The sequence below is a fragment of the Dermacentor variabilis genome, chromosome 7, assembly GCF_050947875.1.
Source record: "Dermacentor variabilis isolate Ectoservices chromosome 7, ASM5094787v1, whole genome shotgun sequence".
Taxonomy (NCBI): Eukaryota; Metazoa; Arthropoda; class Arachnida; order Ixodida; family Ixodidae; genus Dermacentor; species Dermacentor variabilis.
Window position 1 is genome coordinate 97,273,961 of NC_134574.1, and position 144,179 is coordinate 97,418,139.

At 45.0% G+C, this 144,179-nt stretch overlaps 1 protein-coding gene and 1 pseudogene across 1 annotated transcript; one reads left to right on the forward strand and one right to left on the reverse strand.

Moving 5' to 3' along the window:
* Positions 1-18,290: 18,290 nt before the first annotated feature.
* LOC142588742 (uncharacterized) lies at positions 18,291-64,463 on the reverse strand. Its single transcript, XM_075700560.1, has 5 exons — positions 64,304-64,463; positions 57,286-57,422; positions 57,127-57,209; positions 33,638-33,724; positions 18,291-18,475 (listed from the first exon to the last, which is right to left on the reverse strand). Exons 1-5 carry the CDS (start codon positions 64,397-64,399, stop codon positions 18,291-18,293), a joined length of 588 nt encoding a protein of 195 aa, XP_075556675.1. The 5' UTR covers positions 64,400-64,463.
* Positions 38,753-39,516, forward strand: LOC142588255 (uncharacterized; annotated as a pseudogene).
* Positions 64,464-144,179: the final 79,716 nt, after the last annotated feature.

The following is a 144,179-nucleotide window of genomic DNA, read 5'->3' on the forward strand; positions in this document are numbered from 1 at the left end:
TATATATATATTCTAAATGTACTTTTTATATACTCGAAACATCCCCGTAACATATCGGCAGAGGTGCTGGGTATGTAGAAATCCGTCTGCACCAACCGAAGTCCACACTGACGCAAGGAGCTATGGCATCGGCGCGGTCCTCGCCTACACCAGAATGGTACCGAGTGCGTGATAACTTACGCCAGCCGTCTGCTGTCGCCTGCCGAGAAAGATTACTCCATCACCAAGCGGGAGTGCTTGGCTTTAGTTTGGGCTGTCGCAATGTTCCGGCCATATTTGTACGGCCGCACGTTTTCGGTCGTCACAGACCACCACGCACTCTGCTGGCTGTCTTCCCTCCGGGACCCGCCTGGACGGCTTGGTCGCTGGGCTTTGCGACTCCAGGAATTTTTATTTAGTGTCCATTACAGGAATGGACGCCTCCACAAGGACGCTGACTGCCTCTCGCGTCACCCCGTGGATCATCCCGATCCTGTTGTGCATGATCCGGTGACCTGCGTGATTGCTTTGATTGACATCAACGAAGTGCGCGCTGAACAACAACATGACCCGTCCTTACAGTCCATCATCGCTGGAGCGCAATCTGGCAGCACCGACGGCACGTGCCGCATGTTCGTACTGCACGATCGCATCCTCGACCGTTGAAATATCAACCCTGACGGCCCTGAGTTGCTCCTTGTCCTTCCTCGTCATCTGCGACCCGTCGTTCTCGAATAGCTTCACGATGCACCGACGGCGGGACACCTTGGATTCATGCGTACATACGACCGCGTACCACGCTGGTTCTTCTGACCGGGTCTCTACCACTCTGTACGTCGTTATGTCGCAACTTGCGAATTGTGTCGGAGACGGAAGAAACCTACCCTGACACCTGTCGGACGACTTTATCCCATTGAAGTTCCCTCTGAACCATTCTTTCGCGTAGGCCTTGACCTGCTTGGTCCTTTTCCGACAACGACTAGAGGGAACAAGTGGATCGCCGTCGCTACTGATTACGCGGCACGATACGCGATAATCAAAGCATTGCCGACTAGTTGCGCAACGGACGTCACCGATTTTCTTCTTCACGACGTCATTCTCCAGCACGGTGCACCACCTGGACAGTTACTTACAGACCGGGGCCGCTCAATCTTGTCTCGAGTTGTCGACGACCTCATTCGCTCTTGTGCCACTGGGCACAAGCTGTCCACCGCCTACCACTCACAAACGAACGGTCTTACGGAACGTTTCAATCGAACAATCACAGAGATGCTGTCGATGTACGTCTTCAACGATCGCCGCGACTGGGACGTCACGCTGGCTTACGTGACGTTCGCGTATAGCTCGTCCCGACATGACACCGCAGGATATTCACCCATTTATCTCTTGTATGGTCGCGACCCCACGTTGCCGTTTGACACCATCCTACCTCCTGGGCCACGTGTTGCAACTGAGTGCGCTCGTGAAGTTACCGATCGCTCTCACGTGGCACGTTAAGTGGCCCGATCTCGTTTACTAGCTTCGCAGCATATACAAAAAGAGTGTGATGACCGGCGCCATCCCGATGTTATGTTCGCGCCAGGTGCTTGGGTGCTCCTTTGGTCACCATGTCGTTGGGTTGGCCTCTCCCACAAGCTTCTCTCTCGCTACAAGGGCCTTATGAAGTCCTACACCAAATTAACGACGTCAATTACGAGATTTCGCCGCTACACTTTGATGCATCCTCAAGCCAGACGCCTGTCGACGCCGTGCATGTTTCCCGGCTGAAGGCATATTTCGCTCGCAATTCTTCGCCTGCCGTGTGCCGAGACGGTGCTTCGCCAACCGGGGGACCTGTTACGGAAGGATGAGGGAAGAGCGAGGAAGAAGATCGCAGATCCTGGATGCTGCGTGTTGTTGGCGGTCAGCCATCTTAGCTATTCTGAGTCATCCTATATATGTATATATATATATATATATATATATATATATATATATATATATGTTGTTAATATATTTTTATAAATATACTCGCAACATCCCCGTAACAGTATTAATTCAAGAAGCGAATGCTTTGTATTTACTAGAAGTACAGACAAAAAATGAGATATATATGCTAGTTGTGCATAACTGTGGAACAAGAATAAAGAAATAAGAAGTCCTGAAGAGGCGCGGAATAGAGATTTTAGCGTTATACATCGACAGTGTACTAGAATTGGTAACAAAAAAAAAAGATACGCATAGTGCATGAATGATAATGTCGTGTATAGTTCGGTAACGTACTACAAACTTTGATGGGCGTCGGTAAATGCGTGATAAGTAGTGATTGCATACATAATAATCTAAAATTTCCTATCGTCTTCAATGTGTGTTTTTAGACATCCTTGTGTTTTAGACATCCTTTCGCTATCGCACCTATCTGGCCGTGATGCACCCCCAGTGTCGGCTTGGTTTCAGGGAACGAGCATAACAGGGAATGAACATGGAAATTTATTTTTGATTATGATTGGTATACAAATAACATAGTCAATGCAATATGCACATTTCAGTGTTCTGCAGCTGTTAGTAAACATCTTCATCATCATCATCAGCCTGACTATAACATCCGTTCAACACCCGAATCTGACGATGCGGAACTCATCACTTCCTCGCATGAGACTGTCCGAGTCCGAACCCGAGCTCAGCTCGTATTCCGAATCGGAATTGAGCCACCGTTCCAATGTGCAGACGAAGGTCCCGCGCGCTCAGCTATCCGAAAGTAACCGCTCGCAGGGGGAATGATCTTTCAGTCGCCCGCACAATGGAGAGAAATGGGACGTTGCTTGAACAAGCAAACAGAGGCAGATGGAAAAAGGCTAAAACAAGTTCGAAGGGCTTTACGTTATCTGTTGCAAGTCGGAAGCGAGGTGTGCGGCGAGAGAGCGAAGGCAGCAATCGAATCACTCTTTTCCGAGAGGCAACGGCGCGTGCCCCGGAACTTGACACGCCGTAGCAGACCATCCAACAGAAGAAAAATAAAAACCTTCAAACCAGCGGAGATGGCAGAACAACCTTTGAACCGATAACCGCACGAGCGCGACGCATGATCCAGCGAACGCGGAGCCACCGCGCCACTCAGCAAAGAGAGAGGGGTGAGTGGCAGTCGCACTGTGCTCTTCAATACATGTATTTACACAGGTCGGGGCGAAATTACGAACTTGTAGAAAGAGTCAACAGAAGGCGCGGCCAGTCCACGAGCGTCAGCTTTGCGCTCAAGCGCGAAATTTTGAACGCACGATAGAGAACGTACCCGCACGTCGGTGACACTGGGGGGCAAAGCGCGAAGACGTACCGGTACGTCCGTGACAACGAAAGTGTTAAAAGTGAGGAATGGATGCTTGGCAAGGCTCGAGGAATGTATATTGAGTAGTGGATCTTCATACTAGCTCTTCTTTCGAAATATTGTTCGCTAAATTAGGTTAAAGAACCCTTAGGCGTTCCAACTGAAGTTCTCCTGAACTGCCAAACGCCCGTTTCATAGATATATACGCTGAAAGTTTCAAACAAATTTCAGGCGCTATATCCTATAGCTTCTTCTTTTCTCGAAATATTTACTAAGTTTATTTGCCTGTAGATCAGACCAGCTTCATTTCCGCTTTGAGAACATGCAGATAACTTGCATATATTATTATTAAGTGGGTTATAAGTCACTATCGCACATTCCCCTACATTCACAGCAACTGGTAGCTCATAGCGGAGAAGACTTCCTCATATCAACTGCACAGCCTAAATATTCTGCGCTTCCGATCTCAAGACAGCACGTGAAGCAGAGAGAACATCGACAAAAAAACATAAAAAACCCACCGTAATGGGCTTTGTGCTAAAATAAGCAGAATATAGCTTTATAGAAACATCTACAGCCAAAGCAAAGAAGCGAGCTCCGAAGCCAATTTCTGTTCCTGAACACAGCTAGTTTCACAATAGAAGAAAAAGAAGAGCCACGCAAAGATGTACGAGGTCGAAGATGCCCAAATCAGCCAAGAAGGCGCCCTTGATGCGCCCTGGTCTGAAGGAAGTCTGGGGCTCGAGCAGCGTTACCCGGCGTCGGATCATGAATTACAGATGGCTACGAACCCGTGGTCCGAAACTGCCGATTTCAGGTGAATACTCATTAGTGCAGAGTTGGTGTTGCAACCGCTGTCCGTCTTTAAAAAAGAAAGAGCGGTATGTGGTTAACTGCCCTCAAACTGTTCGTCTGCCTCCACACGAGCAATTATGTTTTTGATCATGTATTAATCAATGCTACACTTCATCGCATTGCGCTCTATATCCCAGCTGAGTGCTGCACATTTGTTGCTGTTGCACGTGATTATACATTATTGTTCTTAAAGACACCGAATCATATGTGGAGACATTTTCTAGATGTATTCTATTGTCATTGGCGCATTCTTTATAATGCATGAAGGCAGCAGTCGCCAAGCGTCGATAAAGGCCGACGGCCCGCAGTTCTAACTATCACTCTGCGTCACAGGACCTTCTCATGCTTAGCCAAACCCCCTTACTAGAGTATATTATTTGTACTGTATACATACCAGCCTACATTAAGTAAGTTCAGTGACCTTGCGCTGTTTTTAACGATCTCGTATGAACACCAGAGGCACATGTCAAGGATATATTCACAATTAATTTAATCAATTTCTCCCGACCACGTCAAGCACACTTTCGGCAATTCTGGTGCTGGTTTGAGTGACTATATGCGGCTCATGTATCTCTAACAGAGAAGGTTCATCTCCCTAAAGGCCGCTTGGTGTTTTTTTGTTTTTTTGCGCATTGGGAGCCGATGTGCTTCGTGACTCCAATGACTGCACTCTAGTGAGCGAAATGTTTTGGCTAGTGGCATTGTCGGTGATTTTTGTATTAGATGTACGTTAGGCTGTGCATGACGACGTTGCATTCTCACGTGTATGCGTGGCAGGTAGCCTGTAGTTTCAGTGCCATTACATTGGTGATATCTGGCATATACTTATCAGAAGTTGAGCCGAGGAGATATTTCTTGTTGTATTCGTTGTCTTATTTCTTGTGTGTAGAGACTGGCTCCAGTGAAACTAGCGTGCTTTTATTCTCTCGGAGCTAATGATTAGTACAGCGGGAAACACCGTGGATCTTCATCGGATGTATACGTTCGATCGGTGCAGCTTTGCATCATCTGAAGCTGCCAGGGACGACAGTGAGCTCAAGGATAAACGCTCGACCCTCTTGTGGTTGACGATTCTCGCCGTGATGGCCATCGCTCTGGTGTCGGCCGTCGGCTCGCTCCTGGTCAGTGTTAGCTGGCCGTTGCACGGCGATGCCTTCTGGGCGACCGAGCCCTTGCTGGCCGATGAGCGGGAAGAAGAGAACAGCGAAGCCATGGTGGCCGCCCCCGAAGTGCTGCGAGGTACAGCAAGGCCGATGATGGTCAATGTGCCTTTAAACAGGACATCGCGGGGGCATCGGACGTCCTTAAAGACCATCCGGGCGACTAAAGAAGAGAGTGGAGCCACCATGCAAGCGGTGCATCGCGAGCCTCTCAGCACCATAGGTGTAAGTTTTGCTCGCAGTGTTACTCTAATATGAAGATAGTGTAGGAAAGTTTCGTTTGGAACATGCACACGCACTCCAAACTGCGCGACCAGTGCTAGTAGGTACAGGTGCGCAGCACTTATATAATCAATAAGGAAATGGCATGCTCGCATTGATCAATAATTTGGCACGAGCCACGATAAGAAGCCGCCGCAGTAGCACAACGCATCGAAGTAGTGACCGCTGCTAATATATCGCGATGAGCTCATTTCCTTTCCGTAGTGCTGTTACTCTCAGGACGGTGAGATTAAAGCGGTGCAATGCACCGTGTTGTCTGCATCGTGTTGTCTAGATGTTGTCTTGTGTCCCAGACTCTTATCACTGCTGCCATTTCAGCTATTTTCAAACCTATTTATTGACTTCAATGTCCCAATGCACCACACAAGTTAACCATGAAAGCTATTGCGTTTTCGTCAACGCTTTTAGGGATAGCATTAAAATCCATGTTAGTATAACATGCTCAATAAAAAAAGAGTACTACGAGTTGCTCAAGGCGACAGTGCACTATAGCTATACATAAGCCTCGCCACTATTATAGCGGAAACAGACTGTGCGTGAACTCGGCAGGCTCATACGACTTTGTAAAATTGCTACACTTTTTCCAGCAATAAAATTCAGAGCAATAAAGTTACGGTGCCGAACATCCTTTTCGCTACGGTACCATAGCAATTTCCAGTCAAAGACACGTTCGCAGAAACCAAAAAAAACTTTTTCGCAGCACTCTTGCACTCCTTACGAGACCCTCGCTCCGTTCTGCTGTTGCAGCACGGGCGCTGAACACACGGATGTTTACATTTATACGTCTCTAATTTTATATAACCATGATCGCAGATGATTTCCTTGGTAGATTAAAAACTCAGACTATCTTCCAATTGCAACTGGTCGCTATCATGTAGAAAGTTTACCTGGAGGAACAAGTCCTCAATTTGTTTCTGCGCAGGAAGGGGGAACAGTCTTCGACTTAAGAATTTTTGCGAAATAACCCTAGCAGTTAACCAAGGTCGAACATTTTATCTCCCTTAGAAGATATTGAGATTGTCAATTGCAGCAAAAATCGGCGAAACGGCAGTAATCAGCGATGAAGTAAACTAATGATATCTGTCCATAACAACTCGGCTTCGAAAACAGTGTCGCAGCAGTGATGCACAATGAATTTCACAAGCAAGTGCTCCTCTCGAGGGCAAAAATTAAGAGCCCAGCGATGATGGACGACACTGTAAAAAAAAATGTTGTGGTGACTTATGCACGAAAACTACCATCTGACTATGAGACACGCTACATTGGATGACTCCGGGATTATGTTGAGTGAATAGGGTAACTTACCATGCCTGAAATACAAGGTAAACGAGCGTTTTTGCATTCCGTCAACATCTTAATACGGTCGCCGTGGCCATTATAGAACCCGTGACCTCGTGCCCGGCAGCACAACGTCATAGCCACTTGATACGCCGGTGGGTCACAAATACTTTTGGGCCAGGAGATTCGTCTTTAGAATACGTACACTTCGCCTGATTACTTTTTCTCATAAAAGTACAGCGCTGAACAGTTAATGCATATCTTCCACAGCTCGAATGCGCTAAACTATCAAGCGAGAGATTAAAGTAACAAAAAATCTTGTACATCCTGCAGTTACCGTCGGAAGACATTGAATTACCACTCGATGCAGTTATATTTTGTTGTTCGTAAGCGTGCATACCAAATACGCTCTTGACATAATCAAGACCAGCTTGTCAGAATTATGCAAATAATAGACGGTATGCCACAGATACGTTGACAAAATACCACCGCATTGAACGAAACGCCTTCTATCGCGACGGTTTCTTTAGTTGTCGGTGCACATTTCAAATTGCAGAAACAGCTTCCCGCAGTTAAGCTATTTCTATAACTCATCTTCACCGGCTCTCACCCCTGAAACGTTAGAAATTTGTGCTCCGTAGTTGCCGTTTCAAGGAGTATTTGATGAACTGAACATTTGCTGGTTAGAGCACGCTGTCTCGTTTCGAGATGCAACATAAATATGAATCATATTTGTTTGTTGACGGTGCGCCACCCTGTAGCAAATTAGAATAGTTTTGCGTTTCTATTTCTTTCTTACCTATCCGCGCCAATTCAATGGTCTCTACTAATACAATCCTTTAACATTTTACTGGAGAATTTGCTCAGCTTTCTTCAAATGTACATTAGGACACTCCTATTCGGCTTCCCTACACACTTCTCCTGGAGGAAAATGAGACTGTCGTCGCCGTCCAGTATAGACGAAAACAGAACACATCACTAGAAAAAAAGACGCATAATAATAGAAACGAAGTAAAGGCACTCCATCATTTTCACTATATCTAGAAGAAAGGCCAGCTCTGGGACCAGTTTCGCAACTACAAAGGTAACGGGCTAAAACAGAAAGAAGTTGCGGATGCCAGCGCTGTGCAGTGCACATATGCTCAGCTGACGTTAGCTAATAAGGACACTCACCCACCGCGGTTTACCGGTGGCTATGACGTGGCACAGCGGAGGTGGAGTTTGCGGCTTGGAGTTCAACCAGGGCAGCCGCATTTCACTAAAGGCCAAATGCAAAAAAACGGTAGTGTAATAAAAAATTAGATGCAAGTCAAGGAACCCACTGTTCTCACGGTTATTCCGAATCCTCACACTGCGTCAAGGTTCATAATACGATATTGGGTTTGGCACGCAAAATAGCTGTCCTTTTTTTTAAATCATGGCGGATGGTGAGACACGATTGCACTCTCCAGGATTAGTATTCACCACTGCTGCAGAATCGGTAGGATGGATGAGAAGTAGAATCAAGAATGGCCACTCTATTGGTTGGAAGTTAGAATCCTCGTGGCCCAATAAATGTTTCTTTGATTTTGTAATTTGTTCGCCACACATTGTGCGACTCCTGCGATGAGCCAGTGCACAATAAAACGACCAATCGCTGTAACAAAAAAAAACACGTAAAGACGACGCAGTAACAAAAAATTTCTGAAAATATCCGCTTTGTCAGCGTACACATACTTGGTTCGTGTTCAACGAAGTACTTTTCCGCAATATAGAACATCGCGAAGATTTCTCCGGTCATTACAGTGTTACTGTACGTGTAACAGTGTAAAGAACAAGCAATAACATGAAGCGCACGGCAGCGATGACGCTATTTACTGCCCCGCTTTTACTGAACTGTATTCCGTCCTTTGACAACATGAGCAGCATAAAACAACAAGAAACAAGTTCTGATACGGGACATTAATTGCCACTGTATTCTTATGCATCCAGCCCAATCACGTGTGCGGTCGCTCCTTCTACACGTACTGCCCCGTGGTGCACCAGGAGGCGTACTACAGCGCCCGCGAGCGCCGTTGCTTGCTCACCACGGCAGACACTGTGCGCGTCTGCAACCGGTCGCCTAATCGGTTTGCCAGCTTCGACGCGTGCTACAACGCGTGCGGTCGCCTGCACGGATCCATGGCTGACCGGTGCTTTGAAAAGACATTGTTCACGGACTGCGACAGGTTGGTGGATGTAGGCAGCCAGATTACGCCATTGAAACGTGCAGCTGTTATTCATTCGTTCGGTTTTCGTTCTATCGATGTATACGAGGTGTGCAAGATGGAAAATATTGTGATATTATTTTTATTTCAAGAATAAGAAAACATTAGTTCCGAGTACCGAAATAGTCAGCAGCCAGTTCTAGATTTCTCTTTTCTATGGTGAACCTTGTTTTTCTTTGGGAAGCTAGCATAGCTTTTATTGGTGTCTACAAACTAGCTTAAATTGCCTACGCCCTTCGAAAAGAGCCCAACCGCTGCATGATAATATCTTGTACAAAATGATAGTTTGTAAGCGTAAAAGCAAAAGTACGCTATCCGGAAGCTTTGTTTTCTGTAATGGTTCAAACAGAGCAATAGGCGGAAAAAAAATTTAAGCTCACGGCCTTCGGTATTGAAGGCGCATGAAAAATGCTCCATGATAAAGCCGGCTCTTTTGATCTAAAAGAAATACCGTACCATTTGATCCTTTACAGATTCTTCAGACCTTCTGAAAATTGTTCTATGATGCATAACTACAGTGCTATAATATATCAGGCCACCATGATTTTAATTGGAATACCATTCTTGGCATTGTCTATCCCGTTTTCCTTCCATCTATCTAGCTATCCAACCATAAAGGTGGACTCATCCCGTAGATAGTGTGCTCTGAATATATTGGCCAACCCTAAATGTTGTGCAGCTTAAAGTGTGGGCCGTTCCCGTGGGAATGTGCCAATGGGTAGTGACTACTGGGTGCGTGCTACTCTTCAATGATGTCAACTATTTGCCACGCTTTGGCGTCAACCTGTGTGTGTGCATTGGGTGTGAGCCTCTGGCGCCACTTGGTATAAACCATTGTGTATGTGGCTTATACCGAGCTGTATCTTCAATGATCCCATTGAATACCAAACTTGGGCACTGTCTATGTGCCACTAGGTGTGCACGAACGTCACAGTGGCACCGCCAGAAGAAGTAGCGTACCTAAGGGGAAGCGCGAAAGGGGCGCGCCTGCCAAGAGTACACGCCTGATACATGACACGTTCCGGCTGTTCAAATACTTTGATGATCCCCGTAGATAAGTTCTGCGCATTTTTTTCTTCCTGTCAATAAGGTATGCACATAGAGATGCAGGCTGTTTGTTTAGTATTTGAAACAGCGACTTGCAAGTTATATTTTGGCTCAAGAGTTTATTTTGATACGTCAGCAAATATGCGGATACCGTTAACATGAGAAATTGAGCCTCGAAGTTCGACACCGATCTTGTCTAAGCTTTGGAACCAGCCTATCAAGACAGGCTGAAAATTGACCTGTTTTTGCAGTGCCGTCAAGCTTCTTGAGAACAATTTACTAGTAAAAAGGCAGGGCTTGGCATCACTTTAACCAGGTACCGTATGTTTTGCAATTTCCCTTACCTGTTCCTACGTGCGTCCGCAGGCAGGACGTGTTGTACTCATGGTGGGTGTTCTCGGGCAAGAACTGCGTCCGGTGGAATTTTCCACGTGGTCTTTGCCCGGATGACAAGGAGTCCGGCACGGCTGTGTTCGCTAGCCAGTCTGCATGCGTTGTTCGCTGCCTGTCATCTCCGAAAGTTGACAAAATTAGGGCATTCAACGACAGCGAGAGGAGCGGAAGGTGTCGGCAACCTAAGGCGAAGATTTGCACGTCTGAACAGCTGCGCTTTCCATACTTCGCCGATATTTTGGGAAGCGGCCGTGGACACTGTATCAGAGCGACCTCAGAAACCCTGCTCATGCACCGATGCCTGGTAGGGGCCAACCGCTTCGGCACAGTTGCGGCTTGTCGAGAGGCTTGCGAGCGCCGGAAGACCTAACTGTGTTGCGACCCAAGTGCTCCATTAGTTTGTTGGCACCACAGTGAGCCATAAGTGTGGAAATAAATCGTAGTATTCATATGGAAGGGCAGTCCGGGCAAATTACTGCCTCATTAGCAAACCCTCACCTCATATTGCATGTGTACCAGAAGTCACCCAATCTAAAAGGAATTCAAGTACCTATTTGTTATATGAGTGCGATGTGAGAAATTGTGCGCGCAATTTATTGTTTTTGCATACGCTGAAAATAATCAAGTGGCAACGAATTTTCAATGTATTGGAGAAATTATGTCGCATACCACATGGAGAATTGTATCGTGACTTCAGTAGTTCTGCAACGCAAACCCAATGACGCCTCGCAGAAAAAGAAGAAAAAAGTTAAATAACAAGTGAAGGCCGGAGTACTCGAAGGCAAAACATGTAGCAGGAGCCTCGAGAGTGTGGGATTCATCTACTGGAGTAGCAGTTTGTGAGTAAAATCCCGCACACTGTGTAACGGTGATCACTTGCAATTTTCGAATCAGCATACAATGTGGTTCAAGCCAAATTCTGAACATGGTTCTCTCTAATGTTGAAGCAGGCTCAGCCATGATCACAGAAAAAATCTAGAGTCAGTACGAAGATAAGGTCAGGAGTTGAACAGATAAAAGCAGAAGATAAGCCGCAAGAATGGAAGCTGCTGTGAATGACAGAAGTAATGATGGATCTATAGTGCTTTGCACCTAATGACAGGAGCGCGCAAATGATGAAAATGGCGACTGAATTAACTGCAGCGAGGTAGGGACAAACTATATGCCAGTATTTTGTTTGCGGTTTCATAGTTGCCATGTTACCTATTCTTGCCGCGAAACAGGAGCTTAAACACGCGACGTCCATTGAAAGTGGCGAATTTTTGATCTCTGAAACCGCTGTGGATCCCTTGGAAATGTCTCTGGTCAATTTGACTTATTCGTCGCGCTTAGTCTAACTGACATGCATATATATCTTTAGTTATTCAGCCAGTTCTCACTATACGTAATTTCTAAGGCTCATGGCTAATTCATTCACGATATCCTTTGCAATCTAGCGACAGCTTTCTTTTTTCTTGTTCTGATACAAAATATGACTAACTTAAGCCGATTACGCAAGTAGAAGTACCACATCAAAAGGCGCAGCGCAGCCACCCTCCCTGCACTGGTGTTAGCACAATGTGAATACAACTCGCAGTGCCGCATTAGTGATACATGACTACCACTCATCGTGGGATGTACATCCACAGCTGTACATCCCACGCGTGGGATCTACAGCTGTGCGCTGGCTCGCCGGCAAAAGCGTGGAAGTTGCATTCATCACAGTCGCTTCGATTCTTTACCTGTGTTTCCACCGCTGTGATTCCTGTTGCGCAGTCGACTCATTTCTACGAATAAAATTTATTCCTCCTCCATTGGTGGGAGTTAGAAGATCTGTGAACTCTGTGCGATGACTCCACTTAACTGTTGTTATCAAACGCGCAGGCCATGTCATTCCTATGGCATGAGAATGCTATAAGCATCTACGTAGTAATAGCTAAATGATACAATATCGTGGGAACTACATGACAAACGACTCACACGAAATCATACAAAAAGTAACTTTTTTTAGTGAGCATTATTAAAGGAGCACGCAAGAAATTTACCCGCCCTTCTTGACTACCTCAAAAATAGTTTAATCCGATGGACCAGCACTTAAGTTTCCATTGAGTGCAATGGATAGACATAAAATTGATCTTGTTATCTTATTAGCTATTCTGCAGATAATGTAGCAGAGTTTTCATGCTGCGAATACATAGGCTTTTTTCTATTACTCGTCAAAGTAAAACAAATACTAAAATGAAACTTGTCAGGTACTCATAAAAACAATAGGTGTATAATGCTGACAACAAGCTTTCAGTGTTCCGTGTCTGAAGCAAAAAATACAGAAGATAATTTTGTCACTAACCCCAGGTAACATTTCAGCATTCGCTAAATTTCGTTTTTTTTAATGATACGTTTCAGCAATGAAGTGACGGATGGCTCTGGCTTGACGGGCACCGTAAAAAGGAAAGTTGTCCTTGTTTTACCCAAGATTTGAAGTATTTATAGCGATAGCACAGCCTTAGACAATTGCCCAAAGAAAGGTTTGTAGTTGTATGAGCTCCATAAATTAAACATTCACTTGTGACTCAACAGTTGACAGTCACTTTATCATATACTAAAAAGAGGCTGTAAGCAAGAGCAGGCGCGCTCACTTGACATTCATTACATTCCTTGAAATTCACATTCGAATGCGTCGATAAATCCTATTTCTATTACGAATCATTCTTTCATTACTTAATTTCGTGTTAACTAACGCCAATGGTCGTGGGTTCGACTCCCACCAATGGTCATCGGTTTGACCATGCATAGTGACACCATCAGTTTTGGAGCCATTGCATTTTAGTCCCGCCGAAGGTCGAGGGTTCGGCTCCCACCAATGTGGTGGGTTCGAGTCCCACCAATAGTCGCGGGTGGCACCATCGATTTCGCTGCCATAACTCTGGACAGCGAATTTTTCGATGACGTCGGGCAACGCATTTTTCGACCTATGAACCACTTAAGGCTTTCCCCTAAATAAGGAAGCATGCTGCAACCATGGCACAGACGAACATCAGCAAATTTCGCTTGATCACCGCGAGCATTCTTGGTCACAACGTCGGCTTGATGCAGAGTGCGGGCCGTTGCGAGTGAACGGCACTTGCTGCAGCTCACTTAACGTGGCGCAGGCCACGTAAGTACTGTTGCTCGCTGAGACTCATCCGCAGCGTAGCCGCAACGAGGAGAGGCGGCTCTATACGCTCCTCCTGCGCTCAACCAGTTTAACTTAAATTAGGCGTGTTGGACGAAGGCACACATAAGTCACAAGCCTTTTTGGCTCACCTCGCGCGCTTGCACTTGCATCCACACCATGGGGTGAGCAGGCCACTTATTCTTAGCACGCTCGCACTTTATGTGGACCACTCTGGTCATTATGATCGCGAAGCTTTGCTTCTGCAGTACGTATTGATCTCGCAATAACACAGCTTTGTATTGAAATTCGTACACCATGCCTTGTGGTATGCCATTTAGTCTTTATTGGTGGTGTCAGAGGCCCTACAATACAAGGTGATATTGCGATGTAGAAGTGTTCAATTGAATATGCTATCATCTTTTTTAAATATCTTGCGCTGACATTTTTTTCCCAATAATTTTAATAAACTCGTTTATTTTTGCCTCTCGCACATTCTGCAAACCTCTTTCGGCAGTCGGACAGTGGCCTTCTGTCAACGATATAATTCTTTACAAACAGTTCATATGTCACATAATCCTATGTGTAAATTATGGAATCGTCGTTAGGAGCGCCAATGCACATATATAATTCAGCCCTTCGTAAGGCGGAAGCTAGAAAATAAACGTATAAACCTATTCAAATCTACTGAAGTCAGAGTAGCAACACATTGTGTTCGTGTTGCTACTGCTGGCTTAACGTGTTCAGAGTTGCAAGCTAACAGATACGTGAAATGCATAGTGATAAATTTAGGACTAACACATGTTCTACAAACATCACTGTTTGGTTGAAGGCAATGGTTAATATTCTGCGATATTATTGTTACGTTATTATAACACGACGATGAAATAGGTTCAGCTTCATAATACGTGTGACAGAATAGTGAGATTTTCAAAGAGATTGTGTTGAAAACAATATCTAAGCAAACTGGCGTTTTCCTAAGCGGATAATATAAGGCTTTTGTGACTTGAGTACTTCACCGCGGGACACCGAACACTGACCTGCAAAGCATCAGCCAGACTTGCACAACAAACGACCCGACGGAAGTCTGAATACCGTCCCCAGGTAGCCAAACTTCAAGAATCGGACAAAAAAAGTGCTGCGCCAAAGGGCATTTCTTGGACAAATAGGCAAAGGAAGGAAACACCGCACTCAGATGGGTGTCGGATGGCTGGGGGTACGAGGATGATACCTTGAGAAACGTCCAACTTCCGATCGGGTGGGCGCTAAGAGGCTCCGCGCAGGAACTAAGAATCAGCCTAACCTGGGTCTGAGCATATATCAATTTCAGTTAAAGAAATATCAAATTCTTGGACTGGCAGTGCGAAAAGTATGAACTGATTATGAGGTACGTGAGAGTGGGGGTTTCCGTATAATTGGTACCACCTGGTGATTTTTAACGCGCATTTGTATATAAGTACACGGGCGCTTTTGTACTTTGTACCTTTATAAATGCGGGTGCAGCAAACGGGAAGTTAACCCTGGTCTTTAGCAGCGCAACGGGAAAACAACTAAGCCTGAGCGGCAGGTTGTTAGTTTTCTTTATGTAATATTTTGAGTATTCTAGAACGCGAATCAAAGTATCTACAAGCGTATAGAAGGAGATTAAGGAGGATAACAGCTAGAAGCGGTGAGCAGTAAAGTTAGAGCGAGTGAGATATTTAAGTACGCACGGCACAACACATAATTTCAAGCGATAAGCAAAAAAACTATCGAAGCAGTGTGAAAAGCCTGGATACAATAATCAATCAAATCATCAAAGGACAAGAAATGGGAAATAGCGCGATTTAAACGAGGAAACTATTCCATTATTCGCTATTAGTATTAAGATCCCATCAATTGTCACTTCTCAGGCAGCACATTCATAAAAAGATCCGAAGAGCAAGTCACGCGCTGGAGCAACGACGTGACGTATGCAATAACGTACGCACTAGGCACACTTCCTTTCATACACTCATGATTTGGCGTCGAGAGTGCACCACAGTAGACACAGCACGAACGAAATCCGAATGCAAGTGACACGAGGAAGGCAGTGAGGGGAAGTGTGCAATGACGGATGGACTAAGCATAATTTTAGCCAGACGTAACAGTGTAGCCACCGTGGCGCCAGGCAAGGGTGCTCGTCACGCACCACGGTAGCGTGGGTTCGATTCCCACCCAGAACCAAATGTAAGAAATGGCTTTTGAATTCCATTAATTGACTTTGCTTCCAAATATGACGTCAATCCGAGCATTCTTGACGTGTTTTTGCTCGTCGCGTCGTCGGCCGTTTTTCGTACCATCTTTCGCTCACGCTGCCGACGAGAACGCCGGATTTTCTCGTGATGGAGCATATAATGCAGTCGCATTAAAGTAACATTTTAGGTGTTAAGTACAAGTTACTGTGCTGGTCAAGAGAGACGCGTTTTGAGAACAAAAGGACAGATGCCGTTTATTTTATTTGTCAAGCAAACCCTTCGAAAATAGCCGCAGAGGTTAGTTAGTATACTGCGAGAAAGAAATGAGAATGTTTTGTGCAAATATTCTTTCAGTGGAGTAGGCTATCCTTTGCCTTGTCTGGTTAGGCAACATTGGCTGCGCTGTTGTATAATGACGGACATTTTTTTCTGATACACATTTCTGCTTTTTCGGCTGTTGCTGTATTGAGGAGGAGTTTGTTTTATTTTATGGAACTTGTTTTGACACTCCTTGCTGGGCCCTTCATATATCTTGGAGTTTTTTGGAAGAAGGTCGAAGGTGGGAAATGCTGTAATTAAATAAATAATTGTTTCAATAAATATTAATCGAGACTGCGAAAAAAATGTGCATGAGAGTGGGAACAATACCAGGTCATAAGGAATATAAAAATCACTACGAAAAGTGAATGCAACAAAAGTTATGCCATGCGTTACTGAGAATATTGCCGTGTATTTTCGCTCTTTTTTCTTATTTTTTTTACGAATACGCCTGTACTAGTTGTATTGTTCACGGGTACAACAAGTGCAACAAACGAGTGCAACAATGCTAGCAGGGTGCAAGCAAAGAATTTGGTAATGCTCTGCTAAGCACGTCCCTTCAGAAATTGCGCAACGAAAACAGTTATATGCGCACTATCTCTTCGGATCGCAAAGCGCTCGCGTGCCACGCTATGAGCGAATGTTAATTTATTGATCCAACTTAATGTGGAATTCATGGTAATAAGCAGCATTTTGTAGCTTGCTGCTTATCAGAAACATCCGCTGTTCTGAGGAGCACGATGATTGCCGATGATAAGGCAAATGTTTCTAGGAGTAATCAAAATGCATATTTAATAATTAACACAATTACGGCGAATGATTTTCGATATCTCACTGTACGGCACATATTTCTATCTACGAATTGTACCTAGTGAGTATACAAGGAGTATGTTTGTCTAGGTCAATTACGTATAGAGGACCCTGATCAGGAGAAGGAAACTTACAGAAGAATCAAAAATGGGTTGGCTAGCATGGGACAGTAACTACAATATTCTGACTGGGGGCATAGCCGTGTCCTTGAAAAAACAGTGCACAATCATTGCATTTTACCGGTGCTTATACGTAGAGCAGAAACTTGGAGGTTTACGAGGAAACTGAAAAGAAGTTGAGAACTGCGCAAAGAGCAATGGAACCAAAAATGTTAGGTGTAACGTTCAGATACATAGAGAAAGCGGTTTGCATCAAAAAGCAAACTCGGATATGGGACATTCTAGTGCACTACAGGAGAACAATATGAACTTGGGCGGGCAATTTAATGCGTAGGGAGGCTAATCGCTGGACACTTATAGTCAGAGAATTGGTTCCACTAGAAGGTAACTGCGATGGAGACGGCGAAAATTTGGGTGTTGTGATGAAATTAGCGGATTTCCAGGCGCATGGTCGAATCAGCTAGCGCAACACAGGTACAACACCAGCCTGCTGGCTTGGAAGAAGAAGACAAGAACAGACTGCCCAGGTTGTAGCGCCCTGTATTATGAACCAGCGGGAGCATGACATTCCCGATGCGATGTCGTGCCCAACGTGTGCTGTCGATGGCTGTCTTTTATGGCTTTCACACGCCGTGTTAAGTGTAGTTGCCGCACGACCGGATTGCTAGCTGCTGAAGCAAGCTTCGTCGAGAACCGCCTTCCAGCGCTGTGGTGCAGACAGTGGTAGCGATAACTTGACATCAGAGTGCTGGCTTGGAAGAACCAGACAAGAACAGACCGCCCAGGTTGTAGCACACTGTAACATGAACCAGCGTGAGCATGACATTACCGATGCGATGTCATGCCCAAGATGCGCTGTCGATGGCTGGCTTTCACGGCTTTCGCACGCCGCATTAAGGGTAGTTGTCGCACGACCGGGTTGCCAGCTGCTGAAGCAAGCTTCGTCCAGTACTGGCTTCCAGCGCTGTGATGCAGACAGTGGTAGCGAGACCTTGACATCAGAGTGCTGGCTTGGATTAACAAGCCAGAACCGACCGCCCAGGAGGTAGCGCCCAGTAACATAAACCAGCTGGGCGTGCCATTCCCAATGCGATTTCCCAAAATAGACAATGGACAAAAAGAAAACCGACCCATTTTTCCAATGAACAATAATATTTTATTTCTTCCTGCGGTAGTACTTCTCGCAGTCTCTTGTGTAGACAGCCACGCCATATATTTCGATATCATTGTTGAAGTATCTCTCTCTTCCTTTTCTTGCAATAGCTCGATAGTTCGTTAGGCATTCTTCTGGAGGATCGCGAAGGTATTTTCCTTTCAGAAGAAGTTCGTAGTTCGGTGGAACTAAGGAAAAAAATATTTTTATTCTTTGAAAAGATGATTGCGTGATTGTTTTATATATTTTTAACCATAATTTTCATTATCAGCTTAACGATATTTTATTGCAGGTAAAGGTATCAAACTTTATTTCATGCAGCAACTCAATAGCGTAGTTTCGGCATGCATAATAGTGAAGATACAGGAGGTCAATGTGAAGGATGTAAACAGTGATAAAGCATTCCTACCTGTGCCACGTAACTCATGTGCCTACTGCATCTTGTAAACCAAGAGATAAATGTCAAAGTGCATGGATGACAAGTACAGCACAATTTTATTACGCCAGTGACATCTAGAGCCTGGGAGTCTTTCGGTGGTAAACTGAAAAAAGGCTATTGAAGGTTCAGAGGTCGCTGGCAACCCACTAAAGAAGTCCAAATTAACGTAACAGAAAGCGACAGCAGTAGAAATTATGGAATGGGGCTAAAATTTATTGTAAAAGTAACGTAAAAATAGGGAACCGAAGGCGTTCATATTAAGCGCTACCTCTTTACGCAATGCATCAGCTTCGCGTAATCAGTTCAACGAAGTCATTTTGATATGTAAGTAGTCAGGTTTGGCGCTAGTTTATGTTTAGCACCGCCTGTGTGCGTATGCGCGTATTTCGTACTCTCTTTTCACCAAATACCCATGATTCTGAAATCGCATACACGCTGCACAAACTGCAGACAAAAATGCGCTCCAAAGAAAATGATGGATGGGAAAGTTGGTGTGTGGTCTATTGGGAATACTGGCACATTGAAATGAACTCAACTATTTCCTCTTGCATGGCAAGTCTTCTAGCATTTTCCTCCTTGATATAATCCCAATAAACATGTACCCGCAAAAGAAAATCACCAGAAAACACAACAAAGCTGTAAAAATGCCTAAATATTTAGCCAGCAAGCAACAGAATGTTGTTTATATGTTAGCTATCACCACAGCGGGTAATGAACTGGATAACGTAGCAAACGCCTAGCAGTTATTCTAATACCACTAAACTTTCCGTTATTTTCTTTGTAAATATCCTAACTACACAACACATTTTCGTGGCCCCCTTATGCTTGAAACGCGTGAACATTGGGGTACCAAGAATTTTTCCTGAATGGCGGTGCGAAGCTTCAAACGACGTTCCCGGAAGAAATATTCCCTATTTCTAAATATTTATAGGCTTCTCAGGAGGACAGTAAGTGAATTTCATTTCACTAATATTGAGCTGGGCATAAATAGACTAATATCAGGCTCCTGATTTATAATGTGTATTTTTGGAACGACGCGGGGCCTATGCCCGCAAATACGTTTGGAACGACTAGTGCTCTTCACATGTTTATACGGCAAAATGTGAACATCTTAGTATTGCAGCAAGGTTTAAAGATGGATCCTAATTTGCAAAGGACGTACTATTTTCTAACAATTTTTATGTCTCGCCCAATCTTTCGAAAGATATGCTAATATATCACTTTACGCTATACACATAAGTGTAAACATCGCTGTGCCCTATGATTTATGACACAACGATAAGAACACAATACACGAAAAGTAGAGGAAAAGAATAAAATAAGCCAATGTAGTGCCAATCTCCGCAAACAAACCCAAGAAGAAAAATCACCTATCGCGTCTCGACACTGCCGCTTATTGCCCGTTCTTTGTCTTGTTCGGCCAGGAACTCAGATTGCCACTGGACGCATCCCGTCCATCCACCGCTGCAGAGACCAGCGAGTATGCACTTGACGCCATCACCAGGGAAGCCCAAGTACGCGAAATCGCCCGCGATCTCCTCCTGACCTCGCCACACAAGCAACACCGTTTGTACGATCGCCAACACAGAGACGTCCACTTTTCGCCTGGATCTCTGGCACTCCTGTGGTCCCCTTCTCGTCACGCTGGCCTCTCAGAAGAACTCCTTTCTCGGTACACAGGTCCATATAAAGCGCTGCGTCCGTGACTCTAGTTACCTACGAAATCGCCCCAGTCAGCACCAGTGCCTAATCTGCCCCGAACTTCACTGATGTTGCGTATGTCCCACACCACAAACCATTTCATTATCCTGTTATCACCGATATTTATGCGCACGTTCATGATGCTCGCGCTGGCGAACATAATGAGAGACGTACGTTGCTTGTTTCTTTTGGCCAATGCAGGCGAGCGCCCCGACGAAGACGTCGAACGCTCCCGGGCTCTATAGTGGTTGTCTCAACTGGCCAGTGCTGCAATATCCTTTTTAGTATACTTTATAAATAGTCTCCAGTTGTTAATCCTTCCTTCTCGTAACAATATTTTAGTATATGTCGGCCTTCGCCGCGTGACTGTTGGAGGTAAATGTGAACAAGATTGGCACAAATGGAACTCAAAGGAAGGAATTGAACTTGTGACGCCGAAATATTTGGTAAAAACGCTTATGAAGCAGCAGAATACTGATGTTTCCCTTACCGTTTCCTTTCCCAGCAAAATCTTGGATTGGAGCGTGTTGAAGAAAGGGCGCACAAGATCACTTAAAATTGAAGACATTATATAGGTAAGTGTTTCTTAGGGGGATATTTTAATCATAGAGGCATAAATTTTTACATCGCTAGTGCTGTAGTTAGACAAGTAAATATCCAAATTATAATAAACAACACTTTCAATCGAAAAACGGATTGCTGATCCAAACGCTACAGCGTGACGCTATTCATCCGAGGTATTGAAAGCTGGTTGCAGGCACGCAAGAAGGTGAAGTTGCAAATTTCTGAAACCTAATGAGTTCTGGTCAATTTAACACAGAAAACTAATACCGCATCACCGAACAGCACAATTGGGCCGTCTCGAGGAAATACTCTTCTTCGGACGGATTGTTCACGCTCGCCCTCGGGTGCGCATAAACAAGAAAGTGTGCATTCACGGGCACGTTCGCTTCAAGTGCACCCTATATCGAGGAAATCACTGACGTGAGGCATTTTCTCCATTTTTGATGATTTTAACAAGTACACGTTGCACACGTGTACATGTTGATCTTTATCGGGCGACCACGTTTCACCGCCTAACAAATGTTATCGCACAGCACAGGACGCACCTGCATGCATCGGAAGTTTCTGGAATCTTATCGATGGTTCCATCGACTGTCTGTCACCGAAACTGTATAGTCTGATTGCATGTATGCACAACGCGAATAGTGTCGAACTTTGTGGAAGACACGCCGGCTCCAGCGATTACTCTCGCGAGAATTGATGTATAAAAGCCGACGCGCTTGACCCGCTGATCAGATTTCGACAACCGCCGATCGTCTTTGCCGCTGTTGATTGTCCTTTTAGTGTAACTTGCTCTTGTGCGCACAAGTTCGCCCAATGAAATGCTAGTTTCTCCATTCGCCGTATCGCTTTCTTCACTGTCACTACCACCCGACATCTGGCGGAGGTGCTCGTTCGTTCATGTGTCGGACGCCCTCGACAAGCCTTTGCCTAGCCCGGACCGCAAAGACAAAACCAACGTCCTCTCGGATCATTGAGCAAGCCGCTGACTGCAACAGCTGCCCCGGATCATGGACTTCAACCTGAAACGACCAAGAAGATCGTGGCCAACACGACCGCAATGGCTGCCCAAGCGTCCTCCATTCTCCTGCAACAACCTCGGGACCCGCCAACCTTCCATGGATCAGTGACTGAAGGCCCGGAATCCTGGCTGGACACCTACGAACGAATCGGGGCTTTCAAAAAATGGGACTCCAGCGACAAGCTGCGGGCTGTATACTTTGCTTTAGAAGACACCGCCAGAACGTGGTTTGAGAACCGGGAGCCGGCCTTAAAAACATGGGAGCTATTCAGTAGAGGCTTCCTGCGGGCCTTTACAAGCGTCATGCGGAAGCAAAGGGCCGAAGCCATGCTACAAGCCTGAGTGTAGATACCAAACGAGAATGTTGCAAACATTACAGAAGAATTCAGCCGCCTGTTACGCCATGCCGAACCAGAAATGTCCCAGAACAAAGTCCGCCTAATCATGCGTGGTGTGAAGGAATTTTTCCACTGAACGATACGAAGCCCACCGAAGTCCGTCCACGAGTTCCTTCGCGAGGCCACCAGCATCGATAACATACTGTAAATGCAAAACCTACAATTTAACCGCCGCATGAACTCAACAAACTGCGCCGGAGTTCAGTCACTGGCCACCAGCGATCTGTGCGAGCATATCCAAGCGGTCGTGCGGGAGGAGCTACAGAAGCCGCTCCCTTCATCACAGCCTGAAGTGGCTTCGACTGCCGAAGTCGTAGGTGAGCAGCTCCAAAAACAACTCCGAGTAGCCCCTGAATCGCCACAGCCTCAGCCGCAAGCGATGACGTACGGCGCTGTAGCTCCCGTCACGTTCCCCCTCCGCGTCCACGGCAGGGCCCAGTGACGACACAGTTCCGTCGTCCACCACCACCCCTGCCGCCAGCACGCCAACCCATCGCCCCACGCAGCATTCCAAGGAATACTGACGTTTGGCGCGCTCACGACCACCGTCTGCTTTGCCATGACTGAGGAGAAGCTGGGCACATCTACTGCGGATGCCCTTACCGCTAGATAGGACTGCAAGGGTTTGCCATCAACGCACCGCGCCCACAGCAAGGTGAACGCCCTCGTGACATCGCCAACTATCGTACTGCCACACAGCGCAGCCCTCGAGTTCGCCGTCACTAGGCCGCGACATGCCGCCGCAGCGCCCTCCATACACTGGCCCAGCCCGGGGCCGGTCCGTCAGCCCATATCCGGATAACTAAAGGCAGCCACCGATCCAGGTCGGTTGCTGTTCGTCGAATTGACGAAGATCCTCCGCTGCTGACAAAGATGCGGAAAAGACTATGTCGACGATACATCAACGAGGCACCTCCACCTCGACGAAGCCATAAAATCAGGAATACACCGACGAAAGACAACTTGATGACGCGACTTTCCAGATTCAGTTCAACACGGCGCAGCCATGACCAGACGCCAAGACCTAACTGCAACGCAAGACAAAGAATCAGCGATCTCGACGTGCTTCTCGACGGCCACGTAGCCACCGCCTTAGTGGACACAGGAGCCGACTACTCCGTTATAAGTGGACCCATCGCTGCCCAGTTGAAGAAGTTTAAGACAGCATGGGAAAGACCTCAAATTCTGACCGCTGGAGGACACCTAATAATAGTGACGACTGGAATCAGCATCGCAACATTCTAGTCGGGAGTCTTGCGGAATCTTGAGCTAGTTCAAGATCGGACCTACCCTTCAACCTTCTTTATCCTGCAACAGTGTTCACGAGAAGTCACGCTCGGCATGGACTTCCTCAACCAACATGGTGCAATGATCGACCTGAAGTCGAAGTCGATAACGATGTTCGAAGATCAAGCGATACTGCTGGTAAGCTGTCGTAGTCAGCATGCCTTGAGTGTGCTCGAAGATGAAGTCTGCATCCCGCCCCGCTCCAGCATTGCCAGTGCAGTCGGCACGAAAACCATGAGCAACGTCTAATACTCGACTATGAAATTTGTGTCGCAAGAGGGATAGCTCGACTGCACGGAGGAGAAACGAAAGTCTGGGTGACAAACTTCAGCCAGAAGTTCAAGCACATCCACAAGGACACGATGATCGCACTCATCGAGGAAATTCTGGAAACCAGCAATGCATTTGTCCTTTCGGATTCCGCCGCATCTACCCCGATGACCATAGATCCCGAACCAGACTTCGACATAAATCTGTCTCCCCGTGATTAAGCAGCAACAGCTCAGACGTCTGCTACGATGATACAAAGGCTGCTTTTCGACGTCAGGGAGGATTCTACAAATACCAATCGCAAAACATCGCATATTCACCGATGTGCTTGACAACTCCGCTTGAGCCCTTACCGATTTTCGACGCGATAACATAAGGCCACAAGTCAAGGAAATGCTGCGCGATGACATCACCCAGCCGTCTAAAAGCCCGTGGGCATCTCCTGTTGTCTTATGAAGAAAAAGGACGGAAGCCTACGTTTTTGCGTTGATTATCATTGACTCAACACGATTACTAAGAAAGACGTATGCACCCTCCCAAGGATAGACGACGGATTGCATTGGCTCCGCAACGCTAAATATTTCTCGTCGATGGATCACAGTCTGGCTACTGGAAATTAGAAGTCGACGAGAGAGATCGCGAAAGGGGCGGCTTCATCACGCCAGACAGCCTCTACGAGTTCAAGGTAATGCCATTCGGACGGTTCTCGGCGCCTGCAACGTATCAGCGCGTCATCGACACGGTGTTTGCAGAATTGAAGTGGCACACGAGTCTTGTTTACTTGGATGGCGTTGTTGTCTTCTCCGGAAATTTTGACGATCACCTTAGGCCGCTTGCGACAGTATTAGAGGCCATCAAGTGATCAGGGCTCATTCTGAAACCGGAAAAGTGCCGCTTCGCTTACGATGAGCTTCTGTTCCTAGGCCATGTCATCAGCAAATCTGGGGTCCGCTACAACTTACAGAAGACAGCCGCCATCGCAAAGTTCTAGCAGCCCATCGACAAGAAGGCAGTGCGCAGATTCCTTGGCATGTGTGCCTACCCCAGACACTTTGTCAAGAACTTTTCACACATCACTGAGTCATTGACACATATAACCAAATGTGATGTCGAGTTCAAGTGGCGAAACGCCGCAGACCGACGCATTTGAATAAATCAAACGACGCATGCAGTCACCATAGGTACTTGCGCCCTTCGGAGAGCACGCAGATACAGAAATCCATACTGACGCTAGTAGCCTTGGCCTCGGTGTAGTTCCAGTCCAGACGAAAAACCGGCTTGAACGGGTAATAGCTTACGCTAGCCGGCCACTGTCACATGCAGAAGGCAATATTTCTACGACAGTGAAGGAATTCCTCGCCATCCTTTGGGCTCCAGCAAAATTTCGCCCTTACCTAGAGGGCTGTAGTCAGCGACCTTCACGCGTTGTGTTCGTAAGCAAATTTAAAAGATCCTTGAGGACGGCTGGCGCTGTGGAGCCTCAGACTGCAAGAATATGACATCGCTCTAACCTACAAGTTCGAACGAAAATACTGTAATGCCGATTGCCTATTACGGCACCCATTGACCCACCACCGCTAGTGACAAGGATCATGACGCCTTCCTCGGAATAATAAGTGTGGAAGACTTTGCTGAGAAGCAACGAGCCGAACCGGAGCTGAGAAGCCTCGTCGAGTATTTGTAAGGGCACGCCGATGTTGTGCCCCGTACATTTAAGACAGGATTGCCTTCGTTCTTGCTTCAAAATAACCTACTGGTAAACAAGAACTTCTCACCAGTCTGCGCCAACTACCTTCTTGTTTTTCAATCAGCGCTGCCTCCAGTGGTACCGCACGCCCTGCATGACGAGCCGACCAGTGGGCATCTCTGATTCTCCTGGACGCTATTGAGGATACAGGAAAGTTTATACTGGCCGCGGTTGATCGCCGATGTTGCCCGGTACATCAATACAAGCGGAGACTGTCAGCGACGCAAGACACCACCGACAAGGCATGCGAGATTACTACAGCCGGTCAAGCCTCCTTGCCACCATTTCAGCAGATCAGTATGGACTTGTTGGTTCGCTTTCCGACGTCCACAACCGGAAATAAGTGGATCGTCATGGCGACGGACTACCTCACCCGCTTGACTTAGACAAAAGCTCTGCCGAAGAGTAGTGCAGCCGAAATGCAAGATTCTTCGTCGATAACATCCAGCTGCGACATGGCGCCCGTGAACTCCTTCTCATCGACAGAGGAACGGCCTTTACAGCGGAGCTCACCCATGCTACTCTACAGTACAGTCACACAAGGCGCAGGATGACAACTACCTACCACCTATAGATGAATCGTTTTACTGAGCGCCTCAATAAGACCCTCATCGACTTGCCTGCAATGTACGTACGTCGATGTCGAAGACAATATCTGCGATGCCGTCCTGCCGTACGTAACGTTCGCTTACAACGCGGCGGTGCAAGAAACAACACAGATCATGCCGTTCAAGCTGGCTTACGACAGGAACCCGACGACGACTATCGACGCCATGCTGCCGCACGTCCCCGACGAAGAGAACCTTGACGTCACCACCTATTTCCAGCGCGCCGAAGAAGCCGGACAGCTCACCCACCTACAGATCGAGAACTAGCACTGTCCCGAACGCCGACACTACATCCCCCGATGACGCTACGTCGAGTACCAACCCGGCTACCGTGTTTGGGTTTGGACCCCGACACGCCAACGAGGACTCAGTGAGAAACTATTGAGACGCTATTTCGGAACCTACAAGATCATCCGACGTATTGGTGAACTGGACTATGAGGACATGCCAGACGGCATTTCACATTCACAGCGGCGCAGCGCATGACCTGAAGTGGCCCACGTGGTGCGTCTTACGCCCTTTTACGCACGCTGACGAAATTCCTTATTTTCTTGTTTATTTGCTACGGGTGTTTCTGTTTATTACTTTCGTTTGCTTTGCAGCATCGGCTCGATGCTTTTTTAAGAAGTAAGTATCGACACGTATACTTGTTTATCTATATCGGGCGACTGCGCTTCACCGCCTAATAAATGTTATCGGAAAGCGCAGGACGCGCTTGCAGCATCGCAAGCGTGTGGAATGTTATCGATCGTTCCATCCGCAGTCTCTCACCCAACCTTGCGTAATCTGATTGCATGTATGCGCGACTCAAGTAGTGTAGAGCTTTGTGGAAACCAAGCGGGTCCCAGCAATTACTCTGGAACATTCAACGACGGATGTAGAAAAGCATACGCGCTTGACCCACTCATCAGATTTCGACGACTGCCGATCGTGTTCGCCGCTATTGATGTTCTTTAAGTATAACATGCTTTCGTGGGCACAAGTTTACCCACTAAAACGCTGGTTTCGTCATTTACCATTTTGCTTTCTTTTCCGTGACTACCACATTACAATATTTTCTAAAACACGCGTGTGAAAAAAATAATTTAGCTTGAATTAGGACCAGTAAATTAGCTCCTTACGATGAGCTGCTGAAATGCATTTTCTGGCCATTAACATGGACACAGCAACAAGATCCTTCATTTGAGTACCATGTGCGTGAGTAAGGTTTGCATTTCTAGGCGCAGAGTTGTGGAGGTATACAGCACTTAGGATCAGAATTTGCCATGTGGCGTGTAAAAGTTAATATTTACCTCTACCTGAAGAATGTATAATAAAGCTTGCTAAAGGAATATTTCTTTTTTTTTCTTTTTGTTGCCGACAGCTATGTACTAAATTTTTCCCAATGGGGCTTCATTTATTTATTATAGCGTAAGCTGGGGGGGGGGGGATGTCTAAATACAATTTTCCAAGGTCAGCGTGATTTTCACGGGTTCTTTCCGTAACCATGGCGCACAAAGGAACATTTTGCAAATAATGCGTTTTTGGGCATTTATAATGTATTTGCAGGTTTTTGTTTCGGTCAACTTTTGATTAACAGCTACAAGAAAGGCCTACACTTTTGTCACATTTAAGGGCAAATTACACGAATCAGAATCAAACAGTAGCACCTAAACTGTTGTTTCTATTAGGTAGCCATGTATTAAGTCTCTGTGACAATAAAAAAAAACTCAACTTTTAGAAGTTTACTCGCTTGCATGTGGTGTGGTGCAGTTGAAAAAAATAAAACGGCTATCAAATCTTCAATCCATATATTGTCAAGATATATTGGGGACAAGTTTTCCTGTGATAACAATTTTTTTTCATATATTTCAAAATAGAATTCAGAATGGGGGAGCGCATCATTTACGGTAGTAAGTGATGTGTGGGACGCAGTAGCCCAAACTGAGAATGAGAAAACTAACTTTACACGCCGTTGTTGCTTAGTCGCAATGGAGTTCGGCTGCTGAGCACGAGGTCGCATTTCGAAGGGCGCGAAAACACCCATGCACTTAGGTTTAGGTGCATGTTAAAGACCCCCAGGGAGTCCAAATTTCCGGAGCCCCCCAGCACAGCGTGCCTCAAAGTCTGATCGTGGTTTTGGCACGGGAAACCCCGCAATTTAATTTTGTTGATATAAGTTATTATTGGGCGAACATGTGCCCACAAACGAAAGTAACACTTGAAACGCAACGAGAGCGGCGAACACAGTCGGCGAGCGCCCCGGCTTTTATGCATCACTCTTCGAAGATCCTAGACCTTTCGCTGGGCGCCTCGTGGTTTCCAGAAAGTACTGCACAATTCGTGTCGCGTGTTCAATCTCACAAGACAAGGTTCGACGAGGACGCACACAACATTTAGAATGATCGATAACATTCGCGTAAGTTCTAAATAATACAGGCACGCCTTCCGCTCAGCAATAACTTGTAACATGTGTTAGCCGGTGAACAGTGGTCACCGGGCAAACAAAAACAAGCATACGTGCCATTACCCCGCTTTTAAAAAGCATCGGCCCGTTGCTGCAAACATACACGACAACAAAACCATGCATATTAACGAAAGAACAACTAAGAAACAAAATCCTCAAGGTGATCAGCGGGCGTAGAAATTCTTAAGACGCACTACGTGGACAACTTCACGTCGTGCTCGGAACCGCTGTGGTGGTGAAATGCCATCTCGCACAACCTCATAGTCCAGTAAGTCTGTGCGTCGGATTATCTTGTAAGGGGCGAAATAGCGTTGTATTAGTTTCTCGCTAAGTCCTCGTCGGCGTATCAGAGTCCGGAGTACTTGAGCACGGTCGCTGGGCTGACATTCTACGACGCTTCGGCGAAGATATTAGTGCCCTCTGTCGGTCTCCTGCTGGTTCTTGAAGTGCACGCGGCCAATCTGTCGCACTTTTTCAGCGTGCTGGACATAAAAGGCGACGTCTACATTGTCTTCGCCGGTGACACGTGACAGCACGGAGTCGATAGTGGTAGTTGGGTTTTTTCTGTAAACCAGCTTGAAAAGCGTCCTTTAAGCCGTTTCTTGCATTGCCGTGTTTTAAGCAAAGGTTACGTTCGGCAGGATGGCATCCCATGTCTTGTGCTCGATATCGACGCACATTGCAAGCATGTTTGCGGAAGTCTTGTTCAGCCGCTCCGTAAGAACATTCGCCTGCGCGTGATAAGCCCTTGTACTCCAGTGGCTTTCCTGGCTAAACAGCAAAATTGTTTGGTTGAGTTCGCCACTAAAGGCCGTTCCTCTGCAGGTGATGAGTATTTCTGGGGTATTTCTCGCAGCAGGATGTTCTCGACGACGAATTTTGCCACTTCGGTAGCCCAGCCTTTCGGCAGAGCTTTCCTTTCAGCGAAGTAAGTAAGGTAGTCCGTCGCAAGGACAATCAACTTATTTCCATATGTTAACGTCAGAAAAGGTCCCAACGAGTTCATCCTGATCTGCTAAAACGGTCGACAAGGAGGCGCAATCGGCTGTAGTAGTCTCGCTGTGCTCAGCGGTGCTGTCTTGTGTCACTGGCAGTCACAGCATGTCATCACTTATCAGGCGTCAATGGCGGTCACGCTCGGTCAATAATAGTTGTATCTTTTCTAGCCTACGGGAAAGTCCGAGGCGCCCGGTTTTCTGATCGTAGGGCAGGGCGCGTAGGAATTAGGGGTGGAGTGCTCTGGGCATAACGGGGAGGTAGTTTGCGTGGCCTGGAGAAAAGCGCTTCTTCACAAGGCTGTAATTTCGCAAGAAGCAACGGCATTTCGTGCCTAAACACCCTCTGGACAAAGTCTTGCCTTCCATGTACTCAAGAAGGCTTCTTAGCTCTGGGTCCGCTCGGTGCTGGTAGGCAAAGTCGTCTGCGCCTATTGTTCCTTGTAAGGCGTCGTCATCCAGTTTGCCTTGTGATGGCGCGTCAGTAGGAGAGTGTGACAGGCAGTTGGCATCAGAATGCGTCCATCCGGACTTATTTACTACGGTGATGTAGAATTCCTTGAGTCTGAGAGGTCATCGCCCAAAGCGACTGGCAGGATCCGTTAAGTTCGTCAGTGAACGACAGGCCTGGTTGTCGTTTGCCGCCTTGTAGAGCCTGCCGTAAATTTCAGGCCGAAATTTAGCGTAGCCCTGATTGTCACAACCCACACTTTCTCCGTCATAGAGTAATTCGCTTTCGTTTTGGATGCTGACCGCCTAGCGTAACACTATTACGCATTTAAGTCTATCCTTCCTTTGAACTAGCACTGCACCGAGCCCTACGCTACTTGCGTCGGTGTGAATTTCCCTTTCAGCGTCTTCGTCAAGTTTAAAACACGGGTGGTCACTACAGCCGTAGTTTCAACTCCTCAAATGCGTTTTCCTAGCATGTTTCCCATTTAAAGTCGACAGCTGATTTCGTGAGATGATTTAATGACATCGCAATAATTGAAAAGTCCCTTTCTTACACAGCGCTTGTAAAAACACATAGACAAACGAATTCGTGCACTCCCTTCTTATCAACGGGTCGGGGAAATTTAACGATGAAGGCTCTCTTATATGGATCGGGAAGGAGTCGCTGATGACGTGGCCTAGGAACAGAAGTTCTTCGTAAGCTAAACGGCTTCAGGATCATTCCAGATGACTTGATCACCTTAAGAACGTCTGAAACCACATTAGTTGATTGCTGGCATTCGTGGCAAAGATAATGTCATCCAAGTAGACAACACAAGTCTGCCACTTCACTCCTGACAAGACTGGGTCCATCACGCGTTAGAGCTTTGGAGGGGCAGAGCAAAGTCGAGTTGGCATGACCTTGGCATGACCTTTAACTCAAAGATGCGTTCTAGCGTGATAAACGCGGTCTTCTCTCGATCCCCTTCGTCGACTTCAATTTGCCAGCAACCTGTCTTGAGATCTCGCTACGAAAAGTACTTAGCGCTGCAGAATCTGTCTAACGCGCCATCTACCCGAGAGAGGGGCATATGTCCTACTTCGTTCGTTTGTTCAGGTGGCGATAATCGACGCAGAAGCGCAGGGTTCCACTCTTTTTCTTCACTAAGACGACAGGAGGCGCCCGCGGGCTTTTTGAGAGCTTGATGAACTTCCGTAGCATTTCTTTGAATTGTTGCCCTATAGTTTCTTGTTCTCACATGAAAACTTGGTAACGGCTCGGACAGAGTGGTCGAGCGTATTCTTCCGTTATTAGGTCATGCTTGCAAGTGGTGTCTGTCGAAATCTTCTAAACATGCAGTGAATAGCATTGGATAGATTGTGTGTTTTTGCCTTACCTTTCATACGATACCTCGAATTACGTTGTTTTTTTATTACGCGCCATCCCCAAAATACAGAACCTCTTAAAACATCTTAGAACGGCTACAAACGGCTATAGCCGTCTCGGTCTAAGATAAAAATTGAAAACAAATTTTCTTCTAAGCATAACTTAAGCGACTGAATTCTACTAGTACATATTGTACCTGAGGTAACAACCCAATACTGATGCCACCAGAGTTTATTTTAGTAAACGCATTCAGTGCATCTGACTAAGGCACTTTTTTAAAAGCCTTTTTTACAAATGGTCTTCACATTCCGAGTGGCATATAAAAAGTAATATGACCCTCGGCGTTCACGAACACATCAGAAGCAATAAAATAAGCTGGCTTCAATGCTCAATAATTTTACACCGGAACCTACACAATCAAGCCTGTGGTATTGTTTTCAACACCCGAGCGCAGAGACGACGCCTGGAACCATTAATCCATGGTAACGCAGTGGGGGCTAACAGCAGGAGCGATAAGCTGGTGCCACAATTATAGCAGTGTGGTGTATAGCACTGTGATTGCAGCAGTGTCACAGTGCTAGCCACCGCGCTGCGATCTCTTCGGCAGTAGTCATGTAGGGAGGCTCTAAATTTGCCAGGCATCCCATTCTGAGCTGGATTCACTTGGAGGCCGGAAGTTTGAGACAAAAAATTGAGGTTCTTTATTCTATGAAAACGAGCACTGGTGCATGCAATTTCTCAGTCATCGGTTTGTACGTAATGTTAGTTGTGTGCCGTTCTAAGCCCTTCTGTATTTGATATAAGTTGGTGTCACTTAGGTGGGCTGTCGCTGTTTGCCATGTGTTTTGCATCAGTGCTTCGTGACATTGTTGTGTGTGTGTTGTTGACGACAATTTACTACCACAATGACTGGATCTGCATTCGTTACCTTCGGTGTGTCCGATGCGTTTCTTTACGTCGCACGTTTGGAGAGAGCATATTCCGGTGAGTAAAATACTTTGCACTCAGTATTTACTCAGCAATGTCTGAGGTTTGTTGCTTGCGTATTTGACAGTGGCAATGTATGTTGAGTGAAAGCACATAACAGCCTTCCAATTTTCATTGCGGGGCTACCAATTTCGATATATGCCGTTTGGTATTAAGAAAGCGCGAGCTCTTTTTACAAGGCATATAACAATATAGTGGACGGCATTCTCAACATGTACCATAACTTCGACGGCTACTGAATTGCCGACCACGAAACATGGGAACAACAACTTCACACCCATCGGCATTTCTTTCCGTAATTAAAGAACGCCTAATTAACCAACAATCCCTCCAAAAGTGAAGTTGGCTTTACCTCCGTGATATTTTAAACGAATATTGTAGGCAACGGCACCCTACGACCACAGACTGAGATATTCGAGAAAATTGAAGAGGCTAAGAATCCAACTGCTTAAAAGAAAGCCAGTTCATTTTTAGGCCTTACCGGATACTACCGAGACTTCCTGCCAAATTGTTAAAAGTATGAGCGCCCCTCGCAGAACAGGCACACAAGCAAGCGTCCAATCAACTGATCTGGGAACCACGTCTCCAAGAAGCCTTCATCGAACTACAGCGCTTACTTTCTGAGAAGCCCCTTCTACGGTCTCCTGATTTAGGACAACCGACTTTTGTACGTACAGATGCGTCAATGAGAAGCATCAGAGCTCTGTTTCTGTAACGCTGCAGACACAAAAGCCAAAGAAGAAATCTCACACCTAATAAAGCAGACATAGTTGGTTAAAAAATAATAGCAATATTGTGAACACTCGCGCATTCAAATTAGAGCACACATTTTACAAAATTAAGGAAGTGAAATTCTTATCCTCCCGTAAATTTTTCGTCGCAGGAAATAGAAAGGAAAAAGTCAGGCAGACTCAATTTGTTCTAAGCTAGAATATACCTATAGGAAAATAGGTGGGCAACTTCACGTTGGAGATTCAAGTTCTTTCATGTTATAGCTGCTTAAAAGTATTAGTTACCATTTGACATTAAATTTGTGAAAACTCGGAGACGAGTACGAGAACTACTTACATGTGTCCACATATCTTTCAACCATATTTACAGCACACACACCTTTTTTTACATACATCATCTGCTTCCGAGTGTAGCCAGTTCTGTCTGTGGAAACAATGAAACGGAGATGATTTGTATTCCTGATGAAAAGCACACTGTGACTCATGGAGTAAAACGTAAAATACTTATGGAATGAAGGAGAAATGCTTTCTTAGTCAGACAGAATGTCAATGAAAGCAAATATTTAAAATAAGCATTCCTCTGCAAAGCAACTAAGTGTTTCACACGCACTTACATAATGGAGATATATTTACACTTCTTGAAGCCGAAAATTGAAACCGGTAGACCCAGCAAATCTTCGCCAAATTTAATTCATGAAAGCGGTTGTAAGGCAATTGAACCAACGTCTAACGTTGATCAAAGGCAATGTCTTAATCAAAAAGTAATATTTAGGTACGGGGCAGAGTCACTCCGCATGACACCCTGTCGCACTTCCGCCCACACAATGAGGCGGCACCATTTCCGGGATCTGCAATCGGATACCCCCACCCATTATGGAGAAGTGGGGGTAACTCGCAAAGAAAAACATTGTGTTTAAACATAACAACCTACACGTCACACTGTACAAGAGGATAAAAATTCTAATACGTCATATTTTATACTGCTAAAGAATGATGCATAACAGATTTTGCTAACGTAGGGGCACCTGCGGGTACTCTCTTTTGAGATGAAATACTTCTCTAGGGCTGGATGATCTTGAATCGTTGGTGCTTCACCCAATGGCATGGTACTCAAATTGTTTATTCGCTTTGTTGTACTCTACAATTGTAATAGTCCCACAATAATACTTTGGGCCTAAATATATTCTCATGAAGCGACCATTCAAATATGTGTGAAGTTACACAATTAGAGGAATAAAATTTCTTCCTCCAGGTGCTTGCAGAGTATTCTACAATGGATAGATTGACCATGCTGTGTGTCTGACGTAAGGATGTGTGTAGCGGCACCAACAAGAAGACGGTAACAACGACCATGTGAGGCCAATGACTTAATATGTACTCCTCGCGTTCGACTAGAACACGAGAGTCACCCTGGAGTTCGTGCAATGTAACGCAGCGTCTCAAAGCGCGAGCTGTCACGAGGAAAGAACACGGGAAAATGGCTGGATACGCGTGCGCGAACCCCCTCATAGAGGTAGTCAGCTGAAGCATGACATGTGTATGCGTAATGTCATTGACTACTGGTTAGAGCAATAGCAAATAACTAAGTATTTTATTTGCAGTAAGCAATATACAAGGCTGACTGCAAAGGCAGGGGCTAAAGGCAATCAAGCCTGACAAATGTCAGTGTCCCTCCGCAGTTCTTGGCAGCTCACACGCTTCGAGTTCAACAGAGTCAAAAAAGGATTGCAGTACAGTTTCAGGAAAATGGACAACTAGCAACTTGGAAAAGTACACATAACAAACCACATAAACAAGAGAAAAAAATTACATAACATCTTTAATATCGTACAGAAGAGGTGATGAACGCCAAAATATACAGCTACACAAAATAAATTCCAAAAAACTGCAAACGCAGAATGCATGAGGATGCAATAAAATTACATTATACATGGAAACGCTCAGAATACTAATTCGTAAAGGATTTAAACATTGGTCGAGGCATGAAAATCCACAAGTGAATGTTGATACTGTATACATGTGGTAATTAATAAGATCATTGATTGTTTTTTTTTAAATGCAGCTCTACTAGCTTTAATGTTCAATCTATCTGCATGGATATTCAAAACATGATGTATCTGGTACGGAGCACTTTGTTTTCCATAATTAATTCTTACTTTAGCTGCTCGTATCCTTTGTTATCGTAAACAGTAAATTGGTTTTTCGATGCGGCTTTGCTCATATAATTTATTTTGTTGTAATACTTGGAGCAATTTCAAATAGTAGAAGTGATCAAACCTGAGCATGGAATGCTTATGAACAGTGGAGCAGTTGGCAGGTGTTGTAATTTTCCCCTGTACTTTTCTAAACAGCCCAATATATTTTTCTGCATAGTAATAAGTTTACGATAATTTCATTACGATGCTGTTACCCAAACTAATATCCGATAAGTTACCCTACAATGAAACAGTGCATAGTACCATATTTAGTTTTAACCTTAATCGGATTAAGTGTACTCTTCTGTGAAAACAAACAACTATTCGGGCTAACGCGGTAATTGGGTGATTTACATGTGAGTTCCAGTTTAATTCTTCGTGAAACCACATACCAAAATATTTTTGTTCCCTAACTTGTGTAATACAATTTCCTTCAAATGTGACACCTATTTTACTTATAGGCTTATTTATTGAACAAAACTCATATAGGTTCTTCTGATGGCATTTACCCGTAACTTGTTTTGCCTTAACCACTCTGAATTTGCCTTAAATAGTTATTTACACTGCCTTCAAGTGATATTAAGTTGTCTGATGGAAAGAAAACGTTTGTATCATCAGCGTACATAATAGGTTCAGGGCAATCAGGAACTTATACAATATCATTTATATAAGCAATGAACAATGATGGCCCCAATATGGACCCTTGGGGGACTCCTTGGTTTAACATTATCTTTGTAGACATTGTGCTATTAATTTACTCAAATTGATAGCGATCTTCGAAGTAACTTTTCAAGAGTTGAAGTGCGACTCCATGCACTTCATACCTGGACAATTTATGAATCAATAGTTGAAATTGTATGGAGTCAAAGGCTTGCTTTATCGAATACAGAAGCTCGTTTCGTTGTAGGTCGCGCATTTTTTTACTTGAGAGGTCCAAAGTCCGGCAAGGCAAGTAATACATACCTAAGTACCGGCCTATCTACCTACGGATATGTTCCCGGAGTAAGGTAAAGAATGCCTGGCATAAATCAGAGAACAAAGGCAGGTGTGAAAACCAGAATAGCAGTCGGGTTGTCTACATGGCACAAGCGCCAGCGGTATAAAGTATTAGAAATGAAGATACCAAAGCAACCTGCCCGCGGAGGGTGAAGAAGGCAACTTGCGACAGAATTGTTTAATTAGGTCCCCTGGTTTTCAACAGAGATTTTGGTGTTAGAGTGCTTCAGGCTGACTTCAGCTGGGACCAGGATCCTACATTGATACCTTTCGTGGGGAAACACTGTCGGAATTGTCGTGCGTGGAGACTAGCCATTTGTATTTGCGCTGAAGTGAGGATAATCAAAGAGAAGGGACGATGTCATCTCTCTGCACTGAGAACTTCGCTTGCAGGACTCATTGCCATTCCCATGAGGAAAGCGTAGGCGTTTGTAGGTGCTTACCCAAACCATCGCCCACCAATCCGAAATACATGATGTCGTCGTAAGTAATGCGGAAGCTAAATCTTCAGAGGGAATCCCGTGTACAAATGCACTGCCGCTGCATCCGCTATTGGCATCGCATTCCTGTGGCCGATCGACAACACCTGCTTGGTCACCTTGTTTGACACTGCAGTGGCTTGATCAAAATTCGATACAAATTCGTACTGTTTACGAACTGCCTGATGCTATACCTGCCTTATATCAACACGTGTGTCGTTACATCCACGATCATCATCATCATCATCTATCTTATGTCTACTTCAGGATGAAGGCCTCTCCCTGCGTTCTCTACTTACCCCTTTCCTGCGCCAACCGATTACAGCTTGCACTTGCAAATTTCCTAATTTCATCACCCAATCTAGCTATTTGCCCTCCTCGACTGCGCTTTCCTTCTTTTGGCACCCAATCTGCAACTATAATTGTCCTCCTGTCACCTATCCTACGCACAACATGTCCTTCCCAGCTCCATTTCTTTCACTTAATCTCAAAAAGAATATCGGCTATTGCTGTTTGCTCTACAATCCCCACGACTCTCTTCCTGTCTCTTGACGTTATGCCTAACATTCTTCGTTCAATCGCTTTTTGGGGATTTCTTAACTTGTTCTCCAGCTTCTTTGTCATCCTCAAAATTTCTGCCCCATATTTTAGTACCAGTAGAATGCACCCTTCTTTTAAATGGCAGTGGTAAGCTTCTATTCAGGCTCTGGCGATGTCTGCAGTACGCACAACAGCCGATTATTATTCTTCTGTATTTCCCTCTCATGATGAGGGTCCCCTGTGAATAATTGACCTAGGTAAATGTACGCCTTCACAGACTCTAGAGACGGACTGGGTATCCTGAACTTTTGTTGCCTTGCGACGGTACTGAGCACTTATCTTTGTCTTCTGCATATTAATTTTCAACCCCACTATTACACTTTCTCTGTTAAGGTTCTCAATCATTTGTTGCAGTTTGTCCCCAAAGTTGAACAGGACAACGTAACCTGCAAACCGAAGGTTGCTGAGATATTCGCCGCGGATTTTTACTACTAAGCCTTCAACAGTTTAATTGCTTCAATACTTCTTCCAAGTATGCAGTGAAAGCATTGACGAGATTGTGTCTACTTGCATGACAGCTTTCTTTATAGGTATCTTTCTAGATTTTTTGTGTAGAATCAAGGTAGCTGTGGAATCTTTCTTGATAGTTTCCAAGATATTCACGTATGCCTCCTGTACTCCTCTATTACATAACGTCTCTATGACTGCTGGTATCCCTTCTGTATCAAATGCCTCTTCAGAATCTATGAAAGTCTTTTAGAGAGGTTGACTGAACTCTGCAGATTTTTCTGTTACCTGGTTGACGACATGGATGTGATCCATTGTAGTGTTTCGTTACTGAAGCCAGCCTTTTGTGGTGATAGCGCCTACGCCGCGTGTAATATGTCCACGTTATCTGGCACTGTGGCCATCATGTCAGAAAAGTTGCTTGTAAGTGACGGCGCTTGTCAGAGAAGTCTTTTCTATATAGGTAAGCTGCTGGCATAAAATAAAGGTTGTCGTTATCACAGCCGTCATCGGTCTCACCGCTCAGTTCTTTCCTGCGACTCTTCCGGATGCGCTCAGCATACGGCAAGAGCCGTAACACCGCATCGTGTTAGAAGTAGCCGTACTCTGATATTTTAGGGGCGTTGCACTATGATCGTCAAGCGTTGGCATGTCAGAAGACAGCGGAATCAAGCCTTTTAACGGTAGGTTCGCAGTTCAAACTCCGCGAAGGTTTGACGGCCACGGGACGTCCGAATGGCCTTCGTTGAGCCACCACTGACGATTACCACTTTATCTCTGGCAGAAATGAGCCGACTGAAGAAGCGCAAGTCCGTACTCTATACGATGGGCCAGCAAGCAAGAGAAATCTCCTCGACTTTTGAATTATCTCAAGAGGAACAGAAGCAGTACCAAGTCCTCAAGAAGTTTGACGATCACTTCGTGACCACCCAGACCCTTGTTTATGAGAGTGCATACTGTCACCGAAACTTTCAACCTGGAGAGTATGTCGAGCAATTCATTACTGCGTTGCCCACGCTGGCGGGCCGGTGCGACTACAAGGAAAAAGAACGCATGATTCTTGACAGGTTCATTGCCGACCTCAGGGATGCTAAGCTCTCTGAGTCACTTCAAATGGATGCCAATTTGACACTCACTAGCACTTTGGCAAACGCCTGATTTAAAGAGGCCGTCCAACGACAACAGCAACAACTGCGAGGAACCAGCGACGCGCCCTTCGCAGCGGCAACCAGCAACTATGACGCAGTCAGCAAGCTAGCGCAGTCCAGGAAGAATTCTTAAGGACAGCATTCGGGCAGCACGTCAAAGAACTGTACACCTTGCATACAAGGTCGGTGTACCAGAGCACAGTCCTACCGACCAGGCACCCCCTACCTTGCCCCGACTGTGGTCAAGGAGTGCACCCCCAGGGCCTTGTGGCCAGCAAAAACGGGGAAATGCAACCACTATGGTTGTTCCGGAATTTTCGCAGTCGTACGTCGGGAAAAAGCTGCAGATGATCGAAAGAAGGTACAACTTTTGTTTCTGCATATGGAAAAAGGCGCGTATTTTGTATGCGTGGTGAACGGCGACCACCCTCTCGGTATGCACAGGTCGTCAATAACGGCACTCTGGTGTATGCTAAAATAGATTCGGGTGCGGAAGTTTCTATTGTATCTTCAACATTGCCTGTGTTGCCTATCAGGTTGGCAAAGTGTGACATACCGCTAACAGGCCCTACGAGTGAGCAACTAAATGTTCAGGGAATATTTCATGCCGCTAACCGGTGGAAACAAAACACTGTCCAGCAAAGCGTGTACGTGGTCTTACCATTACGCGTCGTACTTTCGGTCTCCCAGTGCTTGATGCCCTGGAGGTTATTAAGTTCGCAGACTCGATCAGTTGCGTGTCAGCTATCGGAGCTTCCAACCTATAGCTTTTCGGTGGTCTGGGAGCTATAAAAGCGTAATACAAAATTACACTAAAGGCGAACTCTATACCCTTTTCAAGACACCTTGCGCGTCGCATTGCCTTACCCTTGCATCACCGAGTAAAACATGACCTTGAGCGTATGGAGCGATATGGTGCAATCCGCAAAGAAGAGGGTCGTACACTATTAGGGGGACCACGGCTCAGCGTGGCACCGCTACGCAGAGCGCCTGTGCGTTCGGCGCGGCCGCGCAACGATGCGAAGCAGCGCAGGTGCACAGGATCTTCGGCGAGGTGCTTCGCGTCGTCTGCTACAGCGCTAGAGCCCGCCGCTCTAGCTCTACTGAGAGTAGATTTCACCGAGCGCAGGCGACAGAGGTGGCTTCGCGTGAAAGCGCGCTTCACTCGCTGTAGCATTTTCCGGCTGATTGTGTCTATAGCTTGCGAACAGCCTGCTCAGGCAATTTGCATGAACAGAAACAAGCTTGTCAGCGCCTAAATAACTTCGTTTTCATTTTTCTGGTAATTGATGAGGGTAAAAGAACAAAGTTATTTTTTACGTGCTGTTTTCGCCAAAGGTATTTTTGCAACGCTGAGCCGAGTTCGCCTTAAGGGTGGAGGACCCTGTACATGAAGCGAGAGAATGGTGCGCGGGAATTGTACCAGTATTTAAACCGTCTGGAGTGGTTCGCATTTGCGCTGACTTGACGCTATTAAATAGAGGTGTGCTTCGCGAGCAATATGTCATGCCCACTATTGAAGATAGCCTCGGAGATTTATGGGGGCATCTGCGTTTCTGAAGTTCATCACGAACTCAGGCTTCATCAAATTAAGTTGTCTTCCGAAAGCTACTTATCCATATTCATAACGCCAGTTGGGCGATACTGTTTTCGGAGACTACCGTTTCGGATAGCGTAAGTGCCCAGGCTTTTTTTTTTCAGAAGAAATCTCGCAGATACTTGAGAGCATCCCAGGCGTGATGAAAATTACGCGTGATGTGCTAATTTTTGGCTGCGACAAGAGCGAATTGCAGTGTGCAGCGAAGTGTGCGCTGCCAACCTCAGCGCACACTTGCCGCAAAAGCAGTCAGCAGCCTAGGAACGCCGCGCACCTACCGGAGAGGCCTATAATATTTTCGTTCAACTTCCGACACGATTGAGAGGCTTTCTCTTCGATCCGGCTCGCGTAATGTACATGCATAGCGCAACACCACGATTCGATGCCACAATCGATAAACTTTCACGCGACATTGATCGAAAGTACCGCGTTGGTAGCCATGCTTTTGTTAATTTTAAGAGTTTCAAATGGTTTTCAATGTGTATAAAAAAAAAAGAAATCAGCCGAGAGTACTAAAATCTACCACGCGATCTGGCATTTTCACCACATGTCGGGCCGCTGCATGGGCTTCACTCGCGTTGCTGCATGCTCTCTCATCATATATTTCCTTCCCCCATTTTTGCGCTACTTCTTGTCTGCACTCGCAACACTCCTAAAACGGCTCCACCCTATGGGGTCTATATTTGTCCCAGAACAATTATCGTCGTCTGCCTTGCTTGCATTTCATTTCTTAAAACCTCGGCGCTCGCAACGTTCCTGTCGAAGATGCAGTGTCACGCTGATAACGCGCAACTCCTTCATGACATGCAAGTGCCGGGTTCGCAGCGTTAAAGAAAGGAAATGCGGGCAACACAGACGGCGGTTATTGTGGGGGGACAAGATAAGCCACAAAGGGTGCAAGCTTTTTTTAATATAGAATGCAGAGGATAGAGAGATCGAAGCCAATGGTTCGGTATTTCATATTGCTTTCGGTAGTACCATATTGGGCCGTTCGCAGTTCTAGAGTACTGCTGGCACTAGCACGCAAGACTATTTTGTTCAGAGAAAAACATTTTGTTGAGCTACTAATATAATTGGGCCCTCAATTCCCGAACTGGAATGTTTCCTTTATAAATCCGATTTAACCTGTTATTTCAGATATCCTATTTTAACATAGCGCGGACTGAACGCAAAGGGATCCAAGAGCCACATCGCGAGGCTTCGTTTAGCGAGGCACAATCTAAATATGACTTCGCCGCACAAGCGCACCGCACACGAAACGTTCCGCAGAGTCGAATGATGCAGAGGCCATTTAGCGAAATGAATTTTTAAAATGCAAATTCGTGCAATTATTACGTAAAATGTTGAGAAGGCTGCAGCCGACAATTCTGCGGCACTACACATCTGGAACTTGAACCTGGCAACGTTTAACGCTAGAACCTTATCTGGTGGGGCGAGTCTAGCATTGCTATTGGAGGAATTAGCGGGCAGTAAATGGGATATAATAGGGCACAGTGAGGTTAGGGGCACAAAAGAAGCACATACAGTGCGATAAAGCGGGTACGTCCTGTTCTACGTGGGCTTAGCGGAGACATGACAACTAGGAGTCGGATTCCTCATTAATAAGGATATAGCCAATAAGATACAGGAAATCTATAGCATTAACAAGAGGGTAGCCGATCCAGTTGTAAAACCTAATCAGAGGTACAAATTGAAGGTCGTACATGTCTACGCCCCTATATCCAGTCATGATGACAATGAAGAGAAAAGCTTCTATGGATACGTGGAATGCACCATGGATAAAGTCAAAACAAAATACAGAGTACAAATGGGCACATTCATTGCCAGAGTATGCAAGAAGCAGGCTGTAGGCAAGTATTTGAGGGATATGGCATAGGTTCTCGGAACAGCAGGGGAGAGTTATAACTAGAGTTTGCAGAACGGAATAACATGCGGATAATGAATACCTTCTTGCACAAGAGCGATAGCCGAAAGAAGACGGGGAGAAGCCCAAATGGCGAGACTAGTAATGAAATAGGCTTCATACTCTTCGCTAGCCCTGGCATCATAGAAGATGCGTACGTCCACGGCAAGGTGGGCTACAGTAACAACAGGATGGTAAGAACTCGAATTAGCCTAGCATTCAGGAGGGAACGAAGAATCTGGTACATCAGAAGCTGATCAATGAGTTAGCGGTAAGAAGTAAAACGGAGGAATTAGAGATGAAGCTACAGAACAGGTATTCGACTTTCAGTCAGGAAGAAGACATTAGTGTTGAATCAATGAATGACAATCTTATGGGCATCATTAAGGAGTGAGCAATAGAAGTCAGTGGTAACGTCGTTAGACAGGATACCAGTAAACTATCGCAGGAGGCCAAAGATCTGATTAAGAAGCGCCAATGCATGAAAGCCTCTAACAACTAAAGCTAGAATAGAACTGGCAGAAATTTTGAAGTTAATCAGCATGCGTAAGCCAGCTGACATAAGGAAGTATATTATGGATAGAATTGAACATGCTTTCAGGAACGGAGGAAGCCTAAAAGCAGAGAAGAAGAAACTACGAATAGGCAAGAATCAGATGTATTGGTTTAGAGACAACGCCGGCAATATCATTACCAATATGGATGAGATAGGTCAAGTGGCTGAGGAGTTCTATAGAGATTTATACAGTACCAGTGGCAACCACGACGATAATAGAAGAGAGAATAGTCTAGAGGAATTTGAAATCCCGCACGTAACGCCGGAAGAAATAAAGAAAGCCTTGGGAGCTATGCAAAGGGGAAGGTAGCTGGGGAGGATCAGGTAACAGCAGATTTGTTGAAGGATGGTGGGCAGACTGTTCTGGAAAACTGGCCACCCTGTATACGCAATGCCTCATGACTGCGAGCGTAGCGGAATCTTGGAAGAACGCCAGCATAATCTTAATCCGTAAGAAAGGGGACCACAAGGACCTGAAAACTTATAGACCGATCAGCTTGCTGTCCGTTGCCTACAAAGTATTTACCAACGTAATTGCCATAGAATCACGGACACCTTCGACTTCTGTCAACTTAAGAACCAGGCAGGATATCGTAAAGGCTACACAACGATATACCATAACCACACTATCAACCATATGATAGAGTAATGTGTGCAATATAACGAACCCTTATATAGAGTTTTGATTGATTACGAGAAAGCGTTTGCTTCAGTCGAAACTTCAGCAGCCATGCAGGAATAACGGTATGAGGGTGTAAGCGAGCCGTATGGGAAACTACTGAAAGATGGTAAGGGTTGGAACAGCGCAACAAAGACAAGGACAACAGAAGGAATAAAACGACGACACAGCGCTGTGTCGTCGTTTTATTCCTTCTGTTGTCCTTGTCTTGGTTGCGCTGTTACAACCTTTACCATGAGCCCAAACCGATTAGCCCAACTTGCCGTTCTGATGCACTACTGAAAGCTGTCTATTGCGGCTCCGCAGCTACCACAGCCACCGCCCCTGCTACGCTTCCCTTCCCTTGGAATCCAGTCCGTAACCCTTAAAGATGATCGGGTATATTCCCTCCTCATTACATGTCCGGCCCATGCCCATTTCTTTTTTCTTGATTTCAACTAAGGTGTCATTAGCTCGCGTTTGTTCCCTCATGAAATCTTCTCTTTTCTTATTCCTTAACGTTACACTTATAATTCTTCTTTTCATAGCTCGTTGCATGGTCCTCAATTTAAGTAGAACGCTTTTCGTAAGCATCCAGGTTTCTGCCCCATACGGGAGTACTGGAAAGACAGAGCTGTTATACACTTTTCTCTTGAGGGATAATGACAACCTGCTGTTCATGATCTGACAATTCCTGTCAAATGCACCCCAGCCCATTTTTATTCTTCTGATTATTTCAGCCTCATGATTCGGATCCGCGATCACTACCTGCCCTAAGTAAATGTATTCCCTTGCCACTTCCAGTGCCTCGGTACCTATCGCAAACTGCTGTTCTCTTCCGAGGCTGTTAAACATTACTTCAGTTTTCTGCAGATTAATTTTTAGACGCACACATCTGCTTTGCCTTTCCAGGTCAGAGAGCATGCATTGCAACGGTCCCCTGAGTTACTAAGCAAGGCAATATCATCAGTGAATGGCAAGTTACTATTGTATTCTTCATTACTCCTATTCTCAAGTCTCCCCAATCCAGGTCTCTGAATATCTCCTGTAAACACGCTGTGAATAGTATCGGAGAGATCGTATGTTCCTGCATGACGACTTTTTTATTTAGACTTTGTTGCTTTTTTTATGGAGGACTACGGTGGCTGGGAGCCACTATAGATATCTTTCAGTATCTTTACATACGGCTCGTCTAGAAACTGATACTGTGATGCCTGCATGACTGCTCTGGTTTCGACTGAATCAAACGCTTTCTCGTAATCAATCAAAGCTAGATATAAGGGTTGGTTATATTCCGCACAGTTCTCTATCATCTGATTGATAGTGTAGATATGTTATATCGTTGTGTAGCCTTTACGGAATCATTCCTGGTCCTTTGGTTGACAGAAGTCGAAGGTGCTCCTGACTCGACTTGCGATTACCTTAGTAAATACTTCGTAGGTAACGGAGAGTAAGCTGATTGGTCTGTAATTTTTCAAGTCTTTGGCGTCCCCTTTCTTATGGATTAGGATTATGTTAGCATTCTTCCAAGATTCCGGTACGCTCGACGTCATGAGGCATTGCGTATACAGGGTGGCCAGCTTTTCTAGACCAATCTGGCCACCATCCTTCCACAAATCTGCCGTTGCTTGATCCTCCCCAGCTGCCTTCCCCCTTTGCATAGCTCCCAAGGCTTTCTTTACTTCTTCCGGTGTTACTTGTGGGATTTAATATTCCTCTAGATTATGCTCTCTTCCATTATCGTCGTGGGTGCCACTGGTACTGTACAAATCTCTATAGAACACTTCAGCCACTTGAACTATCTCATCCCTATTAGTTATGATATTGCCGGCTTTGCCTGTTAACATATACATCTGATTCTTGCATATTCCTAGTTTCTTCCTCATCGCTTTTAGGATTTCTCCTTTCCTGCGAGCAAGTTCAACTCAATCCATATAATACTTCCTTAGGTCAGCTGCCTTATGCTTTTTGATTAACTTAGAGAGTTCTGCCAGTTCTATTTTGGCTGTAGAGTTAGAGGATTTCATACATTGGCGTTTATTCATGAGATCTTTCGTCTCCTGCGATAGCTTACTGGCATCCTGTATAACGGAGTTACCACCGACTTCTATTGCACACTCCTAATGATGCTCATAAGATTGTCGTTCATTGCTTCAACACTAAGATCCTCTTCCTGGGTTAAAAGCGAATACTTGTTCTGGAGCTTAATCCCGAATTCCTCCATTTTACTTCTTGCCGCTAACTCATTGATCCGCTTCTGATATACCAGATTCTTCGTTTCTTCCTGAATTCTAGGCTAATTCGGGTACTTATTATCCTATTGTCACTGCAGTGCACCTTGCCTAGCACGTCCACATCTTGTATGATGCTAGGGTAGGCGCAGAGTATAAAGTCTATTTCATTTCTAGTCTCGCCATTCGGGCTCCTCCACGTCCACTTTCGGCTATCCCGCTTGCGGAAGAAGGTATTCATTGTTTGCATATTATTCAGTTCTGCAAATTCTGCTAATAACTTTCCCCTGCTATTTCTAGAGCCTATGCCATATTCTCCCACTGACTTGTCACGAGCCTGCTTCTTGCCTACCATGGCATTAAAGTCGCTGATCATTATAGTGTATTTTGTTTTTACTTTACCCATCGCCAATTCCACGTCTTCATAGAAGCATTCGGCTTCCTGGTCATCATGACTGGATGCAGGGGCGTAGACCTGTACAACCTTCAATTTTTACCTGTTATTAAGTTTCCCAACAACAGCTGCCACACTCTCGTTAATGCTATAGTATTCCAGTATGTTGCCAGCTATATCCATATTATTCAGGAATCCGACGCGTAGTTGTCGGCTCTCCGCTAGGCGTCGGCAGCACAGGACGTGCCCACTTTTTAGCACTGTATATCCTTCTTTCGTCCTCCTAACTACACTGAGCCCTATTATATACCATTTACTGCCCTCTAATTCCTCCAATAGCACTGCTAGACTCGCCTCACTAGATGACGTCCTAGCGTTAAACGTTGCCAGGTTCAGATTCCCATGACGGCCTGTCCAGAAGCAGGGTTTCTTGGCACCCTCTGCTGCGTCGCAGGTCTGACCGCCGCCGTGGTCAGTTGCTTCGCAGCTGCTGGGGACAGAGGGTCGGGTTTTGATTCTTGGGTTCATATAGGAGGTTGTGGCGAACTGCACGAGGCTGGCCAATCCTGCTCTGGTGAGGGAGTGCATTACCGGTTCTGGTCACTGGGATGAGGCCACACTCCCGGCCTCTTTATGAAATTTCATTAACACGCGAATTTTGTTTATTCCGGTGGAAAATTGCCCGGCACTGGGATTCGAACCACGGTTCTCTTGCATGCGAGGCGGATGTTCTACCTATACGCCTCCGCTGCACCACGTACCACGTGCGCTGTGCAGTGTACCACGTACGCTGCACCACGTCCTGACTTGCTGCCACGTTCTGACTTCTGAATATTGTTTTCCTAGGCTCATGCGTGACTCTTGATATAAATAATCCATAAAATTCCGAGACGCGGTATAGTGCATTTTGTTTAATGTTTCCGGAAGATACTTGCACATTGGCTAATTTATACTGGCAAGACCATGATTACGTTTGTAGTTTTTTAGCTCCTGAGGTCGCTTCACAGTGCCGGCCTTTAAGATGGCGAGAGACCAAAGTCAAATGCAGACACATGCTGTATGCATGCATGCGGTGACCGGAGAGAACGTGCTTTCATTAATTTTTCCAGTTAAGGTGGGTATTTTTAGTTGTGTGGAGGTGAAACTGGATAAAATACGTAAAGTTTTGCAGCCAACATAAGCGACAACTTTTCGGAGGACACTGCACTTCAGGGACAGGAAAACATAAATGCATCATACCAGAATGCTATTTTGACGGTTTGATTTACCGATCAGGACACTAGGCAACTTGTTCGAAGAGATTAATGAAGTAAAATCTGAAATTCAAGGTTTCAGGTTTGGGTCATACCACTAGAGTGGAATACTCCATTTATTTACAGAAAAACTACAGTAAATGAGACGTGGTGCCATTCAATATTTGCAAGCACAGGAATCATTGCTCCTAGTACACGCCCTCGATGGCGAGTATCTGAATGTGCAAGTCAATACTGCACCCATGACAATAATGAGTGGCACCTGCGTGGAACACACTTAACATACTCGCATTACGGGCATACTCCTGCAGCGTAATTGGTATTTAGTTGGCTTGTCTTGGTAAAGTTTGAAAACTTTTATTTGAAAAAGGAATGATAACACCCACCTCTCTCATCGTTACTGACAGTGATCGTCCTCAATCGTCACGCACTGTCCGTTTTTACCTAACTGTACCTAATATCACCATTGTATCCGTCGAAATTCCATAGCAATGAGCACAAGTGGCACATTTTGATGTGGCTTCTTTATTGACCGAAATGTATTCCACCATTTTTCAAAGAAAATCCATTCTTTTTACTCCCAATACAATCTTTAGGAATTACATCGCACTCCCCTAAAGTAAAGACCGAAAGTTGGCTGCATTACAAGTGGTACCACTTCGCGGCTCGCCGTGCATGGTCATACAAATGAGCTCTGAGAGATAGCACTGACATGGTAGGTTCTCTAATACTTGCCACACTGAAGGGTATTTGGACAAAAGTTCGCAAAGTGTAGTTAAAGCGGCTGAGCTTTCCGTGCGATAATAAGAGTCCGTTTTGAAGAAAAGATTGACACAACTGGAACTACCAGTTCCACGAGGGTGCAATGGAAATGGTATCTGCCATTGTTTTCACTAAAATAAGGGCGTCATTGTGACAGATGCAGAATATAATATTATGAACCACGCTTGCTATGTTTTCATTGCACTTTGTACTGTGGTAGCGCACCTCGCTCTTAAGCAGCTGCATGGCATTTCTCACGTGATCTAAAGTGCTCCAGTTGCTAATGCAGTGAGCGAGGAAGATATTTTGCCTGGCCTCAAGCGAGAGCCTCCGCGTAAGCAGAAATGACCTGTCTAATGCTGTTGAGTTTCTGAGTCTTGGCAGGCTTCCAATAGGCACACTCACATATACTTCATCACAATATTCAGAAGATCAGCCCTAGAAATGCTTGCATATTACTTCAGGGGACTTGGTAAAAGCGTCCGCTGCTGTTAGAACAATGTGTCCCTTTTTTTAAAAAGTATTATCTCCTTTTCGAGGTTATATGCATAGAGCAAAACTTAAAAATGAAACATGGTTCTTTTCTGCAGAACATTATACCATCCATGTCTTTGTCACTGCACAACAAATTAGTGCACATGTGATCAGAAAGTTCCACCCTCTTTTAAAGGGACACTAAAGGTAAATATTAAGTCAAGCTAAATTGATAGATTAGTGCTCGATCATTTCCAGCACGATAATAATCGATAAATTGAGGTAAATACAGGACGTGATTAGAGACTCCGCTGGAACTTTCAAGTACTTGCCCGATGACGAAAGCACTCCTCAGTTAAATTTTGTCACTGTTACTCATGCACTTGTTACAAAAAACACACTGGTATTGTATTATAAGACGAGATAAAATGCTGCTTGTGCAGTTGTATTTTTTTTCTGGAAGAAAAGTACTCATTCAAATTGCCCTTGACATCGACGCGGGTGGTCGAAAGGTTTTGTTTTCGGTCTACTCTGCGCCGACCACGCTTTAGCGTTCCAGTAGTTTTGTTATCGCGTAGTTCTGCGCTGGTTTTGCGGGCTAGCGATACTCGCACATACTGTAAGTAACCTTCGTGTGATGTCGCGGGATGCCCGAATGGTCTACATCACTTGACAAAAAAGCAGCTGCAGTGGCGAATCCACCACTCGGTCTTGGCTCGGTACCACCGTCTGTCCCACACCATTTTACTCAGCGACGGCAGCAATGGTGGGTGATGACGCATGCAACATCACCACTCCTCCGATTGGGTGGCGGGAGACTTGAATTTCGAAAATAGTATTGGGACCCTTCGGATGCAGTTTTCTCGCAAATTAAATCTTTTCTTGGTACGAAAGAAGCGTTGCGTAGTTTCTGGCATGGTATTTATACAGTCCACGCCGACTTACTATTTCCTTTATTTTCCCTTGAAATTCGCAAGCATTTGTATGCCTACCCAACGAGTAGATTGACCGTCTGTAACGTAAAACGAATCCCTATATAGAAATGTAGCAAAAACGAAATAAACTTGAAACAAAAGAACATTGGCTGTTCAGTTTTGAACCGCCGACCCGTCACTAGTAAGCGGATTGTCTTATAGACTGGGACAAACACCCATTCTTTCAGTAGGCGAATTAATTAAACCACATGAATGTGCTGTACCGGTGGTACAAAACAAATGTGATGGCAGACCAGTTTCTATGAAGGCTTTGTTGAGAGATTTGCTGATGGTAGAATCAAAGCCATCTCCAGAACCATATGAAGAGCCGACTTGGAGCACTGATGACGTCAGCGAAATTCCTATTTCGCAACAATTTGTTGCCATACTCGATACGTCACCGATATGTTTCGGCGGTCGCAGGATGCACCTTCGGTTGGGACGTTCCTTAAACGACCGAAATTCATGAATGAATGAATCAGTGAATTGTAGGGTTTTACATGCCACAACCACGATTTGATTATTAGGGACGCCGTAGAAGAAGAGTCCGGGTCCTCTAACGTGGAAGAGTCTGGATACCTCCAACGTTCCCCCAGGGGACGGCACACGGGCGCTTTTGCATTTCGTCCCCATGGAAATGCGGTCAGCTCGGCCGGATTCGATCTCGCGGCCTCGTGATTAGTAGAGCAACACCAAAACCGCCAAGCCATGACAGCGGGTGACCGAAGTGCCACTGAAACCAGAGGGCTCATACCCTTCATATCGCGCAACACAGACAGGTAAAGATTCAATGAGTTGATAGGGATGTTAAGGCATGGTGCGAAATTATGTGGGTCTTATCACCGTTGACAAGGGTTCGAGCGGATGGATAAGGTGCTAAATAGTTACAAGTGCTTACAATAGTTGAAGCAAATCTCTTAAGGTTAATAAGCACCAGTATTGGTTGATAAATGTCGGATCAAGTTCGAAAAGATTGATACGGACTGATAAGAGTTCACAAGCGTCGGATCATGTCTGATAAGGTTGAGAAGGACACACAAAGTCTCATAAGGATCGCATTCATTGTGATAAGGTTGATACCGAATGATGAGGGTTGATAAGGTTTGGGTCGAGTCCGATGGATTTCACAACAATGCATGAGGGTTGATAAGGGTCGTATCTGGCGTGATAAGCTTGGTAACGACCTATAAGTATTGATAAGGGTTTGTACAGATCATATAAATTTTTGCACCATTGATAATGAAACCAGGATGCGTGGAGATGAGCAAGGGGCCCAATGCTTACGCATACTCAGACGACTCCCAGAGGAGTTTCTGCGGGGTTTTTTTTAGTGCTTTTTATACCGGCAAACGTTCGTATTTCATCATAGAACCCAATCCCATGGGACTTCTACTATGCAGTGCTTCAGTTGGCACCTTTTCTGTTACTGTATTAAAAACTATATAATAGTTGGACGCATTACGAAACCTGCCTATGTAGACTTTATCGTAATTAGAATTTGTTATAATCCAGGCAATTTACTCAATTGTCCATAAAATGAATCTTTGTCTCTTATTCCTACTTAGAAAAAACCAGGGTGAAGAAAATCGGTGCGTTCAAACTAAGTAAAAACAAAATGAGCGCTAGTGTTTCGCATTTTTTTCTACGTCCACAAATTTTTTGCTCTGTTTATTCTTAATCATGAACGCGCCGCGGCTGCTTAGTTGCTGTGGTGTTGGGCTGCTAATTACGATGTCAGGGTATCGAATCCCGGCCACAGCGGTCGCAGTTCCATGGGGGCGAATTGCGAAAACACCGGTGTACTTAAATTTAGGTGCACGTTAAAGAAACCGAGGTGGTCACAATTTCCGGAGTCCCCCGTTAATTATGAGTCCATGCCTCATAATGAAATCGTTGTTTTGGCACTGAAAACACTATAATTTTTTTTCTTAAGCATGGGTTCATTTCAAGGCACCCTGCATTGAAACTTGTTACAGCATCTTATTCATACATTTTAATTTACCGGTGCACTGCTGATTTCATTGTGTCTCGCCCTTTTTGTACTTTCAAACTATTTCAGTTATCATAAAATAAATTTGGTACTGTAAGAATAGGCGGATCATATAAATCCTCCCCTTGATAAACGTACTCGAATCTCGATGACTGGGAAATATGCCCTAGCGCTCCCAGAAATTCTTAGTCGTCATCTTTCATCTTTCTTTTCTTTCATCTATACTTGTCACCTTTCAGTTACTGCAGTGGAGGGACGCTTGCTTTTATTGCGTGAAGGAGCTCACAAGCAGCGAATACTTCTTGCCAGACCATTGATCATTATTTTATTTTTTGCATTGTGACCCTGAATCTATTGTTCATTTGTATCGTTATTGCATTACATGCAAACTGCTGTTAGTTTCAATGGTTCAGAAACTGCAAGTTTCGTATTTGTTGTGTTACCTAGCTTTCATGTACAGCAGCAATTTACAGACTCAATTTCTGAAGCAAGCATGAGTATGCACGATTTCTGCCCTAGGTAACACATGGAAGGTTTAGCTGTTTCGTTAGTTTCTACTCATGTTATATAGTATGCGACTTGCGCACAATTCAGGCAATTGCCCATGTCCTTTGTTTCCATAAATAGCCTAAAAATGTATCTTAGTGAGCTTCGCTATTCACAAGATCATATAAATTTATCACTGTAAAAAGGCGGCAGGCCGTTATTATCATCATTATTTTCATCATCTTCGTCGTCGTAGTCATCATTATCATCATCATCCTATTTTATGTCCACTGCAGGATGAACGCCTCTACTGCACCAAGCGATTCCAGCTAGCGCCTGCGAATTTCTTAATTTCTTCACCACTCCTAGCCTTCTCGCGTCCTCAATTGCGCTTCTCTCCTCTCGGCACCCATTCTTTAATCCTAATGGTCCATCGGATATTCAACCAACGCATTACATGACTTGCCTAGCTGCATTTCTTTATCTTACTATCAGTTAGAATGTCGGCTATCCCCTCTTTGCTCTCTGATGCACGCCGCTCTCTTCCTGTCTATCAACGTTGTGCCCAACATTCTTCGTACCATCGCTCTACGTGCGGCCCTTAACTTATTTTCGAGCTTCTTTGAAAGCCTCCAAGTCTATGCACCATATGTCAGCACCAGTATAATGCATTGATTGTACACTTTTCTTTTTAATGATAATTGTGGGCTTCCATTCAGGATCTGACATTTCTGCCGAATGCACTCCAATCCATTTTTATTCTTCTGCAAATTTCCTTCTTAGGATCAGGGTCCGCTGTGACTAATTGACCTACGTAGACGTTATCCCTGGCAGACCCTAGAGGCTGACTAGCGATCCGGAACTCTTCTTCGCTTGCGCGACTATTGATAATTATCATGTTTTATGCATACTAATCTTCAGTCCCACTCTTATATTCTGTCCGTTAAGGCCGTAAATAATTTCTTGTAACTCGTCCCCAGTGTTTCTGAACAGGACAATGGCATCTGCAAATCTAAATTTGCTGAGGTATTAGCCATTGAACCTTACTCCTAAGCCATCCCAGTTTATTAGCCTGAATACTTCTTACAAGAACGTAGTGAATAGCATAGGAGAGATTGTCTCTTGCCTGACCCCTTTCTTTATAGGTATTTTCCTACTTTTCTTGTGGAGAATTAAGGTAGCTGTGGAGTCTCTATAAATACTTTCGAAGATATTTATGTAAGCATCCTGTACTCCTTGTTTAAGTAATAGCTCTATGACTGCTGGTGTCTCGGCTTAATCAAATGCCTTTCCATAATGTATGCCAGCCATATACTGAGGCTGGCTTTACTCTGCGGATTTCTCGATTACCTGATTGATGACACGGATGTGATCCATTGTAGAGTATCCCTTCCTGAAACCGGCCTGCTGCATTGGTTGCCTGAAGTCCAGCACTGCTCCATTTCTAGTGGAGATTATCTTGGTGAACATTTTATATAATACTTGAAGTAAGCTAATGGGCCTGTATTTTTTTAATTCTTAAACGTCTCCCTTTTTGTGAATTAGTATAATGTTGCCATTCCTCCAGTTCTCTCGAATCTTTGAATGCGATAAAAAGTTCGTATACAGGGCCGCTTGTTTTTCAAGCACTATGTCTCCGCCATCTTTTATTAAATATACTGGTAGTACATCGACTGCCACTTTTCCTCGTTTCATATCCTGCAAGCCCCTTATAACTTCATCACTTCTTATAGAAGGAGCCTCTGTAACCTGTTCATTACTACTTTGAATGGAGGTATTGTGGTTGCTTTGGGTACTATAAAGATCAGTATAGAATTATTACGCTGGTTTTACTATAAGCTCGATATTACTGGTGATATTACCCAGTCTATCTTTCAGTGCATAAGCCTTGGTTTGTCCGATGCCTAGCTTCCTTCTCACTGTTTTCAGGCTGCGTCTATCTTTTACTGCTTCCTCAGTCTTTCTTACGGTATTATTTAGAATATTCCTTATTTTCTCCTTGTTGATTGGTTTTGATAGTTTCGCGCATTATATGTTATATTTTGAGTTGGACATCTCATTCTTTTTCATTTTTTTATTCGATCCTTTGTTACTTGGGAGAGCTTACCTACTGTTTGCCTTGGTGCCTTACCTCCCACTTCAATTGCTGCTTCCGAAGCAAGCTTAGACACGGTTTCGTTCATTGCCTGTATGTCATCTTCATCTCTCTTTTCTAAGGCTGCATATTTGCAAATGCCAACCCGTACTCTTCTGCTTTTACCCTTAGTTCGTCCAGGTTGTCCTGTTTCTTCTTCACCAATTTTCCATTTCTCTCTTCAAATTGGGGTGAATCTTAGCCCTCTATATTATGTGATCACTGCACTTTACCCTATCTAACACTTCTACATCCTGCACTAGGCTGGGATTTGCAGAAAGTATGAAATAAATTTCATTTCTTTTTTCACAATTAGGGCTTTTCCAGCTCACTTTTTGTTCCAACGCTTCCTAAAGAAGGTGTTCAATATTCGCAGCTTATTCCCTTTAGGGAATTCTAACATCTCTCCTCGCGTGTTCCTAGAATCTACGCCATTGTAGGCAATTGCTTGTTCACCTGGCTACTTTTTCCCCACTTTTCCATTGAAATCATCCATGACTGCAGTATACCGAGTCTGGACTTTTCGCATCGCTAATTGAACATCTTCATAAATCTACCTTCTTCTGCATTCTGACTGGAGGCTGCAGCCTTGGTTTGTACTGCCTTTATTCCATACCACCTGTTAGGCTTTATTACGACTGCGGCTCCCATCTCAATAATTCTGTAGAATTCGTGAATGTTGTCTGCTATGTCCTTATGGATTAGGAATCCTACTTCGAACTGCTTCTTATTGGGTAGTCCTCTATAGCAGAGGACGTGGTCATTTGTCACCACTGTATAAGCCTCACCAGGTCTTGTAATCTCACTAAGGCCAATGATATCGCAAACAATGGCTGATAGTTCCTCAAAGAGTACTTCCCACTAGGCTAAGCAGCTGCTGGGTACTGAGGGTCATTGGGTAATTGAGTTATTTGGGAGGGAGTGGCCGAATAATGCCCCACGGAGGCCAGTTCCAGTTCTGGTGAGCGAGTGTCTTGTCGAAGCTTAGTGGGTCTTCCTAAGTATAGACCCACTTCCTCCCGGCGTTTTTACCTGCATCAGGTGCCACTCCAAGCTTGGAGATTTAGTGTACTGGGGAGGTGATTTGGAGTTTCCTTCCTACGGGAAAATAAAGATAGAAAACAAACATAAACGCGAGGATTCACACATTACTGTGGCCACTGAGCAACCAAGCTAGCTCAGTCAGATAACGCTCCTGGCAGTCAGGCCACCTTATGTCGGAGAATTCCAGCCCAGAGTATCCTACGTACCTGAAAACATGCTTGTATTATCCGCACTATTCCAAGAGGTGCCACAGCATAGTATTTCTCAGTGGTTCTAACATCGTAGTTTCGGAGTCTTCCATACGCCTGCGGCCTTGAACGCGGCTAGATACACGACATATTGTCGGCGAATTTGAACAGCACTTAAAAGTAGTGTGGAATAATAAAGAAAATTAGAAAAAGAAGAAAAAAATGTTTCAACGCTTACAGGGAATTGACTAGTCGCGTATGGATGGAGGTACAAACAACCAGCTCACGGTCTCGTCTCCCTGCCTCGTCAGGCATCGGATAAATGTTTCCGAACAAGACGGAACTGATACTGAAGCACTGCCCAAGGCTGATGCGTCGGATGTGAGAAGGGTGCACTGGAAGAGACCTCCGCTCAAAGAGCAAATGCTCAGAGTGGTGAGACGGGCCGCCAAAACAATATGGTTCTGAACCGTGCGTAAAATGGCCGACATTCGAAGGGGCCTTGCTATATACGCTTTGAAAGCACTTATATGATGATTCCTTGGGGCTAGAGCGTATGCGAGTGGAATAAGTTAAACATTGTTTGCACACTTCACGCGGGAAAGATATTGACGTCCTATTTGCTGCCGAATTTGCAATACTTGCACTTTAACAGTTGCGAATACGTACTCGTAATCTACGGGAATGCAAGCGTGAACCCGCGAAAGAAATATAAGTACAGATGTGGAAGAAATAAATGGCCGCAAACTGCGACCTTCCTTACTTGATGAAAATGTTTATGCGAAATTTGCAACTGTTGTCGTTAAGTTTTTTGTTTTTCTCTATAGTTTGCGTTATACTGCAAACGTTCTCATCACTTTCCTCTTGTGATTTTGCTTGACAGTTTCTTCGGGGGGGGGGGGGGGGGTTTGTCTCACTAGAATGTCAGCGTAGAGTCAGCCTGAGTCAATTTCGTACATCTCAAATGCCTGAAAACACGCTTGAATTCTCCGCTGTATCCGGATTTCACTGATCATGGCAAGTGGAACGGCACTGTATTCCTCAATGATTTCGGAGTGTCCCTTGCGTATGCGGCCATCTACGCGGCTAGATACACGTTATATTTTCGGCATTAAAACCTAGTCACAAAATAAATTCACACCAAAAGCTAAAGCTCTATTGTGGCAGTCCAACAAATATTTTTTTTTACAATCTTTAACTGGCCAGGAAGATATTCAAAATGGCTTGATTGCTTACTACAAAATGGTATGGTCGGCAAAACAATGACAGCTGCAATATTTCTTTGATAAAACTTATTTGATTGAAAAGAGAACTCACAATCAGTGATAAACAATATATTCCAGGGGTGACCACTCTCCTCGTAATTCTCATAAAAATGTCCCCGGCGAACAACGGAGCGCCTGTTCCAAATAGAAACAACAAATTGTTAGTTTTGATGTTGTCCCGACAGCGTTGAACAATAGGGTGTGGCCTTACACGTGGGGGTCCTCATAAACCGACTGATTGAAATCAATCTTGTTAGAAGTAATATTCAGGCAGACGTCCATTTTGCAAGTGTACGGAAGAGGCAAGGTAGAATTGAAGGTCCACACCTTTTCTTTCATTTTGAAAAACTGAAAAAAGGAAGTTTTCCATTAGGAACTGATCACAGACACATTTCTTTACGCACTGACATCGTAATAATTAATGGATCCGCAGGTAAACTATAGTTATACGCAACATATATGTAACCTTCGGCAGGTTTAAGTATTTGAAATATTACCGTGTGGCAGAATTGAAAGTTTATCTACCTGATGAGTACAATCATTATCGATAGCATGGTCTTATAGAAATCTACTAAGTGCAACAGCCGCGCACATAAATACGCAATGCAGTAGAACCCGCCAATCACTGTCTGTAAAATAGTCCAAGTTTGATGGGTCGTTGACAGGCCTTGCCACTTTTCTCGACAGCTGTCGCGCCGACCAAAACGAGCCCACCACCCACCGTCGGCGGACGCTCGCGGTGACAGCTGGCTGTGGATAGAGGTTTTTGATTAAAAAGTTTACAATCACTCAGCACAGTCGAATTGTGCATCCCTGTATACGCAGAATCAACAGTGTTTATTATTTGGAACATAATCGAAGGTCTATATGGATCGCGGTTTACCATCGTCTAACAAGAAAACATGGCCAGCGTGATCCCGTGCATTTCCTTAGGTCAAGTTTTCCGAGAAGTCACCGAAGTAGCATGTTTGCAGAAGTGTTGGAATGCTCACGATAGTGTGTATGTCGTTTCTCACTTGGAAATTGATTTATTTTCTTCAAAATTCAGAGCTGTATTTTCTAAATTCATGGCTGATATTATACAAGTCCTTCCAGTTGCAACGACTGCGAATGTTTGGATACCAAGAAGTCTGAAGTTGGTTGCTCATTATTTGTGGTGTAGGAACTATCGTGTTAATGTATTTTATGCCCTGTTTTCACTGCAGACGACAGGAATACCTGAGCGCTTCTACCAGTGTTCGGAAAGGACTTAGAGATCCATGTTGTACTCACGTTTAATAACGGTTCCCGGTATTTGTGATTACCTTTGGAAAAATATCCTCACAATATGGAATATACTGAAATGTACTTATTGTACGATCCTAACAACATGGGCAAAGCCGCTTCGACAAATTCCTGCTGAGCATTCCCACTCACTACTAAGACAAATGGCTGTTTGTGAGGATTCTCTGATTAGAATAACATATAACGTGCACCATGAATATTAAAAAAGCACTAAAAAGGTAATTTTTTGCGAAAATATCGTGCTTACCCAAAGCGAGTTTTTAAACTGAGAACATTTTTTATGGCGTTTTAGGAATAAGAGCTATATTAACCCCCGAAATAGGTTTTTTCAATTTGATATATATCTCTCTTCTACTAACATCCTATTAGTGATTAAATTTAAAACATGTAAACAATAGCAACACTGAGAATGATGCATAAAGTACTTTAGTATTACGAAACTGGTCTTTATCAACCTGTAATATTCGACCATTGGTGCAAAGATTGCTAGGTCTGTCGCCCACATTATTGGTCCTCTCATTGGGATAGTGAAACCCAGTACAAAACTAGCCTTCACAGTCAGTAATTTTGCTGCGCTTGGCGTAAAATATACCTATATATCACTATCAGCCACTTGAACCAATGATTTAAAAAAAAAAAGAAGTCGTTAGCCGTAACTGAATGAAACCAATGGCATATGCTCTGTCGTCATGTGGCGCTACTTGGAGTATCTTTTATACTGCGCTTAATTAGTTAATTAAGTAAGACCAATTATGCAAACTGTTAATTATACACTTTATGGACAAGCTCTTTTCGTTGCGTTGCAGAAGGGGTTTAAAAACTACCAATACAATTTTGGGGCAAAGTGCATGCTGCCTGATGATTTATGGTTTTTGGCGTTTTACGAATGTCTGGGAAATATTAAACAAAAACAGGTGGCTGCGCTCATGCACTGTCCTATTGCAGCGCTGTCAACCGTGCGTCCAGCCCACCGTGGTCAAGCTTATCGCTTATTAGGGACGACTGCGCTTATTTTCCGTGTGCCACCGACAAAGGTACTGACGCATTGTGAAGCCGATGTTTAGAGCTGTGGCCGCTCGCTTCGGCGCGGTACACGCGTACGGTTCTTTCCCACAAAGTGCGGTTGAGAGCGCTGCAATACACTATCGCATGAGTTCAGTCACATGGTTTCATTTAACATTTCGCCGTCTTTCTTTCAATGCCGAAAAAATCACTCATCAAATAATTCCCTCATCGTCATTACATCTAGACTGCGTCGTCGTCATGACCCGACGGGCACGGGCTATATTTGCAAACGAGTGTCATGGTTAATTAGAACATCGGAGTATGGGCATATAGCCAAAGCAACGAAAATGTCAAATTACCACTACGCATGTTCAAACGTGCTCCAGTAATGCGATCTGTCACTACATTGCTCGAACGTTATTAGCATTACCACTGACAGTCTCGTGAGGTGAGTTCTGCCATAATTTTTTTTTGCGCCTTGCTATAAAGTTATTGTGAAAAATACGCAAACGGTGAATTTAATGCACGTCCGATCGCATTGCATGCTCAACAGCAACGAATCATACTTAGTGGCTTATTTGGCGTCTGGAAAAGGCGAGAAGCCGTATGTGCATGAACTATCGCGTACAGGAATCAGCTGCGTGGGTGCAAGCTAGAGCAATCAGCATGCCTCAGGACTGCAAGATCTAATGGTGTATGACTGTTTATAACAGAAGATAACAGTCGCACTAGCCACTTAACGCCTTCATGCTGTTGTCTGATCAGCCATTTATGTGCAATTGGTGTTTGAAGCTTTCTTGCAGTGCACAGTTGTTGCACACGCGGGATTTGAAGGCGCATTATGATTTCATAGTTCATTTTCTTGCATATTGAGCCACCAACCTTGAAAAGCATAAAAACTAATGAACGTTATTTTTTTATGGGGGGGGGGGGCTGTAGCTATTGAATGTGACATTTTAAATGCAAAGTAAAATTTTGCAGACGGCAAATTATCCATAAGCCATATACCAATATTTTGCCATACTGATAAATAAATTTCCAAAAATTTACTAGTGACATAGCGACTTTGGCTGTATTCAGGTATTAAGTAGCCAGATTTTTATTGTATAACATAATTATTCCTGGGACGCACTCTCATTGAACATGTATCGGATGAATGTGCATTGTTAAGAGCGGCTTTAACCTTCACACCAAACCTCATCATATATTGTCTTATATAGAGGCGCCTAGTAGCAAGCACCCGTACAGTACCGGACGAACTGCTTTATTTAAATAATAGATTGCGATATTTTGCTATTATATGTTAAATAGAAGTGTACATTTTTAAAGAACTTGCATCATGCAAATTTAAAAGCGGACATAGGCGAGAACGAAGAGAGCGCTCTCGTCTTTATGCGCTTTCAGTTTCAACATCCAAGTAAACAACTTGCCCAGTCGCCCATTCTGTTAAAAAATTTCAACAGCTCCTGTGTGTCCGAACAAAACTCGAAGAAATGTGTGATCAATGTGCGTCAATTTCCATGCTACATCAGAATAATACACACAGGTGAACGTCTGTTCTGATTAAAGACACCAAAAAGATGGATATTCTAACAGGACACTTTACAGGTCACGCATAACGGTCAGACCACATTTCAATGAGCTCTGGCGAGAATACTCTTGGTAATAAGAAAATTACTAGAGCTAATAAGGAACGCTCAACATCTTAACGAGGTATCACCTCAGAAAGAAGGAAAACGTAGATCTATTCGAATGAGTGTTCTTATCACTTTGAAGATGCGTTGCTTTAAAAGAAAAAAAAGATATACACAAGTGTGTGCAAAATGTTTGTAGATGCTGTTTTGGTATAAATCCGTACACAATACAAGAAAACCACAAACAGACATATTAAACTTATAAAAGCGCAGCATGGCTATGGCCCCAGGGCATCAATAACATGAAACGGTAGCTAGGTGTTTACAATTTTTAATATTACGATGCTCTAACAAGGCAAATTTCTGCAGCAACTAAGAGCCGACAACCAAAATGCAGCAATACCTCACGCGAACACCACTAAAATATGCATAATACCATCTCATTACAAGCGCACGTCTACAGGTCTTGTCGTAGCGTTCACTTAAAACCTCACAATTTGTCGCAAGATCCCGTGTCTTCTAGGCAACGCGTCAATGCCTTTATAGGGGCTCGCGCTATTCACCATGTAGGCCATTGCCAAATATTTTGTATTTCGCTGAATGGGCGCTGTCCTGTTGGTATAGTGTGCATAAAAGTGTTGCTGTTTGCTGCTTAAAACGACGGAAGCCGCCAAGAAGATGCGGGATTGTTTTGCTGCACCCTCAAGAGTCACACGTTTGGCTGATGGCCGGTTGCGAAAATAGGGGAGTGCCCATGTGAAGAAGCTACTTGATGTCGCACACGGTCGAAAAGGGTGCAGTGACGCTGCGAACGACAAGATGGCGGCCGATGCTGTAAATAGGAATGTAAGGTGTCAAGGCGTGTTTTTGTAAAATCAAATGAATTTTACTTATTGGCTGTCAGCTGCTATTCAAGGAGGCGATGTGTTTTGCTGTGCCTGCTCTCGAAAGCGCAATGACTGACAGCCTGCGCCGTCTGGGGCAGATGTGGCGGCTGCGTCTTCTTGGACATTTACACGAATGCTGCAGTTACGCGAGAAATATTGGAAATGTTGTCTCATGCACTTTGTCAACTGTGCAGTGGTGGACATGCCTGCACTCTCCGAGGAGCGGCTTATTGGGCCCGTGACTCAGTGTACAGAATAAAAAGTGGTGAGCTCACTTAGAGTTCAGAAGGTTTAACATATAGGTGAGGTGGCTCCTCATGTTTCAAAGTAAGCCGCATGGATGACTCTAGGTCAGTAGCAGTCACTGATGTTACATGGAATTTTTCGAGCTCTGTGTTGCAGGTCTTGCTGGAATCACCACCGAGGCAACCAAACTTGTAGGCGTGAGTGAGCCATTGGTGTAAATGTGTAGGTGGTCATTACATGCTTCTTGTAAAAGCGATAATATAGGCGGTTTAAGATCATCTCACACTTTAGCTTTCTTGCTGATAACTGGAATGGTGAGTTGTCCTTCCGGTCAGTGCAAGCACCACATTTGCGAGCTTGGTTGCCCTGCATGCTTGCAGTTTGATGGCAGTAAGGTCAACTGGTAGCAAACTATACGACTGAAACTTGCGTGTGACCTGTCAGCAGGCAAAGAAAAGAGATGGTAACGAAGAAGAAGGGGAGGGGGGGTACGTTCCAAGTATATGCCCTGAGATCTCCGTGGCTACGTACCTCTCGCGCATGCATCTCGCGATACGCACTTCGGGAAACTCAGGCACGTCTTCAGGGCTTCAGTTTGTATTGCCGGAAATGCACGCAGGTTTGCTTTGTTTTAGTGGAACAGTAGACAGAAGCTTTATCTTCCAAAACCGAAGAACTGAGCAATATGAAGGTGCAGTATTGACTCAAACAATGTACCTCATGACTTTCGGCCAAAATATTTGAAGATGTGTGCTATTGTAGTCAAAACGCTCTTCAAATATGAATCTTGCGAGGTTCTTACAGGTAGTGGTCAACAGAAACTCATAAAAAACGGAGTTTCAGTTCCTTTGCAATTCGTTGCCCATGTTCAGTTGTATATAGCCTCATTTCCTTGCGTGTGAGTGCAACCCCGCACGATTTGTGTAAATAAAGCACTAAAGTCGACTCTTGCAAGTACAACGATGTTACTGTTCCTGCTTTTCGTAGCACTGCGGGTACCTGCAGTCGTGTCACGGCAGATGGTCACATACAAATGTTATCAGCATTATTCCATTCTTCGATTGTCTTGAAGAAAAAGTGGACTAGGCTAACAAGCACTAGGTTGCATATTGTTGGGCGAAACACTACGCCTTGCTGCGCTGCACGGCACGTTTGGCGTGAGCTTTGGTGGTAACTTCAGTCATCGCGAAGAAATGCGTGAAGTAATTTTATAGCTCCTGAAAACTTGAGCCTTCCACATCATTTTCTTTCAAGCAGGCGCGTTTCTGCCAAGGAAGAGTGGCACTGTGCGGGGTTTCAGCAGTTTTTGATAATGAGCAAATATCACAAAATGGGTAACATTATCTACGCATGGGCGCCCATGCAGGAAGCCCACCAGAGCATCGGGATGTATGCTGTCATATGACAGGCCGAATTCATGGCTTGTGAACCCTATTTCCTTTATCATTCTGATGCAAGTGACCGGAGAAATGCGGCCGGACTTCGACAAATCTAGCTCGAATTCAGAAGTCGTAAGAAGCGGAACCATGTCACTGCATTTCAGCTGAGGTGGAACAAACTATCACACATGGGCTCGTACTGGTTTAGCAGCCCTTGTCGCATCTTTTCTTCAAAACTGCCGACCACCACACGGGTAAAATTGTCAGGCCTATGTGAACAACAATGCCTGCAAGTTGCCATCGGCGCTTTAAGCTGTTCCACAGAAAACTTGGTGTCACTATTGGTGCTCCCCGATAGAGGAATGACCCCTGGTTTGAGTGCGTGGGGCGGAGGGGGGGCGCTGAAAGACAATATTGAGCGAGATATTTAATATGAAAAGGCTGCTCAGTGATATGCGTTTTGACCCACGGTTCTCCATATTTTGTACGCGCTCTAAAATATTGGTACCACGCACAAAACTCTTTTCCTTTTTGAGATCGCACTGAATTAATGTCCCACTAAATTTTCCTTTGTACCCGTATTGCCCCTTTTAACCTTGTATGGACAGGAGGTAAAAAGCAATTTTAACATTGTTTGGTGAAAACCATAGTTAGAAGGCAGCTAGTTTTAGTGCAAACCGAATGCTACAGCTTGCGCTTTCCAGTTAACTGTGAGGTGAAGCACAGTAAAATGTCTAGCGTCAAATTTTAATTTTTATAAATAAGTTTGAAGTAGATATCTCGAACGATCTTACCTCACGCATGTCTTGTGGTTTTGCTTCACGGGCAACTGCCCATTTCATTGACCCTAAAATCGTCAAAATAAGTACGTCTCTCACACGACGTCGCATACTGAGTGTACAATATCAAAATGGTGTAGTAAGTTCGAGATGCTGCAGAATTTATCGTGTCTCCTCGTCGTTGGCACAGGGATATATGGCTTCGAACTGCTAGAGATAGATCTTTCGCTTTTATAAAGCTATATATTGTCAGCAGACGCTGACCTCTCGGAGGCATTTTATTGTATACTACGTTCGCACGAGCATTTAAATATTAAAGTTAATAGGTGAAAACGAATCGCCCTGATATTCACACGACTAATAAACGTAAAAGTATGAGTGGCATTTTTCAGCTCTTTATCGAGGTACAGTACGATGTCCTATGTACGCACCTAGTCACTCTAGTGAAAAAGATTTTTTCTTAGTTTGGCGGAGCAGTTTTGAATAAAATTAGCATGCTATTCGCCTTCCAACAAGAGTAACTTCGCTATTAGTAATACCATCAAAATTGACATTGCGTTAGGCACATTTAACAAATATACTTCACCAAAACTGACAGTTTATAATACTCGCGATGAACTTGTCGGGTATCAATTTTTCTGAACAATAGTGCCTTATATACAGTGCGGTTTCTGACAATGCATATTTTATTATGAATATGCTATAAGCGCTGCTAACCCGGCGTTTTTTTCATACGAATTCCTAGGCGAGGCGGCCATATTCTGCTGCTAATAACGTGAGCTTCAGAAGAATAATTTGATAAAATTATTTACTTTTTATTACTGCCTACCGGCAGTTGTTTAAATGGCCTATTTGAAAGCAGTCACACTTTAACTCACACTCATTGATTTTATCTTCAATTTCGCACTTAATTCGAGATATTCATCGTCAAAAATCAACGGGAAATGAAGCCATTATCGAAACAGGAGCGCTGAAAGGGCGGCTATGCTATCCTATCAGACCGGAAAGCCCCGTGTCACGTGCAATAAAGCTCACAACTGAACGTCTCGGCTAGTACGCATCTACTTATACGAAGGCTTTACCTGGCAAGAATATGTCACTTTGTGCTGGGTCAGTATTTGCCGCGGCATGCTATTATTAAAACTTCTACCCACACTTGTTCATAGAGCGTTGCCGTCGGACACGCACAAGGACCCACTGAGTTACAATATCGCCTCTATTGAGATTTGGAAGTTCGTGATGACTATCTGGAATTAGGTGCTCTTTTCATAATTTCTGAAAGCGGGCCGCACATGAAAATGACATTGCCTCTACGTTTCCCATTTTGACTAGTGTCCCCAAGGAACTTATAAGCATGGTTTCCAATTATGTCTTAATATTTAGTCGTCTGAACTTCCCGTTATTAGCGACAAAGTGTGTCCGCCAGGCTCAGGAACTCGTCTGCAAGAAGGCCACATTGGCTGCGCTCATTACTTTTCAAGCGCAGTTCTTAGGCACCCGTTCCTTAGGCGAGCATCGGCGTTGTCGCTCGCCGTAAACGACCGATCGAGCCCAGCAAAAAATTCAACTGAACATGGAGCACTGCGTGAGAAGAAAAGCCTAGGGCTGCGCAAGACTTGCGCGACACTAAGCTTACGAGATGGCGTTAGAGGAGGGCGCCGTCTAAAGCCCCTAGCGCCGTCACCTGTTGACCAACCCGTGCGGCGAACGCGTCGCACGATAGCATATATCGGAACAATGCGCTCCATAAGCCGAGGTCTGTCTGCAGCCGCGGCTGTGAATCGTGCCCACGCGCCACTGATGCGCTGCCTGTCGTGATCTCCAGATTAGCGAGGCTGTGGCCACACATCGCTCCGTTTGCAATGTGCCGCGCAGGACAGATCGTCCGCTCCATTCTCCATAGCCATAACATAGCTCCATTCGCGGCGGATGGCATTACGATACTGGAGACATCACACAGGTGCATTTAAAAGACAAATCAAGGAATACGGGGCTGCGCGTCGTAACTCTCATTTTCCCCTTCCCTTCGCCGACTCGTGCCTCCTCTTTTACCCGCGTCTTTCGCGGAGCACTGGTAGTAAAAGTAAGCACCCCTGGGTTGCGACTACCTGCGCTACCCTATAGTTCTATAGTAAATTGCGGATAAGTTGCATTATGTATAGTCAAAGTCGTCTGCGCACTATTTCAGCCAGGACAATGGTAAATATATCAGCATTTATGTGCCTATGCAACAAGGAAACCTGTCCGTCACGTAAGACAAATCACCGTAAAAAGAAGCATGTTTCTATGAATGTCTTGTTGAAAGAGTTGATGATGGTGAAATAAAAGACTGCTCTAGAACCACATGTAGAGCCGACTTGGTCCATTGTGGACATCAGGAAAATTGTGATTTTGCGAAAATTTAATACCAAACACGTCACATCCCTGTTGCGTTTCGGAGGTCAAGGAATAAGCGCACTTCGTTAGGGCTTTTCTGCATTGATTGGCATGCCACCGATCTATTCAGGCCCATGAGCTTCACGTAGGGCAACACAGACAGGTAAACAGTCCATGACTTGATAAGGATGATAAAAAGTAATGAGTGGTTATATGGCTCCCATCATGGTTGATAAGGATTCGACGCGGATGAATAAGGTGCTCAGGAGCTGTAAGGGTTAAGAATGGTGGATTCGACTCTGTTATTGCTAATAAGCACTGATAATCGTTCAGAAGGGTCTGATTTTGTAAGATAAGGCTGATAAGGACCGATAAGAGTTTTTAAGCGTCGGATCATGTCTATTAAACTTCATAAGGAGCAATATGGTTTATAGGGATCGGATCAAGTCTGAGAAGGATGATAACGGAAAGGGTTGATAAGGGTCGGATCTAGTTCGATAAGGTTGATAATGACTGCTAAGTGTTGATAATCTTTATGCTGATCGGATCAGGTTCCATAACATTGATAATCATACCGGCTGGCATGGTTATAAACAAGTGGCACAATGCTTACGCATACTTAGACAACTGCTAGACGAGTTTCTGCGAATATTTTTGTTTGCGAGGCAAACCCCCGTTTAGTTCACTGGTATAAAAAAATGTTTGTGACCTATCCCAAACTGCCAAAATGCACATGCGCCACACAAACCAAAGCTTGTGCGCACTGCACGCATGCACGCATACACAAATACCAATTTGCATATTCTTCAGATCCGTTTGTATATTTCTTGCGCGAAATCAATCCGAAAATTAAGCGTCATACTTATTTTGTTCTTACGGAGGGGGTAAATACAGCGCATAGAACAGCACGAAAGCAGAGATGTACGCAGCGCGGAGTGACAACCACTCTTTATTGCTTTTTAGTTACAATATCTAGGAATCCGTATCACAGAAAGGTACAAAAACATACATATGTCTGCAATTTATCGTACGTTTGATAAGTAGCACATTTCGAAGCAATGTATGGTTACAGAGGGCGCGTTTACAGAATTACCGATTCTGTAAACGCGCCCTCTGTAACCATACATTGCTTCGAAATGTGCTACTTATCAAACGTACGATAAATTGCAGACATATGTATGTTTTTGTACCTTTCTGTGATACGGATTCCTAGATATTGTAACTAAAAAGCAATAAAGAGTGGTTGTCACTCCGCGCTGCGTACATCTCTGCTTTCGTGCTGTTCTATGCGCTGTATTTACCCCCTCCGTAAGAACAAAATAAGTATGACGCTGACTTTCAGAGACGATCGCCCTATTCCAGGAAGAGTTTACTTGGGTTTCACCAGTCACCCTGTCGAGGAATACCTAGGACCAGCACTTCGCTGCTATAACTGCCAGAGATTTGGGCACATGGCGAAAACCTGCCGCAGCATACATCGATGCAAAATCTGCTCAGAAGATCATGACCACAAGGAGTGCAAGTCAGTTCTTCAACCTAAATGTGCAAACTGTGCGGGGAACCATGCTGCCTCCTTCTCAGGCTGCCCTCAGAAAAAAGCAGCTGCACAAATGCGTCGACATGAACTAATCCATGGAAGACAACCGCGACGCCATGAACCCGCCCCAAACCTTGAGATTGTCCATCCAGTGCCAGATCACCCACCTCAGCGGGCACCGGAACCACCACAGCCAAGAGCACCAACAAGCTATTCCTCCTCTAGAGAACAACCAACAGTGCAATCAAGAGACCAATCAAGAGGATCACAGTCAAGTGCGCAGTCTTACGCATCAGTGCTACGGAAACCCAGACGACAACAGGCAGAAAGTAACACACAAGAAAGCTCCAGTACTCGCACACATTTCTCTCAGCGACCTTACTCATCTACTGCAGAAGTAACACCAGCTAATAGCGAGCATACCACAGCATCGGTGACACAACTGATTTTGCCAATGCTTTTCGCAGCTCTTAAGGCAATCCTATCTGCTCTGCCGGAAGCAAACAACCTACCAGAAGTGAAAGCCTTGTTGCCTCTAGAAGCACTATTGTGTCAACAATCCGGGTCGAAACTGCGGCAGGCAGTACATGAATAACCGCTACAAAAATGTCTCCATATTTCAGTGGAATGCCAACAGTCTTCGAAGGAAGTGTGCTGACTTTCGTAAACTGCTTGTGCAATACAACTTCCCAATACTTTGCATTCAAGAGGCGGGAATCAATGACGACTTTCGCCTCTCAAATTATGTGATATACAAGACTTCTCGTCAAGGTGCTGTTAGCAGAGTGCTCCTGTGCGTCAGAAAGGACCTACCATCGTATCAAATTCTGTCCAGTGATTCAGATTTCCCGGAATTCATCGCATGTAAAGTATCCTTTGCCAAGCTCTGTATAACAGTGATTAATTTATACCTACAACCTTCAAACCGGATTTCAGTAGAAGCGCTAGTGGATATCTTCAAAATAGCTCATTCTAATGTATTTATATGTGGCGACTTCAATGCACACAACACCATCTGGGGCAGTGATCATTGTGATGCACGGGGTAACGTTATTGAGTGAGCCATAGATAAATGCAACTTGACTGTTTTAAACGATGGGTCGCCAACATTCCTTCGTGGATATAATTACTCAAGCTGCATAGATGTTACCCTGTGTTCACATGATCTAGTGAATGGTGTGGGATGGACGACAGATATGGAAACGCGCGGAAGTGATCATTTTCCCATCCGTGTTAACCACCCTAGCATGCACTGTGATATCAGGCGTTACAGCAGACTAACCAATTGGCAAGCTTTTCGGTACCGCCTAACGGATCAAATTAATCAACATGCAACAGTGGAAAAATTTACAGAACTTTTGCAGGACAACATGAACATATGCACAAGGAGGGTCCCAATTCCAAAAAATTACGCTGCAGTTGACGGAGAATATGAACACCTAAGAGCCATCCGACGCCGATCCGAAAGAGCTTACCGACGGAGCGGAAGTTTAGAAGCATACAGAAACGCTCAGAAAATACACAATGTAATGCGCAGACGAATGGAAAATTTAGGCAAACGGCGCTGGCGCGATTTCTGCGGCATGCTGTATCCTCACACGGCTGTCCCACGAATTTTTCTAGTAATTCGTTCTTTAAGTGGACCTGTAACACAGAGCTTCCCATTTCGTGCTCTCGCTGTAGCACGGGACACGTGTGAAATAATAGTTGCAGATGAATTTTGTGAGCTTATTTCCAGACCTGCTTTCTCATCGCAATGTGCCGAGTTTGATGTTTCAGTAGTGTTGGCTAAGCGAAAAATTACGGCTTGCTACTGGGCCCAACATCCTCAATTAGATCACACTTTCACATTAAGCGAGCTTCAATGTGCAATTGCATCATGTCGCCAAAAGTCCGCTGCTGGGCCGGACGGCATTACGTACAATATGCTAAGAAACCTCGGACCGACAGGTACAAATGCTCTCTTAGACATCTATAATAACTTATGGATAGAGGAAACGGTACCTGACTCTTGGAAAGTCGCTCGAATCATACCAATTCTAAAACCTGGTAAGACGCCCTTGTGCCTTGAATCCTTCCGCCCTGTTAGTTTGACAAGTTGTTTATGCAAAGTAATGGAGAAAATGATTGACGCGCGACTTCAGTGGTGGTGTAATGATACGAATGTGCTGTCCAACTACTTAGTAGGTTTTAGAAAACATAGATGCACAATGGATGCAATATTAGATATAGTAACCTGTGCGGAGCACGAGCGTGCACGTGGGAACATGACTATAGCAGTATTCCTAGACATCAAGAGGGCATTTGACACTGTTAGTCACGTTCATGTTTTGCTAAGCATGTTGGAACTTGGTCTGTCTGGCAGGTCCTTGCGATGGATTTCTGAATTTCTATCAGGTCGCAAAATATTTGTTCAGACGGGTGAAGGAAAGAGTGCTGAACATCTAGTCAAACAGGGAGTACCACAGGGAAGCGTACTCAGCCCCTTCCTTTTTAACTGCGTCATGGCTGATTTAACCAGAAGGCTGCCATCACAGTTAAAATTTTCACTGTATGCAGATGATGTGTGTATTTGGACACCTGGGTCTAATGCTCAACTACTTCAAATGGCATTGCAAGACGGCATAAATATAATCAACAAATTTTTGAGAGAGAGAGGAATGGTACTATCACACGCAAAGACAGCTGTATTGCCCTTCACTCGAAGGCGGTTAAAAAATTTCACTCTTAGTCTGGAAGGACACCCTCTAATGATTGTCACACAGCATCGATTTCTAGGCATAATACTTGATAGGCAGCTATCCTGGGCAGCCCACATAAAGAAACTCGAAAACGAGGTCAATGCCATAGTGACTGTACTTCGCAGACTTGCAGTCACATCATGGGGCGGATCAGTATCGTCCATGCTAACTGTATACAATGCATTAATACGACAAAAAGTAGCGTATTCCGCGCTCATCTTACACGGACTTTCCCACACGTCAGAAGAGCGACTTCAAAGACTTTTAGCTAGAGGACTACGCCTATGTCTAGGAGTTCCACGAGCGACTTCTAGTTCTCTTGTAATAGCTGAGGCTCGCCAATCACCATTTCCAGTTATGCGAACAACAGAAACATGCCGGCATTATTTCCGTCTTCAAACCCAGCATAAAAACCACCCATTGGCTCTAGACATAATGAAACGAGATAGAAGTTATGTTCATATAGAAATTAGAGAACATCTTCACATATTGCCAAGAAATGAATTTTGGAACTCAGACATCGAATATCCTCCATGGCTGCTTACAGTTCCAAAAATCGAATTGTCAGTAGATGGGATATTCCGCAAAAGAGATATGTTCATTCGAGCTGCTCAACAACTAGCGCTGTACCAGATATATATGCGGTATTCAGGATACACACACGTCTATACAGATGGCTCCAGTACAGCAACCTCTTCAACTTCATCATTCATTATACCGCACCTCAACAAACAAGAATCATTTAAATTATCTCGTGCGACTTCGTCTACAACGGCTGAACTGTTCGCAATCCTATGTGCGATAAAATTTATATTGTCAGTAAGAGATGCGCAAAAATGGGTAATTTTCAGCGATTCACAGGCGGCTCTAACATCACTCTGCAACACAAAGGGGAAAACATTCAGTGACAGTATAATATATGAAACACTTAAAAACCTCACAAAGGCAAGCGAAGCGAAACATGCAATATCATTCCAGTGGATACCAGGGCATTGCGACATTCCTGGCAACACAGCAGCCGATGAAGCAGCACGACAAGCGCACCTAAAAGATGATACGGCTCCGCTCCCAATATCAAAGGATGAATTACGCTGCATTATAAGGACAACGTCTCTCAAATTATCTAGAAACACTTGGTTTGACCAGAATTCTAAGAGCTCGGACTTATACCATATTGATCCATTTAATGAATTCAAATTTTCATTGTCGTTAGGTAGAACTATGGAAACCCTTATTCATCGATTAAGGCTAGGCACCGCTTACACAAAGCATTTCTTGCACAGAATTGGCCGTGCGGAAACCCCCGAATGTGATTGTGGATTTGTAGAGGAAGATATATATCACCTCCTTCTAGATTGCCCACATCACGACACACCAAGAAGCCTATTTAATCAGCGCTAATTAACTTAGACCGCAGACCTTTCAGTTTAAGGAAACTTTTGGGCCCTTGGCCAACAACGGCCTTGCAGAAGAGTGCTTTAAAAGCACTAAAGACTTTTCTTGAAGACAGCGGCATTGCTGGACGTTATTAGCGCTTTCATTTTTCCCTTCATTTCATTGTCACTGTATATATCCATCTGTTTGTGAATTATGTTATGTTGACTGTTCTGTTGAGACTGTATGTGATAATGCATTTACACGATGTATCTACCACCCGCTGACTAGACAATGTGTTATTAGGTGACAATATCTTTTGTACTTTTGAGACTTTCATCTACATAAGTGTGGAGACATTTACATTATATATTGTATGTACCATGTGTTCCTTACGTCATAGTCTTCCTGTGGAAACGTTGCGTGATAAGTCCTGGTGCTTGTGTGAAAAGACTGTTTGATATGTAACCTTGAACCCTGTACGATGTATGACGGAACCACTCAAGAGATGAGGAGTAGCCGGCGCCTTAAATTGTGCGCCAACATCTCCTTATATCATATCAATAAAAAAAAAGGGCGCGTTTACACATGACTCGTCTTGTTCATGTATTGGGAGAACACGAATCTTTAACGAACGTATTGCTTTGAGTAGCGTCCCAAGGGTATACATTTTTCAAGCTAAGGTGTGCAGACACAGTTTTTGCAGCGATCTGCAGGTTGACGCTACCAAGCCACTGAGCGAGCATGCGTGTTCTCGCAAACGATCATTATTACCTTGGCCAGTTTGACCTAAGTAGCAGCGCCCGTATGAAAACGATACCTTATGTACGACTTTAAGTGTGCATATAATAAAAGATCGTCCATGTTTGTTTTCACATTTGCGTCTTTAACGCAAGAACGTTAAGGGCCCCGTGCCGCAAAAAATACGGTGTCGTTGTCAGCGTCAGTGCCGGCGCAGTTGTCGGTGAGCGAAAATATCCGTATATATTTCTGTATATGTTTTTGCCATGTCTTGCAATAATAAATGTGGTATACGCAGATTATATTTCTACACTTTCTATCACTAATGTCCCTCATACTTTGCGTTACATTCATGACTAATTTATTCCTCGAAATTTTTGGAATCACAGCCCACAAACTAATGCGATGAAGCGAAACAATGGCAGCACATGTCTTTTATGCTAAATCTTCTCACACTTAAATACGAAAAGTGGTAAATAATACACGAAAAATGACAATGATGTCATCTTTTTTGGCGCAACTGTGCACGTCCTCCAGGATCAGCACACGCAAGCGGCCGCGTTTCTACCAGAAAGCTTGCCTTCATGCAAAGCGTTCGCCGGTACCGTTTCCCGGTAAACATTACAGTAACAATTACGGGAAGCGGGAGGAGCAGTCAGAAATCTTTGAATGCTGTCCTTTTGATTGATTGATTTATTGATTGATTTGTTGTATTTTACCACACATAAACTACCAAATAAAGTTGCACATGAAATGTGGTTGAGAAAATGAAAAAAAAGCTACATACATTTAACTTGACTGGGCGCACCTCCAAGAATCCAGCAACGGATACTTTGGCAGAAGTAAATAAAACATGCTAAGAAAAACTAACAGCAGCAACATTTGTTAAATACTACATATATGATGAAAACTACTGCATTTTATAAGGAAATGAAATGAAACACTAAATGATAAAAAGCATTATGTAAAAAGTTCATAAAAGTCATTTTTCGAAAGTACACGCAAGTTCTATAACGTCAGATTGAATTTATTTAAAACCCTGGGCACGCTAAACTGCATCATTGGAAAGGCATCGTTCATGCGAGATTTTGGTAAATACCAAAGTTTTATGCGCCTCAAGGAGCGTAAAAAGGTGTTACATTGCATGTTTGAAAGTTTTTTTCAAATTTTGTGTATTTTTACGTATATCGAACTTAAAGGCCGGCGATAGGTTAAATTCATATAGGTTATCTAATTTTAAAATTGTGACATTACAAAACAACGGAGATGTGTGCTCATCATGTGGCTGCTTGGCAATCGCTCGTAGAGCATTTTCTGCATTATAATAAGCTTATCAGAACTTTCTTATTGCTATTTGCCCATACGAGATCACGGTAATGCAAATGCGATTCAAACTAGACAGTGTATACTCAACGCTTCTGAAAGACTGGGGGAAAATACATACACTTCCGTAGCACGGCTAAAGCTTTCGAACGTTTCATGCGTAGGTAGTCGGTGTGGTTGTCCCGAAGCATTAATTTGTTAAACTTTACTCCGAGGGATTTAGCTACAGGAGAGATTTCAATGACAGAGTCATTTACCTGTAGGACGTCACCGATGTTACATGGTAGCGATCTTGTGCGGAATAAAACAGCTTTCGTTTTAGAAGAGTTTAATACTAGTGGGTTCTCGACAGACCAAGCGTTTAGTTTATGCAGAATTAAGGTTCGATGATACGCGGACAGACGACTTTAAATCTTTCGGCGAAAATCTAAACTTCGACCCTCTACAAACAATTTAATATTTACTGAGCTTGCATCAATGTGATCTGCTTCATCCAGATGAAAATTTGAACATTTGAACAATATCTGGCCTTCGTCAATGGTCGCTGCCAAATAGCCCTACCATCTAAAGAAAGCTGTAGGCACTATAAGATAACCTATTGCAAAGCAGGGAAAGGACTGGTGCCTGTCGGAAAGAAAGTGTTGATCAATACAAGGTTATAGTAAATTATGATACCCCCTATATAACACCTTCTATATGAATAGGGGCCACGCCGAAAGAGTACCTAGCCAAATTGCGGCGCGATGTTTTAAGCTTTTTATATGCCGCATCACGCTATTGTGCGAATCTAGTCGACAAGTACTTGAGTACAAGTAATTTTTCACACATCCTCGCACGATCCTGACTGTTAGTCCCCCAGTAACCACCTCGAGAAAGACCGAAGCTACTAGCTGACTAGATTGCTCATCTCATTAGTTTTCACATGAACCATACTGCTCAGACGGCAGACATCAAGAAATTCGTTCTCCAGATTAGTGTAAAAATGGAACACAGAGATGCGGTGAGATTCCTATGGTTCAAGGATATATCCTCTGAGTGAAAACGTGATCATGAAATAGAGAAATAGTCTTCTTAGGCATTTCTATCTCGTTGCTTCCGAACATAAATATCAAAACCTTGTATTTGTAGAGATATGGAATTGTGTTATTTGATGTTTTTTTCCTCTGTTTTAAAAAAAATGCAAAAATATGTTATGCTGCTATGGTTCTGCATCCCTTTGTCTAACCCACTCACTTTCAAGCCAGTTTACATAAACCCGCGTATTACGTTGGGTCGATAACTAGCCTTATAAAGTTTCAAGTATTTCGGTAACACTTTATGGCGTGTTCACTGACAAAGAACTCCGATATGATTTCAAGTTTTGAAGGCGCGAAGCTATAAGCAAAGGTTATTCACTGCATGAGATAGCACAAATACCAGAAGACGTGCGGATTGTAAGCGTGTTGCCGTGGAACCATTCTTGATTTATCCATGGTTAGTACGTTCCTTTCGCCTTCCTTGCAGACGCCCATCAAAGAGTACATCATTTTCATCACGCTTCCCTGCCGGTCCCTAACTGCTTGCTTAAAATGCGTTCCCAAAATAACATTGTGTGAATATTGTTTGTAATGTTTCGCGTAGTGGCTATATTAAGAATGTCAAAACTTTTACTTTATTTGGAAATAGGAGTAATACTTCTTGTCATCACGTGTACACTTCCCAGAACTTCAAATGCACACCTAATTGTTAGTTATTTCTGGTGCAGTATCATTCTTGTTACTTGTATTGATCGTCGGGCAGGGTGCTGACACAAATGACGAAATGGAGACCACATCAAATGCTGGGCCGTTTCCCACTTAGGCCGCTTTCGGATGTGATTTGCGCTGGTCAGCAGAGTAGCCTGATGAGCCACAACACCGGCTGGTGGGTAGCGCTGATTTTTCCCACTCACTCTCACATCAATAGCACCACGGGCCAGACGTGTTTCCACTTTAACCATTAATCTGCGGTTCCTCATCATAGCGGTCATTACAATTGTTATAGGAGGCACCTACACACCTATATCTGCATACTCCCACACTTCGTTGAATATCTACATGTCATGATTTTAAAGTGCTATCTTATTTAGTTATCTTTCTGTGCCGCCGACAATGAATAAATTATTGTCTCTTGCGAAAGTTTAAAGCTTTGCGTCATGCGAGACCGAGTGTAGTAAAATAGTCTGCATTCTTGCGAATGGGGCAAAAAGTGCGTGCACACTCAAAAATAATTTCGCTTTACTATGTCATTTATAAAAGGGGCTTTATTCTAATTAGCCATTGTCGAAAACTTAGTCACGCGGTTTTCAAAAGGGCAAATAAGCAACATTACGCAACTGTAATTAAATTTTGCATGCATATATGAAAGGCTGTGTAGCGTGCAAGCATTTAGAATTTCTTCTAAAGTATGGGAATCGGGCTTATGCGCGTTTTGTAAGAACAATAAAAAGTTTTTTTATAATATCAGCCAAGATATAAAAAATGGCCTTTGTATAATAAAAGAACACTAAATTACTTGTTTAGCATCTTTGCAGTGTGGGCTTCACGCAGAAAAGCATAGGTTTGTTGTGGTTCAAAGCTTCAAATTTCCGCAAGAGACAATACTTTTTATACACCCAATTAGTACTGAATAACAAGATAACAATTTTGTGATCAACACCATATTGAAACCATCCTAATAAATACTGTATACATATTTTTATACCATTCAGCGTTATTGGTATTGAAAAGAGATGTATAAAGCTCATCTCCGCATAATGCAATGCCAATTTCTGGTTCTTCATAGTTTCATAAATACAAGAATTTTGGAAAAACTCCGTTCAAGATGCTCGGAATTATTTTGAACTTCAAAGGAGTATATAAAAAAATTCGAGCACTTGCGAAGAGCTGAGGGCATTTAACCTCTCCATGAAAAGAACTAACCTCAAAAGAAGTTATCATGGAAACGGCGAATGTCCTGAAAGAAACCTAATACGCTTCCTGCTACACCGACGAGGGAACGATTCACTTGAAAGACGATCAGATAGTTCAGTGGGGAAGATTGTTGAACACCTCTGTCATTTTACCGTTTCTTTCCGAAAGGTGATTTATTACACCTGCATGAAAGTATATTGAAAAAGTATGAACTTAGCAGAAAGAAGAGTTCACGACAGTATCTTTGGCGATATCCCGCACCATCTATTCAGTTGACTCTGCCTTATAAGAGGCAGAATACGTAACCACACTTAAGTCTGCGAACCACGGAAAGCCAGTTAACAGAGCACAGTGATAAAATTTAAAGAATAACGTCAAGAAACGAGTGAATGCAAGAATAAATGTGCCTCTGATGCAAATAAATTGCCAGCAAGAAGACATTCAGGTAGGGGTGCCTGGCTAATGATTTCCAGCGAGCTCAAGGAAATGTAGATCAGGTATTTGATTTCTCAGTTCTTCGAAAGTTTTAATGTGAGAGTGATGAAGTGAATATAGCCTGATGTCTGCTGTGCGAGTGTTAAGGTTAATCACCACTACAACAGATGATATTTGGGCACCTGTGGGTGAGATTCACTGACGTACGTCAGTTTTCTTTTAATTTATTCGTATCAACAGCAGAAGTCGCTTCTGAAGTCAAAGGTGCTACGTTCTGGCCTAGTCTTTTCCTCTTTGCAACTCATTTGCTGACGTTTACCTTTTAGGTTCTGCAATATAAATGGCTACATTTTTGGTTAATACAGTTTTCTTACGCACCACTCATCGTAATAAAAAAGCGCTTGGTCGAAACGTTGCTCCTGCAATTTATTTTTCACTAAAGATTAGTAGTAACGCGACATCATGAAAAAGCTGATAGGCTAATAATTCAACATCAGCCTTTATAAAAGTTTAGCCTCGCAAAACTCGGAAACGAAATACACAATTCGCAAAACTTTGCAATCGCTGTCGTCATACATTGAAAACCAAGTATGAAACTTAACTGAGCAGTCAAAAATGAAGCAATCAACAGCACGAGTATTTCGTAGGTGTACAGTTTTCAAATTATTGTGTAGTAAATTAGATCATTTTGTGAAATACATTTATCAATCTCTGAAGAGGATTGTATAGGAGCAGTATGCGCACTACACTTCTAATAAATTACCTGAAAATTGCATACTGCTATGAAATTTGCACGTCTAGCTTCAAACACAAACTCCGCATTGTAGCACAATGTCACATATTTCTTGCGCCCGTAGTAAAACGTATCCCGTGCATGCCATGATATTGCAGCTGTGGCAATGTCGGCGATCGCATAAGCTGATTATAAATATGCACTTGCGTAATTATTAAAGAATGTTGTTGCCGTCATCGTCTTTGTCATGCTTCTAAGAAGTGAATTAGGCAACAAAGAGTCTATACCTATATGCGCAATATCTATGTCTACATGCGCAATTAATGCGCTTTAAGACAAACGTTATCGCAGTCACCTTGCCTAGTCTTTTTGTAATCATTGCCATATAAAAATTACCCAAACCTGCCTATGGGGCTCCTGCATTGCCTAGGGGGCGCTGCAAAAATGGTGCTAAAAGCGCCCCTCTGTCCTGAACTGGGTGGTACCAAGCCCGGTCATCTGCTTCGGAAAACACGTTCACAATATGGGCCCGCCACTGTCGGTTGTGTTCTACCACGGCTTGCAGCGAATACCGGGCGCCGAGCATTTTTTATGGGGGGGGGGGGGCAGGCTGCGTAAAGGCAAGAAATTATGCTATGCCAAATACGAGTACGCCGTTCAAGGAATAAGCGGCGTAGTTCTAGCGCGGTGTCAATCGCAAGTAAAGCGGGTTGCGTACGAAGTTGAACTTCAGGTGAGGTTTGCACGCTGCTTCAGGCCATTGTTCAGGCGCACATATGGGAGGAAATGCTTGCTATAATGAATTCACTGCAGCGATAATCAAGTGGCGTGTACGGAACTGCTCGAGCGCACGACGGTACGCGCCACGACAGCAGCGGTCTTTCAGCATGCCGCGATGTACGAACTGCTCAAGCTCACGATCGTACGCGCCGCGACGGCAGCGGTCATTTAGACATGCCGCGCAACAACATACCTCTTGCAATCTTTGTTGACAGCATGCCGCTAGACAAGTAGTTATGCCTGCGCTCTAGTTGCGTACATCTGTCCCGTTAGCAACCAATAAATAAATGATGCAATGCATATGAGCTCACAGTAGCGTATGTGCGAATCGCGCAGCAGCGCTAGCTCGTGCGCTGCTCGCTAGATGTACCTTTAATGAGAGATCTCGAACATCGATGTGCTGCAATCAATAGTTCCTTGTTGCGCTGCCTAAACGTGCTGGCTTGAGGTCAAGTATGAGCATATTTATCTCCTCTGACCTGTGCTTCTCGTAGTGGGGTAGTGAATTGTCCCCAAATGAGCCCGAACATTTGTGGTCATTTGCATACCTGGTCGCTTCACCACTTCGCACTGGTCGAATTGTTAATTATCGCTGTGTCAGCGTCTCCAAATGTGAATCACCAGCCATGCCTGCTGCTATGTCGGCCTGCCGTCGGGACTGTAGGTGCAAAAGACCGAATTTTATAACGCAGATAATCAAGCAAGTTTAAAGATAGGCGAAGGAGTCAGAATGGCGCGCAGTTTCGCTTACCCATCGCGACGAACTGCAGCTATATCCAACACGGCCGACGCTCCGCTTCAAAGGAAAACAGTAGAATCTGATGTTGGGATTCAGTCCTTGTTGATGGCAGCCCATGACGCAGAAGTCACGACGGTGACGCTTTTTCGAGGCTGAGCTAGGTCTCTCCGGATCGGAGTCGCCGATTCCTTCTGCTTCCAGCATTAGGTTGCATGGCACACGAAGGGTCCGTTTTCGTAAAACTATAAGCTGTGGCCAGCTCGCAGTATGGTCGGCGTGGCCTGTGAGAAGTGACGAGCCTTTTCGCACTCGCAACAGGGAAGAAAAAATTGAGAATCGAATAAAACTCGGGCTAGAAGCGTGCTTCGCCACGGCCGGGGCTGAATACTACCCATGCTGGTACTACCCAGATAACGTTTCCCGCCGCCACCAGGCGCCGATACTACACCTCAAACTCCTGCGCAACACGCTAATAGACTGTATGTAGACTAGTTATAGACTACTTTGCCTTTCTATAGATTCGTTCTCTCTCTATACAGAATATAGAGATTGTATGTGAAGAAAATGCACGCAGTGTCTATTATTTTTGTTCATTATTGGTCTATAAACAACAATCGATAAGGTGTTTTCTGTAACATTGCAGTTTACACATTGCCTGTAGACAAAAATTGATAAAGTTGGTATTTCTTTTCTATTCCCGCTCTATAAATGGCCTCTTGATGAAAGCCAGTACATTTTCTCTTTCTTTTAGTCCATTCTCGCTGTAAATATTGTCTATATGCAAAAGTCCTTGAGGTGTCCATTTCTTCAGCCGATGCCCAGTATCTAGAATATCTACACAAAGAAGCCGTTACGGTGAGCGTTTCCTATTTGTTATAAAGTTCAAAGTTCCTTATTCATTACTTTACCCGATAATTAGGTGGTAATGTCTTTCCGCACAGTTTCATCGAGGACTGCAGTCGTTCTCAACGTGTAACCTCTGGCACTTCCTAAGCTGGGAAGCGTCGCCGACGGTGATTTCCACGTTACAATCCCTTGAATTCAGAATGTGTACCTTTGTTCAGTTTAATCATTTCCTACGGTTTCGTATATCACCCTGATGAAGCATGACTTGGGAATTCACCAAAGAACCTGGTAAGTTGAGCGAACAGCATCTATGCCAATTGTGTTAAGCTGTGGTAGTTACTAAAAAACGCCGCAACTATAAAGGTTCTATTTCATCCCGTTGACGAGCCGCCTATCAATTAACTATGGACAAAAGTTGTTAACCTAGGCCCAATACAAGAACGCTGCAAGCAAACGGAACTACCGGTAGATAATGTGGAGCAAAGTAACATATATGCAATTTTAGTTGCATAGTGCTAAGATTGCTCTTAAGTTTTCTTGTAGACTTTATTTCATTCATGGTGTATATATCCGCAGGAGAAGGAGGAGGATGAAAAGGAAGAAATGAAAGGTGGGGAGGTGAACCAGACGCACGTCCGGTTTCTACCCTACACAGGGGAAGGGGTTCAAGGGAATGAAAGAGAAGAGTGGGAGGGACGAAGGCACTATCGGTGTGAGTGCCTTCGTCGCTTTGTAACGCATGGGGCCATGGTCCGAGAATCTTAGTTTCTGAAAATGGTGTGTTATATAATCGGTTTAACCCCCTCTGAAGAACGTCGCGTATCGTTGCCCATAGAGATAAAAAACACAACACGTGCTCAACAGTCTCTTCACAGTTGCACTAGTCACAGATTGATGTGTTGGATATTCCAATAAGGAATGAGTGGGCTTTCGTAAAAGCCACCGCTAACCAGACGCCGCACAGTAAAGTTACATCACGACGGGAGAAGTTCCATGAAATCTGCAGCTTCTGTGTAAGATCCAACTCGTGAAGACGGCAGTTGGAGAAAATTGGGGTGTTTCACAAAGCTTCAATTTTAGTTTGAGCAAGTAAGCGAACACCCTTCGTAGCGTCGGTCCTTGATAAGGGTATAGGAAGTGACACGGTTTATTTATGGGCTGACTGGGCGGCATCTTTAGCAAGATCGTTTCCGACGATGCCATAGTGCCCGGTAGCCATTGGAAGTTGATGTGCCGTCCGTTTATGACGGCTTGATAGAGTACCCCTCTGGTCTCAAACACTAGTTATTCATCGGCCTTGCGTCTTAAGACTGACTGCAGACCCTGAAGTGCTGCCTAGGAGGCACAAAAAAACCCTTTTGAGGTTTGCCTTGTGCCATGTAATCAACAGCGGCACGTAGAGTGGCAAGTTCTGTTGTCGTAGAGGTCGTTATATGGTACACTTCGAAAGTGATTGTCATTTGTAAAGGCGGGATGATAACAGAGCCTGTGGAGCTGGTGGCTGAGGCAGATCAATCAGTGTAAATGTGCGTACTTTTTTCATATACCTCGTTCAGCAATGACAGCGTGAACGGACGTAGAGGCACTGTTGAATGATGGATCTTCTTCGTTATTCCCGCATTCGTGAGGTGTACTTGTGGTTGTCGTATGAACCACAAGGGTAACAGTGCTCTTGCTGCTGGTGTGAAGTCCGACGGAAGGTAGCTTTGATGTGTCGCAGTATACATACGGAGTAGTTTGCCACATCCTATGACGTGTGTCAAGTGACTTTTAAACAGAATAGAAGGTATAAGCGTAGTGCCGTAACTGTCCTGTCTCTCACAGGAGGACACCTCCACAGCACTGCACGGAGAAACAGGTGTCGGGTGAAAAAGATGAAGAGAGACGAAGGAAGGTGGCAAAAAAAACATAACAAATGCGGGGCTCAGAGCCGCGCTCTTAAATGCGTCACACTGCAAAAGTCAGTAGTGCCGCAAGCCCACTATTGACGATAGACGAGTGGGCTACCGGAAAAAGGAGCGCGTTGGTCGTGTCGCAAGGCAGTCCCATACGCCGATATGAGGAACACAAGTCCGTGCAAGCAGGACAGTGAAGTAGGAGGTGCCCGATCGTCTCCACATCGGCGCAGTTGATGCACACGGGACTGCCTTTTCCCTGCAGCCTGTGTAGTCTGGCGGCCCCCATAAAGCATCCGACACGAAGGCAGAGGAGGAACAAGCAGTCCTCGCGGGAGAGTCCGGCGTGGGGGAAGAGGCGAGGGGGGTACCTGCCGCAACGCGTGGGTCCGGCTGCTGCGCGCGGAGAGTGCGCAGAATCGTCGTCTTGGGCATGTCGAAATGGGTGACCGAGGTGACGATAGGGAAGCGATCAGAGTGAGCCTTCTTAGCGAGGGCGCCCCTTTGCTCGGTAAGCCGATGTTCGCCGGAACCACTGCAAGGCCAAATCGCAGCCCCGCCTGAGAAGGTGGCGGAGTTTAGAACCGGCCCGCTGCACATGCATAAGACCGACAGTCCTTCGTAAGCATGCAGAGTGCCGTGCGCGAGTCAGATAAGATCACAGCGGAAGCGACACTGCTCTGCTGTAGAAGTAGCTCAGACGCAAGGGCGATGGCAGCGAGCTTGGTCATCGTTGACGGCGAAGCAAACCGAAGGCGGGACAGTCGCGTAGCGGAAATGTCCGGCGCCGTCGACGCAGCTGCACCGGAGCCATCACTGGACACAGAGCCGTCGTTGTAAAGGAGCAGCCGGTCCCCTAGGCGCTCTTAGAGAAGTGCAGCCGTCTCCTGCTGCATGGAACTTACAGCTGTTCTGTGCTTTGACCTGACACCTGGCACAGTGTGGGTGACGTCGAGTAGCGCGTAGTCGTGCGGCGAGAGCAGCAGAGGGAGAAGTTGCGGCAGCGACGCGATGAGTACACTGAACTCCTTGGCACGCTGGCCCATGCCGGAGGCCTCGTGTGTGAGGAGGCGGCACACAAGGCGCTAGCCCTGTGGCGAACGTTGGAGGCGCTCGATGTGGTGCAGTGCTTGCTTCCGTGCGCGAAGTGAGGGCGGCCAGTTTCCCGCTTCGGCGGGAGGTGCTACCACTTGAGAACTTTGAGGAATCCCGTAGAGCTGGCGGAATACGGTGCAGTGCTCCATATCGATGGCTTTCCCGTTGGCGGCTGTGGCGTTGGTGAGGGGAAGCGCCTAGAGCCGGTTTGCTACCGGTATTTGCACTTCGAGTTGCAAACTCGAAGTGCAAGTTGTGGTGTTGATCCGGCAGTCGATGTCGAGTCCGAGATCCAAGTGCCTTGTCCGCGCAGCGTGAGACAAGGCGCTTGGAAGCGCACACGAGCACGCAGGTGTACTAACAGCGCCTCAGTTTCTGACGCCGAGAGCTGGAGGCCAATGCCGGCGAGGTATTCATCGACGGCATTGATCGCCGACTGCAGCGATTCTCGCACTTGAAAGCCGAGGTCCGTGGGCCCGCACGCGAACATTGCAATGTTATTGGCGTAGATCGCCCCATGGAATTCTTGGCCTGTCATCTTCGGGATGTAGTCAGAAGCCTTGCCAGAGCCAAGTTAAAAAGAATTGGACTGTACACGATGCCTTGGGCAACCACGGAGATCACGCTGCGAGGGGCACTGAGGGCGTCACCAACTCGCACTCTCAGCGTGTGGTCGCTGAGGAAGGCCGCGACATCGTCAAAGAGGCGGCCGTTGACACGTATCTCACGGTAGCATATGCGTAAACAAACCGGTGACGAAACGGAGATCTGTTTGTGGCGCCTGCTGTGAACGGCACCCACGCGTCATCCACTCGTCATCCACGCGCTGCTTCTCGCGACCTCCCGATTAATGAGGCGGTGGTGCCGCGCTTCGCTTCTTCTGCAATGTGCCGCTCCAGACAGGTTGTCCACGCCAGCGAATATATCGCGACATGGAAACACGTATCGAACTGCACTAAGATAAATTTCGCATAAGGGAGTACCGTAATCGTCGGTGAATATTTTATTGCACATGAACACAAAGTTGAAATGTTCGGTATACGTATGCTACTGATGTTGCTTTCTTGGGATTCCATTCAGCAGCGGAAATGCTAGACCTAGGCATGGTAAAGGTTGCGGTCAGTCTGCATAAGTGTTAATTTAAGGCACGGTACGATGAAGGGAAACGTCGCTCAAATTTCTTTAGCGGACATCTGACGTCAGGCGCCCTCTCGCAATGGCGAATTAAAGCACCGCAGCTTCACGACAACACTTAGAAAGCTGCCGACCGGAAATCTACACTTCCGTACTCGTAGTGGTCGCGTAGTGGTGCCTACGCGATATCTCGCGCTCGGGGTTTCAATGCCAAGAAAGGGGAGCCGCATTTCAATTTGTGAGAGGTGCAAAAACGTTCGTGTAAATTAAACTTCGGTGCAGGACATTGGTGCATGTTATATAGACCCAGGTGGTAAAAATCCCCCCACTAGTCCCCCACTACGGCGTACTTCATATTCTGAGTGTAGTTTTTGAAACGAAAACCCACAATTTGAATAAAGTTTAACACATCACCCAGAATGTCACTGCTTGCTGAAGCGTGTGCAGTAATTGGGATATTGGTTGATGAGACACGACTGGAGGAGAGCGAATAATTATCCAGAGTTGATTACTCAGTGCAATGCATTTCACCTTCCACTTACCTCAGACTCGCGGCAAGCTAAATGAACATGGCGGCACCACTAAGAAAATGGTGATATACGTGCGCCTCCAATGAAAAAAAAAGACAAAATTTGGCGTCCACCTATATTTCATGATCATTTAGTTTGACTGGCTCACAGATAACCCCGAAAGCCGCGCATGTCGGAGCTTCAGGCCACGTTCAAAGGAGGAATGCGGGAAGCTAAACGAAAGGTGATTGACTGCATGAGGTAGTACAAATACCAGATGACGTGCGGAATGTTAGCGTGTTGCCGTAGAACCATTCTTGTCTTATCGATTGTTCAGACATTGCTTTCCCTTACTTTCAAATACCAATCACGAGAGAGAGATAAAGGAGATGACGAAACCAGGGAGGGTCACCGGAAGATCGATATCCAATTTGCTACCCTCCCCTGAGGAATGGATAAAGGTCGACAGAATGATTTTAAACAACAACAACAAAACAAAGCAAAATGTTCCTACACTTGAAAAGAGTGGTAGAAGGGAAAGAGAAATAAATGTAGAACGCACACACACAAACGAACGCAGGAGTGTGAAAGTCATTTAACCGGAGACACCTTAGTAGCGCCTTCGCCGGCTTCTAGAGTGAAGGTCGCATCAGCCGACACTCCAAGATCCTCTTCTCAGAAAGCAGCCGCTCATCGAGGCGTACCAACACCGTCATGACAGACTTTTTCCAGGAAGCTGTATCGAGGACAATGGCAGATGATATGTTCGAAATACCAATCAAAATGGGCATCAAAGTGCACATCGTTATCATGGTACTTTCCTGCATGTCCCTGACCGCTTGCTAATAGTGCGTACGCAAAAGTACCTTATGTGAACATTATTTGTAGTGTTTGCTGTGACGGCTATGTTAAGGATTTCAGAAGATTTAGTTTATCTTGTAAATAGAACTGCTACTTCTTGCCACCACGTATACACTTCCCAGCATTTCAAACGAACACTTAATTGTTAGCCATCTCTCGTGCCGTGTTATTCATGTTACTTGTATTGGTCGTCCTGGTGTCTGATTATATCAATGACCAATTAGAGACCGCATGAAATGCTGTGCCGTTTGCCGCTTATGCAGCTTTCGGGGGTGAATCGCGCCGGTCAGCAGAGTTGCCTGATAAACCACTACGCAGGCTAATGGGTAGCGCTGATTTTCCCCACTGACTCCCACAGCAATAACACCACCCGCCAGACGTGTTTCTACTTCAACCATAAATCTACGGTCCCTCATCATAGCGGCCATTACAATTGTTATAGGAGACACCAAATTATGTATATCTGCATGCTTCCACGTTTTGTTCAGCAACGACATGTCGCACTTTTAAAGTGCTGTCTTATTTAGTTATCTTTCTGTGCCCCCAGTAATCAATAAATTATTGTAACTTCTGCACGTTTCAAGCTTGTAATTATGCAAGCCAGACTGTAATCAAATAGCCTGCATTGTTCTGAATTGAGCAAACAGCGCTTGTACTCTCAAAGTAATTTTGATTTGCTCTATTATTTAATAGAAATACTAATATGTGACTAGCCGTTGTCGGCAGCTTTGTCTACTGGTTTTCCGATGTGTATATAAGAGAAATTACGCAAGTCAATCAAGAACTTTTGAATGCCTATAGCAAACGTTATGTAGCGTGGACACATTTAGCTTTTGTTGTAAATTATGGGAATCATGTCTATCCCCACTGTGGAAAGTCACTCAAAAGGTGCTTTTTCTAGAATGGCAGCCGAAGTTACTATACAATGTGTTCTGAATAGTAAAACAATATAACAGGATTTCTTTAGCACATTTGCAGTGTGGGCCTAACGCGGGAAAACATAGGGTATTTTATAACACTTCGTCTGCTATGATGCGAAGCTGAAAACTACCACACGAGACGATGCCTTTTTCTACTCCCAGCAGGCACTCTAAACTAACGAAATAAATTTTTTGAACGTATTACCATATTGAAAGGCCCAACTACACAGTGTTTTTTACGTCTCTTTCTACAATTTAGCGTTATGATTATTAAAAAGAAATGCATCTGGGCCATCTCCACTGAATCCATTGGGTATTTCCGGTTTTCTCTATTTGCATAAATAAACGAATTAGGCAGAATCTAAGTTTAAAATGCTCTGAATTACGTGAAACTTCACGGGAGTACATAAAGAATATTCCAGCACTTGCGAAGAGCTGAGGGTATTCAACCCCTCCATGCAAAGAATTAACCTCTTCACAAGTTATCATCAAAACGGCGAGTGTCCTGAACGAAACCTGAGAGCGCTTCCGGCTACACTGACTAGGAAACGATTCACTTGAGATGGGGCGATCAATTAATTCGGTGGTGAAGATTGTTGAACACCTCTATGTAAGTAAATTTATAGTTTTTTTTTCGAATATTGCTTTATTAAACCTACATGAAAGTAAATAGAAAAGATTTTAACGTAACAGAAAGACAAGCTTTTGAGAGTATTTTACTGCGATATCCCGCACATCGTATGCTATTCAGTCCATCTTATGAGAGGCGGAATGCGTAACCGCACTTAGGCCTACGCACCATGGTAAGGCGATTTGCAGACCACAGTGACGAAATTTAAGGGATAACGTGAAGAAACGATCCAACGCTAGAATAGAAATGGCTTTGCTCTCAACAAATGGCGAGCGAGAATTCATCCAGATACGGGTGTCTGGCTGATTACTTCTAGCGAGCTCAAGAAAATGTAAATCGGGTATTTGATTTCTCACTTCCTTGAAACATTTATCGTGAGAGTAGTTAGGTGTATATGTCCTGATGTCTGCTACGCGAGTGCTAATGTTAATGACCACTACGACAGGTGATATTTGGAGATGTGTGTGCGAAATTCCCTGACCTACTCTAGTAACCTTTTAGTTTGTTCGTACCAACAGAAAAAGTCGCTTATCCCGTAAACAGAGCTACGTTCTGGCCTCGACGTTTCCTTGTTCCGACTAATTTGCTGACGTTTGACTTATAGGTTCTGCTATATAAATTACTGAAGATATTTTCCGCACAATTCGTCCTAATAGAAACAGCGCTTGGTGGAAACTTTGTCCCTGCAATTTTGTTTACATAGGATAGGTAGTGACATCAAGATGCTTTCCTCAAATGTGACGCCATCTAGAAGCTGATGAGCAATAAATTCAACATCAGCGTTTATGCCAGTTTAGCCTTTAAAAACTCGCGAACGAAATACACAACTTTCAGACTTAGCAATCGGTGTAGTAACGCATCGAAAAGCAAATAGGAACTCAACAGTGCTGTCAAAAATTAACGAAGCAACATTTTGGATATTTCTTAGGCGATCAATTTTCTAGTTATTGTGTGGAAAAATAGATAGTTTATCTAAATAGATTTATAAATCTGGGCAGAGTATTCTATAGAAGTAACATGCTCTCTAAATTTCAAATATATAACCTCAACATTGCACAGGGCTCTCAAATTTGCACGCCTAGCTTCAAGACCAACTTCGCATTGTAGCACAACGCTACACATTTATGCCGCCCGCCGAAAAATCTGTAGCGTGCATTCCGTGATATTGGAGCTATGGCAATTTCGATGGTACAGCCTTGCACGGGACTGATTTTTCGGCCCGGGCCCGCTTTATGAAGCCCGAGCCCAGCCCAGGCCCGGGCCCGGCGCGGGCGTAGATGACGAAGCCTGGCCCGGGCACGGCCCTGGCCCATATTTCTAAGCCCGACCCCGGCCCGGGCCCGTGGTTCCAAGCGCGTGTCGGGCCCGAGCACGGATCTGGCTCGGGTCTGGCCTGGGCCCGGACGTTCATAACTAAACTTAGCCAGGGCGCACGTTTTCATTACCAGGCCCGGCCCTGGCCCGCTAGATATTAGTTATTGATGATTATTATTGATGCCGTGTGCTTTGTAGCGGGCGATCAGAAGGAAAATCCGGTGTGCACATGAATTGAAATGCTGCTTTACCCGCGGTGGTAGCTCAGCGGTTAAGCTGTGGCGCTGTTAAGCTCTAGGACGCGGGTGCGATTCTAGCGGCCACGGTGGCCGCACGCATTTCAATATTTGCGAAATGCAAGAACACCCGTGTATTTATATTTAGGTGCACGTTAATGAAATACAGATGGTCGAAATTAATACGGCCCTCACTATGGCGTGCCTCGTAATCATATTGTGGTTTTGGCACGTAATAGCAAGGAATATAAATGAAATGTGGCGCATGTACATGTGGTACATGAAAGTCATTGCAATAAAGGTATGCGGAAAATAAAACAAAGCAACAAAATTTATTTAAAAGTAGTGTACAACTAAAATGAAAAACCAGATAGAAGCAAACCCGAGACATTTTCTTTGATGCTATTTTCTACGCTCGCGCTGGAAACATTATTTGCGCAATTAAATTAAAGAAGCTCTTGAATAATAATGTGTTGCGGCAAGATCAAAAAAGCTTTTTCATATATTATACTTTTTATATTTTATCAGTAAAAGTGGATGAAGCAGAAATCGTTGATATTCTAACGTCGACAGGGAACCGTAATCGCCACATACACTCTAATTATATAATCAACCTGACCCACACCACACTTGTTGCTATTCCAGACAAAAGGTTTCTCCATTTTTAATGAAATAAAGATAGAAAATACGCTTAAAATAGCGCCCAGTGACAGAAAAAGACCGCAGCCGAAAACGATGACATAGGAATAGGAGTCTGAAAAGGCCAGCAAAAGGCAAATATTTACAAATTCTTATGCAAAAACAGCAGGTTGTCGAGGCTCTCTGGCTTCAAGCAGGCTCTCCTCGCTTGAAGTACGTACCCAGCTGCATTACAATTACGTTCGGTACTGCCGCTCGTGGATGGGATGCAAAGTACTTTTTTTTTGCAATAAATGAAAACCCTCGGTATTTCCTACACCAGACTTCCCGCCATTCAAGCAGTTTCTCAATGTCACGCGAGTCAATGTCCCGAAGGTAACTTGTCATGCCCACTGTCGGCTGGTTGAGTTCCCGCAGCATCGTGCCACTACTAAAGTTCGTCAAGGAAAGTACGCGTTCTGGGGGTCCATTATTCAGCTGGTCTGTGCTCGTTTCTCTTTGTGGAAAACGCAGATGTACATCAATCAGCAATTCACGTACTCTGTCATGAAGAGTTTTCCTCTCTTGCTCATCAAGCACGCGGAGATGGCGGAAAGGCGGCCACAAGAAAGTTGTGATCTTGTGAAGCTCATCTATGTGCATTTTTAGTTTAAAAAATTCTAGCTTCCCCGACTTGAGCTTGTACACTTCTGGCGTGTCTGTCGAAGCAGCAGTAAGGTGCTTCTTTAGTTTTGTGCAGTACATCAATACAATGGGCAGTGCTACAACTTTGTCCTGCCCAAGCTTTTCGCTGGCCTCCTTGAAGGGTTCCAAGGATCCGACGACCTCCGTCAACAAGGCGTTATTCACGACTTCCAAGAATAAATCGCCCCATGAATCCAGGAGGTTCTCAATCGCATCGTACCTAATTAGTACGGACTTGATCATGGTGAGCTTCGAATTCCACCGCGTTCCGAGGAAACGCGTTCCAAGGAACGCTGTTCAAGACGTGAGCACAGCAGTTCATTCTGGCATACGGGCGCAGCGCGCTGATTATGTTGGCACCCTGGTCTGTCACGAACACCACATTGCTTAACATGCCTTCATCAATCCCCAACTTAGTGATCCTTCGTAAAACCTTTTACGGATGTTCTCTCCCGTTTTTCTCTCGGGGAGAAAGTCGCTAGTGAACAAAACAAGGCTCCTCAATTCCCATTTCACACTCACGTAATGTGCCGCTGCAGGGATATAGGCTACTTTCTTGTTGTCGTGGGTCCACATATCAAGGGTCACCGAGCAGCGACTTTCCTTCATCGCTGACTGGATCTCAAGGCACCATTGCTTCTCGGAGTTCGTGTGCGACTTCGGACACTCTGCGAGCCACCGTCGTAGGATGTGGAAGCACGGTCTTCGCGGATATGCTCCCGTACTTGGCAGCGATAGCAATCAGTTCGTCGGCAGCTTTTAGGAATCCGTCATCGCACACAACGTCAAGTGGCCGCATATCTTTTGCGCACCACTTGAGGCAAGCAATCGCCAGATTCCCTTAACTGTAGATGAAATTTGGGGTTGCTTCTCGGTGAATAACGAAGTAATGGCAGTGGTGTCATCTGCAGCCTTGCACTTGTGGCGGTTCAGGTGCCATGTTCCTGTCTTCCCGCCATCGTATGCGAAAAACGCTGTGCAGCTTTTGCACTGCACATGCCCTACTAGTGATAGGGTGTGCACGACAACCACTTCCAGGAAATCTTTCCAAACCTGGCTTTTCGCAACTTGCTTGGAAAAAAAGCTTTAGCTTCCCGGCAGCGAGTTTATCTCGTAACTGTTTATTGACGAGTGTTGCCTACAGTCAACACACCAAAAAAAGAATTTTTTCTTGCCGTGTTTCAGTATTGAATACGTAGTTCCTAGCTAAATGTCTTCGGCCAAAACTGAAACACAGGCAGCAAGAGTCATTTGTTGGTTTACAGCAGGAACAGTGGACGAGGAAGTAGAAGTTTGGCACGTGACTCACTGTCTTGTGCAAGCAAGGTCAGAGGAGACATGCCGATGCAGCATATGCAGAGGCAGTGGTGTCACCAATGTGATGCAAAGCAAATTAAATGTGCACCTATGGTTCACATATGATGAGAGCTGTCTATACAAATTGAAAATGAAGCTTTAGGTGACTTGTGGTGACGCCCACTTCCAGCTTCCTGCCTCGGGTTTTCCCTCTGTTGCTGAAGAACTTGTGCAAAATTTTTTTGTTGATTATGCTTATTGTTGATGTGTTTTGCATATTTAGCAGAATAAGAATTTTTTCTAGGTATTGATATCTGTCGTCATTAAAGGGGCAATACAGCTGCATTCTCCATGGTGCCACGTGTACAGGAGACAAATTACGAACTATATAACACCAGTAACCAACACATTAAAAGCATCCGCGCGCTGTGACGAGCTACGACAGAACTGACAAAACCTTTTTCGCTCTCTTTTTCTGCACATGGCGACGTTGGTTCCACATTATGCACGAAGCAGTTCCTCGCAGGAGGTTCCTTATGGGTTGGCTGCACTCTGCGCATACTCGGTCTAGCCGGCTGTCGCCTAGCAACGGGGGCCATCTCTTTGGCGCTTCTTTCTTCGCCCACCTCTTATTTCTGTCCACGTGTGAAGAGTTAGCAAGATCTCGCCGTGGTCGCTGCAAGGCGGCAAGGCCTTCATTTTCCGGTTGGTGCAAACTACACGCGCTTGCGCCTTGGGATGATTCAGTTAAATTATGATGTTTAACGTGCCAAAACGACTTTCTGATTATGAGGCATGCCGTAGTGGAGGACTCCGGAAATTTTGACCCCGCGGGGTTCTTTAACATGCACCTAAAGCTAAGTACACGGATGTTTTTGCAATTCGCCCCCACCTAAATGCGGCCGCCGCGGCCGGGATTCGAACCCGCGACCTCGTGCTTAGCAGCCCAACACCATAGCCACTGAACAACCACGGCGGGTGATGGTTAAGTTGTGCGCCTCGAGCAAGACAGTTCCAAACTTACAATCTCTGTGACAAGGAATGTCCCTTTAATTCCCTCACTGTCCAAGCAAAAAATAATATGACGCTCTGAAGGAGATTTAAAGCTTACACATGCCTTAACATCAGCCATTCGACCAAAAGGATAGTCATATACAGAGTGTTTCAGTTAATTTGGGCCAAACTTTAAAAATATGCAGATGCTTCGTAGCTCGACAGCACCAAGGTAATGTTGTTTGCCGTCACTTGCAGATACTCGGGTTATTTTTTGCTATCCCCATAATTAGATAACTTGCCTTAATTAATTATTCAACTACTCAATTTTAATAATTAGATGAAAAGTGTCAGTGAGAAAGTTGTAGAGCAACGTGAAAAACTCCCGATACAGATTTCTGTTGCTCAATACGGGCTACATATAAGCGTTTTTCTGAGCGTGAAGCAAGCTCGTGAATATAGGCCAAATCGCCGCACGACTGGCCGCTCGAGGCACTTTGCGTGTATTCGCGGGCTTCTTTCACGTTCGAAAAAACATTTTATGTTGCACGTATTGGGCAAAAGAAAGCTGTGCCGGGAGTTCCACATGGTGCTCTACAATTTTCTCATTGACATTTTTATCTAGTTAATATAATTGTGAAGTTGATTCAATTAATTAAGACTAAATATTAGTCGAAGTGCAAAAATTGACTGGGTATCTACAAGCGACGGCAAACAAAATTACCTTGGTTGTGTCGAGGTATGGAGCATTTGTATATGTTTAAAGTTTGGCCCAAGTTAAGCGTAGCACCCTGTATAATGCCCCGCATCAAAAATCTTTATTTACAGATCGTACCGTATGTGTCAACCTCACCTCCAGGAGGTCTGATCAGCTGCAGTGTATAAGCAATAAAAGACCGAAATCTTTGTTCTCCCCTAGGAACATCCGTGATGTTCGGTTTTGGGGAAAAGAAAAAAATTAGAACTTCATCGGTTTTTCGCTTTTGTTTACTAAGGTATACGAGAGCCAGATCTTCCCACGGGTCACTTCAGCTCGGCACAAGATACTTTAGACCATGCATCGCATAATGTTCACGTGTGCTCGAAGGCCCGACTTAGGCCTTTTAATGAGCGGGCCCGAGTCCGGCCAGGGCCCACGGCCTCGAACCCGGGCCCGGCCAAACCCCGCGCTTTCAAGCCCGGGCCCAGCGTGTGCCGCCGGAAAACATTTCGGACGGCCCGGCCCACGGGCGGGGCCGATCCCGTGCAGTGCTTTAGTCGGTGGTCGCAACCGCTCATTACATTTATGCAGGTGCGCAAATATTACGAAAACCTATTTGCTTTGTTTTCACTAGGGCACCTGCCATGAGTGTGAGAAATGAATTTAGGTAAAAAACACCGTATGTCTATCCGCATTTAAGACGCCTGAGGACAGGTTAGCGTACTCACTTTGCCTAGGCCAATACGAAAATTAGTTTAGACTGTCTACAGATTGTCTGTAGTCTACTTATAGATGAGCTGGCATTTCTATGCATTCGTTCTCTGATCTGTACAAGATCTACAGATTGCATGTGGAGAAAGGGTGATTAGGTGTCTATTTTTCTTCATTCTTGGTCTATGAGTGACAGTCGATAAGCTGTTGATCATTTTCCTCGGCTCCCAGCGGATGGATTGTCGAGACAAAAGTTGATAAAGTTGGTATTTGCTTCTTTTATATTCCCGGCCTTTAAACTGCCTCTTGATGAAAATCATTAAATTTTTCCTTTTAGGTCCATTTTCGCTGTATACGTTGTTATATACAAAATCTTTCAGTTGTATATTTCTTCAGTCAATGCGCAGTTTACATAATGTTTACATAAAGGAGCTGTTAAAGGGAACATAGGATACTTGCTAGTAAAACAAAAAATACTTAATAATATTTTAGCAGATATGGAGGTGTTTAAGGTTCTGCTGGTACATTTGGTCCGATGATTGTAGTCGTTTTACTCTGTACGCTTTGGTACACCCTAGGCTGGGAAGCGTCCCCAACGCGGATTTTCACTTGATAATAACACGAACGAGAATTAAATACATCTGTGGGGTTGTAAATATTCTCTACGGTTTGCTACATCACCCCTGATGAAACATAAGCTGGAAATTCTCAAAAGGACTAGTTAAGTTGAATGGACATTACTTTTACCGATTGTGGTAAGCTGTCATCATCATCATCATCATCATCATCATCATCATCATCAGCCTAGCTACGCTCACTGCATGGCAAAGGCCTCTCCCATACTTCTCCAACTACCCCGGTCGTGTACTAATTGTGGCCATGTTGTCCCTGCAAACGTCTTAATGTCATCCGCCCACCTAATTTTCTGCCGCCCCCTGCTACGCTTCCCTTCCCTTGGAATCCAGTCCGTAACCCTTAATGACCATAGGTTATCTTCCCTCCTCATTACATGTCCGGCCCATGCCCATTTCTTTTTCTTGATTTCAACTAAGATGTCATTTACCCGCGTTTGTTGTCCCACCCAATCTGCTCTTTTCTTATCCCTTAACGTTACACTCATCATTCTTCTTTCCATAGCTCGTTGCGTCGTGCTCAATTTCAGCAGAACCCTTTTCGTAAGCCTCCAGGTTTCTGCCCCATATGTGAGTACTGGTAGCACACAGCTGTTATACACTTTCCTTTTGAGGGATAGTGGCAACCTGCTCTTCATGATTTGAGAATGCCTGCCAAACGCACCCCAGCCCATTCTTATTCTTCTGGTTATTTCAGTCTCATGATCCGGATCCGTGGTCACTACCTGCCCTAAGTAGATGTATTTCCTTACCACTTCTAGTGCCTCGCTACCTATCGTAAACTGCTGTTCTCTTAAGAGACTGTTAAACATTACTTTAGTATTCTGCAGATTAATTTTCAGACCCAGCCTTCTGCTTTGCCTCTCCAGGTCAGTGAGCATGCATTGCAATTGGTCTCCTGAGTTACTAAGCAAGGCAATATTATCAGCGAATCGCAAGTTGCTAAGATATACTTCATCAACTTTTATCCCCAATTCTTCCCACTCCAGGTCTCTGAATACCTCCTGTAAAGATGCTGTGAATAGCATTGGAGAGATCGTATCTCCCTGTCTGACGCCTTTCTTTATTGGGATTTTGTTGCTTTCTTTGTGGAGAACTACGGTGGCTGTGGAGCCGCTATAGATATCTTCCACTATTTTTACATACGGCTCATCTACACCCTGATTCCGTAATGCCATCCATGACTGCTGAGGTTTCGACTGAAGCAAGCGCTTTCTAGTAATCAATGAAAGCTATATATAAGGGTTGGTTATATTCTGCACATTTCTCTATCACTTGATTGATAGTGTGAATATGGTCTATTGTTGAGTAGACTTTACGGAATCCTGCCTGGTCCTTTGGTTGACAGAAGTCTAAGGTGTTCCTGATTCTACCTGCGATTACCTTAGTAAATACTTTGTAGGCAACGGACAGTAAGCTGATTGGTCTATAATTTTTCAAGTCTTTGGCGTCCCCTATCTTAAGGATTAGGATTATGTTAGCGTTCTTCCAAGATTCCGGTACGCTCGAGGTTATGAGGCATTGCGTATACAGGGTGGCCAGTTTCTCTAGAACAATCTGACCACCATCCTTCAACAAATCTGCTGTTACCTGATCCTCCCTAGCAGCCTTCCCCCTTTGCATAGCTCCTAAGGCTTTCTTTACTTCTTCTGGCGTTACCTGTGGGATTTCGAATTCCTCTAGGCTATTCTCTCTTCCACTATCGTCGTGGGTGCTACTGGTACTGTATAAATCTCTATAGAATTCCTCAGCCACTTGAACTATCTCATCCATATTAGTAACAATATTGCCGGCTTTTTCTCTTAACGCACACATCTGATTCTTGCCTATTCCTAGTTTCTGCTTCACTGTTTTTAGGCTTCCTCCGTTCCTGAGAGCCTGTTCAATTCTATTCATATTATAGTTCCTGATGTCCGCAGTCTTACGCTTGTTGATTAGCTTAGAAAGTTCTGCCAGTTCTATTCTAGCTGTAGGGTTAGAGACTTTCATACATTGGCGTTTCTTGATCACATCTTTCGTGTCCTGCGATATCTTACTGGTTTCCTGTCTAACGGCGTTACCACCGACTTCTATTGCGCACTCCTTAATGGTGCCCATGAGATTGTCGTTCATTGCTTCAACACGAAGGTCCTCTTCCTGAGTTAAAGCCGAATACCTGTTCTGTAGCTTGATCCGGAATTCCTCTAGTTTCCTTATTACCGCTAACTCATTGATTGAATTCTTGTGTACCAGTTTCTTCCGTTCCCTCCTCAAGTCTAGGCTAATTCGAGTTCTTACCAATCTATGGTCACTGCAGCGTACCTTGCCGAGCACGTCTACATCTTGTATGATGCCAGGGTTCGCGCAGAGTATGAAGTCGATTTCATTTCTAGTCTCACCATTCGGGCTCCTCCACGTCTACTTTCGGCTAACCCGCTTGCGGAAAAAGGTATTCATGATCCGCATATTATTCTGTTCTGCAAACTCTACTAATAACTCTCCTCTGCTATTCCTAGAGCCTATGCCATATTCTCCCACTGACTTGTCTCCAGCCTGCTTCTTGCCTACCCTGGCATTGAAGTCGCCCATCAGTATAGTGTATTTTGTTTTGACTTTACCCATCGCCGATTCCGCGTCTTCATAAAATCTTTCGACTTCCTGGTCATGATGACTGCATATAGGGGCATAGACTTGTACCACCTTCAATTTGTACCTCTTATTAAGTTTCACAACAAGACCTGCCACCCTCTCGTTAATGCTTTAGAATTCCTGTATGTTACCAGCTATTTCCTTATTAATCAGGAATCCGACTCCTAGTTCTCGTCTCTCCGCTAAGCCCCGGTAGCACAGTACGTGCCCGCTTTTTAGCACTGTATATGCTTCTTTTGTCCTCCTAACCTCACTGAGCCCTGTTATATCCCATTTACTAGCCTCTAATTCCTCCAATAACACTGCTAGAGTCGCCTCACTAGATAACGTTCTAACGTTAAACGTTGCCAGGTTCAGATTCCAATGGCGGCCTGTCCTGCTGTGGTAGGTGGTAGGTGGTCCTGCTGTAGTAGGTAATAAAAATATCCGACAGTGTAAAAGTCTGCATTAAAACTGCAATAAAACGGAGATACCAGTAGATAATGCGGAGATGAAATATAAGCGATTTTGGTTGTATACCACTCAGATTACTCTAAAGCTTTCAAGCAAGCTTTAGTATATACGTAGTGTATACCTCCGCAACTGTTGACCACATTCTATGACCGCCGTAGTCACTCTCAGCACTTTCAGACAGTGTTCACAGTTTCCATAGCATGAACTTTGCGACAGGAGAATAAAGAAAGCAGTAGACGGATCGAATCGTGATAAGTGACGTAATGATTGCCAACTTCAGCGAGAAATAGATGCGAAATGAGCGTCAAGCTAAGCACATAGACATGTAATGTTTGTAGCTGGCAACGAAGAATAGCTGGCTCTGCGATAACCTTAGACGCAAAACACTAGTGCCGCTACGTCTGTGCAAATCAGTGATGTTTAAAAATTTAGAGCTTTCCTGGCGCTGATGCACACAAGATGTTTCCTTTTTCAGCTGTACCAAAGCTTTGTATGCGTCTGTAGCAGCCAGAACACTTATTACTCCTAAGCCAAAATACTTGCAGAGGATGACTTTACACACTACCTCAAAATCAGTAATTGAATGTTTAGCATATTCCCACTCATTTACGTTTGACATTTTTGCTTGATCGCATATATTGAAATTTACAAACAGTACCCGCTTCAAGGCGCCATCCCTTGGAACGAATTCTCTGGACAGCGCAAGTTTGCAGATGTTCATTTCATAGTGTCCGATAAATTTTATTGGCGGTCCTGTTTTGCACTTCGATGCAACTAATAGCGTTTTCATATAAAATAAATGGAACAACAGCACATCTTTACTACATGCCTGACGGTGCGTATCTCTAAACTGGTGCTACCCTCAGCGACTTTACGCTATCATCTTATCTTAAATGATGACGATCCTTTCAGACTGGGGAAAGCGCTGCCTTTGCCGCAAAGCATCGCAGGCACCCACATGTTTTTTTACCTCTTCGCAACCGTAGAAACAACGCTTTTCTTTCCTAGTATTTTTCAACGTTTAGGAGAACGCTTCTGCATCCGTGAGTAATCGTAGCCATCTATGCGTTACATTCTATTCATGTGTTATTCCCCCGTGTCGAGAAAAAAAAATGTAGTTTCGTTCCTTTACATGTTCTTCGCTAACACTTTTCTTGGATTGACATGTCCTCTCCAAGTGTATTTTCCCTTTAGAGAAATTTCAGAACGAACGTCCTATGTAGTCTCTTTTGTTTACACTGATAAAGGCCAGACCAACGGCCGAAACTTTTGCAAAATCATAGTGTTCTGTGTGCTGTTCAACTTGTGTTTCTTTCACCACTATGAATCTTGATTGGCGTGCGTTCGTCGCCTTCACTGCAATTACACTCGGGAACGAAAATAAGCCGTACTGGCGACCAAAGAGGTCACCACGATGAGCGGGTTGTAGTACGTGTTCAGGCGCTACACATTGATAATACCTCGTCCCCGACTCCAGAGTACGGAAGACGGCGCGACGGGTTGGATGACGGAGTTCACGGGAAACGTACGCTCAATAAGGCGGTAAAGACCATCATGGTTGGGTAGTAGTTTTGAAGGCAGACCAATTGCATTCGATGGAACCGGGAGCCCCAGGAGTGGGCCAGGTAATAAAGTTGGCGCGTCGGTGTAGTCGTTGCTGTTGTTCTTCTGGCACTCATTGTCGGTGGAAATTGCCTGTGCGTGTTCGCGGCTCTCCTGAGCATATCCCGCTGCATCAGAAACTGGCGCACACTCGTATGCATACGGCCGGTACAGGAGAACTGTTTCGATAGGGTGGGACGGTTGGCGGTGTTGTATGCGTAGGTCACAAAGGGCAGAATGAGGTCCCAATTTGTGCAGTCAAGCATACGGCTGCAGCGTTCGGTAAGCCAGTTGATTTGAGTGTGATACGCAATAGTCGGATGAACAACGTGGTTGCGATCGAGGTCGGTATCGTCGACCTTGCACAAAAGCACGCTCCCGGGATCACTGAGCAGTTCCTAGGGTGAACCGTGACGAATAATAAAAGTGCGAAAGAGGAATGAATCAACGTCGTGCGCTGTACCTGCCTGGAGGGTGCAGGTTTGAGCGTATCGCGTGAGGTGGTCCACTGCCACAATGACCCAGTGCTTATCAGAAGTTGTCAGAAAAGTGGCCAATAGAAATCAATGCCGACATGCCCAAACAACCGGAAAGAGCATGGTTGATGCAGGCGAGCTGGCGATGGGTGGTGAAAATTTTCGGCGTTCGCAATTGGCGCAAGTGGAAACAATGTATTGAGCATAACTGCGCATGCGTTATTAAGTAACACTTTAGTTAGGTAGTAACACTTTAGTAAGTTGTGATAAATTCCGAGTGCACACACACTGGATCAGCATAGAAGCAGGCGCAATTTCGGAACGTAGGCTTCGATGTCTTACCAGTAATGACAGATGTAATTCATAGTACTTATTACGTAGGTGAATCAAGACATCGCGAATACGGAAATACTTAGGTGGATAAAGTAGCGGATGAGTTGTTGGTTGTGTTGACGAATGGGAGATAACGTTTATGTGGGAGGCAATCTAGTCGTCCTTTCCCTGTTCGGAAGCGATGGTTTCAATCTCATTTGAAGATATGGTACGCTGGGACGCTGAGGAAAGGAACAGGAAGTCTTGGGTAAGGAAAAGCGTGACAGGACGTCGTGTTAGAATGCTCTCGTCCGTTTTGGCACACGTCGTGGATGTAAGAGTCTTGCAGTCAAAGTGCCCACTGAGCAAGGCTGCCTGAGGGATGTTTCAATGATGCGAACCAACAGAGTGCATGATGGTCTGTGACGACAACGAATGGGGGCCCATACACATATGGGCGGAACTTAGTAAGGTAAAGAAATCTCTGTGACACTGTAGTTGGTCTAGGCGTTTGTTAGTCGAAACTTGCGGGCGCAGCGACGTGGCAATGGCAATGACGGCAGCCAAACGTAGTCGCTGTTCTGGCCCTAGCTACTTTGACGCCGTTGATGTGACTGAGCTTCGCAACGATTCAGTGACAGATAATGGCATTTCCACCACCTTGCTTTTCGTCGGATGCGCGGGGGACAGCGGCAGCAAAACGTCTTCGCCTTGCTATAGTGTTTGAGACCCTCGATAGTGACAGCAGCAAAAGCTGCTGGAGCGAAACTTCGGTTTCGAGTTCCAGTTCGACGGACGACAGTAGTCGACTACGAAATGATCACTACTAGATCTATGCAACAGCTATTTTCGTTGTCGGAGCAAAGACCGAAAGTGGACTCACACATTGCGAAGACTGTCTCTTCCTACTCTGACGAGGAGGTGCGTTGTTCAGCTTCCGATGGTGGTGACATCGTTAAAGCGTGCGCTTTTTTTGTACTTCAAAAGAAATTTCCTCATCGCGCAGCCAGTGGCGGACCTCTTGGCAGTTGAATTGTCCTGAATGCAGGACGTACTGAGCTTCGTAATCCAGGAGTTCAGATAATCTTCGCACGCGGAAACGTTGCAGGATGCGTTGGCGTTGCACAGCTGGACGTTGCGAACCGGTGAACGCCCGACGACCACCACATGGTTACACGTGTTTTGCAGCTCTGCCACAGAGAACGCTGAGACGTCGATCCCTTGTGTCACATGGTACATTTCACCTAAAACGCGCCCCTCCAACTTCCACTCCGGATGTACCCAGCATTGCAGTGGCGGATCGAGCGTTCCGGCTCTCACTGCGCCGCGCTCTACTCCTGGTCTCTCAGTGGAATTCGCACTAAGTGATGGTATATTCTGAAACGGTATGTATGTATGTATATATATGTATATATATATATATATATATATGTATATATATATATATAGAGAGAGAGAGAGAGAGAGAGAGAGAGAGAGAGAGACAACGGACACGGCGCACACTCGCATAACGCAATTGTGTACTGTGGTTGAGTCTGTTTTCATTTTATTGCGGCAGCCACTATATGGACACACCGTCGCAATTTTACCGTTGCTGTATCCGTGATATTCTGTAAAATATTCCAAGGGCGATGGCACCGTCGCCGCGCGTCGTTTGCTGTAGGAGCGAGAAAGCACACGAGAAAGCCGACTATTGCGGCTCAACCAGACACACGCGAACGAACGAACCGGAGAGCAAACGCGCCTTTTTCCGTCGCGAGAAAGGCTATGGGAGGGGGGGGGGTAGGTATAGGAAGGGGGGTGGGGGGGACAGCATTGTGGTCCGACAGCAACTGCACATTTCGCGACCGGGCCGCGTTTAGGGAAAGCATATCCCTGGGCGCCGAGGATCAGAGCTGCGCGCCTATTGGTTCTCGCCACAGGCCACTTCCGCTAGCATGGCGGCAGCCAGGGCTTGCGGCCTCCGGCGCTGCCTCCGGCATTTAGGTTTGTTTACGCTCCGTGGCTGGGCTTCAGCCGCGGTGAAGGCGAGGCAGCAGTATGCACTGACACCCATTTGGTGATTGAAGCACGCATCACTTGCTTTGTGGTGTTTCCGAGGCACGTGCAGAAACTTGAAGTGCTTTAATAAACGCCTATGCAATGTTGCGCAAGGGTCGTGCGCAGGTCTTTGACAACGCCACTCTTTGGTGCCGATAGCCCCGTCGCTCCGTTTTCAAGGACGCTTAAAATGTATTCATGCGGAATGTGGACACGCCCCACATCGGAAAGGAAGAAGACGGCGGCGGCATGAGCATGGGGCCATGAAATAGACCATTCCTTAGCACGAGCTTCTTTAAAAAGTCCCATGATATCTGCACTGCCGCCAACTGGGCTCATCACTGCAGCCAGATAAAGGCAGTTTTCTTTGACCAAAGACAAAAAATGCCTGTCATTAGCAAAATATATAGCTTTCATGCATATAAAGTATGTGTGGAACCGACAATGGGTGTCCTAACCGGCAAGTCGAAGTATCATTTACAAGGCTACCCGCTGCCGTATTTCAACACTTATTTTTGACTTTCACTGATGTGGTCTGGCGGTATCCCCTGTGGCGTTGTCACCCCTGCTCTTGGGACAAAGGAATGACAACACAGTAGTGCAAACAATCAGAAAGACATTTATTGCAACTTTCATAGACTAATGCCTGCTAGCCGAGTTGCTATTCACAAAGCATGCCGATGGGCGCGCGACCAATCGCGGAAGTCCTACTCAACCCGACCGGATAACGAGCGAATACGTTCGCTCCATGCTGAACACCCACGCCTGGTCGTTCGCGCGTACGGTCACGCTAACAGTGGTGCGTTCAAACGAGGCCTCGCGAGACGGTCTCGTAGAAGCAAGGATTGGCAGGCGCGCCGAAGTTCCGCGGCACCTGCCGAATCCGAGCCAAAGAGGAAGAGCCTTCTCATTTCTGTGCCCAAGTAACCCGCTGTTAGGTGGCTATAGCAGAGCCACACTCATGCCTTCTCTTGCAATGCGCTTCAACCAGACCAACTGCCGCTGGCACCTAGCCACGCGGCAAAGCCGGATTACAGGAGACGAGAGCTATGCGGGAAAACAACGTATCAGGGGACGCGTGAATATCCCGCATCTCCACGCCCCTTTATGCTACTTCTGCAATGAGTCAGAATCCATCGATCATTCTTTAAAGCGAAAGCTTTACTCCGCGCGAACTTGCGATTTCCTTGTGATCATGTTCCGAGGAGGCACGTGACGTCACACACGTTCCTCGTCGTTGCGTTCGCCTCCGCTCGCTTCGCCAGCTGCGTTGCATGCCTGAGAACATGTCAGAGGATTGAAAAGAAGAGCTCGCGTGCGCTGCGACCACACTTGAAGCGGCAGTATGGACGGTGACAATTCTGATAAGCAGAAGCAGGCCTGGAATCGACTTTGGAACGAGATGAAGAGGAAACGAATCGCCCAGGAAACAGACGAAAAGCGCGCCCAACGAATGGCTAAACGCTGCAACATAGGTAGAGAACCAGACTTACCTGGTCTTCCAATCAAGATCAACAAAGGGCCTTAGTTTTCGCTACATATATCCTGGCATAGCCAAGCTAAGACACTGCAATTTTCTTTATTATTGTGTTGGTGGTTTTCTACTCTTCGGAAACAATCTCTAGAAATTCTGCTTCAAAATCTAGGCCAGCGTTTAAGCAGTACTGTTATACTCTTCTTTGGAACAACGGTATTAGGATACAGCCACAGGATAGCTTGCCTAGTGCTTTTAATATTTCCTAGGTGACACAAGAAGACCGCCTTAATAATATTTCGTTGTTTCCATGTTTGATTTACTTCAACTTAATTTTAGAATATCCAATAATAAAAAAATACAAATTCACAGGTAAAATATTATTATTATTCAAAATTTAACTTGGTCATGTTTAAATATATCCTTTACTTTATGTATTTCACTAAGTTCTTGTTACTACTCATTTCAAGGCAAGGTGCCCTATCGTATTAAACACTGCTTTATCTCATTTATAATTGTTTATTTCTAAGTTGAGATTCTTCATTTATTTAACTTTTTGTGCTACTTACTTATTAACTAATTTACTTTATTTTTCAATCAAATTACCACACAAGTGGCCTTTCTCCCATTGATGGGCTTATTGCATTAATTGAGGCTTCATCTTCATAATCATTATGTGCTGAAGCTACAGCAATAACCAGGACATAGTAAGTTTTTGTTGCAATTCAGAGCGTATATTTCCGAGAACACTAGTACGATCAAGTAAGACTTAACGCCGCATATGTTACGTACAGCTCCCACTCGTCCAAAATATTTCGATGCCACACAGAGTGAGTGAGTGCATTCCACGTGAAATTAGAACCACGCATATGTTTGCAGGTGTGCGCCCACGATCCTAAAAAGCACGCTTCAAACCATAAGCACTTTCCCGCTGCTACGCGTGTGGCTTAGCTCTGACACCCATCCTGGTGGCATATGTTTTTCTTATACCGGGGATGCGTGAAGGAAGCGCGCGTGGCCAACGCGTAATTGTCTCCTAAGCAGGAAAATCTATTAAAACACCAAGCTTGCTACGATTCAACAGTTATGAAAAAAGAATACGGTAATTTCTGATGGCTTCAGCGCACGGCATTTGTGTAATGCGCTGAAGCATTTGTTGTATTGTAGGCGAGTGAGTGATAACTTTCGCGCATGCGCAGTGTAACAAGTCATAAAAAAACTGCGAACCCCACTTCGCCACGCTTCTTGCCTCTATTATCGCTGGTGCTCACCTGAGGCCTCCGCTCTGAAGCATACAGTTTGTTGGAGAGAATAGAGAATTTGTGCGCGTACTAAGTGTAAGCAACATGCTATAAAGACTGAAAACCCCACTGGGTAGCGGTTGTAATCATTATTATCTCAGATACGCACCTGAGGCCTCCGCAGCCTGCATTATTTTTCTTTTCGCTTGCTGTACAATGTCATTGCAGTATATCAAGCTATTGTGGAAAAGCTTTTTAAAGCACATTCACCATCATGAAATGCTTATAACCCCCTCCCTCCGGCCTAATGAAACTATCAAGAACAATCCCTACCAGATTACAAATTACGCAGAAAAGCGTCCACGAAATGGCGCCAGAAACAGGGGCGTAATCTTCAGATGTCATCTTACGTCATGTAAATATACAGATATGTTTTGGTTGTATTGACATTGTTTAGACGCATTTTTTTAAACCAATGCTCATTCAAACAAGGCATATAATCTGAAAAAAGTGTAGATGATTTTATAATGCCTTGTAGCTACGAGCGCACGCGGAAATATTGACCCACACCTTGTACTTTACTTGTACTAGTAATTACCGTTTTCTTTTTGTTTAAGTGAAGAATAGCACCAAGTTTGGTATTTTATTAGAGTTTACCCATTGACGTATGCTTTATTCCAATAAGAGAGGAGACAATTACGTGTTGTCCACGCGCTTTTCCTTGACGCATAGCTGGTTTTAGAAAATCATATACCACGAAGAATGGGGGGTCAGACTTAAGTCACACGCGCCGCAGCAGGAAAGTGCTCATGTTTTGAAGCATGCTTTGAAGGTTTATGCAAATATATGCGCCCTTCTTATACCGCGTGGCATGCAATCAGTCACTCTGTGTGGCGTCGAATTGTTTTGGACAAGGCGTGATCCGCGTAACGTATGGGACGTTAAGTATAATCTGATCGTACTAGCGTTCTCGGAAATATGTACTCTGATTTGCAAACAAAAACCTACCGTGTTGTCTTTATTGCTGTAGCCTCGACACATGTCTGAATGACCATGCCGCCGATGTCGTCTTCCTTTTCGATGTTGCGCGTGTCCAGGTTCCGGATGAATGATTTTGAAGTGTCGCCGAAAACGGAGCTACGCGGCAATCCGCAGTGAGGCGTGGAATTGTAAAAGGCCTGCACACAACCCTTACGCAACCTTGCACAGCGTTTCTTCAAGCGTTTCAAGTCGCTTTATGACCCTCGGATACATCACAACACAAGTGATGCGTCCTCCTATCACCAAATGGGCGTCAGTGCCCACGGCTGCATCACGCTAAGCGCGGCCCAAGCCTAGCTTCGGAGTGTAAACAAACTTAAATATCCGAGGCAGCGTGGGAGGCCGCTGCCTTGGCTGCCGCCATGCTAATGGAAGTGGCCTGTGGCGAGAGCCAATACGCGCGCAGCTCTGACCTCCCCCCACTGCCTCCGAGCCGAGGGGATATCTTTTCGGCGAGAGCCAATTCGTGCGCAGGCGTGACCCCCCCCCTCGCCAAGGAGCCTGTTGCGTACTCCAAGGAAGCATATCGTACTGCTGCCGAGTTGTAGCGACGCCTGCCTATCGAAGCTCGACCGACATTAATATTGGGTAGCGTGGCGTTGTCGGCAGGCTGCACGCATCCGGTAGATTATGTCGACCGGGCAAGGACGAGAAGATTTCTAGTGCTAAAGTTGCATGGTTTATTGAAAGGTTGATGAAAGATGATGAGAAGAGAATGAAGTGATCTAAAGGTACATTTCGGAGCCACTTAAATAGGCTCTCTACAATCGTGGGAGGGATCTTGCTTCCGTCGACGTCACGTGACGGGCACAGAGTCTGATTCGCGGAAAGAGGGCCCCTCCTCCTCTGTCATAACAAGCCTGTGGCTATGCCGAGCCTGCGGTAAGGAGGAGGGCGTCCCGCCTGCGGTTATACGAAGCCTCAGGTCCGGAATTTGCAGGCACTTGTCCTTCTCTTTTGGGCATTCCTGGTTCGCGGAAGTTACCCTGTAGAGCTGGCCAGTTCGAGGAAAGGGTTCCTCTAAAGTCGCACACACACACACAAAAGAGGACTGAAAAAACTGCGGGGCTTCCGCCAAACCGGCAGACACTCGAGATGACCACGGCGAATTAGGAAGTCACACTTCATTTCGACGAGTCATGGTGGGTGAAAGTGCTTTCTGCACGAGGTGCCAACCGTAACAGAAGTCACGCTTCTTTTTTACGAGGCATGGTGGGAGAAAGTCCTTTCTGCACGAGGTGCCAACCACAACAAAAGGTCACGCTTCATTTTGACGAGGCATGGTTGGAGAAAGTCCTTTATACACGAGGTGCCAACCGTAACAGAACTCACGCTTCATTTTGACGCGACATGGTGGGTGAAAGTCCTGTCTGCACGAGGTGCCAACCGTAACAGAAATCACGCTTCATTTCGACGAGGCATGGTGGGAGAAAGTCATTTCTGCATGAGGTGCCAACCGTAACAGGAGGTCACGCTTCATTTTCACGAGGCACGAGGTCTTATAGGCCAGCCGTAACAGCCCGGCGGGGGAGGAAGACCCCGCCGCGTAGAGGCCAGCAGCCACTGTGCGAGTGATCGGCGTTTCAGTAGCAGAATTCCCCTCAGAAGTGATGCACCCTTAGTTCATAGCTGGTAGATTCCTGGGAGTTGTCCTCATTCCATGTGGCGCTCTTAATACTTTTCTCCCTGGTTCGGTCCGGTGAAATTGGTCTTGCAAGCCAGTCTCGCAACTTTTGCTCTCCTGCGTGGGCAAGCAATCACCCCAGAACCGTGCCGGACCCTCAACAACAAAGCAGCGAGCACAAGGCCACCCTCCTCCAAGACACACCAGGCTTTTAAAAAAAAGAAAGCCCACTACACCTTTCCCATTCCTTACGTGCGGCCTCCCCTCCACCCCTGAACATTAAAAACAGCCATTTCTTGAAAGCGTTAAGACGTGGTTATTAAAATCAGGTAACAATCGAGTGCAATTAGAAAAAAAAGAACGTATGAATGAATGTAAAAATGCCACGGAAACCCGGTGAGCATGAGGCTTTCGTTACTCTACGGGTAATGACCGAAACCCTCGGCATTGCCGTTAAGCTGACCCTTCTTGTAGCGAATATCGAAGGTGTACCGTTGAAGAGCCAAGCTCCAGCGCAAAAGACGGACGTTTTTCGTTGGCATGAACGAAGTTGTCAGTCTCTATAGTGAACCTTGAACTCGCGATATACCAAGCTAGCTTCTGCACTGCCCGCACTACGCAGGTACATTCCTTTTCTTGTGCACTGTATGCTTCCCCACGAACTGAAAGCTTTCTACTGGCGTACAGTACAGGGTGTTCTTTCTTGGCATGGCTTAGAGTAAAATGAATGGCTTAGAGTAGTCGGGCGTGTTAACACTTGCTGACTCATTAGCGCCTTCTTCAGCATACTAAAAGCCTTTTCTTTTGCGTCATCCCAGTTTACGTTTGTGGTTCTGTTTTTCTGAGAGCATCCGTTAAAGAACTCGCAATCTCGGAACACCGCGGGATATATCTTTGGTAATAACCCGCCAAGCCAAGGAATGACCTGATGTCCCGCTCGGTGCGTGGTTGCGGGAAGTTGTCGATTGTGGTCAGGTTAACCCCGGAAGGCCGACGATGACCTTGCCCTATTACATGACCTAGATAAGTTACCTCCGCGCCTTAATAGGAGCCTTAACGGTTAAGTTGACCTCTTGTAGACGACACAGCATGGTTCGCAGGTGTTCCATATGGTCCACCCGTGATGAAGAAAACATTGCTATGTCATTGAGATACGGAAGTGCAAAGTCTTCCATTCCTTGTAGCACCTGGTCCATAAGGCAAGAGAAGCAATATGGCGCATTCTTCAATCCAAAGCTCAGGACTTTCAGACGAAAGATTCCCATCAGAGAAAGAAACGCAGCAAGCCTGCTTGCCCTCTCGGTCAACGAAACTTGCCAGTACCCTGTGACTAAATCGAGCGTTGAGATAAAATTAGCACTGCTCACTTCCTCAAGCCTTTCCTCGATGTGTGGTGTTAGATAAGCCTGGTCCTTCGTTATTAAATTGAGCCTGCGGTAGTCGATACATGGTCAGGGCTCCTTTTCTGGGACCTCAACTTAGATAAGAGGCGAGGTATAATCAGTCTCTCCTGGCTCGATTACACATCGCTGTTACATCTCGTTTATTTCAGTGGCCATGACTTCACGATGACGAGTTGAAACGCGATAAGCTATCGAACGAACTGGGACCGATGAGGTTGACTTGATGTAGTGAACGATCGCAGTGGTCCGGCCCGGTGTGTGTGAATATACGTCTTTAAATTCAAACACGAGTTTCCTCAGTTCGGCCCTTTGATTGGGATTCAACTCCGCCTGTTCTACTAACTTGCCAATGGTCTCGTGAATGACTTTTGCCTCCGTCACAGCTGTTAACTCTGAAAAGTCGACAGGCATCTCCTCAGGTTGGTTAAGGGACATGTTCACGATGGCTTCCCTCTGCCGGTAGGTTTTAAATAGATTGCTATGATACACTTGTGGTGTCCTTCGTTTTCCCGGTACCATGATTACGTGGTTTGTTTAAGATAATTTCGGAATTATGTCAACCGGCCCTTCCCACTGAACCTCTAGTTTGTTTTTCAACGAGAGTAACAAGATCATTACCTTTTCCCCAAATTCAAAGCGTCGCGTGCGATCCGTCCTGTCATAGTAATGCTTAGCATTGCTTTGTGCCTTACGCATTTCCCGCCCTGCTTATTCCTGAGAAGTGTGCAGGTGGTCCAACAGCTGCATCACGCATGCCACAACCGAAGGATCGTCTGCCCGGCCTTCCCAGGCTTCTCGAACGATGCGAAGAGGCGAGCGAAGGCAGCGCTTGTAAACGACCTCTGAAGGTGAAAAACCTGTTAATTCTTGCGGTGCAGTTCGAATCGCGAACATTGCTGCAGGCAAGCAACTCTCCCAATCGGCTTTGTGCTCATAACAAAGGGCTCGCAAAAGCCGTTTTATGACTTAGTGGACTTTCTCTACCGCGTTTGACTGCGGATGGTACACTGCGCTATGAATAATTTTAATACAGCACCTTTCCAGAAACGTCGGCGTCAGTGCGCTCGTAAAGATGCATCCTTGACCTGACTGGATTTCTGCGGGAAACCCTACTCGCGCGAAGATAGATAAAAGCGCGTTGACGATCTGCACCGAGCTTAGTTCTTTGAGAGGCACTGCCTCGGGAAATATCGTTGCGGGGCATAGTGCAGTAAGAATATGTCGATAGCCAGACTGCGTTGCAGGAAGTGGTCCCGCTGTGTGTATTATGAGCCTGCTAAAGGGCTCCGCTATGATGGGAACAAGTCTCATTGGCCCTTTAGCCTTATCTCCTGGCTTGCCTGCGTGTTGACATGTGTCGCAGCTTCATACAAATGCTTCTACGTCTGGAAAGCAGCTGGGCCAGTGAAATTCCTGCAATAAACGGTGCTTTGTTTTTCGAGTGCCCAAATGCCCTGTCCAAAAGCCCCCATGAACCAGGTGCAGGAGCTGCTCACGATAGGGATGCGGCACCACGAGTTGGTCGAATCGCCCTCCCTTTCGACTGGTGTACTTCCTATTGAGAACGCCTCCCCTTTGAGGAACTTTACGTTCTGTTTGGCCACACCTTCTTTAGGGTCTGGCCTTAAGTTACGCATGGTGGAATCTTTTTCCTGCTCAGCAATCAATGTGGCAGGGCTTACATTCAATAACCTTTGCCTCCATTCTGTCTGGCGACACATTTCAGGCTCCGCTGCCTTCCTAACGTTTTCATTAGCTGGTGTACTTTCCGCATTGTACCCTATAGGGCTGTCCTGTTTGGTGGTGGGCGACGAATCCTCAGTCAAACCTGTTTCCTTCACCACTGGATATTCGTACACGGCCTTGGCTGCGAGCTCCCTTGCCTTGGAACGAGTTAAAGCTTGCACTATCCCTTCACAAAACCCGATTCCCCTGCGTCGCAGCAAATCCTCAGATTTGTTAGAAAACAAATATGGATACTGAGGCGGGAGATGAGCCGATACGGCAGCTTGAGTGTCCAGTACTGCAAAATGGCCTTCGATACGAATCTTGGCCACAGGGATACAAACGCAGGATGTTTTCACGGCTTGCCTTATCCAAGCACGTTCGCCCGTGAACTGGCCTTCCTCTACGTACGACGGGTGCACCAAGTCTATTGTGGCTGCCGAGACGCGAAGCACTCTACACGGTTTGCCGTTTAGCACAAAGTCTTGAATGTACGGTTCTAGTAATTTCAAATTTTCGTCGTTACTAGATAGTGACATCAACACAAGTTTGGGATTTTTGCATTGAACGGAGATATGCCCTGTTTGCTGACATTTGTCAAAAACTATTGGTTTTTGACAAATGTCAAAACTACTCCTCCCTTCCCTTGCCGTTCTCGTCCCTCCTTTTCCCCGAATCTGACCTTTCCTTTCATTTATACTGATTCGATTTCGACCAACGCTCGGGCTTGTCGGGTCTGTATTTATTCCCCTCCTTCTTAGGAGCTTCGTTCCCTTCGAAAGCCCGGCGAGTTACGTACTCCTGAGTGAGATTTGCCGCTCTTGTGATAGTGCCTACGCCTGGTCTATCCTGAACTCAATACTTGATGTTTGCTGGCAGCCGGCGGTAGAACTATTGTAAAGCAACGCACTGCATTGAATTTTCGGCGTCGCCGAGTACACCCTCTTCTCTGACCTCTCCATACTCTGCCGCACTTGTACCCGTTTCTTCCGTTGGGTTTTCCGAATCCACTGTTCATTTCCCCCAGTCTAAGCTTGTTGCTCGCCGTCACTCCTTCTTGCTTCCTTTTGCCCTTCTTGCCATTCGACATGGTTCCAGCGCGCTTTATGCATCGTACCTGTTTCCTTGCCCTGCTAGCCTGCTCCACAATGAGTGTCTTAGTTATGCTGACGAAATCGAACCAAGCATCCTTTAAGATGTGCCTCACGACACGGCTTCTCCTCTGGTTGACGGTCGGGCCCTTCAAGTTTCTCCTCCCACGCCGCCGTGTGATCCAAAATTGTCCCGGTGTGTTAATACCAACCTCACTCCAATTCAGCATGCCCAGATCGTCGATCTCCTTCACTGCTTTTGCACGTCATTCGACCTACAACAATCTCGCTTAGGCCGTACTTCCACGGTTGTCCATCACATCGACACGGGCAACCATGCGCCTTTATGCCACAAGCCATATCATGTATCCGCCACGGAGCGTAGCGTCATCGCTGAACAAGTTGAAGACATGCTCTAACGCAGATAGCCTACTGGGCTATCTCGGTGTGATTTTGTCTGAGCACCGCACAAGCTGACGATTGTTTGCATTCCACGTTTTTTTGTTCTCCACTATAAATATGTTTCATGTTTATTAAAACATTAGTTGTTTGTTCCGTGCCAATGGTATACTTCGTTCCTGCGTTCTGCACCGACTTTCGGATGGCTTTCAAAGTAATGCATGTGTGCTAGCTCAACATTTTGTTAATCCGCCTACAAACACATCTTTATATTTAGAGACAATGAGATGAACGAAAATTAATGGTGGATATTAACTATTACTTTGAAGAAAGGTGTAATCAATGTTGAAATTTTGCATTTGATTTAAAATAATATTAGTAGAAAAAAATCTGCATATACTCTACGCACATTATCACAATTTTATTCTGGATAGCATAGTGCGTATCATTACAGCATAGTTACAGTTACATAGTTACAGCATAGTTACGTAATTAGAGCAGAACGACTCTGAAAGGGTAGCTGACATAGACCCTCCAGACTTCCTTCTCAAGTTAATATTTCTGTACTTCGGACTTCAAGCCAATGTTTTCTGAATAATGAGGTATCTAGAGGATCCTAGTCACAAAATTTGCCAATCATTTTTTTCATATACCTTGCAGTCAGTTTTCTTCCTATAGTTTTTATTTCAAAAGAAGTTTTATCACATCACCGCTGTGATGTTGCTGAGCTTCCGGCGCTTTACTTAAACTACCTACGTGACTATTGGTCGCCAAACGCTGCACGTCCTATCAACTCAAGAAGCGAATGCTTTGGATGTACGAGAAGTACAGACACAAAAATTAAATATACATGCTAGTTGGGCATAACTGCGGAACAAGAATACAGAACTAACGAGTTCTGAAGAAGCATGATATAGACCAAGGATATACTTTTAGCATAATAAATCCACAATGTACTACAATTGGCAATTAAAAAAGTGCATAGTGATGAGGGATAATGTCTTCTATATTTCGGCAACGTATTACTAACTTTGGTGGGCGTCGGTAAATGCGTGATAAGTAGTGATTACATACCTAATAATCTAAAATTTTCTATTGTCTTCAATGTATCTACTTAGACACCCTATTGAAAGTTAGGAATAGATGCAGGGCAAGGCTCAAGGCATGTATATTGAGTAGTGGATCTGGATACTAGCTCTTCTTTTGAATTATTGCTCATTACTTTATGCTAAAGAACCCTTAGGCGTTTCAACTGAAATTCTCCTGAAGTGCCAAACGCACTTTTATTAGAAATTTACGCTGAAAGGTAAGTGCATTTTCAAACATATTTAATGCGTTATATCCTATAGCTTCTCCCTTTCTGGGGATTTCTACTAAGTTTAGTTGCCTATAGATGAGACCGGCTTCATTTCCGCTGTGGCAACATGCAGATAACTTGCATATATTTTTATTAAGTCGGTCATAAGTCACTATCGCGCATTCACCTACATTCACAGCAACTGCTAGCTCATTGACGAGTGAGGAAGGCTTTTTCATTTCAGCTGCGCAGCCTAAATATTCTGCCCTTCCGATCACAGTGCACAACGTGAAGCAGAGAGAATAACATCGAAAAAAAAATGCCACCGTGATGGCTTTTTGGGTCGAAACATGTAGAATATAGGTGTATAGAAACATATACAACCAAAGCAAAGAAGTGAGCTCCGAAGCTTATTTTTGTTCCTGAACACTGGTCGTTTCACAGTAGAAGAGAAGGCAGAGCCAAGCAAAGATGTACGAGGCCGAAGATGCCGAAATCAGCCAAGGTGGCCTTGACGCGCCCTGGTCTCAAGGAGGTCTAGTGCTCGAGCAGCGTTACTTGACGTCGGACCATGGACTACCGACGGCTAGGAACCCGTGGGCCGAAACTGCCGATTTCAAGTGAATACTGATTAGCGCATACTTCGTATAGAAACCGGTTTTCGCCTTTAAGAAGAACGAGCTGTGTATGGTTCATTGCACACAAACTCTTCGTCTGTGGAGCATCTGTGGAGCTCATGTGGAGCGTAATCGCTCCACATGAGCGATTATATTTTTGATCATGTAATTATCAATGCTACACCTCATCGCATTGCCCTCTACATCCCAACTGTGTACGGGACAATTGATGGCGTTGCTCTTAATTATACATTATTGTTCTTAAAGACACCGAATCATATGTAGAGACATTATTTAGATGTATTATGTTCTAATTGGCGCATTCTTTATAATGCATGAAGACAGCAGTCACCAAGCGTCGATAATGGCCGAAGGCCCGCTGTCCGAACTATCATTCTGCGTCACAGGACCTTCTCATGCTTAGCCAAACCCCCTTACTAGAGTATATTTTTGTGCTGTATACATACCAGGCTAATTTAATTATGTGCGGTGACCTTGCACTGCTTTTGACGATCTCGTATGAACACCAGAGGCACATGTCAAGGATATATTCACAATTTAATCAATTTCCCCTGACCATGTAACGCACACTTTCGGCATTTCTGGTGCTGGATTGAGTGACAATATGTGGCTCATGTATCTATAACAGAGAGCGGCGATCTCCCGAAACGCCCTTTAGTGTTTTTTTGTTTTTTTGCGCAATGGAAGGCGATGTGTTTACTGACTCCAGTGACTGCACCCTAATGGGCGAAATATTTTGGCTAGTGATATTGCCATTGATTTTTTGTATTCGATGAACCACTTTATCTTAGGCCGTGCATGACGACGTTGTATTCTCATGTGTATGTGTGGCAGGTAGCCTGTAGATTCAGGGCCATTACATTGGTGGTATGTGACATCTGCTTATCACAAGTTGAGCTAAGGGGATATTTTCTGCTGTATCCAGTGTCTTATTTTTTGTGTGTGGAGACTGGAGCTAGTGAAACTAGCGTGCTTTTAATCACTCCGAGCTAATGATTAGTATAGCGGGAAACACCGTGCATCTTCAGCGGATATATAAATTCGATTCGTGCAGCTTTGTCTCGTCTGAAGCCGCCAGGGACGACAGTGAGCTCAAGGATTGGCGCACGACCCTCTTGTGCTTGACGATTCTCGCCGTGCTGGCCATCGTTCTGGTGTCGGCTGTAGGCTCGCTCGTGGTCAATGCCTGCTGGTCGTTGCACGGAGATGCCTACTGGGCGTCCCAGCCCTTGCTTACCGATGAGCGGGAGGAAAAGAGCAGCGAAGCCATGGTGGCCGCATCTGAAGTGCTACGAGGTGTAGCAAAGCCTATGATGGTCAATGTGCCTTTGACCAGGACATCGCGGGGGCGTCGGACGTCCTTAAAGACCGTCCATGGAACTAAAGAAGAAGGTGAAGCCACTATGCAAGCGGTGCATCACGAGCCTCTCAGCACCATAGGTGTAATTTTCTCTCGCAGTACTACTCTAATATGCGCATAGTGATGGAAAGTTTCGTTTGGAACTCGCACATGCACTGCAAATTGCGCGACCAGTGCTTGTAGTACAGATGCGCAGCACTTTATATAACCAATGAGGAAATGCATGCTCGTATTGACACACAATTTGGCAGTAGCCATGATAAGAAAATCAAGCAGCCCCAGTAGCGCAACACGTCGGAGGTAGTTACAGCTGCTAACATATCGCGATGAGCTTATTTCCTTTCCGTAGTGCACTTACTATCAGGGCTATGAGTTTAAAACGACGTGATGCACCAGGTTATCGCTACCGTGTCGTCTAGATCTTGTGCTGTGTCTCGGTCTCTTATCACTGCAATCACACACGGGAAAGCTATTGTCAAATCAATTTATTGACTTGAAAGCCTCAATGCACTGCACAAGTTCGCTAGTAAAGCTATGAATTTGTCGTCAACGCTTTTAGGGTTAGCATTGTATTCTATGTTCATATATTATGCTCAATACCATGCTCAATAAAAGAATAGCAATACGAGTTGCTCAAGGCGACAATGCACTATAGCTGTGTCTAAGCCTTGCCACTATTATAGCTGAAACAGACTGTGCATGAACTCGGCGGGCTTATACGATCTTGTAGAATGACAACACTTATTCCAACAAAAAAGTCAGAGCAAGATAGCTACGGTGTCCAGCGTTCTCTTCGCTATAGTGTCCCGGCAATTTCCCGTCAAAGAGACGTTCGCAGAACTCAAGCAACATTTTTTCGCAGCACTCTTGTACTCCTTACGACACCCTCACTACAGTCTGCCGTTGCAGCGCGGGCGCTGAACACGCGGTTGTTTCCAGTTCTCCATCTCTAATTATATATAACCATTATGGCAGATGACTTCCTTAGTAGAATAAAAACTCAGACTATTTTCCAATTACAACTGGTCGCTATCATGTAAAAATTTTGCTTGGAAGAACAAGTTCTAAATTCATTTCTGCGCAGGGATATGGGCAACATTCTTCTGACTGAAATATTTCAAAGAAATTATATTTTGAAAAGCCTAGCAGTTGACCAAGGGCGAACATGTTCTCTCACTTAGACCATATAGAGTTTGTCAATTAGAGGAAAAATCAGCAAATGGCAGTAATCAGGGACAAAGTTAACCAATGATATCTGCTCATAACAACTTGGCTTCGAAACCAGTGTCGCCTCAGTGATGCACAATTAATTTCACGAGCAAATGTCCCTCTCGAAGGTGCGATTTAGAAACCTCACGATGACGGACAAATTTGTAAAATTAAAGACTGTGGTGTTTTATCTACCAAAATTACCATATGAATATGAGACACACTGTTTGGATGACTTCGGGATTATTTATTTTCAACTAGGATAATTCAGTGTGCCCGAAATACAAAGTAAAGGAGCGTTTTTGCATTCCGTCAACTTCTTAATGCGGTCCCTGTGGCTATTATTGAAACCTTCACCTCATGCCCGGCTGCGCAAAGTCATAGTTACTTAATACACCGGCGAGCGACGAGTACATTTTGGCCAGGAGATTCATCTTTAGGATATTTACACTACGCCTTATTGCTTTTCCTCATCAAACTACCGCGCTGGGCAGTTAACGCAAATGTTTACACAGTTTGCATGCGCTAAGCCACCAAGCGAGATTATAAAATTACGCAAAATCTCATAAATTTAGGTAGTTACCGTCGGAAAGACATTTAACTACCGCTCCATGCAGTTACCTTTTGCTATTTTTTAGCGTGAATACGAAATACGCTCTTAACATAATCAAAAGCAGCTTGTGTGAATTACGCAAAAATAAAACAATTGCCACAGATACGTTGACAAAATACCACCGCATTGAACGAAATGCGTTCTATGGCGAGAGTTTCTTCAGTTGTCGGTGCACATTTTAAATTGCAGAAACAGCTTCCCGCTGTCATTTCCATCACTCAACTTCAGCGGCTCTCACCCCTGAAACGATAGGAATTTGTGCTCCGTAGTTGCGGTTTCAAGGGCTATTTGATGAAGGGAACATTTGCTTGTTAGAGCAAGCTGTCTCGTTTCGAAATGTAACAGAAGTGTTAATCATATTTCTTTGTCGAGGGTGCGCCACCCAGCAGCAAATTAGAATAGTTTTGCTTTTCTGTTTTTTCTTACCTGTCCGCGCCAATTCAATGGTTTCTACTAACACAATATTTTAACATTTTGCTGGTGAATTTGTTCAGATTTATTCAAATGTATATCAGGACACTCCTATTTTGTTTACCTCCACGCTTGTCCTTGGAGAAAACGAGAACAACATGAGCAGAACACGAGAACAATTCACATCACTAGAAACAAAGAAAACATAATAATAAAGACAATGTAAACGAACACAATCCTTATCATTATATCTACAAGAAAGGCCAGCTTGGGAGCCAGCTTCGTAACTACAAAGGTAACGTGCTAGAACAGAAAGGAGTTGCGGACGCCAGCTCTCTGGAGCACAGATATGCTCAGCTGACGTTGAGTAGAACTTGTTGCTGGGCGAGTTGGTTGGGATCTAAAGAATACATTGTTGCGCCAAAAAAAGAAAATAAAGACTTCGGAAGGAAGAGTACAAAAAGACAGATTAAGCGCTGATTCAACTGATTCTATTCTTACAGCAGGGCAGGGAGAATAAACAAATGCGCATGCGTACATCAGTGTTGCCTAGAGCGATTCCAGTGACGTTTTTAACAGTTGCAACTCTTCTTCAAACAGAAAAACAGACGTGTCACTAACGGAACTCGTGCCTCTCTTTTTAATGTGATATGCCTCCCAAAGTTCTCTTGCTAACGTATCACCACTCCTGCCAAGTATCTTTATCTCATGCAGCAGTGGCTGGCATCTGCCTTCCATGCAAACCGTGCAATGCGCAGGTAAATGCGCATTACCTTTATTGATTACAGACAATTCATGCTCCCGTTGACGTTGACCTTGCTGACGTTGACGAATGATTGCATCCACTCGTCGCGGTTGGCCGGTAGCTATGGCATGGCACAGTGGAACTAGAGATGGCAGGTTGGATTCCAACCAGGGAAGCCGCATTTAACAAAGGGGACGTGAAAGAAATGGTCGTGTACTAAAAAACGATGTGCATGTCAAGGAACCGTCAGTCGTCAAAGTTGTCATGGAGTGACACACTACCGAAAGTTCATGGCAACATCATGGCGGATGCTGCCGCCATTGCACTCTCCAGGATTATATTCCCCAGTGCTGTCTAATCGGAAGGATGGATGAGAAGTAGAACCCTCGACGACTAATCTTTTCGTTGGAAGTTAGAATCGTCGCGGCACAATAAATGTTTCTGTGATTTTGTTATTTCATCTCCATATATTGTGGCATTCCAGCAATGCGCCAGCGCACAATAAAACGACCAGGTGTGCGAGCCCATAAGAGCTATCGATGCAACAATAAAAGAAAAGAAAAACAAACATAAAGATGACTTAGGAACAAAAGATTTCTAAAAACATCCGCCTTGTCAGCGAACACATACTTGGTTCGTGCTCAACCAAGTACTTTTCCACAATATAGAACATCGTGAATTATTTCTCCGGTCGTTACACTGTAACTGTGCAAAAGAACGCGCAATAATATCAAGCGCACGACAGCGAGGATGCTATTTGCTGCCCAGCTTCTAATGAATTGTCTTCCGTCCTTTGATCACATAAGCCAAATCAAAGAATGAGAAACAAGTTGTGATACGGGACATTTATTGCCACTGTATTTGTATGTATCCAGCCCAATCACATGTGTGGTCGCTCCTTCTACACGTACTGTCCCGTGCTGCAGCAGGAGGAGTACTATGGCGCCCACGAGCGCCGCTTCTTGCTCACCACAGCAGGCACCATGCGCGTGTGCAACCGGTCGCCTAATTAGTTTGCCAGCTTCGACGCGTGCTACAACGCATGCGGTCGCCTGCACGCGTCGAAGCTATGCACGCGTGCATAGCCTGCACGGTCGGCTGACGGGTGCTCATGGACTGCGTTCATGAGTACACGGACAGTGTTCATGGACTGCGACAGGTTGGTGGCTGTAGGAAGTAGCAGGTAGCCATTGAAACCCGTAGCTGCTATTGATTCATTCGGTTTTCATTCTATCGACGATGTATACGAGGTTCTCAAAACAGAAACTATCAAGGTATTTGTTTTATTTGAAGAATAAGAAAACGTTTTCGTCGTAGAGAAATTTCGCTGTTATCGTTACGTTAGATCATTCAAGATAATCAACGATCCTCATTCTTTATGCCGGATGGTCAGTTTGCGTGATCGTTCTCATTGTCTCGGCCGTTGGGCGTTGCGCCTTCAGGAATACGACTTTGTGGCGTCGTAAAAGAGTGGCCGTCGTCATGCTAACAGAGACTGCCTCTCTCGAATTCGTCTTCGGACCACCGATTCTGGTGCGGAGACTTCTGACGACTGTCTCGCTGCTATGACTATATGGTCGAGACTTTCAGCGAGAACAATGCAATGATCTTGCCCTCGCTCACCCTTTTGTGTCGCCGCCCGTATTTCTCAAGGCAGCGGTCGCTTTACTGTTCGTGATAAGCTGGCCTACAAAACTAATTGCTCCGGGAATGGAGCGCGTTCTTTCTTAGTTGTCCCCGAGAGTCCCCGCTCCGATGTTCTACGCGCCAGGCGCAACTATGCGACATCCGGCCATTTCGGCTTCGTACGAACGCTGTGCCGCACGCAGGCGCACTTTACTGGCCCAAGATGTACAAAATGATTAAGCGCTATGTCGCTAGTTGTAAAAGGTATCAACGTCACAAGCGACCGACCACTGTGGCCCCGGGTCCTTTTTGACCATTTACAGTGCCCAGTACGCCTTTCGAGCAAGCAGAGATTGGAATTTAGCGTCAGTTCCTGCTATCTAACATTAGAAACCGTTGGATAGTTATCTGCGTGGACCATCTTACCTGTTACGCAGAAGCTGCATCTATACCCTATTCAACCTGTGCGTGCGTGACGGTCTTCCTGCATCGTTTCGGCATCCTTCGTCACGGCCCACCGCGTGTTATCATCAGCGACCGTGGTCGCCAGCTCAACGCTGGAGCCATTCATGAGATCCTTCATTTATTCACTTCACAGTTACGTCAATCCACGCTGTATCATCCACATACCAATGGGCTCGTTGAAGGGACACACAGGACGCTCATCAAGATACTTGCCATGTACATATCTTCCAGTCACTAGAACTAGGACAATGTTCTCCCCGTGATCACTTACGCATACAACACGGCAAAACAAAAAACACAAACTATATACCATTTTATCTCCTGTACGCAAGGTTACTAGGAAGCACTCTGGAGGCGTTCTTACCCTTTGTTCTGCACAATTACGATTATGTATCGAGGATCTTGTGTCTCGCTGATGAAGTCCGTCAATAGCTCGTCTTCGTACTCTGGCCTCGCAATAATACATCATTCTTTAGAAAGAGCGACACGACAATGATCACGACCAACTATCGTTCGAAAAAGGTGGCTTCGTGGCTACATCCTGCAAGAAGGATGTAGCAATGTATTCAGTTTTTTGTTGCAGAATAGTTAAGCAAGCAGCCCAATGCTTGATGCTGTTCACATTAACCGCCCAATTAGGCTTTGAGAAGCCCTTAAATACGACACGGTTAGTGACATTTCCTAGTTTACTACTGAGTTTCTTATCTTGTAACTTGAACGCAAATTTGGAAAGTTTAGCTACACTACTGTTTTTGGAGATAGCTATGACCCGAATTAGTCCAATAAATTCAAAATACGCACAGGTTACAGGCACTGACCTTGATGTGGTATGTCTGCACATTAAAGATGCCTCCAGCATCTCCAGAATGTGCAAAAACCTACCGTCCCACCCAACCCAACCATTGCGCAACAGTTCGGATTGCTTGCGACGTATGATAAATAAGTCGTTGTCGTCTTCCGAGCAGTACGTACTCGAACACGTCCTTGCCTTTTACACGTCTGTTTTTGATTTTACTCGGTGCGACCGCATACCGGAATCCCGTATGCACCACCGCATCAACACTGCGCAAGCGACTCCGATGAGTCAGGAACCCCATCGCGTATCTCCCACGGAAAGAAAAGGGATCGCCAAACAAGTCAACGACATGCTGCAGAAAGGCGTTATTCAGGATTCTTGCAGTCCTTGGGCAGCTCGTGTTATACTAGTGAAAAATAAGGCCAACTCGTGTAGAATGCGTAGACTACCACCGCTTGAATGCCGTCACAAAGAAAGACGTTTAATCCTTACCACGGATTGAGGATGCTGTTGACTGTCTTCACTGCGCATCGTAATTTTCGTCAATTGACCTCCGGTTCGGGTACTGGCAGACCCCGACGCACCCGTCTGACAGAGAAAAAACCGCTTTTGTTACGCCTGACGAACTATATGAGTTTAACGTCATGCCGTTTCAACCTTCGGGCGATTTACCGACTCCATCGTCAGTGGTCTCGAATGGGAGATTTGTAGGTGTTATTTAGAGGACGTGATTATTTTAAGCCGAATATAACACGAGACCAACCAGCGACTCGGCATTGTTTTGGACTGCATCCGACGCGCTGGCCTCATTTTAAACTATAAGAACTGTTGTTTCGGTGAGCGTCAAGCCTTTGTGCTGGGAAATCTCGTCGACAACGACGGTATACGGCCAGATCCCGGGGAGAGCTCTGCTGTTCGCAACTTTAAGCAGCCGAAGACAGTGGAACACCTCTGAGGTTTCCAGGGCCTTGGTTCTTATTTTCAGAGGTTTATTAAGAACTTCGCCAAGTTTGCCTATCCACTGACCGACCTGCTTCGCAACAACATTCCCTACACATGATCCGCTCAGTGCGAGACTGCTTTCCAGCAGCTGAAGTTATTGCTCACCTGTGGGCCACTTCTCAGCCATTTCGACCCAGAGGCGTTCACCGAAATGCATACTGATGCAAGTGGTGTGGGCATTGGTGCTGTGATAGTCCAGGTTTAGGACGGACGCCAACACGTCGTTGCGTGCGCAAGTCCAACTTTGACGAAAGCAGATATCAATTTTACAGTCACGGATCTGGAACGTCTTGTTGTTGTCGCCATCCACAAGTTCACATCTTATTTGTACGGCCGCTATTTCAAGATTCTCACCGACCATCATTCTCTCTGCTGGCTCGTTGTACTGCTTGAACCAGCCGTGTGGTTGGCTCGATAGGCCATGCGTGTTCAAGAATACGACTTTTCTGTTGCTTATAAGAGCGGTCGGTCCAACACAGATGTCGACTGCTTATATCGTTTCCCCTCTCAGAGCGAGGGGACTGATGGTGACGATTTAGAGGGCTACTGAACGACAATGTCATCGGACTTTCCTGCCTTTGCCGTCTTCAAGAACCAACAACAGCGTGACCCTTCACTAAAGCCGATTATTGATGTGATTGACGGATCTGAACGCCCTACGCCGTTTGTTGCTCGTGGCGGTCTGCTTGACCACAAGAATTATTCAAACAACTGTGCTCCACTGCTGGTCGTCGTCCCAAAATGCCTGCGCCTTGCTGTACTTCGGCCCATGCACGACGACCTTACCTTGCATTCACTCGAACGCGCCACCGCCTCCGACAACGTTTCTATTGGTCTCAATCGTCGAAGACAATCAATGGGTACGGCGCCAGCTGTGATGTCTGCCAAGGCCACAGACAATCGACTACAGCTCCTGCAGGAAGTATGCAACCAGTTAGACCACCGATTTCCCCTTTTTAGACAGCGGTGATAGATTTACTCGGTCCCTTCCCCAAATCTTTCACTTGCTGCCGCTAGACAATCGCGTGCGTGAATTATTTAACACGTTATACTGTAATAACGACACTTGTCTCAACTATAGCATCAGATGTTTCGGGGTTTCTTCTGCATTTGATTATCCTCCGCCACGGAGTTCCTCATGTGGTGATAAGTGATCCCGGCCGGCAGCTCACCACTGACGTCGTCGAAGAATTGAAATTGAAATTGAAATTGAAGTTTATTCAAAATAGGAAAGTACATAGGAAATGTTCTACAGGACATCTGGATCCCTAGCTCAAGGCTAGTTGGGATCCATGCTAGTTATTATTCACAATCTTAACATCAATACGAAGTACAAGTAAGCCATATATACATAAACATTCATTTAAAGCACGAGGCAGGGTACGTGTATTAGCTACGAGAAACCCACAGAAAGGAATTTGTATTTAGTAAATTATACACTGCAAGTGAAAAAGGTAAACATGTGTACACCATCCAGATGAAAACTATGAAGATAATAGTAATGAGTGATAATAGGGATTTCACTGATAGTGAAAAACATTTTGCTTGTTTTACTTCTGTTGGTAGGCCGTTCCATAGGAGTGCTCCAGTGTTGCTTAACCTTCGCCTTCCATATACATTATGCATTTTTGGCAAGAGAAAATTTCCCTTAAGTGCGCTGCGTGCATTGCTTCTGGAATGTAAAAAAATTGATACACTCAAAGGACAGTTAGTGGTTATGCTGTTATGAGTATGCAATATAGTTTTAAGATTCAGTAATAAATTAAAAGGTAGTATATTTAAACTTTGAAACAGCGGCATTCATTTAGCATTGTAGTCCGAAAAAGTCATAAATCACAAGGCCCTTTTCTAAAGAAGTACGATAGCCTCAACATATGGAACGTACGTATTACCCCACGATGCAATACAGTATGATATATGGCTATGAAATATGCTAAAGTAAATTGTTCTCAGAGTGGCAGGGTCGAAGTAATAACGGCATTTATACAGCATAAAACAAGCCTTGCTCAACTTTTTACACAGCAATGCAATGTGAGGCTTCCAATGAAGATGCTCGTCTAGTGTGACACCCAAGTATAGAATTGAACTCCCCCGCTCAAATATATTATGGTTTAGAGAAAGCGAATGACAGTCTTTTAGTGGTGCTTTCGACGAAGAAGTAAATAGAATAGATTTAGTTTTCTTGATATTCAGAGTTAGCTTATTTCATGCGAACCACTGGTTAACACTCCGAAGTTCATTATTAGCCACTTCAAATGTTTTGTCCAAGGAGCCTAGCGCACAAAGTAGAACAGTGTCGTCTGCATACATCACAGCAGAGAAGTTTTCTAAGGTATCAGGAAGATCGTTTACAAATAAAGAAAAAAATACTGGGCCTAGTAGTGAGCCTTGTGGGACCCCTGTAACAATGTCAGAAACGTCAGATTTGGTATCTGCAATGGAAACTATTTGTTTTCTGTTATTGAGATAGCTGCGAAAAAATTGAAGAGTTAGATCTCGGAAACCATAGCATTCTAACTTATTTAGCAGCATGTCATGATCCACAGCGTCCAACATCTAGAAATATGCCTAGGACACTTTTGTTGTTGTTCAAGTTAGAATTTATGTAGTCAGACAGAGCTAATACCGCTGTGCTTGTCGATCTTTTAGCTCGAAAACCATGCTGGCAATAAGATAAACTGGATTCACGTTCGAGAAATGAAGTGATTCGTTTAGCGATAAGTTTTTCAAAGACGGTGTTTAAGCAACTTAAGACGGATATAGGACGGTAGTTTTCTAATAAGTTATGGTCCCCATTTTTGTAAATTTGAATAACCTTAGCGATCTTTAGTAAATCTGGACAGGTAGCAGTATAGAAAGAGAGATTGAATATTTTTTCTAATGGCATGCACAATATATCAATACAATGCTTTAAGGCCACTGTGGATATTCCATCGTGACCAGTAAAATGTTTGAATGGCATGTCGTTAACTACGGACACTATCTCCTCCGCTGTAATGTCCACAAAACCAAATAAGTTTGTCGTCCTTTCTGGGTAAGTAATGGATGAAAGAAGAGGTACATTATTAGATATTGGGTGACCAATCATACAGATGTACGAGTTAAACGACGAGACTAAGGATTCCATAGATATTCCTAAGGTTTTCAAGTCTGGCATTGTATATTCTGTCACCGATGTCTTAATTACCGAGTTGATAATGCGCCATGTAGCCTTTGAATTACCAGAATTACGGACTATTAAATTTGTGTAATACTCTTTTTTACGAATACGTATAGCGCTAGTTACTACATTTCGAGCTATACGAAATTTTTGTTCATAATATTTGTTACCCCAATGTAACTTTACTTTACTATGCCAAAAGTCTTTATGTTTAATTATTTTAGCAGTCCTTTCGTCTATAATATCTTTATTCGAAAGTGCTTGACGATTGCGCTAATGCATCACACAACGCTTTGCTGAAACTGTCAAATTGCCGATTTGAATTTTTCTGCGCATCTATAGTTAAAGAGGAAATGCATTCACGTAATACTGGATAGTTAACTCGATGAGAAATATGAGAGAGACCCTGAGAATGAGTGGATCGATGAAAAAAGATAGCAGCAGAAGAGTGATCAGTTACAGCTGAATCATAAACATTACACGAGCTTGAATTGGTGTTAAAGGTGCACAATATGTGATCGATCACTGTGGATGTCTGTGAAGCTATACGTGTTGGGGTTTTAATGACGTTATGGAACCCATATGATCTAACAAGATCAAAATAATCGCTGTCATGTTCCTTTATAGCATCAATATTAAAGTCTCCGCATATTACTATTCGTTTAGTTGAATTGGTTAAATAAACTAATAAATGTTCAAAGTATTGCATGAAAGCTGATTTGTTCTTGTTAGGAGCACGATAAATTACCGCTGCAACGAAGCATTGAGAATTTACAACAAGCATATCAAATTCATTCGCGTATGAGTAAGAGTACTCTTTAACGACTGAGCACGATATAGAAGACCTCACAAATAGTGCAACGCCGCCAACCCTAGTTCCCGTACTTCGAGGAGTGGAGAAGAATGCATATCCGGGTATATGGTACAGTTTGTCTGAACGCAGCCATGTTTCGGAGGCAGCAATAACATCAAACGGGAAATTATGTAATGACAGAAGAGAGCAAAGATTGTAAATACTTTTGAGCAAGCTACGCACATTACAATGAATTAAAGTGTAACAGGAGGAACTGTTCAGGAAGTCATTAGCAGACTGAACTATGGTAGCCATGTTAATGCAAAAAACTAACATATAAGTGATAGGTCGTTATCATTACGAATATTGACAACCCGTGCATTCTCAGCCTTTCAGGCGAGAATTTTTCCGTTTGCTACCCAGACAAATTTCCAGCTGTTTGTCTTTTTCCTGGTGATAGCTTTCCCTAATAGTGTTTTCATTTCGGGGCAGAGGTGCTCGTTAATGTAGACATTCGCAGAGCCATAGTATCCAAAATCCCGAGGGCTTATCTTTTTCTTTTTGAAACCTTTAATTATGCGTTCTCGAATAGAACGAGACATGCACTTAACAACAACATTTGGCCAATCCTTATCTTTACTGGGAGCACGATGACACACATCAAAGTCTGTTTCACTAACAGAAATGTCATGCTTTTGACAAACAGACGTCAATACTTCGACGAGGTTTTCGTTTCGTTTTAAGGAAAGTCCCTTGGTTTCCAAATTTCGTTGTCGTGTATATTGCTTCAGCTCATATATTTCATAGCGGGTGCTTTCAAGCTTACTTCATAGTTCAATATTTTCTTTTTTTAGCAACGCTTGTTCTTTCTTCATAGCATCAATTGCTGCCTTGAAACTTTCAAAGTGAGAGTTCAAGAAATGAAGGGATTCCCTTAACTGTTGCATCTCATCGCTCAGAGTAGATCCATGCGAGTCAACCTTGCCTGATAGATCAGTAAGCAACTTTGCCAATTCCTTAATTGCAGTCGGTGGCTTGTCCGTCATATCAAAGGCAATTCGCACTGGACTGACAGTAAAAAAAACAACGCGCTAAAAGAGCAGTCCTTTGTGGAACTCTGTATTGTCTTTCAACGCCTTACCATCCGCAAACCAACGGTCTAACAAAGCGCACCAATCCTACCCTCGTCAATATGCTTTCAATGTATGTCACAGCGGATCATAAGAACTGGGATGCCGCATTACCGTTCATCACGTAAGCCTCCAGCACAGCCAAACATGAAGTCACATGATACGCACCTTTCTTTCTCTTCTGAGCTCTCCATCCTAAAAGCTTTCGCGCCACCACACTTCCTTTTTCACCTAACGGTGACGCTTCTGCCTGGCAGATATTGTGTCTTGCCGAACAAGAACGTCGACTTGCCCGGCTCAGAACCTTATCATCACGTGCTTACGATAAGGCTCGCTATGACGCACACCTGCACGTCAGATTCGCCCCCAGTGACTTCGTTGACTGTGACTTGGAAACGGGCTTTTGCCAAAAGCTTCTCACCAACTATTCGGGCCCGCTCATCATTCACAAATGCTTGGGTGAAGTGACCTATGTCATCGCTAAGGTGACGGCTGATAAGTGCCGTTCACGCAAGACGCAAGTTGGGCACGTCGCACGATTGAAACTCTGCCATGAACGCGCAATCTGACTCACTCAGTGAACTTCCTCTGCTCCGGAGGAAAATGTAACGCTGCACCGGAGGAGCGTGGAAGAGAAAGAAGAAGCGGCGTTTGGTATTCGGAGTGATCGAGGGTTCGGACCGACCCACGTCTTCTCTACTATTTTCACTGTAGATAAAAATGTTCTTTATACGTAACCATATATTGTGGGCATATACTTTAAAGCAGATGTGTAGCAACCGTCCGTCACTTTGTTGTCCTCGCCGTGCGAGTAATTTCCCTCTGTTGAAACTGAAACGGCTTTTCGACAGGGGCCCCACCACGGCCACTCGGCAAATCTGATTCTACTTTTGATTAAAGCCAGTCGAATCTCCGTCCTTAACCTGTCGAAACGTGTATTGCTTGCCTCCGATAAATCGAGCTCGCATTAGTTAAATTGAGAGTTCTTGAGGTAGCCGTGTGCAAACAGAATATGTACTCGACGTAGAAACTACAGAATATTGTTCTTGTTCAAAACAGACGCGTTTTGAAAACAAATAAAAAAGATGCAAATGCGGTTCAATATACCCGCACAGGTGATGAGTCTGCAAGAATGATATTACAGATATCGCATACAGATATTTTATTGGTGTCTGCAGTATCTGTTACATGAGAGCTCAGTAAGCTTTGGCTTTACATTGCTCAGTATAGACTTTTCGCTTTGATTGCTTGTAACTAGGATTATGAGTCGCTGCGAGTCTCTTGAACTCTTGCGTACAGTTGCGCTTAGGGCGTCGGTGCACTGCAGAGTCCTTTACAAGAAGGTCGAAGGAAGTGAGGGCTGTAATTCCGAAAGATATTTTGAATAAATTGTAAACGCCACTGCTAAACATACGCATCAAAGTTGGCAAAGTAATATGAAAAAGCTAGACTTTTTACACAATCCAAATTAAACGAACGTAATGGTACCGCGAAGAGTGTGATTCACCCTTGCGCTTTATTTTACGTGTAGGCATGAAGAACCAGTCACTTGGTCATGGGTGCAACGGGTTTCTCAAGGAAAGGCAAACAGCCCGCACACTGACGTTTTATAAAAACTGAACTGTAGACCTTACTTTAGAAATTACGCAACAATTTAAACGTTTATACAACCACTTTTTTAGTTGTCCTGAGCCATTATTCATTTTTATTGTCATTTCCAACCTCTCTGTCAATTGGCAGGCAATAGCAGCCACTCCTGTGGTTTGCCACTAAGCCTTCTCTATTCGTGAAAATAAAATCGTCGGTGTACTTGATCTTGGCGTGGAGGTGGGGTTATGTACCTTGCTACAAATTAACACTGACATTTGGCAGGTCGAACACATAGTAGGAATCGCTTTTAAGCGTACCCTTTGGTAGTTGGCTGACAATTCAGGAACGTGTGGTGTTCTGAGAAATATTACGAGATGGACTAATAGGTTTGCGCTCGGCGAGTAAATGTGTAACGGGCGCGAACGTGTGCTTGACATCAGTGCAACGGCGATGACCGCAGAATGACAGGGATAGCAATGACACGACGAGTGATTTATCATACTCCGACGAAGAAACGTTAGAAGGTCTTTGATTTTACCCTGAAGCAATCATGAAGACAGTGCAGTGTTACCCCACGTGTTCAAGCACTAGCAGCGAGTCCTGAGAGATGGAAAAATTTGCGCACTGTCTCCGTTATATGAAAATGGCTGATTGGAGACGCGACGCTTGTGTGGGAAACCTCTAAATTTGACTATTATTCGCGCGTTCTACCATTCTGATGTCAAGAACATGTGCCTAGTGCTTGAAGATGACGCATGTACCAATAGACTAGGCAACCTCGGCCAGATGGCGCTACGCAGCCCGGTAAAAGTGTCACCTTGGTAAATAGGCATATCCTGTCTTCCTCCGTCAACGTTTTTTTTTTTTACAAAGCGACGGTGCACTCTTTATCGGTCGCTTATAGTGAGCGTGCCGCATTTTGATCAGCATCACGTGGGCTGATGGGAAAACAGCAAGTTGTATATCTGAGTGTTATCGGAAACTGTTCGATGCGGATGACATTTTTTCGAAGGGAACAACAAGGCAAGCATCAGCTGCACTATAGGTTTTTTCCGTCACACATAATGTGAACAAATGCAGGATAACAAGTGCGATATCTGGTTCGCACGTAAGCAATGACATCTTCCACAGCATTGAGTTGCTTCGGGTACACGCCTAAATCCGCGCCATGCAAAAGCCAGCTTACTTTTAAATATTCAGACATGTCAAACTGTTAAAACGAAATTATTGTATTGAGTTTTTTTTTTCAATTCGTTGCACTTGTGAAAATTGGGAGCATGCTCCCAATCTTGTCAGTTGTTTAGCTAAAAAGCTGTCATGCTAGTAAGTAGGCGAACATACTATATATAAACCTGGTAAGTGACAGTTGTATTTGCGACAGTTGCAATTGTCTGCAAGGAATACATAGATTTGCAATGGCGTATGACAACAGGCGGAACTAAGTTGTTAATGAAGAACTATTCGGAAACTGGGTACAATAGCTTACTGTTTGTAATACTACCACTGATGTTATAACCGGACACGGCTGCTTCAAAAAATACCTGGCAGTCATGGGGAAATCATGGAAAAAAGCATGATGTTTTTTTCTATTACTGGCAATCACGCTATTCAACTTACATTTATTATAAATAAAGCTTGCACAGCTTGCGGGAAAACCAGGTTGCAGTCAATTGCTAAAGTTAATATACCAGCAGCAGCATGTCAACATTAACGTGGGTGCAGCCAATCCGGCAAGACAGGCCTACGCTCGAATTTAACCGCAAGCAAAGCTATGTCCTGATGGCGCGGCTTTAAATTTAGGCTTACATAATTCATCGTCTCGGAAAGCTTGTTCCTGTTGGCATGACTGAAGTACGCAGGTGTAAGTGTCGTAATCAGCACATATATATACTTTCAATAACATCGTTTAGCACGTATTTTCTATTTTACAGCGTAGCTGTAAATGGCTGGGGCATTTCTGTCACCAAGAAACAACCAGCAAATGAGCTCGTTGGCACCCCTTGGTGCAACCGCGCGATCGCGCTCATGCCACTGCTCATACGTTAGTCGTAGTCGTCTCCTTTCTAAGCTGGCTTCGTTGCTGCTCATTGCTTAAAGGGGCATTAAAAGCAAATACTGATTTTATGAGGACTGTCTAGATGACATTCCAGAGACCTCGTAATGCTTGTTTCTTACTAAGGAAAGACTTAATTTACGAGAGAATTGCATCTAAAGGGTCCGAATACCTTTTTTGAAATTCAAAATTCCCGCCACCCAACCAGGGGAGTGGTGACGTTGTATAAGCCATAACCACCTTTGCGGCCGTCTGTGAGTAAAACGGCGCCCGACAGACGGCGGTGCCGAGTCAAGACTCAGCAGTGCGTTCATTCGCCATAGCAGTTGCTTTTTGTCAAGTGGCGTAGACCGTTCGGGCATCCCGCGACATCACATGGAAGTTGAATTCTCTGCTACTTGCAGTTTGTGCGAGTTTCGCGAGACATCAAAAGCAGCGGAGCATTGCACGATCAGGAAAAAACTGAAACGCGAAAGCGTGAGCGGGGTAGAGAAGAGTGAACACGAAACCTTTCGACCGCCCGCGTCGTTGTCAGCAGCAATTGCAATGAGTTCCTTTTTTTCTAAAAATAAAATAGAACTGGGAAGTAATGTTTTATTTCATCTGATAATACAATACAAGGGTGCTCTTTGCAACGAGCAGTTGAGTACTAGGGACAGATTTTAACTGATGAGTGCTTTCGTCATCCGGCAAGTGCTTGAATGTGACAGGAGAGTCTCTAACCATGTCCTGCATGTATCTCAATTTCTCGATTATTAAGACTATGTTCGCGATAATATTGACACCTTCGAGATTATCGAGCATTATTCTAGAACTTTGCTTGACTTAGTGTTTGCTTTTAGTGTCCCTGTAAGGGGCTTTGAGCATTTATTGGCAAGAGGAAACTAGCGTCGTCATCATCGTCAACAACTATCATAGTCACCAATAACTGGAGCGTCGTCGTCGTCCTCCACAGATAGCTCTGTTGCCGCTCATCATTCCAGCGTGGAATTTCAGTTCTCTTCTGTCATCGTAATGAAAAGGCCACGTTAAATTTCTTTTATTTACGGTTGTATGAAGTATTGCTTAATAGGGTATGAGCCATTCATTCTTTTATCTTACGTGACAAACGCATTCCTTAATAGAGGTGGTACGATAATGCATGTGCATACCTATCGTCATGATGACCACCGATCAGGACAACAAATATGTTCGTCCCTTTGTTCAAAATTTTATATCGCTTGCGTCATGTGCTAAACAGCTTCGCTGCTCATCCACCATCACAGAGCGGAATGGCTCCTGATTTTTTGTAAAATACAAATAAACTCAGGCGAGATAGTAACCTACCGCGTACCTCTAATATAAGGACCATTTATTCAAGATTTAAAAAGCGTGCTGATACCATGCACATGCTGGAATCAATGTGTATTGCAGATACGGAAGTGGATAACGCAATATTTACAACTAAATGACAGACATTAAATTCGGTTTATTTACGTTCTATGTAACGTGTAGACTGAAAAACTCTTTACATAAATTCACCGCACAAGCCACTGCGTGAATACCATGCAATATTCTTTCTATTCACAGTCTTTCCGCTACACCTTGTTACATAACTTTCATTTCCAACAATTTATAATTTCTTTTTTTCAATGCATAAGTACAAGTAATTTCCGCTATGTTGTCCTTGGTGCCATTGTTTGTAGGTTTCTTATGATATGATCAAAAAACTCGGGCCCCTAGGTAATCCCCCGTTCTTATCGTTCATTACACAACGAGGGTCTCGAATCCGGCAACACTGATGCCTTCAGGTAGCATGTGCGAGTTTATTGGCCGGTTGTCTTCACCCAGAAACATCACGTACTCGTGACGCCTGCGGCTGAAAGGATGTCCCACATACACCGCCAAGGTTTGTGAATGGTGGCGCTGGCTAACACTCCCAAGGTTTAGTTCTAGTAGTAACACATAAATACCCAAGAAAGTGGATGGGGAAACTACGCCGAGGAAGCTCAATTGTTAGAGCATCGCACGCGCAGTACGATGACGTGTGATCGTTCCCCACCTGCGGCAACTAGTTCTTTACCTCCATTTTAATTTCCATTAATTTATCGTTTCCTTAATTCAATTTTAAGTACAAGTAATTTCCGCTATGTTGTCCTTGGTGTAATTGTCTGTTGGCTTCTTACCATATGACTATTAAAAATTGAGCCCCTCGGTTAACCCCCTTCCTTATTGTTCATAACGTTAGGACGGTCTCGAATCCGGCAACACTGATGCCTTCAGGTAGCATGTGCGGAATTTTTGACCAGTTGCCTTAACCCAGAAAGATCATATGCTCGTGACGCCTGTGGCAGGAAGGACGTTCCACATCCGCCGCCAACGTTTGTGAGTGGTGGCGCTGGCTAACACGACCAAGGTTGAGTTCTAATCATTATCAGCAGCAGCCGCCGCAGCAGCAGCAGCAGCAGCAGCAGCAGCCTGGCTACGCCCCCTGCAGGGCAAACGCTTCTCCCATACTTCTCCAACTACCTCGGTCATATGCTAATTGTGGCCATGTTGTATCTGCAAACTTCTTAATCTAATTAGCCCACATAACTTTTGACCGCCCTCTGCTACGCTTCCTTTCGCTCGGATTCCAGTCCGTAACCCTTAATGACCATCAGTTATCTTTCCTCCCCATTACACGTCCTGTCTATGCCCGTTTCTTTTTCTTGATTTCAATTAAGATGCCATTAACACGCGTTTGTTCCCTCTCCCAATCTGCTCTTTTCTTATCCTTTAACTTTATACCCATCATTCTTCGTTCCATAGTTCGTTGCCTAATCCTCAATTTAAGCAGAACCTTTTTCGTAAGTCTCTAGGTTTCTGCCCCGTAGAGGAGTAGTGCTAAGACACAGCTGTTATACACTTTTCTCTTGAGAGACAATAGCAGCCTGCTGTTCATGATCTGAGAATGTCGGCCAAACTCACCCCAGCCCATTCTAATCCTTCTGATTATTTCTGTCTCATGATCCGGATCCGTGTTCACTACCTGCCCTAAATAGATCTATTCTTTTATCACTTCCAGTGCCTCGCTACCTATCGTAAACTGCTATTCTCTTCCAGAGACTGTTCAACATTACTTTAGTTTTCTGCAGATTAATTTTTGGACCCACCCTTCTGCTTTGCCTCTCCAGGTCAGTGAGCATGCATTGCAATTGGTCCCATGAGTTACTAAGCAAAAAAAAATTATGGGGTTTTACGTGCCAAAACCACTTTCTGATTATGAGGAAAGCTGTAGTGGAGGACTCCGGAAATTTCGACCACCTGGAGTTCTTTACCGTGCACCTAAATCTAAGTACACGGGTGTTTTCGCATTTCGCCCCCATCCACATGCGACCGCTGTGGCCGGGATTCAATCCCGCGACCTAGGGCTCAGCAGCCGAACACCATAGCCACTGAGCAACCACGGCGGGTGAGTTACTAAGCAAGGCAATATCATCAGCGAATCGCAAGTTACTAAGGTATTCTCCATTTATTCTTATCCCCAATTTTTCCCAATCCAGGTCTCTGAATATCTGCTCTAAACACGCTGTGAATAGCATTGGAGAGATCGTATCTCCCTGTCTGACGCCTTTCTTTATAGGGATTTTGTTGCTTGCTTTATGGAGGACTACGGTGGCTGTGGAGCCGGTATAGATATCTTTCAGTATTTTTACATACGGCTCGTCTACACCCTGATTCCGTAATGCCTACATGATTTTTGAGGTTTCGACTGGATCAAACGCTTTCTGATAATCAAAGAAAGCTATATATAAGGGTTGGTCATATTCCGCACATTTCTCTATCACCTGCTTGATAGTGTGAATATGGTCTATTGTTGAGTAGCCTTTACTGAATGTTGCTTGGTCCTTTGGTTGACAGAATTCTAAGCTGTTCCTGATTCTGTTTGCGATTACCTTAGTAAATAATTTGTAGGCAGTGGACAGTAAGCTGAGCACTCTATAATTTTTCATATCTTTGGCGTCCGCTTTTTTATGGATTAAGATTAGGTTGGCGTTCTTCCAAGATTCCGGTACGCTCGAGGTCATGAGGCATTGCGTATACAGGGTGGCCAGTTTTTCTAGAACAATTTGCCGACCATCCTTCAACAAATCTTTTGTTACCTGATCCTCCACAGCCGCCTTCCCCCTTTACACAGCTCTCAAGGCTTTCTTTACTTCTTCCGGCGTTACTTGCGGAATGTCAATTTCCTCTAGACTATTTCCTCTTCCATTATCATCGTGGGTGCCACTGGTACTGTATAAATCTCTATAGAGCTCCTCAGCCACTTGAACTATCTCACCCATATTAGTAATGGTATTGCTGTCTTTGTCTCGCAACGTGTAAATCCGATTCTTGCCTATTCCCAGTTTATTCTTGACTGCTTTTAGGGTTACTCTGTTTCCGAGAGCATGCTCAATTCTATCCATATTATACTTCCTTATGTCAGTTCTCTTACGCTTGGTGATTAACTTGGAAAGTTCTGCCAGTTCTATTCTAGCTGTATGGTCAGATGCTTCCATACATTGGCGTTTCTTGTGCAGATATTTCGTCTCCTGCGACAACTTACTAGTATCCTGTCAGAAGAAGTTACCACCGACTTCTATTGCACACTCCTTGATGATGCCCATAAAATTGTCGTTCATTGCTTCAACAATAAGGTCCTCTTCCTGAGGTAAAGCCGAATACCTTATCTGCTAGCTCATTGAACCGCGTCTTCATAGAACCTTTCGATTTCCTGGCCATCATGACTGGATGTTGGGCCGTAGGCCTGTACGGCCTTCAATTTGTACGCCTTATTAAGTTTCAAAAGACTTGCAACGCTCTCATTGATACTATGGAATTCCTGTATGTTACCAGCTATACGCTTATTATTCAGGAATCCAACTCCTAGTTCTCGTCTCTCCGCCAAGCCCCGGTAGCAGAGGACGTGCCCGCTTTTTAGCGCTGTATATGTTGCTTTCGTGCTCCTAACCTCACTGAGCCCTATTATATCCCATTTACTGCCCTTTAGTTCCTCTAATAGCACGGCTAGACCCACCTCACTAGATAACGTTCTTGCGTTAAATGTGGCCAGTTTCAGATTCCAATGGCTGCCTGTCCAGACGCAGAGATTCTTAGCACCCTCTGCTGGGTCGCAAGTCTGAACGCCGCCGAGGTGTTTTGCTTCGCAGCTGCTGGGGACTGAGGGCCGTAGTAGTTCTAGTAGTAAATATCTATAAATACGCATAAATACGTAATATCCATACGCATAAATATCCAAGAAAGTGGCTGGGGAAACCGCACCGCGGAAGCTCACTTGGTAGAGCATCGCACGCGCAATATGAATACGTGGGATCGTTCCCCACCTACGGCAACTTGTTCTTTTCCTCCATTTTATATTTCCATTAATTTGCCATTTATTTATTTGAATATGTAAGTACAAGTAATTTCCCCTATGTTGTCCTTGGTGTCATTGTTTGATGACATCTTATGATACTATCAATAAAGTTATAGACTAAACCCCCTATCTTATCGTTCATTACATAAAGAGGGTCTTGCATCCGGCAACACTGATGGCTTCAGGTAGCATGTGCGGGTTTTTTGACAAGTTACCTTTGATCAATGAATACAACTTGCTTGTACATCCGTCAAGGTTTTACGCGACCCAGGCTCAGGTCTCCTACGGGGGAACGTGAAGGCCCTGCCTCAACGCCACCTCACGGGCTTGCTGGACTGCCCACGTCTGGATTCCGAGGCCTCAGCTGCGCAAAGCGGCCACCCACTTCGACGACAGGGTCTCCGGAGCAACTGCCATCCTTCCTATAGCTACATTGCACTCCCACAACATGTGTTTGAATGTTGCTGGTCCTTCCTGGCACAATTTGCACGTGTCGTCCTGATGCTTATCTGGGAAGATACGTTTCAGACGGGATGGGTTAGGGAAGGCGTTCTTCTGGAGTTGTCTCCAGGCGACGGCCTGTCTCCTATTCGATTTGGGACTCGGCGGTGGGTATATCCTTCTGGCGTTTAGATATTCACTGGTTGTGTCATTGTATCTGGTGAGCCTGTCCCATTCTGCGTGAGGAGTGGTCACTATCGTGCGAACGGCGTTGCCCTTTTCGGCGCGGCGGGTGATGTCTCGTGCTGTCCGGTGCGCCGTCTCGTTTAGGTTCGGGAGCGCGTCACCTTCCGTGGAGACGTGCGCGAGGAACCATATGATCCTCGAGCTCGCGGTTATGGATCTGCCCGTTTTGGCCAGAATGGACAGGGCTTCCTTGGAAATTCTACCTTTGGCGTGATTTTTTACTGCCGTTTGCGAGTCACTTAATACGACTTTGCATTCCCGTTCTGTGAGATCTAGCGCGATCGCTACTTCCTCCGCTATTTCCGATTGTTTGGTGTATATACTGCATGTGGTTCTAATTTTCGACTCTGTGTCTATGCCTACGGTGGTGTATTTTTGGCCGTTCGGATATTCGGCTGCGTCGACAAAGCGCGCGTTTCTCACCCGGCCGAAACAACGGAGCAGAGCCTTGGCTCTTGCCTTTCTTCTACCTCGATTGTAGTCGGGATGCAGGTTTCTCTGGATGTTTGCCACCGTAACGGTGCCTCTGATTTTGTCGGGGATTTCCATTTTCTTGCCCTACTGGTTGTGGTACGCTATGCCGAGCGCGTTCATAATGGACCTTCTCGTCGTGGTGGTCGACAGGAGTTCGAGCAGCGAGATGTGTAGTGCTTCGGCTATTTCTTCCAGGGTGTTGTATATGCCCATTTGAGCCAGGAGCTCGGTGCTCGTCGATGCCGGGAGGTCCAGGGCTATCTTGTACCTTTTCCTTATGAGCGTGTTGATCTTGTTCCTTTCCGCGACGTACCAGTTGTCGTAGGAGGCTACGTAGGTTATGTGGCCGGCAACGAAGGAGTGGATCAGTCGAATGGCGTTTTCTTCCTTCATGCCCGCGTGTCTATTGGTTATTCTCCTTATGAGCCTCGTGACGCTGGTTACTTTGCCTTCGATCTTCCTCACGGTTTCGCCGTTAGCTGCGTTTGCCCTAATGATCATTCCGGGGATTCTTATCTTGTTTACTTTCGGGATTGAGTTTCCGTCTTCGATGTACAGGCCGATTTCTTTGTACTCCCGGGGTCCCGTGTAGCTCTTTGGTGGCATGCTACTGCGCGTGGGTCGGTAAAGGAGTAGTTCGAACTTGCTCGGGGAGCATTTGAGACCCGTTCCTTGGAGCTACTCTTCGATTTTGGGAATGGCCGTTTGCAGTACCGTCTCAATTTGGCCGTCACTGCCGCGGTCCACCCAAGTAGTTATATCCTCTACATATATAGCGTGGTGTACTCTTTCGATTTCCCGTAGTTTGCTGGGGAGACCCAGCATGAATAAGTTGAAATGGAGCGGATATATAACGGAGCCCAGGCGGGATGCTGCTCTTCTCTGGGTCAGTTCTTCGGTCTCGAGGTCGCCAACCGTCAGAGTAGCTTTGCGATCGTTCAGCAAATCATTCACGTTGTTGTAGGCTCTTTCCCCCAGGTTCAAATTAGCCACTTTTTTCAGGGTCGACGTTGTCGAATGCTTTCTCCAGGTCTAGTCCTAGGATGACTCTGGTGCTTCTTGTCTTGTCGTTAAGGATCTGGTTCTTCAGTTGTAACATGACGTCTTGCGTGAACAGGCGGGATCAGAAGCCTATAATGGTGTGGCGGTAGGCTTCCGTCTCTTCTAGATAGCTGTTGATGCGGTTCCGGAAGGCGTGTTCCAAGACTTTGCCCACGCATGACGTGAGAGAGATTGGGAGTAGGTTCTTCAAACTCAGCGGCTTTCCGGGCTTGGGCATGAGGGTAGCCTTGGACCTCTTCCACTGCTCCAGGATGCGGCCTTCTCTCCAGCACTTGTTCATATAGCCGGTGAATTTAGTGACAGATTTGTCATCCAGGTTTTTGAGCGTTTTGTTATTCGCCCTGTCCGGTGCTGGGGCTGACTTGCCGCTGACTCCTTGGAGTGCCGTTCTAATTTCCGCCTCACTGAAGGCTTCATCTAACTTGGGAATAGGACCGCCAGTGTACCGGCCGTGCTCGACCGTCGGTCGTTGCGGGAAATACTTGACGCAGAGTTTCATGACAATTTGCTTCTCGCTCGCCGCCCCTTCCTCTTTGTGCAGAAATCTCTGCATGTAAGCTCTTTGCTTGGATTTGCTGTAAGTTCCACCCAGCAAGTGCATCAGCAGTCGCAACGTACTTCTGTTGCTGAGATCGCCATCCGCGGCATTGCAGACTTCGTCGCAATGTTGCTTGCTCAAGGTTTTGCTATGCTCTTCGATTTGTTTGTTTAGTTCGGCTATCTTTTTTCTCAGCTTTCGATTGAGCCGCTGGCCTTGCCATCGGATTTGTATGGTTTTCTTGGCTTCCCAGAGGTGGGTGAGGTGACTGTCTATCTTCTCCGCTAGGATTTCAGGAGTGATAGTTTGCCTTGCTTTCCCGACATCCGTGGTCGGGTCCGTGATCCATGTGTCAATGTCACCGATCGGCTCTTCGTCTTGCCTGATATCGCGGTGCTTGCGGAACTTGTCCCAGTCTGGCCATTTGAAGCTTTTGACGGGGGGGGAGGGGGGTTCCCGCTCGGGGGATCATGATCTCGATGATTATGTGGTCGCTACCTAGGTCATCTGGGGTGTTTCTCCAGGTAGCCCTGTCGATGTTTTTGATCATTGCAAAGTGTGGTGTGGTATCTCTTGCAACCGAATTGCCCACTGGCGTTGGGGCGCTGGAATCCGTGATAAGCGTGTATTCCGTCTTGCCAGTCCTGCCATAAGTGTTTGCCCTTGGTTGTAGTGTGGCCGTATCCCCAGGTATGGCAGGGAGCGTTGAACTCCCCACCCACTATTAGCGGGTTCAGGCCGGCGATCTCATCCTCCTTTTTGAGCAGGGAGAGAAAACGCTGCCATCTTTTAGATGGGTTACTGTATATGTTCAGTATAAAGGTGCTGTACTTTTGCGTTCTGTTAGGAATAATCTCTATAGTTATATGCTTGGCCTGCAGCCCTTTAATCTCATGTTCTATGGGTACTAGGCACTCTCTGATTAGTATGGCGACGCCTCTATCATTTCGGAATTTAGGGTCGAGGGCGCGGTAGCCCGGGATATTGGCCGACGGGGCCACGGTTTCTTGTAGCATTATCACATCAGGTTTGGGTTGGGTGTTTCTTACGTGTTGTTGTAGGACCGCATTTTTCCTGGCTAGACCTCTGCAGTGCCACTGCCAGACCAATAGCTCTTTATCGCGTGGCCGTCCTGGAGTCTCAAATAAGGAGCTGTTGCCTTCATCCAGAAAGATCACGTACTCGTGACGCCTGCGGCAAAAAGGATGTTCCACATTCGCCACCAAGTTTCGCGAGTGGTGGCGCTGGCTAACATTCCTAAGGTTTAGTTCTAGTAGTAACACATAAATACCCTAGAAAGTGGATGGGGAGCGGTAGCTCAACTGGTCCAGCATCACACGCGCAATACGAAGACGTCGGATTGTTCCCCAACCGCGGCAACTTGTTCTGTTCCTCCATTTTAATTTTCATTAATATGTCGTTTCTTTAGCTCAATTTGTAAGTACAAGTAATTTCCCCTACGTTGTCTTTGGTGTCATTGTCTTTTGGCTTCCTATTGTATGATTCTTAAAATTTGGGCCCCTCGGTTAACCCCCTTTCACTTGTTCATTAAAGATATGAAATGTGACAAAAATTAGGACAGCGCTATCCATAAGTTATTCGCTATTCAAGTAGCAGGTCAGTAGGCTTTAAAGATATCTATCAGACGACAAGAAAAGCACTGGTTTCATATCAAGATTAAATGCTTGATCACAAAGACAGTGGTGTGCTAGGAGTCACTATTTTGTTGTTCAGTTCTACGCTCGATAGGGTTGTTTATCCTGACCGAGGGGTGGTACTCAAGAAAATATTACCTCTAAACTGCAACTTTCTCAAAAAATTCGCCGAAACTCTCCGATAATGTGTCTCGCAGCTCTGCTCCTGCTTCCAAACGTTAAACGATGTAAAGGAAATTCTAAATTTCGCTTGAGAAATCCAGCTCAGGGAATTTGTCCGTCTGACTACATCTTTTGATGTGCTCTGATGGTGCCAATGAATTTGAAATTTGAGCAGACAAGCAGATGTTTACTTTTCGGGTAGGATGTGTGAGTCAGTCAGCTCTTGGCGGTACCAGGCTGAGCACAGGAGAAATCAGACTGTGGTATTTCGCGCACCCGAACTCAACTTTTCACTCACGCAAGTTGATTTTTTTACTGCCACATATGATGATAAAAGATTCAGCGCTATTCCACTCTGGGAGCGTTGATTACCAGCGGAGCAGTTTAGCACACGACAGAGAGGTGATATAGAATTTTTAACAATGGCACGGACATACTTATTTTCCTCAGCGGTGGTCATCGTGATCACAGTTATGCACACACATTCTCGTATAATCTTTGTTATTAAATACGACAACTTAAGCGTGAACAGTGGCACGAGCGGGTTCGACCGGTTGTGCCGAGGGGCGCCAACGAGCTCATTCGCAGGTAGTTCGCAGACAGCGCAAATGCCCTTGCCATATACAGCTTCGCTGTAAAAACAATACTAAGGCATATAAATATTCATGTCTGCTCCTTGATGGTCCCAGCATCTGTTATGTTACTGGTTCAACGAGGAAGTATAGTGAACGTTTCTCTTTACGATCCGATATGGCTTTTACGGTTAGTGAGAGAAGGGCAGCCTATGTCACCCCTTCATTTCCGCTTGTCTTTGTAGCAGCTTCGCATTAACAGTCTAAACGAACAGGATTTCCCGAGGTTGAAACTGGCGTCAAATGAGATTCGATATTTAGGCCCTGCTGAGGAGGTACCGCTTCTCTGCGCCTAATGAATCAGCTAGCTTACAGACTGGCCTCACAAAAGATTTTGTGAAGTTTTGCCGCTACTTTTCACTTTGAAAGATGTTCGGGATATTGGTTCCTACTATAGGGTTCCATGCCGTCACACTCGGGGAATTCAGTGGATGAAAGATAGGGTCTATTTTAGAGTACCTCTCTCATAGTACCGTGGCTAGAGGAGTAGCTGTGCTGACCAATCCGTCATTCGCCACTTCGCATCAAGACGCAAACGTGGCACTGCGCTCAGTACAACGGTTCTCAGCGAAGCATGTCGTGCGGTGCTTGTGGCAGTCCGCGCACCGCAAATAAAGCATGCAGAGTGAAAAACTGCCACCTGAAGCCGTCAGTTTGTGTAATGAGGAGACACAGGTATCTGGTATTGCGGTTTTGAAAGTTACTAAAATACGCTAAAGCTTGTACGACGAAAATTGGAACTACATGGTTAGCGGAAGCTCACGCCCGCTGGCGAATAAGTGGAGTCCGCACAAAGGAGCGGCTGTATTTCCACTTCAAAGATTAACAAGCACAATTATTCGTTGCCTCACAATTGTAAGCCACGGGGGCCTAAAGCTGCGTTGTTATCCGCGCGAACACTAGCAGTAGCGGACACTGCTTGTGGGCGAAGGACACTTTTAGGTGCAGTTGCTCACGCGCAATTTTACCCATTTTCTCGATGACGGAACGCTCACCAAAGGCGCAATAATTTGGTACTTAAGCGCTCATCTCTATAACATGATGCACTACAAATTAAAGCGAACATTGCTTGGGACTGTGATCACATAACGGGATTGCGACCGCAAACCATCGGAAAGCACAAGAAGCTGCGATGAATCCAGCGCAAATTAGGACGTGAAGATTTCTGTGCCTGCGCTTGAGGAGCCGTTGGGTACGTGTTTCATTATTCTAGGTCACTGCATCTGCAAGTGGAAGGTTACACCGCTGCCGCATTTCTTTCTTTGAGCGTAATTCGTTTTTACCATAACGCCGAAATAATTTCGATTCGAATCGTATCAATTTACTTGCCAGGCACCGCGGCTGCACGCCATAATTATGCGGGACAGATAAGTTCGCTTGTTCCTAAAATATACTAAATATTGTGCGGCATGGCGTAAACGATTCTAAGGATATATTTCTAAGTTTTAGAAAGGGAGAGCGACAACAAGGTTGTATTACACGGGAGCTATAAATTCAGCATTAAGTACAACATTCTTGCTCCAAATGGAGTTCTTACCCGCCTTGACGGCTAGGCGTTTATCGTTGTGTTGCTGATGACGAGGTCGTGCGTTCCTTTATCTGCCATAGCGGCCCCGTTCCGATTGTGTACTAATACAAAGGTCGTGTACTTAGCTCTAGGCTCATGTTAACGACTCTCAGGAGATGTAAAAAGTATTAAGGTATGCCCCACTGTGGCATCTCATAGCTAGCCCATGCGCTTCTGGACGCTGAACTTTATTATTAATTTGATTCAAACGACACTTGGCTGCACGATATATACGAAATAACTACTCAGTATTTCACAGGCTAAAACTCCAAAATAGATCTGCACTCGTTAAAAACCGCTGAAGCTGTCGTTTGAGTTTGTCATATAGAAAGTAAAAGAAATATTTCTAGCACTTCGTCTTTTCAGACAATAGCATAGTTCTCCGTACAGCTTTGCTTGAACTTGACAAAATTATATTTGAAGCCCACATCGTTGCTGAAATCAGCACTAAAGATATCGTCAAACATACATTTCGTCTTTCTGGCGTACACACACTCTTCCCTGCTTACGGGCGACAAAGCGCGCGGGAGAA

Excerpts from the sequence above, each read along its gene's own strand:
- LOC142588742 (XM_075700560.1), bottom strand. The coding sequence starts at position 64,399 with ATGCGACGTCGTGTGAGAGACGTACTTATTTTGACGATTTTAGGGTCA. Across the intron at positions 57,210-57,285 it reads GTTTATGAGGACCCCCACGT|GCGCTCCGTTGTTCGCCGGG; the intron begins GTAAGGCCACAC and ends TATTTGGAACAG. Across the intron at positions 18,476-33,637 it reads TGAAAGATATGTGGACACAT|TTCCACCGAACTACGAACTT; the intron begins GTAAGTAGTTCT and ends TTTTTTCCTTAG.